This window comes from Papilio machaon, chromosome 10 (assembly GCF_912999745.1).
Source record: "Papilio machaon chromosome 10, ilPapMach1.1, whole genome shotgun sequence".
Lineage (NCBI taxonomy): Eukaryota > Metazoa > Arthropoda > Insecta > Lepidoptera > Papilionidae > Papilio > Papilio machaon.
In genome coordinates this window covers 2799300-2943478 of record NC_059995.1, presented here as the reverse complement: position 1 = coordinate 2943478, position 144179 = coordinate 2799300, and the positions used below count along the sequence as shown (strand labels likewise).

The 144179-nt window shown below is 32.9% G+C and overlaps 7 protein-coding genes across 19 annotated transcripts; 3 read left to right on the top strand and 4 right to left on the bottom strand.

Annotated features, from left to right (window-relative positions):
• Nucleotides 1–17996: 17996 nt before the first annotated feature.
• On the top strand, nucleotides 17997–32734 carry LOC106717541 (zinc finger protein 271). 10 transcript variants are annotated; one of them, XM_045679624.1, is made up of 23 exons: nucleotides 17997–18388; nucleotides 18461–18691; nucleotides 19015–19174; nucleotides 19805–19908; nucleotides 20494–20574; nucleotides 21226–21237; nucleotides 21634–21789; nucleotides 22223–22429; nucleotides 22642–22809; nucleotides 23130–23272; nucleotides 23515–23612; nucleotides 23815–23953; nucleotides 24446–24597; nucleotides 25712–25879; nucleotides 26369–26596; nucleotides 27047–27227; nucleotides 28588–28755; nucleotides 29422–29589; nucleotides 30150–30317; nucleotides 30411–30568; nucleotides 30969–31095; nucleotides 31268–31352; nucleotides 31481–32734. In XM_045679624.1, the coding sequence occupies exons 1-23, from the start codon at nucleotides 18329–18331 to the stop codon at nucleotides 31589–31591; spliced, it is 3273 nt and encodes a 1090-aa protein (XP_045535580.1). In that variant the 5' UTR covers nucleotides 17997–18328; the 3' UTR covers nucleotides 31592–32734. The 10 variants fall into 10 exon arrangements, with proteins under 10 accessions (XP_045535580.1, XP_045535578.1, XP_045535576.1 ...); XM_045679622.1 differs by having other exon boundaries at nucleotides 19805–19956; nucleotides 23145–23272; XM_045679620.1 differs by having other exon boundaries at nucleotides 19805–19956.
• Nucleotides 32735–35168: 2434 nt separating this feature from the next.
• LOC106717508 (charged multivesicular body protein 6-A) lies at nucleotides 35169–36230 on the bottom strand. The gene is made up of 2 exons (XM_014511379.2): nucleotides 35797–36230; nucleotides 35169–35571 (listed from the first exon to the last, which is right to left on the bottom strand). Exons 1-2 carry the CDS (start codon nucleotides 36097–36099, stop codon nucleotides 35254–35256), a joined length of 621 nt encoding a protein of 206 aa, XP_014366865.1. The 5' UTR covers nucleotides 36100–36230; the 3' UTR covers nucleotides 35169–35253.
• A 396-nt stretch (nucleotides 36231–36626) lies between these two features.
• LOC106717487 (luc7-like protein 3) lies at nucleotides 36627–41959 on the bottom strand. Of its 2 annotated transcripts, XM_014511356.2 has the most exons (9): nucleotides 41669–41959; nucleotides 41347–41542; nucleotides 40903–41000; nucleotides 40210–40361; nucleotides 39842–39979; nucleotides 39003–39272; nucleotides 38261–38409; nucleotides 38067–38152; nucleotides 36627–37031 (listed from the first exon to the last, which is right to left on the bottom strand). In XM_014511356.2, exons 1-8 carry the CDS (start codon nucleotides 41771–41773, stop codon nucleotides 38100–38102), a joined length of 1161 nt encoding a protein of 386 aa, XP_014366842.2. In that variant the 5' UTR covers nucleotides 41774–41959; the 3' UTR covers nucleotides 36627–37031; nucleotides 38067–38099. The 2 variants fall into 2 exon arrangements, with proteins under 2 accessions (XP_014366842.2, XP_014366841.2); XM_014511355.2 differs by having other exon boundaries at nucleotides 36627–38152.
• A 236-nt stretch (nucleotides 41960–42195) lies between these two features.
• LOC106717522 lies at nucleotides 42196–43135 on the top strand. Of its 2 annotated transcripts, XR_006756197.1 has the most exons (3): nucleotides 42196–42224; nucleotides 42342–42477; nucleotides 42801–43135. XR_006756197.1 is itself a non-coding variant. In XM_014511394.2 (2 exons), exons 1-2 carry the CDS (start codon nucleotides 42381–42383, stop codon nucleotides 42992–42994), a joined length of 291 nt encoding a protein of 96 aa, XP_014366880.2. In that variant the 5' UTR covers nucleotides 42318–42380; the 3' UTR covers nucleotides 42995–43135. The 2 variants fall into 2 exon arrangements, 1 of the variants encoding a protein (XP_014366880.2); XM_014511394.2 differs by lacking the exon at nucleotides 42196–42224 and having other exon boundaries at nucleotides 42318–42477.
• Nucleotides 43136–45933: 2798 nt separating this feature from the next.
• LOC106717513 (RNA exonuclease 4) lies at nucleotides 45934–46886 on the top strand. The gene is made up of 2 exons (XM_014511385.2): nucleotides 45934–46327; nucleotides 46679–46886. The coding sequence occupies exons 1-2, from the start codon at nucleotides 45989–45991 to the stop codon at nucleotides 46820–46822; spliced, it is 483 nt and encodes a 160-aa protein (XP_014366871.1). The 5' UTR covers nucleotides 45934–45988; the 3' UTR covers nucleotides 46823–46886.
• A 3627-nt stretch (nucleotides 46887–50513) lies between these two features.
• LOC123721302 lies at nucleotides 50514–54159 on the bottom strand. Its single transcript, XM_045679679.1, has 2 exons — nucleotides 53603–54159; nucleotides 50514–50739 (listed from the first exon to the last, which is right to left on the bottom strand). The coding sequence occupies exons 1-2, from the start codon at nucleotides 54060–54062 to the stop codon at nucleotides 50711–50713; spliced, it is 489 nt and encodes a 162-aa protein (XP_045535635.1). The 5' UTR covers nucleotides 54063–54159; the 3' UTR covers nucleotides 50514–50710.
• Nucleotides 54160–74246: 20087 nt separating this feature from the next.
• Nucleotides 74247–136110, bottom strand: LOC106717540 (voltage-dependent T-type calcium channel subunit alpha-1G). 2 transcript variants are annotated; one of them, XM_014511417.2, is made up of 35 exons: nucleotides 136051–136110; nucleotides 108409–108810; nucleotides 96644–96755; nucleotides 96323–96456; nucleotides 96119–96216; nucleotides 94363–94534; nucleotides 90803–91079; nucleotides 90586–90678; nucleotides 90276–90508; nucleotides 89972–90086; nucleotides 89219–89326; nucleotides 88805–88955; nucleotides 87908–88104; nucleotides 87646–87829; nucleotides 87361–87571; nucleotides 87069–87278; nucleotides 85978–86095; nucleotides 83501–83656; nucleotides 83058–83192; nucleotides 82761–82931; nucleotides 82455–82655; nucleotides 81894–82189; nucleotides 80761–80930; nucleotides 80159–80322; nucleotides 79786–79894; nucleotides 79111–79262; nucleotides 78651–78799; nucleotides 78101–78293; nucleotides 77576–77725; nucleotides 77340–77501; nucleotides 76901–77119; nucleotides 76605–76797; nucleotides 75957–76526; nucleotides 75662–75891; nucleotides 74247–75588 (listed from the first exon to the last, which is right to left on the bottom strand). In XM_014511417.2, exons 2-35 carry the CDS (start codon nucleotides 108648–108650, stop codon nucleotides 74809–74811), a joined length of 6855 nt encoding a protein of 2284 aa, XP_014366903.2. In that variant the 5' UTR covers nucleotides 108651–108810; nucleotides 136051–136110; the 3' UTR covers nucleotides 74247–74808. The 2 variants fall into 2 exon arrangements, with proteins under 2 accessions (XP_014366903.2, XP_014366902.2); XM_014511416.2 differs by lacking the exon at nucleotides 85978–86095 and adding an exon at nucleotides 84281–84446.
• Between the last annotated feature and the right edge of the window lie 8069 nt (nucleotides 136111–144179).

Sequence of the window (144179 nt, the reverse complement as noted above, 5' to 3'; positions counted from 1 at the left end):
CAATTTATACACAAAATATTTTTACGCTGATACACTTGTTGAAGGTTTACTCGCGATCTTAAGGTCAAAAGTGAAAGACTGGCTCAGAATAGATGGCTGGCACTGATTTGTTTTGGGGCAATGTTATCAAAGGCTCTAACTTTACGAATTGCAAATTATTACCGACATTACTTAGGTCATTTCATTAAAATTGTATTGCTTGAATTTGTTTTTTTTTTTCATATTCAACGACTGACGCGATGCAATATGACCATTACAAAACGCGTGACTATAAATTATGGCAGAAACAAGTCACTTTACATAATACAACTATTTGATAACGAGTTGCACACGCTTCAGTTCATGTTTATTTGTTTTGGACACATTTTATGACTACGCCAATATGTTTAAAACTATGATCGCCTATAACTCTTATGGCAAAAGGATGCAGGATCTAACCATGCTATTATAAGGTCGCTCAGCCAGACATAATGTAAACACATATGTATTTGATTACACATCGTGTATGTTAATTATACTTAAATCAATTAATCATCATAAGAAGTGTCAACAGCGGTGAGCTATTGATTGTAAACGCCCACACAATGCAGAACAGGGCTACTTATAGTCATCGATATAACGTACATAAACACCGAATCACATGGATGTTCTGTTTTATATTTACACAAAATAACATAGGTCTACATGAAGGTTACTATTTCAATATTATAAGCTTAATTCTGCATTCACGGAAGATCCGGCGCAGCGGTGGCGTACAATGAAGTTCACAAGTTGAAGAAGAAATGCAAGAGGGAGTTCATCGAAACTAGTGAAATTCTCACTGTAATATCATAGATTTATATTGTGGTTCTTCTTCGCACTTATTCTACAAAACGATATTAGTGTCACCGAGACTTACTTGACAACTTCACTTTCATAAAAAAATGTCAGTAGTGGCGAACGTGTTGAACTATTTGAATATTTTAACACTGAAATGCTACAATTTGCGCACTTGCAAATATAAGGAAATAATCTAAAATGCCAGTGTTATTAGAACAAAAAAAATGCATTAAAAATAATATATTTGAAAACATCGCAGTCAGATCCAATGTAATCGGTAAATTACTTTCATAAATCAATATTAAATTTACGTTTACCTTGACATTATGCGCCATAACGTGGAAATCTTTTACTGACTGCATTCCATTTAGACATATTTATTTCGAATAAAATTATATAAAATCAGCAAAAAATATAATTAACTAGCTTTTGACCGGGACTCCGTCCGTGCAGAATTAAATAAAAACGTATTAAATAGTCTATGTGTTCTTCCAAAAATCTGTGCTAAATTTCATCAAGATTCGTTGAGCCATTCCGGAGATGCCTTCAAACAAACATCCATCAACCCATCTAAACTTTCACATTTTTAAAGATATAGCAACAAGCAGAATCAAAGCTACAATGATAAAAAAAAATAGATTAAAAGGTATTCTCATTTCGAATAGTTTTAAACAGCACTTTCTTAACGGTCTATTAAACATTTATTAAAATAAAACTTAGGACTTAACCATAGAAAACTTAAAATTTTTGATTGAGCTTAATAACCGTTTTATTGATCGCTGTTGTTAGAGATTATAAGAAATCAAGATTATTGAAATATGTAAAAGCGTAGGTTTCTGAAATGCGATCTTGATAAATGAATAATGTATGATACATATTTAAGGGTAAATTAAAGGGTACTCTTTTCCAATCACCGATGAAAGGGTTAAAACAGTGTATATTTAGAGTAATACAGTAATTGTCTTAATGATGAACCTATGAAACCATGAATAATATAAAAAAAAAAAAATAACACCAGGAGTCCATAAATCATGGCATGTTATTATTGTAAACTTATGAACATTAACAGTTGTATTTCTATTTGTATTGTCAGATATCTTCTAGTGCGTTATCGATGTTGTAGCGAGATGCTCTGATGTAATAGTTCACCAACAATATTGGGACAAGACGCGAAAGTTGTTCAGCCAGTTGTATAGTTAGCGACGAACCGATTGATATGGTTGCCACTTTACAAACAACTGGTACTTTTTATAATACAAGGTGGAACACGAGTAAACGACCAGTTTTCGCTGAATTGATGAAGTGACCGATTACCATAAACATTTGCAAGAAGTTAAAGGTTACAGATGCATATTACTACGTACTATTTTCGACTCATCTTGTCCTTATGTATCTTTCCATTTATAAATATGATATTCTTTTTTATTTTGCACATATGTTTTGTAAGACAAGACTGTTTGTGCATCACATCGCCATATTAATAGACGATGACATATCTTTTATCTGGAACAATTTTAATATGATGATGCGATGCAAAACAAAGAGGTTATTCAACTTAGCGTTGTATAAAGTATAGAATATAAAGCCTTTGACGAATTATAATTTTGATGAGTTAATTAATGTAATTTCTTTATAATTATGAGTAAGTCTAATTTTCATAATATTTACCGCATATCAAAGAACCTGCTTATCTCAAGGTTTAGTACTAACACATCTGAACTCAATAAAGATCAAGGACATTTCAAACACGAAATCAGATAGTTTTATCTTCTAGCTGCCTGGAAGATTATGTTTTATGGTTAATAACAAGCTTCTATTTTTATTTTATAATTGTAAAGGTGTAAAAAAAAAAAGTTATTTCCACGGTTTAACGGTCAGTCATAAGATTAAAACGTGTTGTGACAGCCCTGGGCTTCAGTCTTCGAGTGGAATGGCCACTGTGTCATCGGATCAAGGCGAACCGAGCGTTTAATGACGCGACAAAGATACGCTCGCTAAGAAATTTCATTTTTTTTCATAGTTAAGTAACTATACCATTTATAAATTTCATATTTATGTAATTACATTCTAATTTACGTCAATAGTCAACCCTAGGTTAATCGATAAAGTAAACAATTGTTACGCACGTAAATTATCTGTGCAAAAAAAAACTTTTATTTGTGTTTTTTTTTTTTTAAAGAAAACGAGAGTATTTCCAATATTACTTTGTACATGATACGAAATTTTAACAAAAGCATTCATTGCAATTTATCCTTTGACATCATTATGTAGTTAGCCAAAAGGAATTTTTATTATAAACGTATCAAGTAAAAAAAACAATGGACAGAAACTGTTTGACATTCCTTTCCATCATAATGATTGTTTAAAAGGTTTCATGTCCTTATAATTTTTTAAGAAAGGTCAGAAGTTATTCGTTTATTTGGGTTATTTAAAATATTTTACCATGAGGGTCTTGTGAATCACAATCATCATATCCCATTATATTATAGAAAGAAGTAATCCATTTACATGAATCATTTAATAGAGTTTCTATTTAAAAAATCTAAATATTACTTAAGAATACATTAATTACCGTTACCGTCGCACGTTTATTTTCAATCGTGCTTTATGCGTACACACGGTATTCAGTTTTTATAATGATTGCAATGATTCATTATTGAAGCGTGGCGCGACGCAATAATGATTCACAGATAACACAATCCAATCACCGATCTACTTTAATGATTACGGAACAGTTAAACGTTTGTTTTTTTTGAACCTCTATTACGACTATTCCGTCATGCATTATAATCAGTTTAAATGGATTTATGATAAGTCGGCTGATTTATGTTAACAATTATTATAGTTTTATAAAAAAAATAGCTTTTAGTAAAAGTGAAACAGTTTTAAAGTATACGCACTTCATTATTATTTCTCGTAATAACATCCTCTATGAAACCTCCTTGAAACAAGATATTTTTAATTAAAGAATTTCGTATGTTTACAATATATGAAATTTTACGATCATAACAAATAAATAATATTGGCATTACTCCGCTCTCGCTGCACACTCTTTGATCACCTACTCTTTGTTGTTTTTTTGTAAAGTTCTTTTAATTATAACGTGACTTATTTTCGGGGTAACGAGTGCAGTATCTTTTTGAAAAAAAATAGAGATAACGATATGCGTTTAGAGTTTGGTTTTTCTTATATTTATATCGCAAATTTATAGCGGCGAGATTAATAATAGTCTACTAGTAAAATTTACATATTAGCATACGAAAATGCGTGAGTGATTTTTTTGTAATTTTAATTTGAACAGTCTTGTCTTATATAAGTACTTATTCCAACTATATATGTAAGAATGACATAATATTTTGATTAGTTACGGATCATCAAATACTTAAGAGATGAGATTCTTATCACGATTAGCCATTTTAAGCTATCTATATTTAAGCACACTATGATACGATAGGAATCCCGTTTCTTACGAACTAGATTTCATTAAAAGCTATGAATGTTAAAGTTATACATTTATAGTAACAGTTAACTCACTACGATAAGCAAACGTGTATATTTAATTTTAGTTGACTATACAAATCCTATTTACTATCGCGCTAATACAAGTTCCCGTAAACAGTAATAGTATGGTTTCTCTAGTCGTGTACAGAAAATTTCTGCTCCATTTAGTCATATTATTTTGTTCCTACTATAATGATAAAGAATTTCTGTCATAGTACGATAAAAAATATACATATGTGAGTGTATTTCTAGCATATATATTAACGATGTTATTATTTGTGTATAGTGCATTATATATGTATAGTACACGCAATATAACTTACTATTCAAATATGGAATTGTAACAAGATTACGCCACTTAAAATTCCCTAACACAAAGCTGCATAAATAAAAGGTATTACAGATTCGATTTGCTTCATTCTATCTCAATTCTCAGACTTCGCATGCATTAGATTGTTATTGGCTTTTTTTACTCGTTATCGCCCGCGACTCCGTCCGCGCGAAATAAAAAAAACTTAATTAGTAGCCCATGTGTTCTTTCAGACCGTTAATCCGTTTAAACAAACATCCATCCATCCATCCATCTAAACATTCGCATTTATAATGTTAGTAAAATTTGTCCACGAAGTAAATTAGAAAATGTCTTAACAAAATATACTCACAGGACAATTTTTTATAAATTATTAGAAATAATTTGATAGTTAATAACAAACTAAATTGATTTTACGAGTCGTATATTTATATAGAGTGATTAATGTGTAACAATACCTGACTAATAACTATGTTTTTATATGAACCATTTTTAATTTCTTTCCTGCAGTTGCCTAATCGCTACCAAAAACTTCCTACTTCTGTTTACTTTACAACACGTGTTTGGTAATGTATTACAAATGCAAGGAAAAATTGCGTATTTGAATTTCGAATACAAGCATGTTGTGTTTGGTTTTCTATGTGTTTATTATTATAATTTACATCGATAAAACAAACAGAAACTGTTATTTGATCAAATATTGTTCAAAGTAATTGATTATAATAAGCTGTTAAAGTTTTCTAAAGAAAAGGGGTTAAATTTTCGCACGTATAACTATTTGTTGATAATGACTCTTATATACATGCTAACTTGTACGTTTTGCCTTCGTTTCTATGTGGGTCCCAGGTGCAACATATGATATACTATCAGCTGTACTTCGTTACACGACGATAAACAATACACAGGGCGATGCGTCATTTCTCTATTAAACGAGTGCTGTTTGTGGTTATTTGCTACGAGATAAGAATATTTATAACACATTTACAATTCATTGAAACTCAAGAAAAATACTTAATGCTAGCTTACCGAGTGTTTCCGAGCCGTAACATAAAATAGAGAAAAGAGCAAGTTTTGTACATATCTAAAACAACCCGGATACTAATTACTAAATTGATGGAAGAATTTAGAAGAGCGAGAGAAGTGTGCTTTCAAATACTCATATTAGAACTAGCTTTTACCCGCGACTCCGTCCGCGCGGAATAAAAAATAGAAAACGGGGTAAAAATTATCCTATGTCCGTTGCCTGATTCTAAGCTACCTGCCCACCAATTTTCAGTCAAATCGATTCAGCCGTTCTTGAGTTATAAATAGTGTAACTAACGCGACTTTCTTTTATATTATATATATAGATAGATATCGTTAATAACTAATAATATTAAGGCACCATCGAGTGAGTTGCATACTTGTTTATTTTTAAGAAATTATTGTTTTTTTATATTAAATAAGATATCGCTTGACCACGATCCCACCTGATGTTAATTGTTAGTTAGTGTTGATCGTAGATACTAGTAAATTAAAAAATATATATATATTTATTTTACGTACATACATTGTACGATGTACTTTGTATTGTAGTGTGACAAATACGGGCCGCGGTTGATAACCGCAATTCCACACGTGTTTTAAGAGTAGCATAACAAACTTTATTGACATCGAACAAACGGAATTGTAAAATGCATATATGAAGACCGAGAAATTCAAGTTAGGAAATAAAAAGTTTTTAAGAATTCATCTTTCGATATCATTACTTAACATTAAGAGGGATCGGGGTCAAGAAATAGTTGAATCATTATAAAAAAAATATAGACGAAATACACCGGGTAATTACATACTTGAATATTGAAGAAGTAAGTGGACGATATGAATTGTTAATAAGGAATTTTCCCCAACTATCCTTGTTCAATTTCAAAAATATATAATTGACTAATACGGCCACGGCCATAATTATAAAATTAAAACAAATACATGCTTCTATATCCAATCTATATAGAAACGGTAAAATTAATAAGAAATCTGTTATTTGATGTTTCAACCGTAAGAATAATATCCAACTTAAAGGTTATCTTTTTGAATTATATGTAGTCGTATGTTTTACTAACATTTTAGATTTTGCTGTTTTGTTACGCAAAGTATATTGCATTATTCGAGTCCCCTTACAGACTTTTCAATGCGGCTTTGACTATTAACAATTTTGAAACTGAATGACCTTTCTGTCCACATTTTGTGTAATGCGTCTTGTTAAGTTCTTATACAATACAATAATGGCATTATCGCTGATGTATGATCTTTTTATTATGTATGTATCTTTAATATTTGCCAAATAACATTTGTAATAATGTTTTTAAAGTATTTTTAATGCTTTTTAGAACTAAACTGATAGCCCAACATTTAAAGTCATATAATAATTTACAGATCTTGAAATATTTTTTGAATTGAATTTAAAATTTAGAAAGGTATTCTACTTACATTTTTTACACACTGATAAAGTAAACGTTGAAATTTATGTAAATTACGTAGGACCTAACTTGATAATTAAACTTTAACAAAAAATTGACTACAATTCTTCAAACACATATGCACCGCAAAACAAACATGATTTCAACATACTAAAATAAGATTTAAAATTCTAATTATAATAGAAATACAAAACAGAATTGAGCAACGTAATTCTTTATTCGAATTATTTAAATCCATCGTTTCCGTTCCGCATTGGACACCGTTGGCGGGACATTCGGCGCGTCTCGATGAATCAATTGTCTCGATATGACCCCGCTCCCGTGTCCCCACTGCCATACACAGTTGCCTGAATGCGTCTTGTATTCTACAATACATATCAATGTATAAAGATTAGAGTGTTTTAATATTTTTTAAGTAGAACCAACTATATAAATATCACTTTTACCTACGACTCCATGATGTACTCCGACTGAACCTAATATCATTCAGGTATAATTTTTCACATACTTAAAAGTTTGTTTATTGTTAACTTAAGGTTAATGTAACAATATCACCATTTAAAGGCGTGTCTCTACTATCGTAACACCAATACTACAACAATATAACATCCCTCTCATTGTCGTTGAAAAAAAAAAAGAAATAACAACTATGTTCTTAATCAGGCGTCATGATATTCAAAATCTTACTAATATTATAAATGCGAATGCTTTTATAGATCGAGGGATGGATGAATGAATGTTTGTTTGAAGGTATCTCAAAAACGGCTCAACGGATTTCGATGAAATTTGGCATACATGTAGATATAGTCTGGAAGAACACATAGGCTACTTATTATGTTTTTTTTAATTGCGCGCAGACGGAGCAGCAACAGCTAGTTAAAGATAAATAGGCTTTTGTCTACCACATCGTATTGCGACTGAAAGCTTAAAAACCGCAAGCAGATGCACTTCAATCAATGAGGAGACGAGGGCAACTAAGCTCAATGAAGCAATGTGACATTGTTAGCGGGACATGGAAATAAAACAAGTGAAAGCCGGACATACAGACATAATAAAGCATCAGCGTTACCACCACCATCCTATCCGTTATTTTTTATAAGGTACTATCTAGCCTACTAGATATGTTGTTCAGTTCTATTCTTTTCTTTAGTATCTACATTGGTAGCAATATTCCTGTTCTCACTTTTATCCCCTAGAAAGCTCTTTATGTGTATACTTATACAAGTATGTTTCCGCTTTGTGGTTATCCTTTTCGGACGAATTACAAAACTAATTTGGTACACCTTGGCTATATTAGCAAAGTAAAATAATTATGTATCGATTTACTAAACATAAAAGGGTAAAGGACTCATAAGGAAACATAGAGACGTAGGACTAAATCTCCTCAATCTCCACTAAAAAATCACATTTAAATTCGGGGAGATTTAACAGCTTCTTTACCTTCCGTCACAAGAATCATTATATTAATTTCATCGAACGAACCGCAAATATTTTAGTTCGAGTAGATACATTTAACAAATTGTCATTATCCCACGAAAATATAGCAGCTTCCTCTATTAGTTCCATTACAATTTAGACAGGACACAATAATACCGTGGGGAGTCAGAACGCAATTGAATTCATGCCTGTCACAATGCTATAGTTAACATTTATGTGTTACTAGCTGTCGCCCGCAAATCCGTCCGCGCGGAATTATAAAAAAAACTTAATGAGTAGCCTATGTGTTCTTCCTAGAACTTCCTTTTGGGAGTTTTGGGTCTACCGCTGTAGGGTTCAAAGAGGTTTTTTTTTTCTTTCTAAATCATCAATAAAAGTGGATCTTAAATTGTCTACTCAATACAGGGCATTTCTGATAACATTGTCTAATAGCTCGAACAAACTCGTACAAGACAAAAACGTGCTAGATAAAAAGTTTCGCATCCTATTTCACGATGGTTATCATGTTTCGACATGGTCGTGGGAATCTTAGTTAGTTATTAGTATTGTACATTTAAAACTATTGTCCATTGCTTTAACAAATTACTCGAAAACTTTGATATTTACGATTCAAGGAAAATAGTATAGAGGTAGTAAACCTTCATTCTATATAATATTAATAAGATGACTTTTGTTTTGAATCAAGAAGTTCAAAATGAAAGAATTTGATGAAGAATTCTTTACAAAAATAAACATAACACTTAAGTTGAAATACTCTAGGCTATAAAACTGCACAAAGTCTCGCTTAGCATACCTACCACTAATTACATACTAAGGTACAACGAAGTTAATTATTTCATACATAAAAACTCATTATGTCGCACGTGTCGATGTGTTAGGTATTAAAGGATCCATTCGCAACGCAGCTGTGCTTTGCACGATGCTAAAATGCATGAAGAATCAGAACAAAAAAAATCATCTGTTTTTTAATGAACTGACCATTGATTGACTAATTAGTGACGGTAACTATTTACATACGTTTAGAATTACTTTCGAGAACTTATCGTATATGTACTAAAAATTAGATGAAGAGAGATTTATTAAATGAATACGTAATAATACTGACAGTATAAATAACTCGCCTACGCGAGAGCACAGCAGCGCCCCCAGTTATGATCCTGTAATGATTCTTTGATATCATCATCACCATCAGCTCACTATACGTGCCCACTGAAGGGCTCGGAGCCTACCGTAAGTTAGGGGTGACTAAAAATCTTCTTTGTATGTTCTTTGATATAAAAATGTAATTTTCTTAAAAACCTTTTCTTGCTTTGTAATTGACTTTATAAAGCTTGTGAATTTCATTCTGAAGCCTTTTATGCCAAACATTAGATACAATAAAATTCTTCCTGTTGCCTGTGAAAGTAATTTTTAATGAACTGGCCATAAATATGATAAATGATATTAGATAACCATAGACGCATGCTTCACGATTAAGGAAACACAAGGGAGCGTAGAGCGTAACTTAATGCTACATTCTCTCAACACGCAAATATTACAATGCGCAAAATGCATTTTTAAATACTACTGATATGTTAGTTATGTTCTTACTCACTATCCAACACTGAATTACTGTAAATGTAAGTAATGCCCAGTAAGGCGACATTTAACGCAGTTTTTACTCAAACATTATGCTTGGTTATACTTTATTCTCTATGGCAGTGACGTCACGGTTATAGTAACATAATAGACTAGCCGTCTGCTGTGACTCCGTCCGCGCGGAATTAAAAAAATACTTACGCTACTACGTGTTCTTCTAGTCTGTGTGTGTTCTACATCTATACCAAATTTCGTCGAGATCCATTCAGTCGTTCTGTAGATACCTTCAACAAACATCCATCTAAACATTCGCATTTCGTAAGATTATAATTGCATCTGCCTATTGTTTGTTCAAATTACATTAAAGTATTATGTATTATGACGACATTATAGTCCAAATCACTTCTGAAATGACAAAATTGATTTAAAAAATTAAATGCTAACAACAAACACAATAGGAAATTGCGCTGTTGACCGTGACCACAAAATTTATACTCAAAGCCAGCGGTAATCGTTGCACTCGTTTTATTTTTCATTGTCATAATACCGCTACAATGTAGAGAACAGATGCTATTGACGTCCCAGAACTCTTTTTAATTTATATATTTGATGTTTTGTTCTCCCTTTCTTACAAATACTACGTTATGTCGAAGCTGAAAGCTTAGGGTTAAAAGAAATACGCAAAAAAATGCTATAAATCTATCAGTCGAACAAACTGTATCAAAAATATATTTCGAGTAAGCGTTTGTTTCTACTTCAATTGTTATTAATTTTAATAACGTTCAGAGTAAGAGCAATTATATTGTCGAAAAAATAACGTGTGTAACTTTTTCTCCGTACTATCTATATAATATGTAAAGAGGAAACAAAAGCGCCGTGCAAATATGTAGGAAGTACACATGAACAAACGTTCAAGTATCTTGATATACAAAGACGGAAGATTCATAAACTATAACTATTTAATACTTTTTTTATAAGAGAAGGGGGCAAACGAGCAGCGGGAACACCAAGGTGTTAAACGACGCCCATGGACATCTGCAATACCAGAGAAATCGCAGATGCGTTGCCGGCCTTTGAGATGGTGATACGTTCGATTCTTGAAGGACCCTAAGTCGTAAAATAACACATCTTAATTACATAAGTCTCACATTTAACCTTATAAGCATTTAGAATTTTAATTACATTGCATAATGTAAATATTCTGAGCGTACTTACAAAATTCTGTCAGATAATGTGAAGAAACATAGAGCATTGTATTTGAAATCCTTGTGCTAAGTTCATGACCACTCAACCTTCAAACACAAAAACAATAGTACGAATGAGGTTTAATTAAAAAAAGCATTTATATTATCATTTTATAAATATCAATAATTAAAAAAATCTGTAAAAGATTAAAAATTGGCCAACACTTACACAATTATTTACGCTACGCCGCGTTAAGTACTTTGCTTAAAACAAATTTTACTTCAGAACTTTCCAATAATTTAAAATTATTATAGTGGGTTACTGAGAACAAAATCCCCGTTTAAAATATATTGTTAACTATTTTGTCAAACTATTTGTTATGTTTTATACGGAGATTTTGGTCTCAGAAACCAAATGGTTAGTCGTTAGTTTCAAAACTTCATCTTTTCATTATGTCTTCAAAATTATTTAACATAGTTTTGAAGTTTCGCTTCTTAACCTTCATCTTATACTCCTCTCTACTTTACATAAGTTGAAAAGACATACTCAACCTTTATAATTGTTAATAGATAGTTGTGGGTAATTTCAATAGAAAACCTTTGTTATAGAATACTAGCTGTCGCCCGCGACTCTGTCCGCGCGCAGTTAAAAAAAAACTAAATGGGGGGGGGGGGGGGGGGGGTTATGAAAAATAGATGTTGGCCGATTCTCGGACCTACTGAATATGTTCACAAAATTTCATGAGAATCGGTCAAGCCGTTTCGGAGGAGTACGGGAACGAAAACTGTGACACGAGAATTTTATATATTAGATATTTAATTTAAATAGGATATAGGCTCTTAACTTAGTCTTATGTTGACTAAAGATAATGTTGAGTCTGATGTTAAACCTCTTTCCCTTCCCATCTTATTCTTAAAAGGTAAAATAGAGATGAGGAAGTGGATTTTTTCGGAGGAGGGACGTATTAAAAACAGGAAATCTATCTGTGCGTCTCATCCTCCGTCGATTAAAGGTAGGCAATGCATCGCTATTTTAATAAATTCAGATGGCCATTTGCTCGTTTGCCAACCGATAAAAAAGTGGAGTATTTTAATTTTATCTATGTCAAAGGTCGAAAGTATGGTTGGTTATTAAGTTTCAACTGACAAACTCATTACCGCGTGAACTGATACTTAGTCAACACTCGCCCGGGGCCTAAATTCGTCGGAAATGGAACATGAAAAAAATACCGACACGGTCGCCGGGCTGTGCTTTGTCATTAGAAATGAATATGGTTAATGTACCGATGCACGAATTATTTTTTATATAATTTTTAATTATTAATTTTAAACGTTTCCGAAAATCAGGCACGCAAAACGAAATGTTGCGTAAATAAGCCGACTCAACTGTAGAATGCCTCTAACGAAATTCCAAAAATATCTGAAGTTAACGCAAAATTACGCTTAATAATAATTACATTACTTGATGATTACTCCATACTCCTCGATTCAAAAGGAAACTTACGAGATAAAAGGACATCTTCGTTTAAAGGTGATAATTGGCGACCACCTACTCTCGATAAAGAATCTAGACGGTTACGAAAATTATACAGAGTGCACATTTTCATTGTTCGCAATCATCCGTTGACGTCACTCGACAATATTTTATCCTTGTTTATCGTTTCCGCGTTTAAATTTTTAAGCCGGCTAGAGACATTCAATGTTAAATGCAGTCTTAACTGGACAGTCGGACTGTTAATTAAAATTGTATGTGTGTATGCTGCCTACAGTAAACAAAATTGTAATTCTCTTTTAAAAACAGTATTCAACTGTTAACTTTCTCAATAAAGTTTAGACTGTGCAGTTTATAAATATTATATTTAAAAATAATTCGAATGCAAATCATCGTAAACTGAGAAAATCAGGAATTATTAGGTAATATTCGAGTCTAAAACAATTAGTGTGATGGACACACACACAATACTACGTTAGTTTGAGCTAGCATTTTGATAAACTTTCGTTTATATAACGTGTGATAAGTAAATAGCAATAATATATTCAAATGCCTAAGGAAGTACTTCTGCGGTGTATATTATGTACCCAACATTGCATTTTTTAGAAAACACACTTTTGGTTTTTAATTTATTAAAGATAACACACAATATTTATCCTTAAAGAGAGTAGTTAACAATTCATATCCATGGACTACAATTCGTCAACGTATTGAATTTATGTAATAGAATATCGGTTCAATAATATTCCTCAAAGTGAATTAATTTAATTATGTTTTTAAGAAACCGCAAGAGATGCGATAACAGTTAAACGTAACAAAGAAAAATTCTGAATAATTAGTAACAATCAGTTCGTACCGAACAATCGTGAAATTGCCAGTAATGCTACAATTTGTAAACAGTAGGCCGGTATGTTTATGACCGCTCTTCGGGCCTATTGTAGCGAGTTTCATGACTTCGATTATATAATTGCATGTTCTATGAAACCGACCAAACAAACCGCTAATGTAACTTAATTGTTTTCCGAACACTTTTTACCTTCAATTGCGTATTAGGATTTTTTCGTTAAGTTGCTTACTTACTTATTTTATGATTGTTAATGGTTAAAAGCTAAACACTCCGGCTATTAAAATTAATTTAGCGACTATATTTAATTTTTTCTATGCATTCGATGCTCTGCAACCTAAACTACATAGATCATCGGTCAGTCTTTCAGAAAGCCTGCCTTTGCAGGTTGTAGTGTCGTATGATGTCTACGAAGCAGTTAACCTTGGTCAAATAGCTAAAACTCTTTTATAAATATAATACTTTTGACTCCTATTTTATTAATAGACAATGCCTAAGTGATCCTATTTATAATATAAAGTGCGTAGTTTAAATCTAATGTAAACATTTCACAAAAATGCCTTCAAAGGTATTTAATTTCTATTTTCTAACATTTAATTAATTATCATTAAACCAATTCTGAATATTCCTACTCATCACAAGAAAAATATTGTCTCTGAAAATGACAGATAAATTCCTAAGCTCGTCGGAGCAATTAACTTTTGTAACGAATAAAAGAAAAGTTTCTGTCGGATTTTCCGGATTCGTCTACGGTGACAGCACGAACAAAAATTTTCTCTACAATGATATAATTTGTCAGCGACACGAATGGCTATTTACAAATATACAAATTATTGAAAATAGGAATTGCGTAAAAATTAAATATGATTTTTTTGAACGTCTTTCATGTTACGTTAATTAATATCTATATATATAAAAGAAAGTCGTGTTAGTTACACCATTTATAACTCAAGAACGGCTGTATCGATTTGACTGAAAATTGGTGGGCAAGTAGCTTAGAACCAGGAAACGGACATAGGATATTTTTTACCCCGTTTTCTATTTTTTTTTCCGCGCGGACAGAGTCGCGGGTAAAAGCTAGTTAAATGATAAAAAACACTATATAGGATTTGGTATAAAACTGCCGCGCATAGTAGCTGAGTCATATTTCTTCTAAGCTCCTTTTTCTTTACCTGAATAACAAGACCCTTCTCAACAGTTTGTTTTTCTTATAAATAGAATATATTTTTCATCAATGTTTAACATTATTTTTTCGCGAAAATTAAAAAGTGAAAATTTACACCACAATAGGTTTTAGAAAAACTACAAATAAAACCATTTTTGTTGATATTACATAATATTCACACCTATACCGCTAAGGGGACAGCAGAGATTATGAAACATGTTTAAAATGTCTATCAGTTAAAAAGCAGTAACCTAAATTAATAAGGTTTACCACAGTTGAAATTAGCTCCATAGCCCTGTATCCACATGACAAGGTGACAGAAACATATTGAAAAAGCAAAATTTTCTTACACAAGGCTTAATAAGTATTGGCTTAAATTTTAATGTAAATCGGGCGGGCATGCAACAAGTGAGATTCAACCGCAATCGAGATATCAAAATCGATTTAAAACAGATCTCAAAACTGCAAATAAAATAATGGTGACAGGTACCAATTTAAAGTGTCGATCGTGATTTTAAAATTCTGGTGTAAATGGGGATGAATAGTTTTCTGAATGAATTCCGAAACCATCATAATAAGACAATAAAAATTAATTTGGTTCTTCAAACAACTATCATCAGCACTTACAAAACTATCGTTCTCAAAACTCAAGTAACAAGAAATAAAATTTACAGATTAGAAATTATACACTGATACTTACAATAGTTCGCGCTAAAATCAAAATATTGATAGAAATTCACACGAAAATGGGAAGATTAAACAGCCACTGCACTAATCTTAAAAAAATAATAAACAATCAACGTCCACTAAGTAAGTAAACATACTAACCTGCGAATAGATGAACACCGGTAAAACGATCTTTCGTAATGTTCAAAAACAAAATGTCAACGTGAAATTACAATAATCGAAATAAAAAAACAGCATAGACAATAACTGGTAGGTAATAACTTTTCGATTTCTTTTTCACTTTCACTATCTTTTTAATTTTGATTGTTACAGTTTCAGAAAAAGTTTTTACGCGCTATCGTGAATAAGTACGCGATTAAAGTAACGAAACACGCGCGGTCCGTGCAACCTCGCATTCATTACTGAGGCCGCGAAAGCAACAAACTGCTAGAAGCGAAGTCCGTTCTAAGTTAAACTACAATATTATTCAGCGAACGTAGTCCGCATGGCATGGACGACGCGTATTATCCTACTACTACAGGATGCCAATACTTCCAAAAGCCTCAATACTATATGACCCAGATATAAATAATCATAAAACAAGACCTCTACAAGATATTCCTAAGGGTGACTTTAGTTAAAAAAATTTAACTGTTTATAGTAACTCGTAAACATTTATTTATATATTACTTGCGAGCGCCGGTAGCGCAGTGATTAATTAGGGCCGGACTTGTAATCTACGCATCCGTGTTCATTCCCCAATATGTACTATTTGTTTTAGATAGCTACATATATTAGACCCCTAATTTAGGGTAGGCTTAAGTCCCTAGTAGGTGTGACAACGAATATATTTTGCTATTACATAAATTAAGAACATTTTCTTCCAAATGGATAACTTAAATAGTGATACACATAGAACCTGCGTTATACGCGTGAAAGCTATGTAACAACACGTCGAATAGACCATGAGTAATTTTCCATGAAATTTAACCAAGACAAGACAACAATCCTTGTCACCAACTAATTTTGTAAATGGTATCGTTGCATATTTACAGTTCGTAGGTTGTCTTCGACTAGTGCTACGATAAGTTTTCCTTTGACCAACCATAATATAGGTGGACATCACAGTCACGTCTTATGAGAGTCATAAAGAATTTTCCAGTTCTTTACCAACCCCACGATTCAAGTTATGTTGTTTCACTTGACCGAAAGGGGTAGTAAACTGGTTCACGTTGAATTCTGAAGTATAATATAATAACTTTATACCTACTTACTAGACGAATTGACAGTTTATATTCTTAACCGCTGACAGAATTTTATGAAACTTTAACGGGAAGGTCTGAGGACTACGTAACTTACAACAGTGATTGTCAAACTTATTTCTTTCACCGCCCCCTTTGAAAATCAATTATATTTCAGAGCCCCTTAATTTTTATTCAGTTCTTAAAATCACAATTTTATTACTTTAATTAATTTCAATGCCCCCCATTTTTTGGGTCCCTTATCGCCCCCTCCTAGGTTTCAAACGCCCCCAAGGGGGCGTTATCGCCCACTTTGGGAAACACTGACTTACAACATAATAATCTTATACATGTCATAGGAATTATTAAATTTTTGTCATTCAAATCTAATGAAATTAATATTGCATCTTCACAACATAACATCATTAGTAAATTCTTTTGTGATGCACACAATGACATCTTTCACTAAATGCGTAACAATTAAAGTTTTCGTTGACTATGTCAGCATTAATTACAGCTTTCAAAATATGTTTTTTTTTAATTATTTTGAAAGCTGTAAATTTAACACTGCTTCTCACCATAGTTATTAGCAGTTATAACCAATAGAGTTAACTTTCTGACGATTCAGGCTCATATTAAAAGATACAGAAGAAGAATCTATACTCTATAGGAAAAGAAATATAAGGGCGGCAATGTTTGACTAAACTAGAAAAATAAAGTAGACCAAAGGTAAAATGAGTAGCAACTTATAGAAAGCATTGTTAGAAATATATAAACTTAACGTCGGTCTATCATTGCACTCATTAATATATGCAAGAAAATTTTTCATTTAAACAACAAAGTTGCTACGGTTTAAAGAGTTGTTTTATTTTCCAATTGAAATTATTGTGTTATACCAGTTTGTAAAATTAGCTAAAAGAATAAATATTTTTATGTGTATATTTCATGACTTCGATTATTCCTAAATTACTAAAATTGAGTAAAAATTGTTTTATATTTGATCTATGATTCAATTCTATTGCAAGCAAGAAGCAGGATCATAACGCAATTTAGTTTTATTAAGTTGTTGCCACTGAAATACCTTGAACATTTTCGTCCAATTAATAAAATTAAACTTTTATCAATTATAAATACAAAGTTTTTCAAATTCAACAAACATAATTTCAAAAAATAATAAGGAGGTAACGATTTAATTTAATTTTTTTGTAAAACTCTTGTAAATAATTATTGAAAGTTGTTTCATTGATTCCGAAACCCTTATGTTGGTATCACTGTAATCGTGACAAAACTTTCGTTCGCTTCGTCCATGGTGAATAAGTGTTTATGATATTGTACAAAACTTGGAAATTATTATGTATAAATTGTTAAATTGTGAATTTTAGTGTTTTTCCTTAGATTACTTTAAGAATTGCGTACTTTTTGCATTCTTATTTTAAGAAATAAAGTGCTAAATGATTAGATGAAAAAATGTTATTGTGTGCTAAGTTTTATAATGGCGGCCCGTCGCGTCCCCCGCGCCTCCATTTCGTTGACAGTCAGATATGACAATGCCGAGACGTAGAAATGTTAAAGTTGTTATGTTTTTGTAAATAACCTAAAGTTGGCCAGATATATTAAAACAGTATAGCCCTAAATATGAATACAGAACATCACAGTATCAATACGGGTGGTGGCCAACCTCCTGGTAACTCGGAGGTACATAGAATTTTTTAGTTATTTTTTTATTATTCCTTGCGCAAAAAGTATTAAAACGTTAAATATTTGCAGTCTCAAAATCAAAGAGTATCATCTTCCCAGCAACAACAACAATCAAGTAATAATCTGCCTCCCACTACTTCTGCTACCGACCTACGAGTTAATTCGGCAGCTGTTAACGTTGCTTTGTCCAGTGTCGCTAAGTATTGGGTGTTTACAAATCTTTTTCCCGGGCCAATACCTCAGGTTTCCGTGTATGGCCTGCCACCTAATGCTAGGCTTGAAAATGGAAAACCTGTGCAGGTAATTATAGATATTATTCATTATCCATGTAAATAAGTTACAAAAGGTCAAAATTTGAATAAGCATTTTTTAATGTGTTTTGTTATGAGATATTTATGGGAATATAAAAACAGTGGATTTTACCTCATAGTACTTGATGTGTTTCCTCAATTGTTCAAACTAGCCAAACATTTTCAATGAAATTCATTATATTGTAATACTGTATAAATTGTAAAAATGAACTAATATTTTAGTTGCAATAATTCTATTTTATTTGTTTTGTTGTTATTTGCATGAGTTGTTCTTTGACATTAACCCTAGTATTTTTATGTTCACTGTTATAGGAACTAAGCCAAGCTCACGCAGGACTGCTGAATGGTGACCCTAACCTTATTCTCGGTCAGCACAGTGGGCAACCGCAGCTATCCGTATCAGGACCAAGTGGCCAACAAATACCTGTCACTCAAATCATTGCAACACAATTGCAATCTGGACAGCCACATGGTAATTTTATGAAATATTTTAATTTTGCTGAGCATATTTCTGTGATAAACCATTCAGTCAGACTATCAGACAATGGTCAAACACATAAATCTACTTATTCAAAAAATTATTATTGCATCTTGGTGCACTAATCTTTTAGTGTTAAATTACTAAATTCACTTTTTAATATCATGATTTTCAATTAATTGTTTACACTTTAACATTCATTTTATTATTACAACATTACAAGCAGCATAAATCTGTTTTTTATTATAAGATGATAATTGAACAAGTTACAAATAGCAAAGCAACCTGCCCATAGACATCTTTTGGAGATGCATTTCCTACTTCAAATCAATGGATGCACAGAAAGTTAATATTTCCCATTATGCATTCCCTCTTCTATCAAATCTACTTCCCCTTCCTAAGAGAGACTAAAATGAAACAGCTGGCATGCAAACTTATTGGACAAAATGTGGTAATACTTTCGTTATATGCCTGTCTTCCGTATGGTTCTGATATTCCAACGGTAAAGCAGGTCCATTCATGCTTCAGTTGTTGCTGTCATCTACCACTATTAAACTTGTATTTTAACTTGGATTTTATAATGACAAAAAAAAACAGTGCATGAAATGTGATTTCTATTTCTAGAATCATTGGGGGCGCACAGTCAACAGCAAGATCACAATACTCAGCAGAACGCTGGAAATACAAGCCAAGGCTCGGTTAGCACGAGCCAGCCCTCTCACCAGCAGGTACCCAATAATCGGGTCGACTTTATACAACACCATAACACTGATATGGTAAATCATGTGGTAACCCATACACTTTACTACAGAAATGTTAATATGTCGCTGTGTAGACAATAGTAATAAAAATTAATACAAGAAGTGCATGTTTATGAATGTAAGAGTAAAAATGTTATAAATAAAAAATAAAGTAATTCTATGCATGAAACTCTAAACATTCTCTCCATAATCAGTATCTTAATAAAATTATGTTCAAATTTTTTTTATATTGATTTTTTTTTTCATTTCCATTGTTAAAGTTGTGGAAATTATCTTTATATCTAGAAGACTTGAATTAACATGTAGTTTAATTAGACAGAGTTCATAAAACTATGAATTATAACTTTTATGTGTTAATTTTTTTTTTATTTTAAATATTTATTTTCTTTTGTTTAAAAAAATAAATTAAGCTTTGCATGTTACAATAAAATTACTTTTACTTCTTTGTAAATGTACTTATTTAATTAATATGCTTATAAATAAATATGTATTCTTAGGAACAGTATAACAAACTTTTATAGGTTATTTTTCAATAAGTACTTTATTGTTCAGGGTCATCATTCCCAACAACAACATACAATGCAACAACAACAACAGCTCATGGCAACCAATCGTGACCATGCAAATCAACAGGTAAGATACATTTTTATATACTAGCTTTTACCCGCGACTCCGTCCGCGCGGAATAAAAAAAAATAGAAAACGGGGTAAAAATTATCCTATGTCCATTTCATGGTTCTAAGCTACCTGCCCACCAATTTTCAGCTAAATCAGTTCGACCGATCTTGAGTTATAAATAGTGTAACTAACACAACTTTCTTTTATATATATAGATTACATGTGGGAGATTTAAAAATAATTATTATATACTGCAGATGCAAATATAGTTTCAATACAATCTTGTACATTTATGTCAATCATTATAAAGGTTTATTCCCCATCTTTATTTATATTATGCATTAAATCCATATGCATCTCAAAAATATTAACACAGTTCCGATATTATATTTATCTTGCCTATTTCTTTAAGTCTGGGTATCCACTGCTGAAGCGCCAGTACATAAAATATAGTTACATTGAATCATAAATTCGTGATATATAACTTTTCGGATTATTACTATATGTATACTATCTTCTTAATAATCTAGATAAGATCTATATACTAACTTCTTGAATTAAAGAAGCTAATCTTTATTCTTATAGATCATTATATGTAATAACAAATACTTGATGTTTGAAATAATACTTTTATTCATTTTATGCTGCTTGTATTATGATAATTAGCCAGTTAGTGAGGTGAGTTTGCTTAGGAATAATTATATAGATATACTTACTGTGCAGGGATTTTAACTTAAGGGATTAAAACTTGGGTTAACTATTTTCCTTTTGTCAAATTCTTGGAAAAAAGAAATCTTCAATACAGTACAAAAACAGTTGTTTTTTTTTTCTTTTTTTTTTAAAGATCAATGTTTTGTTATTGTATAACAAATAGTTGAAACAGTCATTTCTTGTAGAAATTAATTTCGTCAATGAATTACTCCTTTTATGATCTACTTAGGTGAATAAATAGCATTTAAAGATGTTGTTTTTTTGTATTTTTCACAATCTCTTTAGCTTATACACATCCTCATAAAGAGGCTACAAATTAAGGTAGGTATTACACAAAATGTAAATTTATGACAATTTTAACAGATACAGCTAACAGTTAGCGAAGATGGCATTGTCACTGTGGTGGAGCCAGGCGGAGGAAAAGTTGTGGACAAAGAGGAGATGCATGACTCGATCAAAATGCCCACAGACCACACGCTGACCGTTCATCAGCTGCAGCAGATTGTCGGACATCATCAGGTATAGTTTATATTTTAATGTTAAATACATAAGTCTGCATTTAAGATGGAACTTAGCTACACCTGAATAGACAGACAATTAGCACATTAAGAAGCTTTCTCATATAAGAACTATCTATAAATCAAAGAGTTTATATTTGTGTGAGGCCTAAATCGGAATGGCAACAAACTTTTACTGACGGAGAAGAAAATTTATCTTATCTGTTTTAAAATAAATGTAGGTAAATAATCTGCAACTCATTTTAATTTGATAAAGATGCTCATTTGCCTCCTTCAAAAAAAAACTTCAAATATACTATAATTATTACATCTTTTGTTATATACTTTGATAGTTTACAAGGTCAGAGTATATTAATTAAGCAAATTTTATATATTCATGAATATTAAAGAGGTAACAAGAATATTCAATTAACTCCTGGCATATTTTATACCAGGTGATAGACAGCGTTGTTCGTATAGAACAAGCGACAGGTGAACCCGCTAATATACTTGTGACCCAAAACCCTGATGGGACCACATCTATAGAGACCAGCGCATCTGAACAGCTTATAGTGAAAGACGAGAAAAACGTTGCAAAAATTGAATCCACACAATTTGCAATACCCGCCGATATTAAGGACATCAAGGGACTTGACTTAAAGGTAAACATACATTCAATCTGATGATCAGGACCAGAACCATAGGACTAAAAATTATTTTCTTATTTTAGTACACCCATTAAAATTCCAAAATTATTTAGTAAATGTTGTACAAAGTTTGGTCTTCACTAATTTATAGTACAACTTATATGTTGTCTTCAAAAATCCAATCTCTTAAAATGATTAATTTTGATGAGAAAACAATCGTATTTCAGAGTGTGGGATCAATGGGTATGGAGGGAGCGGTTGTGAAAATATCAGCGGGCGCCTCAGAACACGACTTGCATGCAATGTATAAAGTTAATGTTGAGGACCTCTCACATCTGTTGGCTTACCATGAAGTTTTTGGTAAACTCAATCCCGAGGGCCAACCTCAACCTAAGGTAAAGATATATTTAGAAAAAAATCTTATTTAGGCAAGAAGGAGACAAATGAGCATACAGGGTAATGTTAAATGACCTCTAATCATAAATAACATGTATGAGAATTGTTAAAAATGTATTGATAGCCTTTATTTTAAGGTTATGCTTATGAAGATTCAAACTACTAAATTTGTCAATTTGGTAGTCTTAAATGGCGAACTGTTGCGTAAATTGGATATAATTTTGTACTCCAATTATTAAATTATATATCTTTATAGCTTACAACAGAATAATTGTAAATATACTACATCAAAAATAAGATGTATTGTTTGTAATTGTAGTCATCAACGTTACAGCCTATAAACGAAGTGGACGAAGCGGGAACTAGCGCTGCCATAGCTGAATCTGATACATCCCCTGGACACCATTCCTGTGACATTTGTGGCAAGATATTCCAGTTCCGATACCAACTTATTGTCCACAGGTATGCCAATATTAGTGAAGTAGCCTAAATACATATGTATTTCATATTTTTGTAAGCACTCAAGGTCAGTTCCAAATAAATACCTAAACCTTGTCAGCGAATAAAAGTTGTGTGGCGGAAGTTATTACACTGTATTACAATTTTATTAAAGATTAAATTTATTTAGAAGTGTAATATGTAGCTAATGTAAGAATGGAATTCATTCTTCAAACAGGTTTACTTAAAAATGTTTTGTTGTACAGACGTTATCACGGCGAGAGCAAACCTTATACATGTCAAGTTTGCGGCACCGCATTTGCTAATGCCATGGAACTTTCTAGACACGGAAAATGTCATCTTGGTAATTATTTTTGATTTTTCTTTATTTGTCTAATTATCAGCACACCAGGGCTTTCTGTGTTTATATGTCTTTATATCTATTCAGTCTCGTAATGCCCACTGCTGGGCATAGGCCTCTCCCAAAGATCGCCACGACGATCGGTCCTGTTCAACCCGCTAAAAAAAAGATTAAAAAATTACCGTGTACTTCTGTGATGTAACAGCTGGGGATCCCGCAGAGAGACAAACCAAACGGCTGACTCAAGACAAGCCATACGCCTGCACAACTTGCCACAAAGCGTTCTCACGTAAGGAGCACTTGGACAACCATGTACGAAGCCACACTGGAGAAACACCTTACAGGTACTAAATGATATTTCATTAGTTGGTTGGTTATAGTAAAATTCGAAACATCTTTTGAAAACCATAACTATTTTTTTTTTAATTTAACATTCGGACAACTTATAATAAAATTTTCATATTAATATAAATTTAAGGCTTATTAAAAGTTGTCACAGATATGAGTAAATGCAGGTAATTAAATTCACTTTTTTTAAGTGAATCCACAAAGTCCCTTGTACTCTCGGTCATGCACTGAAGAAACGGTCATTAAGAAATTGTTTGATTTTAAATGCTGACATGTTAAATATATGATATGATCAGAAATTGCAATATTACATCTATATATATATATATTCTTAACTTGCGGTGTATATAATATGTTGTGATCGCACGAACGAAGCCCACATTTTCCAACAAGTTATTCTATTTTAATTAGTCACAGGTCGTAAAGCTATATTAGTCAATTAGCAACAGAAAAAAATTGCAGCGGATTTGAATTATCTTTGTCATTAGATGTCAGTTTTGTGCGAAGACATTCACTCGCAAGGAACACATGGTGAATCACGTGCGCAAGCACACGGGAGAGACGCCGCACCGCTGTGACATCTGCAAGAAGAGCTTCACTCGCAAGGAACACTTCATGAACCACGTCATGTGGCACACAGGTGACCCACTGACATCTTATCTTGTCTTACTATATACAGAAAGGACACACATATATATACATACATAGAACAGGACCTAATAGTATACATGTCCCATTGGGCCAAATGATCGGTAGGCTGATGGACTCAATAGGAGACTACTCCATACATACACTAGAATAAATTTCAGCTACATTTTTGATAATATTAACATAAAACACATTTTAGTGAGCCCTGCACTACGTGTTTAAAGGGCGCTGTTTTCTGGGTCCCATAAATCTAGAGGGTATTTCCCTGTACGCCCATTTTCCAGCAAATATATTTCCCATTCATTTCTTATAAGAAAATTGTGGAAAGATAGGAGGACTAAAATTGTCCTGCGGCCATAAATGCTGGCCCCATGCGCCAGATTCTTAGAAACACCCAGGTTGGGTGTTCCTGCTGTCATAAGAAGAATGATGGCAGCTTTAAAAAAAATTTTTGTGTATTTGCTTAAATTAAAACTTAGTAGTATAATATAAAATTTCGAACTGAACTATAATGAAGAAAAAAAAAACCAGTTTACAGTGTAATATTTTGTAGCTGTCAGGGCTCATATAAAACATAGGATTAAGTAAATTTTGTATCAAACGTTTTTGGTCCTTTATTTTTAAATTAATTACTCGGTTTTTTAAATGCTTTCCTAAATTTAAATAATGCAGCACTACAGAAATGCCCAACAGATTTGATCACAAAAAGAGAAGACTTCATCTGAACTAACCTATCACTAGAATTAATTTGTTGAGTAAATATTTAAATAATCAATTTTACTTTTTATTTTCCATAATTTTTTTTGTTTCCATTTTTTTTATTTTAAGTTATCACTAATTACTGAAGTAATTATCCATTTAGTTAGCCTTTTACGGCTTCATGCATAAAATACGGTATATCCAAGCCTGCACCTTAGTTATGGTCAAAGTGGTGCAGAAAGTAGAATTGAATGATTCAACTATTTACCCAACAATTAAATATAGTAGATATATGCTAGTTATCGACTTATATTAACATAAAAAAATACTTAATTGTTATAAAGAGTCAAAGTAATATAGTTGCATCATTGAATTTTAACAATTTATTTTCTGCCCCACCCACATAGGTGAAACGCCGCATCATTGTCACATATGTTTGAAGAAGTATACTAGGAAGGAGCATTTAGTGAATCATATGCGATCTCACACGAATGATACACCGTTCCGATGTGAACTATGTGGCAAGTCCTTCACCAGAAAGGAACATTACACCAATCACATTCTGTGGCATACTGGTTAGTATCGCTTTATATTGTACACTCACTTGATTAAGTCTTACAATTGCCAGAAACAGACAGATAAATCGATTACATTTGGCTCGAAGACAAAACTAAACTTAAATGTTGCATGTTTTGAAATGTATTTTTTTAATGTGTTATTAATATTTTTAAATACATATTTTTCGCTGTATACAACTTTGGTGTCAAGCTTGGTTATCCGCATTAAGCTTATCTTAATTTATTTTATTTGAATTTAATTTCAACATAATGTTCACATAAGAATCTTTTATATGAGACTATTACTGAATGCATGTCGGTCATCTAAGTGTAAAAAAAAATCATGAATGAATTATTTAACAGTCAATTCAGACAACATGGAAAAATAATGAAAAAATAAACCAAAATAGCAAACAATTCAAGAGATTATGTGAACATATAAGGTGTCCAATATATATGGAAAAAAGCTTAGAAATTGTTTTTTTTAACATTGGTATCATATTACAGGCGAGACACCGCATCGTTGTGACTTCTGTTCAAAAACGTTCACCCGCAAGGAGCACTTATTGAACCACGTGCGGCAACACACGGGCGAGTCACCGCATCGCTGCAGCTTCTGCGCCAAGTCCTTCACGCGCCGCGAACACCTCGTCAACCATGTGCGCCAGCACACTGGAGAGACGCCTTTTCAGTGCGGCTACTGTCCCAAGGCATTCACCAGGAAAGATCACTTAGGTAAACATACATTGATATACAAGAAGATTCAAATATTGAACTTGAAACATTTTATATAAGACGTAGTTTTCATTTTGCGTAAACGACAGTAGCAAATACCATTTTACATGCAAATGTGTCAAACTAGAATTCTTATTGTAAATGTTTATAATTAAAGTCGTTAAAGTGGTTCGCGCATAACCTATTTGTACAATTTTGATGAATTTCAAGAAATTCAATCTCATTGATTTTTTTTATTTTTCATAGTTTATTTCTATGTTCATTTTGAATACTTAACTTATTGGAATGTGAAAAATGGGATATAAGGATGCGTCTCTATGGATTCGAATGGTTAAATTAGAAAAAAATCTCATTTGACCGATTGATTGGTAGACTGATCGATCCAACAGCAAACATAACAACACATATACACACCTAAGAAATAAATTCACAGTTTGGTATTATTTCCAGTGAACCACGTCCGTCAGCACACCGGAGAGTCTCCTCACAAATGTTCTTACTGCACGAAGACGTTCACCCGCAAGGAGCACCTCACGAACCACGTGCGACAGCACACGGGCGAGTCGCCTCACCGCTGTACTTACTGCGCCAAGTCCTTCACCAGGAAGGAGCACCTCGCCAACCACACCAGGTAACAACACGTCGCACGACTCCTGTATCCATGTCATAATTGACAGTCTTAAGTCAGCATAGTTTGTTTACTTTAATATTTGCCAACTTTTAGATTTTTTACTTTTATACTTTTTTTTAAACTTATTTTATTCATTTTTCTTACGGTTGTTTTTAATCCATTCATACAACATTGCATTAATGAGTGGGTTTGTAGTTAATATATATAGTTATAATTCACTTGGCTCTGTCATGTAATCCTGTTTGAATTTCCTGTCTTGTAAAATTTATGGCGATTATGACATTGATGCATCGAATGTGTGATATCCTCTATGTTTGTATTGTATAATATACAGTTTTGTAATTCAAAAGTTTAATACAACTTGTAAACTTTAGTTTAATTCTGTACATTTAATTCTAATTTTTCAAATAGATTGAATGAATGCTAACTTTTTTCTATAATAAAATATGTTATTAATTTTATGTTACAATTTTGTTGACACTAAAAAAACTTAACGGTTGAAATCAATCAGTTTTTTTATTTGTTGTTTACAAGTTGTATTAAAACTTATTAATATGTTTATTTAATATGTTTATTTGCTAGAATGTTCATGTTATTAATGTATATGCGTTATCATGTGTAGCCATCATATTATGTATTGCATTAAATCTTACAACTCAACAATGCTGTGCTACACGCTCATAGGTTAAATGGACATACTCTCCCTATTATCTCTACTTACTGGGCATGTTTCCATAGTAGTTTGCATGTATTTTGCATGACTTATGGTTAATACATAGAATATCCCCGTTCCTGTCGATGAAGGTCATATAATCAAAAAGTCGTGAGTCATTAACTTTATGTAAGTCTTGAACGGCATTGTGTGAAGTTTCCCCTGAATGCATCTGCGGTAGCACAGCATTGTGCATTCCGATTTGACCTCCAATGCGGAGTGACACCTTGCCGACCCATCCTGTCGCTTACAGCAGATTAATATGCTAATAGATGAGCTTGCCAAATAAATTATCATCGATAAGACATCGGAAAATCCGAAGATGGTGTTTGAATGATTAATAAGCGAGAGAAATGAGTAAGCGATGACGATGATTGACAAAAAATAATACAGTATGAAATAATAAATAAATAACAAAAAAAAAATTATAATTCTTCTTTTTCTGATGTATCTGATCTACACAATTCTACTTCAGTGACTTCAAATTGCTGCACTCCATTTTACTGATATAAATTTAAGATAACGTCATAGTAGTCACCATGAAACCCAGAACAACTTTTCGAAAGTAATTTATAGAGAAGTTAAAATTAAAATCATATAAAAATAGTAAGCAAATAAAATCAAATCGGAATGTACTCTGTTGCGCAGACAGCATACGGGCGAAACTCCTCACAAGTGCACGTACTGCACGCGGTCGTTCGCGCGCAAGGAGCACCTCACGAACCACGTGCGCCAGCACACGGGCGACATGCCGCATCCCTGCTCCTACTGCAACAAGCGGTTCACGCGCAAGGAGCACCTCGTCAACCACGTGCGGTGCGTATACACATTACCTCCCCCCAACACCCCCCCAACCCTACACACGGACACAGACACTGATTTACACAAGAAGCCCGCGGCAGTCCTCATTCTTACAGTACGTTACAAGTTCCTTCACACAGACACAGGGAGCACGTCCCGTGCTAAAGCACAACTTAGTCACATGCTGTGGGTTACTTAACCTTTCACACATACACATAAGCCCGCTCCGTCAACTTTATGCGATGCGTTACATATCGGTATATGTTATCCCTCCACACAAACATTCACATATAGGAGCAGGTGATCCAAGCCATTGCTTGGATCACTTGATGGACCATTGTCCATTCTAAAGGACAACCTTGTCTTCTACGTGTAGTGCGTTACAAATCCCTCCACACAAATACCTACAGAAACAAGAAGCATTTGCCGCACCAAGTCAACTAAATTCGGTGCGTATACATGTCCATACATACGAACATGTACACTCAATTTCCTATATTTTTATATGAGTCCGCATAGCATCAAGCATTTGGGGTTCAATCGGCAATAACTAAAGCAACTAGATCGAGGTAAATTTTCTTATTCCCCATCAAACATTACATTCCGATTGAGTCCCATTTGCTGAGACGTTATTTATTACTAAAGAACTAAAGGCACTTAATCGGAATGTATTGACCGCAGATTGCATACGGGCGAGACTCCGTTCAAGTGCACGTATTGTACGAAGGAGTTCTCCCGCAAGGAGCACCTGACCAACCACGTGCACCAGCACACCGGGGAGACGCCTCACAAGTGCCCTTTCTGCACCAAGACATACTCCCGCAAGGAGCATTTGACCAACCACGTCAGGTGACTTGCCTTACATACTATACTACTTTATATAATAGACATGTAAATCCGACCTATGCGGAGATACAAGTTCATTTCTTGAGATTTCATGTAACTCTTTTCATCGCATAAGTCTATATCTGTCGTAGTTATAGAAATACATTTTACAGTCTAGTTGGCTTTTTTCTTGTTCTCTTTCCTGGATATAAATTGTGCTATTTTTCATTCTGTGCATGCGAAATTTTATGATTTCAGTTTACTAGTAAAAGGCGTGAAACATTAAATAGTCATAGTTATGAAAGCATATGCAATGCCATACTATAATATCTAGTGCTCTCATAAAAATAAGTAAACTGTGACTGAACTGTTCAATAACTTGATGGATCAAACTTACATTAAATTTATATACTTCGTATATACTCCTGAATGTAAAATCCTCGTAACCATTTTTAAATTGTTTTAGATAACTATGTACATTATATAAACAAAACAACGCAAGATACGCTTCCGACAAAGCTATAAAAAAGAAAAAAAATTATTAGTATGTATCAGAAAACTAAAGTAACCCGTGTTTGTGTCAGAATCCACACCGGGGAGTCGCCGCACCGGTGCGAGTACTGCGACAAGACGTTCACGCGCAAGGAGCACCTCATCAACCATCTGAAGCAGCACACGGGCGACACGCCGCACGCCTGCAAGGTCTGCTCCAAGCCATTCACCAGGAAGGAGCATCTTATGACCCATATGAGGTATAAATTACACTGAACGTAGAAAATAACGCACTAATATGATAACCAAGAATCATAGTGAAATAATATACTGTTTTTTTTTTTTTGTCACAGAGCACACAACTGCGGCGAGAGACCGTACTCGTGTGGTGAGTGCGGCAAGTCCTTCCCCTTGAAAGGCAACCTGCTGTTCCACGAGCGGTCGCATCAAAAGGGCGGCGGTAACAGACCCTTCAGATGCGATGTTTGCTCCAAGGACTTTATTTGCAAAGGTAAACAAACAACTTAGTATCTATAACACACATAAAAAAAATTCAGTCGAATTGATAACCTTCTTCTTTTTGAAGTCGGCTAAAAATAATATCCTAAACCATTCACGTCGTCGTCTTAGGAAACAAAATATCGTCAAACACATGAAATAGTCCTACTAGACGTGCCCGTCTAAGTATTAAATACTAGCTGTCGCCCGCGACTTCGTCCCCGCGGAATTTTAAAACAAATAACCTATGTGTTTTACCAGACTATGTTCTACATCTATGCCAAATTTCATCAAGATCCGTAGAGCCGGTCCGGAGATATCTTCAAAAAAACATCCATCTATCCACCCACCATCCATCCATCTAAACATTCGCATTTATATTACAATATTAAGTAAGATATTGTGTGGCGCAGGTCACTTAGTGTCACACCAGCGCACGCACCAGGCTGCGGGCGAGGCGGCGGCCGGAGAGCAGCCCGCCGCGCCTGAACCCTGCGACAAGGACACGGCGGACCGCACGGAGCGCAAACACGACATCAGGTACATGCGCACACGCAACAAATAATGTCATTTCAAAACTAAAAGCACTCTTCAATTTAATTGTAAGAAAACCAACTCGTGGTTGCAATTTGCATTTTAATTAAGTTGTAAAGAAAAACATAATATTTTTTTTAAATATTTATTAATTAATATGTTTTATTACCATTTTTAGAGCAACAACTAACGAAAGCAGACCGACCGAAGAAGAGGTCGCCCAAAGTCAGCAAAATAATGCTGTTATGCAAATTACTAGCCAGGTTAGTATTGATATTTTACAGACTATAATAGTTAAAAAATATCATTTTTTCGGGCGATTATTTGAAAAAGAAGCAATTTTATTATGTTGATTGCAATTGTTTACATTGATAAGCTAAATAATTGTCAGGTTCGCGGCGGGACCAGTAGTGCGAGCGGTGTGTCGACGTTCCCGCACACCTCTAGCGCGCAGCACCACACCGGCGGCGTCGCGCACCATCCCGTTACTGTCAACTACTAGCGATTGGACACGTACTCGCACAGCTCATGTGCGCCTAGTACCTACCACATGCTGACGTAGCACACGTGTAACTGAGTTGTACTACGTACTAGTACTAAGCTCATGTGTGCCTGGTACTTGTACTTGTCAATGTGGGATAGAACAATATGTGAAAAAATAACTCGTTTGGATCTAGTTCACGCATATCTCGTGCTAAACGTCATCGTACGTAGTGATCTGTTGTGTTTGTTTATCTCTTGTAAACTTATGCACTTCTAGTACCTGCTGCCGTGCGACACAAATTTACAAATTCTGGATTAAGAAATCAATCAAAAAATATCAGATTATACCGAGCAAAACAAGTTTACTAGAGAACCTTAACGGAAACCCTGAAACAATAATCTTCTTCCTTGCAGAGTTTCACTGGTATGGATTATCTTAAGACTAAGATTTCATACAAACAACATTAACTTTCAAGTTTTTTTTTGTGGTAAATTTTGTAATATCTTGAAAGTTTGACCAAACTTTTCTTCTGCTTCGACTTAATAATATATTGAATTGAGGATATACAGCTAAGTTAAAAATGTCAGTTTTACTTTTAATAATGATTTTCTAAAATATGTAACAATGTAAAGTTCTCAATGAAATGTAAACAACATATGATTAGAAGAAGAATGAAGCAATTTTACAAATTGTTACAATGGTTAAGGTGATGAAAATGTACAAAAGTACTAATGTGGAAGTAGGATTTGTTGTATGAATAGTTGTGATTTTGTAGTCAGAGTTTCTTGACGCATACATCAATCGTGTAATATCTGTTTTGAATGTAAAACGAATGTAATTTATTGTAAAAAGTTCTATTAGTTTTGCTTTTTATTATGTAATTGTAGAAAGTGTAAAGAATGGAGTATTTTTGTGATTTTTTTTTATTATACTTGAGAAATCATGTAAAATTTAGATGTGTTTGAACAAATTGGGGGTAGATATATATAACAAATTCATTTTTTGGTACAAAAAGACTGTACAACTTGCGAACTTTGTATTTAGGTACTTGTCAGAACTGTCCATCCCCCTTTTGTATGGTTGAGATATTAAATCTACGTCATCTTTCACAAAGAAAATTACATTCCTGCTGGCAAATATTTTTTCGTATTTTTAATATGGATTTCAATTCGACATTGTTGATAGTAATTTGACAAATCGTTTAAATAAAGTATTTTTATTATTTTATAACTAATTAAAAAAAATATTTTAATTTATTTTAGCAAATGCATTTGAAATAAACCTAGTAACTAACAAGTCTTAAACTAGGCTTACTAATAATGTTTGTTAGTAGAATTGTTAATATAACAACTGTGATGAAGTTAAATAAAAAACCAATAAATTTGGTTTTTACGAAAGATTTAATTAAAACATTAAGCCGACTTCACTACTGGTTAAGGAATCCTTTGTTAATAATAATATTTTTTTATATAAATCATATCAAAATTTAATTTTTTTTTTAAGCATTCAATCACAATCGTAACATTTCTTAATGCAGGCAATCACAGAGCCTTTGTTTACTTTTGTATGTCTCATTAATATTGGGGACCATCACAAAATAAAATGAAGTTGTTTATCAAATTGTTATTTTTAAGTGTATTTAATTTTGTCATGTATCTTTTGTTAGTGATTTTTGCCATTATTGCCCAGTTCAAGATGTTGAAGATTTCTGTAATTTTTTTTATGGCCAATAACTATTTTAAACTAGCTTTTATTACCTTGTCTTAAGGATAGGCTTAGGCAATAAATGAATCGGACCTTTCTTACTAATCATATGTACCGTTGCTCTGATGACATCCGAAAAGGAAACAATGTGTTGGTTATGACCAAAGAGATTCAAATATAATACTAGTTATAGAGCGGACATTATGAGCACTTTTCTTTATTTTATGCAATGAAACTAGCAGTAGTAATTTTTTCATCATACCCTATGGTTTGTAATGTCCCGTCTATGATAAATACACACATCAACAAAAATTTGCGATCACTAGCAAACGCTGGAATATATTTAAAACTAGCTTTTACCCGCGACTCTGTCCGCGCGGAATAAAAAAATAGAAAACGGGGTAAAAATTATCCTATGTCCGTTTCCTGGTTCTAAGCTACCTGCCCACCAATTTTCAGTCAAATCGATTCAGCCGTTCTTTAGTTATAAATAGTGTAACTAACACGTCTTTCTTTTATATATATAGATGTATCCCTTTAGAAAGATACATTTTAAATATATATCAACTTTTAATAGTGATCACAATTTTTTATTTATTTGTGTTTGTGGATATTAAATTTCTTTGGTTATGAACAAAAATATAAGTTATATAGATGTCGGAATGCGTATTTGCTTAAGTTGGGCGACCCGGTTAGCGGAGTGGTGTTGTAATCACTTCATGTAATTGTTACACGGCTTGTAAACATTATCATAGTATGTACCTAATCTGTATATAAATAGTTATAACTTAGTTAAGTAAGGTAGGGAATTTAAGACTAATAGGCATATTATATCAATTATGTAAAACTTAAAATTTAATTATATGTTATTACTAAAAGAGAGGTATTAAACGATTTTGAATCGTCTGATATTTTTAACTTTTTTTTTTTTGAGTTTTGGTGGGAGTATTTTGTATCACAAGGCATATTTGGTAATGTCAACCTTAATGGTGCCACGCTAATTTATATTTTATAGAGAAATCTTAAAGCATAGATACAATAATGTAAAATAAAAACTTAACTTATGTTCAGTACTTTGATATGAATGAGATTAAAATGTGAAAATAAAATTGTTTTTTTTTTTTTTTTGTTAATCCCCCATTATCAAACTAAGCTATCAAAGCATTTAGCTTTGAAAACTGTAATAGCAACTAAAACATCAGCATAAGTATTTGCAATCAAGGAAGTATATATAGTATATAGTGATATTAAAGCCTTAGCATTTGTTTGTGAGACCTAAATCCTTATATAAAACATTGTCATGTCTCTAATTTTTTTGACAATATTTTGGTCTCTGAAATGTTAGTCAACCACATTTTGTAAGGGCGAACTGGTCACACATCTTTAAATTTCTTTAACAGCAGTAGACGTCAGAAATGGCTAACAAATGAGCCGGCAAGTTGCACACTACTTCTGCGTTTTGTCTTTATATATCAAGGGGGCAAAGGATCACCTAAATTCGCATAAACGACTCCTGCTATACATACGCAATTGTAGAAACTTACCTACCTTTAATTGACGTCGGGCGGGACGCATAGGTAAGGAAAATATATATTTCTATGCGTCCTATCCTCCATTGAATAAAAGAAGGCAACGCATCTACCACTGTGGATAGTGATCGCTTTGCTATTTCAGCGAATTTAGACATGCTTGTTTGCCACCTGATTATATAAAAAATAAAATCTTTTCAGATATGTCCAGGTTGCGTCACAATGTTTCCTTACACTGTAAGATCATCAGAAAATTTACATATGAAATTTGAAAAACACATCGGGACAAACAAGGAACTGCAGATAAAATAACAATAAATAACCAGTGCACAACCAACATCCAATGAAAATAAAGTTCTGCAAAATATAATTTGTTTATTGATGCTTTTGTACAACATTTTATATACATTTATGTTTCATATATATCTTAATCTATAAGTTTAACATTCAAGCTTCAACAGCCACCTTGTTTGTCTTATTCTTTACTCTTTGTGGCCTTGCCGGAATATCCTCAGCCTTGGCCTCTGGAAGTATATCTTCAGGTACATCTGGCAACTGATCAGCAACATCGAGAATAGACTCAAGCTCAGCCTCAATGGCCTCATCGTCCTCTGAAGTCAGTTGGCCAGAAATCATTTCATCAATTTCTCTCTGTTTCTCAATACCTTCCCGAGTTTCATCCATAATTTTCTCTATCTCATCTATGTTTAGAATATCATGAACCTTCTTTAATGCATCATTTCCAGTCTTTAGACCCTCTAGTACCTGCAATGATAAATAAGATTGTGAGAATCTAAACAATTGCTATAACAGTGGGATTTCTAATGATAAAACTAAGGTATTTATATATTTTATTACAATAATTACAACTGTATAACAAACGAAATGCTAACGAGTCAATTTTAAAACTATTGAAATGGCAACTTTGAAAATAAACTTCCACAATATATTGCAAATAACAGCAATGTCGAAATCCAAAAATTTACATACCTGTACTTCAATTTGTGTGAATTCGAGATCGTGGGTTAATTGCTCCAACTTTTCTAGCTGAGTATCGGTGTTCTGCAACAACTGTTCTTGATACCTCTTCTTCTTCAATAGAAGTTTTGCTCTATCTCGTTTGTCTTCTGAAAGCAGTTTCTTAGCTAATTGCCGATCTCTTTCTAGGTTAAGTTCTATTTTCTTTTGGTATTGTTTTAATTTATCTCTTTGTTGCTTCAACTGCAGTACTGCCTTATCTTGCTCTGTTACTCTGCTAACAGGCTTTTTACTTTTACCAAATAGGGCACCCATTTTATCATGGAATATGCATTAAAAAGCGCACTATGGGTTCTGTGTAGTTGCTAAATACCTATTCTCATTACATTACATTTATTTATGATTAGTATAAAATAATAAAGATATTAAACTTTTGACATATTTAAAATGTCAGATCGGGTCAAAGAGCAATCAAACAGAAGAAAGAATCAAGGAAAACATAGAGCACATATACTGCGGTAGAATTGGTAGGAATCGCTTTTTCATTTATTACCAGTGTAAATAACTTGTCAAAATTTAAAGGTTATTGTGTTGCTTATGTTATCCTCTAACCTTTTTTTTTAATAAAAGCTATCATTAAAGTCGTTTACTAAGGTAGCTCACGATATATCAAAGTTTAATTTTATAGCAAACATTTACTGCTGCTTGCCTGCCATTTCTTTGAGCAACAATGTCACTACAGGGTAACATAATAAAACATTTTTATGTAACACATTTATAAAAAGAAAGGGAGGTAAATAAAACAAAGTAGTATATTTTAAATTTTAATAAAATAATCCTTAATGGATGGCTCACACATTCTATTCATAGTCAAAATTTATTATAACATTTCATAAGTGTAAGAAAAAAGATAAATACCTGAATCACTCCTCATTGGACTCTGGTATACAGAATTTAACCTCCCTAGGGATAAGTTGGTAGAGGTAGCTACAACTTACAAACATTTTTAGGCGATAAAATAACAAGTTCGTATCTAGCTTATAAAATACATGCATTGACCAATTATTTTTTTCTAGTTTAACCTTCTTAATACCGCGACTATGTTATGTCACCTCGAAACCGTCGCTGGAGATTTTCTGGAAATTTCTACCGTCGCCATCTTCAGCTTCACATGTGATTTAATTTCAAAAGTACCTCATTGGTGACGGCCATCCAAGTTTCTTCCTAGTTCTTCTGCGGTTTTCCAACTGAAAAGTCCATCGAAAAGCTAGAAACTAGCGTGGGTAAATGTTAATTTTGAATTCACATGCGACAATAATTCTATTAGTCATAATTAACTTTTAAATTGAAAATATCACAATCATTGTCAGACATGTGTTCCAAAAATATTTGGGGTATTTATTTCACAACATAGCACCAAGTTATTGTAAATATAAAAAAAAACAAATATACAAAACTGCACAAAACTTGTTGCTATATATATTATGTGGGTACCTGCAAATATACAGATGATAGGAAAACAGCATCCGATATTTAGACGAGGAGCGTATGAGACGCGTCACGTCACACGTCCCGTGACATGACAACTATGGCAATGTACAGACAAAGCGGCTGACCAAATAACTTTGTACTTGATCACAGTTCAACTATCATGTTTGTACTAAGTGCAGAACTTGTTCAATTCTCCCTAACACCGTGGAGCGAAACAAATCCTAACAAATACCTGACATCGCATTATCCGGGCGGTCGCTGGACAACTCGTTATTTGAAGACGCAAGAGATTTATAATAAGAATACCTCTAATTGACGCGGAGACGCGGGAACACATCCGAGTTGTGTCGGGAGCCCGAGCGCGCTCGCATTTCAACGCAAAATGCGAACGCGCGCGAGATTTACCAACAAAATTTTCCAACGCTCAGCCCAAAGCAGCTGTTCAAAATACCAATTAAAATACCTGCCAAGTCCGTCGGCGTGACGACAACTACAGAATACAGTAACGGGTTCAACATAACCCCTCATATCATTGCCATATGTACCGATGTTTTATTTTGATATCATACTATCAGCTGTAAAATAACAGTGTTCACTTTATTACTTATTTATTCATATTGTTTTTGGTAGAAAAGGGTAATGTTCGTCGTTGTATGATTAGTTGTTAGGAAAAATGGTATAGGTACCTCTGATTGAGCTGTAATTGTGGAGTATGAGCGTCGCGCTTACGGATGATGAGGTCATATTTACGGTGTTTATAGAAGCGGGTGCGCAGGATAACATATACTTACCGGTTTCAGGCGCTTTTGTGATACCTCAGTCCATTAATGACGTTCGCGTTCGCGGGAGCGGCGACGCGACCGCTCGTGCGGCGATCCTTTGGGACATATAAACAAAAATTGTTATTGTCAACAAAGTTTAAATCTAATTGATCATTGTAAAATGAACTTTATATCAAGTATGAATAGAGGTGGGTATAACTTACGCCTGTCCTTGCGATGTTTCCGCTCGCGGTCGCGTTCTCGCTCCCGCTCGCGGTCCTTGTCCCTGTCGCGTTCGCGTTCTCGCTCGCGATGTCTCTCGGCATCCCGTTCTCGCTCCTCGTGTCTGCCGCCCTTCTCCTCACGGACGGGTCTGTGTGAGAGATAGCAGAAATCAAATAATACCATACATAGATTGAATTGAATTAATATTACTAGTAGAACTAAACACTACAACAGCAAAAACAAACTTAAAGATTGGCCTTAAATAATCTAACCAAGCTTTTTACATCTTAAAATTTTTACTTTTTATAACAATTCTTTTTTCGAATAAAAAATAGAATAAATAAGAAGTTTATGTACTTTTTCGAATAAAAAGTTATATGTAAAAATATATACGGTCTGAATTGAATCGTAAGGACGAAAAAAGTTTTTTGATTTTAGTTATTACAACATTAACAATTATAGTGACTTATAAATATTTATATCCGTATTTAAGTAAAATTAACTATGTTCAGCATATAACTGACATTCATAAAAGTTTAATCAATAATTTAGACTAAAATAATGTTTTAATAGAAACAGATATATCTATGGGTATCAATTATCAAAGCAACTTTTATTAAATCATAATATTTTTTGAAAAAAAAAAAAACCAGAGATAACAAAATATGTTACGGCAGTGGAATTTCACAGTTATATTAATTTTTTAATTAAACCCTGTCAGATTATTCAAAGTGAACTTACCGGTGTCGTTCCTTTTCCCTCTCCTTGTCCCGGTCACCGCGGTCTCGTTCCCTGTCCTTGTCGGAGCGGTCTCGCTGTTCTCTGTCGCGCTCCATACGCTCCCGGTCTCGACGGTCGGAGCCGAGTCCACCACCACCGCCACCACCACCACCGCCGCTGCGCGCATGGCGGTCCCGCTCCCTGTCCTCGCGCCGCTTCTTCTCTTTCTCCTGCTGCTCCTTCTCCCGAGCCTCACTCATCTCTTCATACGCTTGACGAAGCTTGAAATACCTTTGAATACATTTTTGTTTTATTTATATTGAATTTTTATTATTATTAAACAATACACAAAAAGATCCTTTTTCTTTATATTACAAGGTGGCAAACGAGCAAGCGACCATATGAAAAATGGCGAAGAAACCGCTGCCCATAGCCATTCGCAATTGCAGATACCCTCAATCGACGAAGGAGGAGACGCACAAAATAAGAATATTTAACCTTCCTATGCATCTCCTCCAAGAAATCCACCTCACCTTCTCATCCTTTCCTTATAAAAAAAGTGTGGGAAGGGAAAGAGGAATTAAATTAGGTCTCTGGCACCACACTCATCAGACTGTACTTGGAATTACTTCCACTTGACGCTGTCAACTGTCTTCTGTGTTGTTGTGGTATTTCACCGAGCAAGCGAGCCATTCGTACAACAGATGTTGTTGCTGGCGTCTACCACTGTTAAAACTACCCTCTTACTAAGAGGGATTATAAAACATGTTTAAAAAAAGAAGGCTGTTTGATCCAAGCATTTGGAATACCACAACGGTCACTTTTCTTTATTTATTTGAATTTATACCATAGTATCATACCCAACATGCTGCTTCCCGGAGAGATGGTCATCGATGCGTTGCTGAGCATCACCAACAATTAAGAAAGCACCACACACGGGGCACACCTCCATCTGCTTCTCTTGAGCTGCCGCTAGCTCCGCAGTCATTGACCAATGACTAAAATATAATAAAAAAAGGTCAAAATTAGTATTTGTAATAAGAAAAGACAAGGGACAAGACATGGGAATGTTTAAGATAATTTGAATTCCTTTATAAAGGGGAAAGATTTGAGAAAATGGTTAACAATAAATTTCCATTGGGTTACTAGTTTTTATATATTGTATTTAAAAGCTGTGCTCTTGTTAATGCAATACATGTAGGAAAAGGATTGTAGTTTTTATGTTCACCTGTTTTCTTGTTGTTTGAGAAGTTGGTCTTTTTCCTCTTTCAATCGGTCACACAACTTCATGAGGCCTTGCGCCTGCTCCACATCGCCCCGTGTTCCCGCCTCCTCCGCTTCCTCCACCAAAGATGTTATTTTCTCAGATAGGAGTTTCACCTAAAATATTAATAAAGTAAATTATTTTAAGAACATTTTTTTAATAATTTTATTTTTTAAAACAAATATGTAAAATTTACTTAGTATTCGACTAGTCGAAGATCCCATTTATGCAGCAGCAATATACTGCTGCATCTAAATGTACTCTTCATATATACTATTAGTTTCAGACAGATGTTTTGGGCAGTGGAAACAAACACTTATGTTTTCATTTTTATGGCTTTCATAATATGAAGCCATAAAAATTAAGTCAAGATACAATAAAATATAGTAAACGTGAGTTATGTAAAATAATCATATAGTTTTATAAGAATCTTGCAAATAAAATATAAAAATAGAGCAAAGAAAATAAATGAACTTTAAATATTATATTTATACAATTTTCCATTACTGGGTTTCGACCAAAGTGAATTTTATTGGAACAAATTGTCATCCCCCACATTGTCTTTGAAAAAAACAGTGACACAAATGACTTAATACAAAAATGTCAATGCAGTCTAAATCCAAAGTTATATTGTAACTTTAATGAAGTAGTAAGTACCTGCTCTTGATTTTTTTCAGTTTGAGCCTGTGTCATTGGGGGACCTTCAGGTTTTGAATTCATAAGCTCTAGTCTCTGCTTTCCTTTCTGAATTTTTCCTACAAACACATAAAATTTTATTTTAATAATCATCATCATCAGCTCACTATATGTCCCCTATGAGGGGCTCGGAGCCTACCCTAAATTAGGGGTGACTATGCCCCAGTCAACCATGCCAGCCCAGTGTGGGTTGGTTGATTCACACATACTTTGAATTTCTTCACAGATATGTTGACTTCGCAGATTGCATCAAAATGATTTCCTTCAACATAAGAATGTTGGATAATGTACATATGTAAATTGAAAATCTCATTGGTAGATAGTGGGATTCCTAAGCCAACAACAACATGGACATGTTTTGTTGTAGCAACATGTAACTGAGCATTACATTAAGATTCTACTTACTTTCTACCTCACTTATCATGTGCCTGCAAAAGCGTAAAAATTCTTCAACATATTGAGACTTTTTGTATGAAGTTTCTGCTCTCTGGAATAGTTCTTTGACCTCATCATCATGAACTTTTGGACAAGCGCCCAGGTCCGCTCGAGTATTCACAAACAAATCATGTGGGCAAAATTTCACCATGAAATATTTGCAATACTGAAAAATAACAAAACACACTAATATGAAGAAATGTCTGTAAAGTAAGGTTAATTTTCTTGTCATACTGTGAATACAAAATATTCCCATGAAAATGTATGATAGAAATAGTAAAAGAGGTCTTACTTCAGGATCCTCCCAATTTGGTTTCTTTATTTTCTCATTTGGGTTTGTATTGCGGTGTCGTCCCATCAATTCATCCAATAACTGTGCAGCCGCTAACACCGCCATTGTTGATTACTTACACTTTGCTTTGATAAATAGTCAACACATGAGAAATAAAAGATTTAATAACTGTTTTACATTACCAAATAATTAAGCTTAAGAAGTTAATGAATATGAACGTATTTTATAATAAAATCATCACCATTTTAAAATTATTAATAGGGTAGTGTTGTACCAACGATGTATGTCGTGTCGTGCATATGCACAGCAGTGTCTCCTTGCTCATTTTCATTTTATCGATTTTCGATTCGTTTAAAAAAGTCTTAGGATTTTGAATTCACAAGAACCACATATATGGTTTAGTTTTATAAGTAATTTTTTTTTAAAAGGTCCAATAATATTTTCGTAGTTATTTTTTTGAAAAGAAGATTTTTAAATCCACTACATATTCTTTGCATTTTGTAATAGGGTAATATGGTAAAGACAAGGTTATAGCTGTCATCTGTCAGTCAAAGAAGTAAACAATTTTTTAACTACAACTGTGTTAAATTAGTAGTTTTTTTATTTACACTTTCTAACGATAATATGTAATTTGTTACTTTTTTATGTTAGACAATTTTATTATATATTTCAGTTATCTAAAATCTTATAAGATCAAGTCACATTGAAAAAAATGAAAAGTGAAACTACCAAAGATCAGTTATCTTCAAAACAAGAAGCTAGAGCTAAACTTCGTGAATCATTTTTGAAGGCGGTTAACAGTTTACATGGTAAAAACCTCTTAATTTTCTAAAAACCGGTCCTCAAATTTCTTAGCTAGGTGACAAGCAGATGGTTGAAAACTTACTTCATAATGTAATAATAAAAGTATAAGTTTGAATTATTCTGTGAATCTTAGTCTTTCAACCAACTACTACAATTTGGATGAATTAAAAACCCGAATCACAGGTCCTGTCCTAGTACTGAGAGCTAATCAAAACTTATATAATAGTAAAGAGTAAATACTCTTTAGGGTACTATAAGGGCACCTGACACATCCACAGATAACTGCATAGTTGTGTAATATTCATTGTTTATATTATCTTTTTTGTAGGTGAATGCTGTTCAATCTTGACATATGAACAATCTAAGTTAACAGGGACCTTCTCAAGTTGGAAACCCGATGGCTCTGAAGTTTTAATTCATGATTTGAAAACACCAGCAAATATTGTAATGACATCAGCATTGTTAAGAATTCCTGACATTTTAGCAATACAATTTGATAAACCTGTAAAATTACAATTATGATTATTATTGATATTTGTATGAATGCCGAAACATATTGGCTCTGTCAAAGAGAATGAGAAATGAGAATATGTGGGTGTTTACCTTACTAATATTATTAATGCAAAAGTTTAGATAGATAGATGGATGGATGATTGTTTGAAGGTATCTTCCTATCGCCTCAACGGATCTTGATGAAATATGGCACAGTTGTAGACCATAGTCTGAAAGAGCACATAAGCTACTTGTTAAGTTTTTTCTTAATTCTGCGCAGATGGAGTGGCAGGCAAAAGCTAGTATTATATAAAGTGTAAGCAGAGTGGGTTTATCAAGTTAATTACCACTAATTTACCTACCTAATTTTCCATAATTTGATTCCACTACCAGTATATTTCCTATTGGTTTATGGGAAAATAGTGAATTTGTGGTACATAAGAAGACATCAAAATCATAATTACACAGTACATGTTGATTTATAAAAGAATTTATATTAAGTCAATAAATAAACAGCGATTTGGAAATGCTGATGTGATTACTATTATTAAAAAATACATCAAATTTTTAAATTAAATAATATAATTTATTGTCATAGTTTGATTTATTAAATCCTAATAAGCAATTTTTTTCATCTCATCTTGTAAATCTCCACTATTAGGGGTCCCACACATTAACAGGCTGGTTGGTATAAGTCGTCAGTTTAAAACCTGTGAGTGATCTATTGCGATTAACTGACAGATCAATTTCGGCCGGCGGACTGTTACTGTGTGGGACCCTTTAGAGGTTGGGTGTCAGCTTAATGAATCTCGCCATATCTTGAACCAAGCCAAACAGTTTTCTGACACTGACAATGATGGTCTCTCCCGAATGTTTCTTATCCAAGAGTTCTTGCATAAGAACTTGTAATAAAAAAAAATGATGAATGTAACATTTTTTTATTACGACATTTCGAATTCTATTTCAATTACTATATTCGTATTTTATCAATGTCGACGTCCGTATTTTCAATGAAAACGACAAACAAATAAAAAAAATACAACCAAATTTTATTTTGCATGTTAGGTTAGAATACATTCATTCAAGATGGATGCGGAGGGTGGAGAGATGACAACATTCAGATGAATTGCAGAAGTACAAAAAGTATTAAATAAAATAACTTTCTGTGGAGCTATTTGTTTGTTTTTCTAATAATACTGTTTTTATTTTACATCTATATTCGTTTATCACTGTAGTAGAAGTTTCTTTTATTCCATATAGCCTAAAAATTTAGAGTAACGAGTAAATGAATAGCAGATGGATTGGCTCTCTAAAAGGCAGAAAAGAACAATAAATGCAGGAATAAAAGTATCCTGCGTTTCTTTCAGATCACTGTCTTCTGGAAGTTCACGGCTGAACGGAAGCTGAAGGCGATATAAGCTATAAGATAAAATATAAGATAATAATATATAAGATAAAATTTCAAGTTATACGCTGGGTTAAATAGGCTGGAAATTCCTATAAAAATGTTGAAAGCAGGCCACCTACTTATAGACAAAAGCTCATCGAACAACGAATTTAAGAAAACAACAAGTTCATATTTCGGTACGATGTCTTGATCCTTACATATGAATTGATATACTCAACGTTTATTGCATCAGAAACAAAATATTTGTATACGTATAAGATACAGATATTTTATCTTTAATAACGAGATAACGACACTTCACTTCACAAAATATATGTTTGGGGGATCCCTCGCGAAAAGTAAAACAAAATAAACTTAGCTAAAGCATCTATGGTAAATAGTTATGGTATCGAATCAAATTTGACTTGCATGTTTTTACTTTAGTAGAAAAAATAAAATTATTTTTATTAATTATTATAACATTGGATATGTACATAAATCATTCAAATGATCTCGGCAGATTTTTAAATGTTTGTATATGTCTATCAGAATCTGATGGCAAAAAGGGAAAAAAGAAATTGACGCTAGCAATACTGGGGAAATTGGAGTAAAACGTTTTGATACTTTGACTGATTATATGTGTGAAACATGCAAGTATAAAAATTATCCAGTGATCAAGGATATTCTTCGAAAATCTTACTGTGGCGAATGTGGGTTTGTAAATTTAGATGAAAACTCCAAGTACTCTATCATGAGTTTTTTAATTAATTATAGAGTATCAGAATTTGAAAATGGTTCCGAACACTGCAAATCCATTAAAAAGTTTTCATCAGAAGAGGAAGATGAAGAGAAGACGTCTTCCTCACGCAATATTTATGATAAACCTTTCCTCCTGCATCTCAATTAATCGATATTGTTCTATGAATTGATTTTCAATTTTTATTACCTGTTCACAAGATTTTCGCCATTCATCGATCCCTATTTGAGAAAAAGTTTCTTCTATTACAGATTTTATATCACTTGCAGGTCTATTGAAACGCACATTCATACACACGAAAAATGCAATAAACCAAAGTATCAAGACGTTTCATTCCTACTAACCAGTCAACGCTTGCACATGACTTAATATCGATTATTATGTTTGTTCTGCACCTTGTTCATCAAGAATTCTTTGATAAACATTGAAAACAATATTTCTTGCTTGCGATTCTTCGAAGTTTCTTTGACATTTTCGCCACTTTTTAAAGGAAATTTGATGCCAAACCAATAAGAATTCCTCGAAATTTCAATTGACTGATTACATTTTTCCTTTGTTGCCATATGAAAATCGCTATTTTTTAAACTTTATTTGTCATCAGATCCTGATAGACTTATAATTATTATTATTTATACAATCGAATATAATTTTCCAGCATAAATTTTATCTAGAAAAATAATTAAGTAATAAATACAAAACTGGTATAATAAATCGATTTTGCTTTAAAAATATTCACAAGCGTCAAATAGTGTTTGGCGGGGATACCCCTTAAAACATAGCCGATGCTATATAAGCATTGTGAACGAATCGAAACGTATCATTTCTAGGCGTCGTCTCGAAGTATAAAGTCGTTTTAAAAGTTACTTTTGAAGCCGTTATTATGAGTAATTATATTGCATTGGATTGTGAGATGGTTGGAAGTGGCAACCGAAGTTTACTAGCAAGGGTATCATTGGTTAACAACTACGGTTCCCTCGTATACGATAAATACGTAAAACCGACTCAACAAGTAACGGATTACCGTACTTTTGTAAGCGGTATAAAACAACATCATTTGTCGTCAGGAGAAAATTTTAATACTGTTCAAAGGGAAGTGCAGAATATGATACGTGGCAAAATTTTAGTTGGCCATTCATTACATTTCGACCTTGCAGCATTAGGTCTGACGCACCCGGAGAGAGATATAAGAGATATCGCTAAATATGAGCCATTTAAGAAGGTGAGTTTTAACATATTTTACCCATTTTAATGGTATTTTTGAAACCATCGAAATCCAAAAGCTATAACACTCTCTTTTTTGGGTAATTGTACTTTGACGAAGTGAGGCTTGTTTTGTCAGAATTTAATAATTTTTGTGGTGACATTAGTTCTTTATATTAGTTTACCTGGAAATTACGGGCAACGAATTTATTCTCAAAAAATTGCATTATACAAGCAATTTTTATCAACAGTAATATGGCGACTTTGAAATTCAGCATTTAAAGTAGAAAAAGCATTAAAAATAGACTTTGTAGGAATTATTACATGTTCTATTATTAAGGAGGTAAAAGTTAATGATATTTTTTTTCAGCTTAACAATGGGAACACTCCATCGCTACAGTTGTTGGCTCAACATTATCTCGGTCAGAACATTCAGTCCGGGGAACATGACTCTGCTGAAGATGCCAAGGTCGCTATGAGAGTGTACCAAAAAGTGGCTAATAACTGGCCGTAATAATTAAAAAAATAATTTACATCAACGACTTGATTCTTTGTAATAATCTTTTTTAATAAATGACTGAATGATGATATTTTTTTTAATTGGTAGTTTTATAGTTTTTCAAGCTTCTAACTATAAAAAAGAAGATACATCCATACAAATTTCAACCCTTTACAACTCTTATTTCGCATTAAAAAGTAGTTTTTCTCATGCTCTGGTCTATCTCTGTCCAAATCTCATTTAAATCTGTTCAGTGTTCAGTAGTTTTGGCGTGAATGCGTGACTGACAGACTTATTCATTTATAATATTAAAATAATAGTAAGGATCAACATAAACAGCAATATTTAATCCTTGATGCTATCACTGCTGTTATGATCCTGAGAAAAATATAATTGAAGCAAATTGTTGGAAAAAAAATGCCTTACTAGTATTATTGGTCCGAGAGCCAGCGACAGATTTTCATGACCAAGTCACTCCCAATCGAAACTTCGTAAAATGCATAAGGGACTTATACTATGACTACTGGCGACCGTCAGCTGCGACTCCGTGGGTGGGGTGGGCAGTGGCAGCGTTCCACACATGTAGAATTTTTTTTTTCCAGTCATTTCCTCTCATTTGAAAATTTATGTAAAGTAGGTCATAGATGCGTTACACTTTTCAAGGTACCAGCTGACAAACTTTTCACTGAGATACAGCAAGCTGACATTAATTTTCATTCATAGTATACATATATGTAGTATGCATATAAATGATCACCATTCAATTCATTCATTCGATGATCAATTCATAGTAGAAAAAAAAAATTTTTTTTCATCTTCAAGGAGCCAGCTGACGTATAATCCACCATGTTATGGTCAGCTGACTATGTTTTTCTTTCAAAATACTACATAAACTATACTCTGATAAATTTTCAAATGAGAGGAAATGACAGAAAAAAATTTTTTTTCTCCATGCGTGGGAGGCTGCCACTGCCCACTCCACCCACGGAGCCGCAGCTGATGGTCGCGAGTATTCATAGTATAAGTCCCTTATGCATTTTACGAAGTTTTGCTCGAGAGGAAATAATTGACCGAAAATGTACCTGGCATACAGGTTGTTACAAAAGTTGTAGTCTGGATTATTGATCATAAAATAAGTTCTGAAAGTTTTTAACGCATAATTTAAAAATAAAAATTCTTATCTCGAATTTTGACGTTAATGTAAGTGAAACGTTTTATTTTAAATAGGTAGCTTATATCTTCCGTTGTTAAAATTAATGATGAGGTAACTTTATCCCTTTGTTATTTTAAGGGGAGTGAGAGAAATAGCGATTGTTTAATGTTTCGGCCCTCTGTTTAGTCTGGATATTTTTGGTGTGCTTACAAAAAATACTTATAGCTTATACTTTGGCGTGTGTTTCCACTGACGAAACTGTCACTCATTCATTTGCAAAAAATTAACAATATTTTTTTGTTCCAAGTGATACGGCAGTTACAATTTCTTGGTACGTGGTTCATTGTTCATTGTTTTTTTATCTGTGCCACTCCAACAGTTCTTATAATTACTAGTAGGCATTTCAAGTCCCCTTCCGTTGATAAGGGCGCCCCTACACATGTTACATTGTTGCAACAGTTGCTTTGCTGAGTCGATGTTTCGTCTCTTTGTTTTAATATTTACAATATGTAATAGGTATGTTTGAATGATGCAACGACAGTATAATTAAGGCCGTAACCTGGAGGGATAAGTAGATATTACAGACTTTCATTTCGCAAAACTTTCGCTTTCATTCATACATAACATGTATGCTCTTGCCGTGATTAAATAAATAAATAAATAAACATGTTCATTTATATTCATACATTCGTCGCCTTGTAATTATTTTTAAAGTTGCCCCTTTTTGAGTTTTTATTCATCAGGACGGCATAAGTCCGTCTAGTCTAGGACGACCCTTGTAAGGACTACCACTGGCTTATATATTTTTTATTCATACAAAGTAATGATTGGACATTGGTCGAAATACGTCTTTTTAAATTCATTTCTATTCATAATTATTTAAGAAATCAATACAGAATACTTAATGCTATTATTTCTGACATGCAAATTAGATTAAATATATTTATGTTTAAAAATAGATAAATATTTCAGGGTTAAAAACCCCATAAATATTTATACAGGAATATTTTCGAGGATTTACATCACGATGGAGCAAAACATATCGGGAATCGTGCCTTAATTTCCTGTTAGAAACGATGCAGACTCCGGCGATAGGAAAACAGAATTTCTGATATTACAGCCACGTACTATCTCATCTACAGCGCACGCTAATTGACTTTTCTAATGAACAAGTATAAAATTACTTAACATGATATTATAAAAATTAAGAAATTAACTGAAATCTTTATAAAACATGACAGAAAAAGAAAACAAAGGATGAGATTGTATCGTTCAAGTGAGTGGCAGCGGTGTTTGTACGGAAATAAGACATAAAGTCCCAGTTTGATGAATAATGTATGTATGTAACCAAAAAATATTAAGAAAAATGTATCGGTCAATGTTAGAGGAAATGTTTTCCAAATTAAAAAAAGTGCCGGCGTCGCGTCGTCAACTCGGAATACAAATAGAATGTTTCCCTTTTCACCGAGAAGTTTAGTTTTGAAAACAAAAAACTGTCTTCTTATAATCCTTAATTATGCACTTTAGGAAAGATGTTTAGGATACAGGAGATAATAATTAACATTCGAACAGTCAAAGAATTAAATTTAATTTTAATTAAGGATCGAATAACGACAGCAAACTGTCACCCTAATTTATAATTTAGCACCTATGTATTTTCGAACAAGTATCTCTGAGCCAATGAGAGAGGCGCTACTGTCGCGGTTAGTTTTGTCGGAAAAACATGTAAAACCTTTATAAATATAGGTAAAAAAGAAATAATATGACATCTACAGTTCGAAAACGAAAAAGATCTCACAAGATTTCACTTTTTTGATATCCGTTATGGGGTAGGAAATAAATGTCCTCGACTATATACATAGGATAGTAAATAAAAAAATACTTTAGTTTTAAAAACATGCATAATGTTTAGCGAGCAAGTTTAATCACGAAATCTATTACCATGTGACAGAGTCTAGCGGTTTGCGGTTTGTCCCGGGGACCTCGGCTACGCAAAATAGGCGGATTTCTAGTTAATCTTAGTTCGATAGGTAATTTTTAGGGCTAACATCGTTTGAAAATTACTATAGGTTTCCATTGCGGTGACGACGGTAAAAAAAAGTCTTTATTCCCGTTCTATTTGCATTGTGAAATATTAAAAAGGGTTTTTATTTTCGGGTTTTATCAGTGGAAATTCACAGTAAGATAAGGTTAGTAGGGTAATGAAATAAGATATAATTTAGTACTAAAATTCATAATAATGATAGACATTCTATTCGATATCATGTTCCAGAAAAAAAACACAAAGTAGCTTTTAATTTTAGCAATATTATTTTCAAATTATAAATAATTTATAATGAAACAGATATGTAAAATGTACAATAAAGATTTATTATTATAAATTATCTTATTCATTTATTCTCTTATTATTTATATAATACATTTTATAAAAAAAAAATTAACAAAATATATTATATAAAAAATAGTATACCACCGGCTGCGGAATCCCATTACTCAAACAACCAGTGGTGAGGGCTACAGAGACAGGAACCTCCTAACTATGCGTGCGGTTTCTAAAATAACTGCCTTTTGTATCAGGCCCTTAATCCAACTGTTTAGCGAGAGCTTCTTAAGATGTTGGTCGAAGCTCTTCGCTATCAGTCCATTCACCGATACGACTATCGGAATAATGGTAGTCGATTTCATACGCCACATGGCGGTAATCTCGTGAGCCAAGTCTAAGTATTTTAGTAATTTTTCTTTTTCAGCTTTCACGAGATTCTCGTCATGTGGAATAGTGACATCGACTAACATTACACAACCCTCAGACCGGTCTATTATTACTATATCGGGTCTATTGGCAGTAATAGTCCTATCTGTAATAATAGATCGATCCCAGTAGAGCGTGATATAGCTATTTTCCAGAACAGGTGAAGGTTGGTATTGGTAATAAGGTACCTCAGTATCCACAAGAGCATATTTAAGGGCAAGTTGCTGATGGATAATCTTGGCCACTTGGTTGTGTCTATGCAAGTATGCACCGTCCGCAAGTCGAGAACAACCGGAAACGATATGTCTAATAGACTCACCGGGACGACGACATGCCCGACAAATGTCAATCGTACCATCCTTTAGAATATGTTTTCGGTAGTTGTTCGTTACGATGACTTCGTCCATGATTGCAAAGACAAAACCTTCAGTTTCCCCAAAGAGGTTGCTGAAGCGCAGCCAAGCCACGGAGGATAATTGGTCCACATCAGGCCCTGTTAAGGCGCGATGGAACCTACCGTGTAACTCCTTGCTCTTCCATACACTAATGCGGTCCGAGACACTTATTACCGGTAACCTTCGCCAATTCGTGGTAGCCAAGGAAAGCGGCGTGACTCCTTTGTCCATTGCTACAACATCTTGATACATTCCCACGTTCACCTTAAGGAAATATTCCCTAAGATTGTGCACCTCGCGGTTATGCAGGGTCTTGGCATTTAAATAGCCACGACCCCCATGTTTCCGCGGGATGTATAACCTCATTACAGACGAACGTGGATGATGCATCCGGTATGCTGTAAGCAATCGACGAACTTTTCTATCCAAGGCATCCAGTTCTGTCTGCGACCATCTCAGTATGCCAAAAGAGTAGGCTAAGACTGGCATGACCCAGCTGTTAAAAGCACGGCACTTGTTCCCACCCGATAAAAGACTTTTTAGAACTTTTTTCAGGCGGCAAAAGAACCGTTCTTTCACCAGTTGTTTCATACCTTTGTCATTAATACCTAATGCTTCCGACATACCGAGATATTTGTAGCTTTCATTCTCCGAGAGGGAAACGAGGGACACATCCTGAGTAAGCTGTAGATTCTCAGAAGCTACAACATTCCCCTTTTGTACATTTATGACCGCACATTTGTCCACTCCAAACGTCATACCAATGGCTCTGCTAAAATCGTCGGTAATTTTAAGCAAAGTCATTAAGTCAGACTTCTTCGATGCGTACAACTTGAGGTCATCCATGTACAAAAGGTGTGATATGATCTCGCCCCCTCTACGTAGACGGTAACCTAGCTCTGAACTCTTTAGCAGTGTGCTTAAAGGGTTCAGAGCCAAGCAAAACCACAATGGACTCAGACTATCACCTTGAAAGATGCCACGCCGGATTCCAATCCGGCTAGAGGAAGTAGAAAGGTTTCCCTGCCCTGGATTGGAAAAGCTTGTGGTCCACTGTCCCATGCATGAGTTAAGGAAAGTGCGAAGTGTAGGATGTATTTTATATACTTCCAGCACTTTACTTAACCATCCATGGGGCACCGAATCATAAGCCTTCTTGTAGTCAATCCAGGCCATAGAAATGTTCTTTTTACTTCGTCTAACCTGTTGGCAAATAGCCATATCAATGAGGAGGCAATCTTTGGTACCACGGGACCCAACCTTACATCCATTCTGAGTTGCTGACAAAACGTTATTTGTACAAATATGTGCTTCAATTTTGATTCTCAGAATGGATGTAAGGAGCTTGTAGATGGTAGGCAAGCATGTTATTGGTCTGTAATTCTTAGGGTCCGTAGAACATCCAGATTTATAGATCAGATGTGTTATACCTGATGTCATGAAATCTGGGAGCGTGCCTAATTCTATTGCCAATTGAAATTGAGCTGCCAGGCGCTCATGCGAACTTCGGAACCATTTTAGCCAAAAGTTCTGCAGTCCGTCCGGGCCCGGACTTTTCCAATTAGGAACTGAACGAACTGCAGCACTTATGTCAGAACCTGTAATAACTACAGGTTCCATTTCGGTAACCGCTTCACACGAGCGTCTGACACCATTCAACCACTCGCCTTCAGTGTGCTCGATTGGCACCGACCAGATACCGCTCCAAAACGCAGTAGTCACAGTAGCATCTGGTCGCTGTAAATCAAGTCCCTGGCTTTGTGGTTGCTCCCAGATACGGTAAATACACCTCTGATCTCTCTGGAATATGCGATTTTGAATAAATCTCTCAGATCTTTCTTTATACCTTCTTAGGCGATTAGCCCATGCGAACACTTTTTGTTTCCAGAAGTCTATGCGTTCCATGACTCTTAGCATATATTCATTGGACGTGATACCAGTCCCAGCAAATGCCTGAGTCACGAAACGCATAACCTTTGGGCGGTTATTACCCGCCCGAAAACAAAGAAGCTTCGCTATGAGCCTTCTAGCTACATTTATGCGCCGTTCAATTCTGCACTGCCATACGGGGCGAGCTTCTCCACGACGGGAACCTGAATTGAGATTTATAATCCCCACTCCAGCCACCCGACATGCAGTCAGTGCCCCACAATAGAGAATTGAATGGGTATCGCATAAATCTAGACTAGAATCCACATACGGAGATAACAAGCGGTCTACAGCATTTACAATACATATATTCCGCTTGTTAATGGGCAATCGCGGTAAGCGAGGACGGTCACTGATTGATAAGGATCTATAATTCAAAATCACATCTTCCAAAGTTCTCCTCAAACGCTCAATATCCTGATCACTAACACAAACCTCTTCACTTGGTGGTTCCGTTAGCACATCAGCAGCCACGGGGGCCACAGGTGCAACATTACGTACTTCAGCTGCATTGTGAAGGGGTCGCGCTTCGTGACGGAGTCGCTCAAGTACAGAGTCATCTAACAGGTGACGCCGTTGTATGACCCGCACTTGATCCGATAGACGTTGGGCAGTCACAGACACACTTGGGTGAAGGGTCTGAAACAAAGACAGCATCTTAGGCCGATACGCCGTTAGGTTGGTTCCACCCTCTGTCGCCCCGAAGTAGGCCCGCATGACACTTTCATTTAATAAATGCCATCTCATGCGGCGCACTACACCACCGGTTGCGGGAGCCGTAGGCGGGGGATTAACCCCCGAGGATTCCAAGCGAGCCGGTGGTGGGCGGCCACTCCTCATCGGTGTTGTAGACGAAGTGGCCGGCAAAGGCGGCCCGACGATGGCTGCGCCACTGGATGTCATCAGGGCTGGGGGAGCAACAGGTATACAGTCCCCCGTCGTGGCGCAGACCAGAGCAGGCCGCGAAGGTGTTGGGCGTGCGAGGTCACATTCGGCAACGCGACACTGTCTTCTGGGATTTCTCCTCATTGTATCTATGATTTTTGTGATCTGGCTTCTTTTGTGTTTGTTTCTTTTCCATTTCTATTGTTAGTTTTGATTGTTTAAATATTTAAATTGTATTTTAATTTACTGGGAGAAATTTTTTAAATTTTTTTTTTTTATTAAATATTTGAGTTTGAATCAATGGGATTTTTTCCCATTGATTGAAGCAATGACCCAGTGGGAAAAATCCTATTTCGCCGGCAACCCAATATTTCTTTTTACAATGTTTTTATTGCGTACTAATTATTTTAACATCAATATGATTCTTACTTGAATTTACATTTCCAACAGGCGTAGTTACAAGAACTTTGAATGTAAAGACCTTATTCAAGAGCATCTTGACCTCAACCCTTGATTAGATTAAAACTCTTTAGTGAATTTTCATCTTTATGTGATCTACACAAAGTTCAATTTTCAACGTTCTTAGCGTTTTTTCACATCAGTTTTATGCGGTCAGTCGGTTGGCTCAAATGTACCCACTATCGTTAATGTAACATTACGATTACTTAATTCCCTTACCTCGGCATTGCTGCTCCTAATGTCCAGGGACTTATTCTCTACACATTATGTTACCATTTATCACTCTAGTAATAGTAACCTTTATTTAAAAAGTTTGTTAGTTAATTATTTAAACATTTTTTAAATAATTAGAACAAATAACATCAACAGACTCTTGATCCGTAATCTTTTTTGCTCATATTCCTTATGCTAAATGACAATAGTAATTTTTATAATTTAATATTCCTTATTTCTAATTTTTTAAAGTCACAAACACCTGTTGTTTTGGAGGTAAGATTATTTTAACAGTATAACACATCTATCTATCTATCTACGAGTATCTATACAATTTATAAAATAGAAGTGTCTTCATATGATCTCGAAAAAAAATCATGATTCGCGAACGCGATGTATTTGTTTTGCTTACATTGGAATCCAATATTTAATTTTTTCCGTCTGTCTATCTGCAAATCTGTGTTTGTTCTGAGTAATTTCAGAAACGGCTGGATCGATTTTAACGAATTTAGATTGGAAGGTAGCTAATGAATTCGGCAGTATCTTAGGCTATTTTTTTTAACGCTGACGAAGTCGCAGGCAACTGCTAGTATTAGATAAAAATATGTACATATACTATAACTGAACCCACCATTCATCGCAATTTGACAGTAAAAATGCACAAAGTGAATTTCAAAAGTTTTTTTAACACATGCCTTAGCATCCTGAGAACACCCTACAAAAGTTTTTGTTTAAGATATTAGAGGCGATAAAGTATCTAAATAGAACAGAAATCCGTAAACATCAGAAAGATAGAGCTATCAAGGTATTGTTCAATTCTGTTCTTATGTTTGTAATGTTATAATTTTCAAAGAAATTGTTTCCGAAACGTATGTCTGGGCGTACTTTGTACGAGGCAGTTAGGACCAGCGGTGACAAATGATTTATAGTCAACCAACTGTGGATACAGTCGAGTGTAATGGCTTTTACTTTTCCCTATAATGCGTTGTGGCAAAGACTTTATTTTATCTAATGTATATAATTCTCGTCTCACAGTTTTCGTTCCCGTACTCCTCCGAAACGGCTTGACCGATTCTCATGAAATTTTGTGAGCATATTGAGTAGGTCTGAGAATCGGCCAACATCTATTTTTCATACCCCCCCCCATTTTTTAAATGCGCGCGGACGGAGTCGCGGGCGACAGCTAGTATGTCATATAAATGTGTTTTAACCTAAGTAAACTATGAGAATATACACGAAAATTGTTAGGGTAATCGCTTTTCAAGGTCCACGACAAGTTACAATCCAAAGACTCCGCCTACACGATTGGGTCGTGAGTTTTGTTGTTTTATGTTTCAGTATCGCTATAACATATTTCTGAAATGCCTTACTTAAAAAAAAAATAGTCAAATTTTAAATGTTATGTTCTTCGGTTACCCTTCGAGTACATACTCTGAAAATGTAGAAGAAATCGGACAAATTATATTAAAAGATCTAATTCCGAATATGTTGGGCAAGCCTAATGTAATTTAATATTTACCTTCATTTCAATGCCGACCCGACCGTAACATGTTATCCATCTATGTAAAATCCATTAACTATATCGATAGGGTTGGGATAATAATTTTGTTACAATTTGCGTTCATCCTTATATATGAAAATAAAATATTGTCCTATAATGATCAAAAACATGTATAAAATTAATTAATACTAAGAAAAAAATAGATTAACACAATAAAAGTTAATTTTAATTATTATTCAAAACAATATTTTATTTAATATTTGCTATATAAATTTTTGTAGTCACCAATATTAATTATTTAATTAAAGTATTTCATAAATAAAGCTGTCCGGGCAATCGTTGTGGTTATCGTTTTTGACAGTTAACTGGTAAAGCTTAATGTCATTTAGTTTTATATCAGAGTTATATTCCGAAATAAAGCTTTTAAAAACGAGGTTAATTCACATTTAAATTGCATTTCATTGATTCGTAATCTCTATATATATAAAAGGAAGTCGTGTTAGTTACACTAGTTTAGGGCAGGTAGCTTATAACCAGGAAACGGACATAGGATAATTTTTACTCCGTTTTCTATTTTTTTTTTATTCCGCGAGGACGGAGTCGCGGGTAAAAGCTAGTACGTAATAAAAATACCTTATCTTCCCCGTTTAAAACATATTGTTATCTATGACGATATGTTTTGAATAGGGATTTTGTAATGTCTCAGAAACCAACGATAAATCTATCACAAGAATTCAACAGAGCTTCGAGTTATAATTTCCGGAGCATAATGACGTCACCGGAGCAAGATACGGGTAATGAAATCCGGAAGAGCAACCGACAGTATGATCCTCTCAGACAGCGATAGTTGCAATTGTATAGTTAATGTCGTAGAAAGATTAAAAATCTTAACTAAAGAAGTAAAAAAGATTTATGCATATGCTTAAAAATCTCACAGAAATAAGGATCGCAATCACGATCGAAAAAAAAATTAAATTGGTATTTATTGTAATAATTAAGGAAAGACTGATTTAATATCTATCTGATTTGATGTCTGTCTTGTCCAATTGGAATACCATTCAATTTAGACGAACCAAATCTAATCTATTCTCTATAATGTATTTTTTTGATAAAACTCACTATTTTATTTTTGTTCATAGATTTTAATGGACGCGGCCGCCTTACCATAATTTGTAGGTTATGAGACAAATTTTTGGATATCAAAGTACAAATACGAGTTTACAGCCGTGTATCTCAAATTTTGAGTCGAGATTCTTACCTAATTTTGCCTAATACGAATGGAACATTCGGTCAATAAGCTTGTCGTTTTCATTCACGAGTTATAAAGATCCAATAGTACAGTTTAAAAAAATCGAATGTATTAAAATAGTTATAAGTATGCAGACCCGTGATATCTGAGGACGTGACATCCCGTTAATACTTGTTTCACACGAAGGCAAAATAGTGGGGCAGTGTAGTAGACAGTGTAGTACTTCTACTTGAACACACATCTACTGTCAGTACTGTCTTGATGAATATGTTCAAACAATAGACAACCTAACTTTCTGCCCACGTATAAATATAACTATTAGCACCCTTGAAGTTCGAAATCCGAGTATTAATGTGCCATTAGTAACGCTTCTAAAGAAAAAGAAATTCGCAGAAGCACTCTATGTTACCATATTTACATAACTACGTCCGGACGCTTTGAGCATAATAATTTTAAAAATATAAACAACATTTGGTACTCGTAAGTTCTTTTAGGGACATAAAGACGTGTAATTTATTCTTGTTTCATTATTCTATTTCTTGATGTCCTTTTAAGATATTATACGAAGTATTTATTAATTATAATTTAATAGAAAAAATCCTATAAGTACTCACAAAGATCAATTAAGCTTTCAATAATGAAGTTTGAGGATTTTTTAATTTTCGTATGCTAATGCGTTTTACCATATTAATAGAAATTTTGCATATTTTCTAAATGAAATCTCTTTTTCAATATACGAGTAGTATTTAAGAAAATTGAAAAAGATGTATAAAGTATAAAGCCACGGGAGTTCAATTTTTTGTTCAAATTTGAAACATAACAGTGGGTTTATACTACTGAAACTTACTAGAAATCTTTGGAAAGTTAAGTAACAACATTTTTGAACAGCTGTTTCGGCAATGGAAAACCACGGCAATAATTAAACACAGAGTAGATTAAACTAGAGAGTATAATTACTATGAGTTGTATTTTAATTTTTTTTTGTTTTTTTCCAAGTCGATTTTTTACATTATCTAGTTTTATTTTTAGTTAGATATTAGTATATAACTAGTCTGGCCATAAATACTGTTACATAAAAACATTTCTTGTTTTCAACTTTTTAATTAATTTTAAATTTGAACACGTATATTGTTTTAAAAACTTAATTAGTTTTTGCGCCATTTCACATATTTTTTTGTGTTCATTATCAAATTACAATATGGAATGGGGTATTAAAGAAAATAGGTTTGCAGTGATCGCCTTGCACAAAGTGGGTATGGAGCCGTCGATCATATTCCAGACACTTCAAAAGCTTGGTATCAGCCGTATGTTCGTATATCGTACTATCAACAGATACAGCAACACTTCGTCTGTCGAAGACCAGAAAAGATCGGGGAACGCGTGTTGTTACAACCACAAAGGCTGTTAATGCTCTTAAAGCCAGAATTCGTCGAAACTCCATTGGGAAGCAAAAAATCTTATCGCGAGAAATGAAGATTCCCGCTAGGACTCTGTCGCGTATTGTAAAACAAGAGCCGAAGCTCGGTGCTTATCGCCGATATACAGGACATGCCCTAAATCAATATTTACAAGTAAAGAGAGTGAATCGATCAAAACGCCTTCTGCCGCGATACGCAGGTGAAAGGCACAGAAATATCCTCTTTACCGATGAAAAAAATTTCACGATTGAAGAACACTACAATAAGCAAAATGATAATGTGTACGCTCACACTTCTTAAGAAGCTGCTCAAGTTGTCGGAAAGGTACAACGTGGTCATCATCCTACGTCAGTGATGGTTTGGTGGGGCGTGTCTTATCAAGGAGCCACAAAACTAAATTTTTGTGAAAAAGGAGTGAAAACCTCAGCCAAAGTATATCAAGATACAGTCTTGGATCATGTAGTGAAACCTCTCAGCAATACACTTTTTAAAAATATACCGTGGACTTTCCAGCAGGACTCTGCACCTGGTCACAAGGCACGAACTACCCAAGCCTGATTTGAAACCAACGTTCCGGACTTTATAAGAGTTAAAGACTGGCCCTCATCTAGCCCAGACCTCAACCCTTCAGACTTCAAATTATGGTCAGTTTTAGAGGACATGGCCTGCTCTAAACGACACGGCGACATTGAGTCTCTTAAAAAGTCTTTGGAGCAAGCAGTGGTGAAATTTCCCTTGGAAACAGTGCGTAAATTCATAGATTCGTGGCCAAACAGATTATAGGCCTGTATAAATGCTAAAGGTGGCCATTTCGAATAGAATATTTTTTTAATTTTTGCTGAGACGTTAATAAATATGTAGATATAAATTTTAATAATATTACATTACTTCATTTAAAAAAAAATGCATTTTCATTTGTAACAGAACTTATGGCTGGACTAGGTAGTTTATTTAGTAGTTTTAAGATATTATTCATAGTTTTTAAATACTAAATAAATACCTATTTTTATCTCATCAGTAATTAATTTACCACAATTCACACTGCTGCCTTTGTAAAGTGTAGCAGTGCTATAACATTAATTACAGTATTCATTTATCACGCAGTTGGGTTCTTTTCAATATAACCCGACTGACACAAGAGGGTTATTTTTTTGCGTATGTAATTTTTTTTTTTCAAGTATTGAACCGATTTTGATGAGTGAGTTGTCATTGTACATGGTACTTGTTGTTCTTTAACCAATAAATCGTGTTATTTATTCATCCTTGCAATTATGGCGGGAAACTAACGTATTAATGAATATGTAATGTAATATGTATAACAGATTATATGAAATAAAGTGATCATTACTATCCATAATCAACAATATTATAAAAGTTATTCTTATTACATTAAAAATGTTGAACCAGTAACCAAAGTAACTGTCAAAAAAGATTAAATGTTGCGAAAGTTGAAACTTTTTGCAGTGGAATTTTTTTTCGAGAAGTTTCCATAAAATCTTGAAAGTTTGCCATCATAAACCAAACTCCTATAAAGTTTATCGAATAAATCGTAACTAATCTCTGTAATTGATCATATTTCAAACGTTTTACGTAAGAATATCGAAGGGAAAAAGTATGGATTTTTAAATAAAATATATCACATTCAAGGGAAGTTCTACAATTATCATTAGGTTTTAGTACATAGTATTGTATTTCGAAATTGTGACTTTCGCCTTTCTTCTCTTTTATATAACCCTTTATTTTAGACCAAAAATATATAATATATAAAATCATCTGTTCTTTTCTATTGAAAATATTCAAATGTTTTTTTAAAAGCCTCGAGCTTTATCATTGGGTAAGCTAAGCTCATATGTAACCGAATATACCTTTCTTAGCTTTAAAAGGCTTTTGAAATGATAAAGTACGATTGAATACTTGTTGGTCCCTCTTCGCATATTACTAATCCGACCCTTTGTCGGATTACGGCTCGCTTTTGTATAATTACCATTTTGTATCTAATCATGCTTAACTGTAATCATTATGTCTAATTAATATTTTACAGTGAATATTATATTTTGTTTTTCTCCCCACCTGAGGTATAAATAAGTAAAAGACGACCAAACACTTTTTCTCACATACCAAAGATAAAAAAAGGCAAACTTGTTGAGATTAGTAAAGATAATAAAGTGCTACGAATTCTAATATCTTTTATCTCACTAATATTATAAATGCGAATGTTTAGATGGATGGATGATTCTTTGAAAATTTCTTCAAAACGGCTTAGCAGATCGCGATGATAATGATGATCGATCATCGATTTGGCATAGATGTAGATCATAGCCAGGAAGAACACATGGGCTACTTATTACGACCCTTTTTTTTAATTTTGCGCGGACAGCTATTTTTTTTTATAAAGACAGAAAACGGACCAAAATTTTCTGTCTGAAACAATATAAAACAGTGTCGTGATAATTCCACATTACAACATCACATTTTATAACTTTAAAAAAAAAAGAAATTAGTTTCTCCGGGACCTACATTATACACGACTGGCTTAGAAATTTTTTATTGACAAAAAAGAGCAGCGAAATAAGGAGGTACTAGTTTTAATTAAAACCATTCTTTTTACGTTTTCATTTACTTGTTTTGTATTTATTTTTCGTAAAAATAGCAGCCAGCAACATCTTTGAAATATAAAAACTCAGTGTTTTTAAATAAAGAGTCTTATTACGATATCGACACTTACGTTGTTAATATTTTCTGATGCATTTATAAGCTTATTTCTACCGAACTAATTTGTACCTAAGGTTAAATGTATTTGTATAAATGAAATGACATCTTGAAGTGAAACATTTTTAAATAGACACTACTAAATAAACAAGATTAATTTGCTTTTTGGATAGATGTGCTACTATTTTTTACACTTCAACATGCTTTAACGTTTAATAATACTACATGTCAGTAATTGGCATGCGGTGGGAAAGCTTGCAGTCAAACGGTTGTGCATGACTGTACATGCATCTCAAATGGAATATTATTTGGAAAATGTTTCTGCTTCAAACTTACGAATTAACGTTAAATTTTTTGGAACGATTAAACAAAAATGTATTTGGTATCTAATTCTATTATTAAATTAAGAACGTTTAAAACGGTTTTTATCCTGTACAGTCCAGCTGTTTTTAAAAATATCAATTTGTATAAAATTTGGTTGACATTTAAATATTAAAATTTGTTCTTAGCTTCTGATTTCCTATATGACAAATCAGTCATGACCTAAAAGCTTTAGCTGAAAATATACAAGACTATTAGACATGCATACTCTGTTCATACCTTTGTATAAAAATCAACATGTTTTTATACTTCCACGTTTTTAACGAGTGTACGAATATATGAAAAATCATGTACATAATTTAATGATCTGTTTTATATGTACGTTATACAAATTGTGATTCGTGTCGTATGAACGCATTGAGTGATTAAATTGGAAAAAAAATCCTCTCTCGTTGACCCACTTTTTTAACGAACTACTTATCTTTACATATTGGAGTTTCTTTGATTTTTATTTCTATGTCTGCAAGGGCCTGTTAATTAGCAAATAAGCAGTTTTATTAAGGAAAATTAATTACAGCCGGTTCACGGTTTGTTTAGGGATTTAAAATTTATACTATGACTAGCTTTTACCCGCGACTCGGTCCGCGCGGAATAAAAAATAGAAAACGGGATAAAAAGTATCCTATGTCCGTTTCCTGGTTCTAAGCTACCTGCCCACCAATTTTCAGTAAAATCGCTTCAGCCGTTCTTGAGTTATAAATAGTGTAACTAACACGACTTTCTTTTATACATATAAGATGTTCTAAAAAATATAGTTATTCGAAGGATGGATTCAAATGGAATTACATGCATAGGTTATTGTGTGGAAATTACAGCTTCTGCTTCGTTTCGACTAAAATGCGCCTGTTAATTATAGGTATCTCTATTATTAATCTGTATTCTCACCACCGCTACGTCGTTATCGTCTGCGCCAAAACGGCAGAAATCAAATAGGCACAAAGAACAACGGTTTATAGCCTATCCATGTATAGAGTCTTACGTGTCTTAAGAAGTGTTGTAATTGCTTTTTTTTTTATTTTTATTAATCATAGCAACAAAAAATAGTATTTTGACCCTGTCAAAAAAATTTCAGACTGTCATTACATGTTTTAAGGAAGGAAATTTTTTGCAATATGGAAATAATCCATTCCTCCAAGCACACTAAAAGAATTATGAACTATTTATATTACAATTTAATATTTATAATTTGAATTGCAAGATGCTTGTAAATATCACATCATGAGATAATCAAAATGGACATGAGATAAATGTGAATGGTAAATGTGATTTCAAAGTGAAAAATTTGATGTGTTATAAAATTTGCTTGTTCCTTTTTCAATTGCTTTTTGTATAATTTATAAAAGTTATATTAAACTAAAATCTTTCAATCTCTCTTTCAAATTCGGTTAAAAATACTTCGTTATTAATTTTGCGAACTACGCACGTTGTTGAATATGTCATAAAAGTGGCTTCGGAGAACACATCATAATCATCATCTGAGGCGCTACAACCACTAGCTTCAAATAACGCAGCTTAAATAGAAATATATTTTAAAATATATGTATAGATAGATAATCATCATCTCTCTGGCCTTATCCGAACTCACGTAGGGTCGGCACACAAGTTTGAATAAAGCTTAAAGTTTTGGCTTAACTTTTTACGGCTGGCTGCCTACCTATAGCCCGCCCTACTTGAGAGGAGTATTATATAAATATAGATAGATAACAGTTGTAATTGTCCTGACTAGTCCCTTAAAATAAGAACCTTTAATAAAGTTATGTTTTCTCTTTAGTTTAAATATGAATTTTCCTATAATCTAACGAAACTAAGACGTTTCATAACAGAATATTGCAGTATGCAAGGTTCAAGAGATATTTAATAAATTATAACTGCAGCCGGCCAAGTTGCTGTCGTGTGGTCTCCTGTGATATAATAGGAACTTGTAATTTATTGTACAACAAATATTTGGTAAGTGTAAAGCTATGTAGAGAGTTTAGCTTTCTTATTATATTCGGTATTTTATGTATAATTAACTAGCTTTTACCCGCGACTCCGTCCGCGCGGAATAAAAAATAGAAAACGGGGTAAAAATTATCCTATGTCCGTTTCCTGGTTCTAAGCTACCTGCCCACCAATTTTCAGTCAAATCGATTCAGCCGTTCTTGAGTTATAAATAGTGTAACTAACACGACTTTCTTTTATATATATGGATTTTAAGTAAACTAAATACATAAACTAAATACATGTATATTTACTTGAAATTGCTGTCGAGAAGCTAAGATGTGGCCGACATGATTTATATTTGTGTACAGATTTTGAATTTAAGCAACTGAGCTCACCGTAAATAGAACCTTGCTGTGATGACAGAAACGAATGACAAACATATTTCACTATCTCGTATGTTACACAATGTGGAGAAACTTAGTGACAATTAGTTAAACTACAAGTAATTATATACTATATAAATAGATATATTAGTAAGATAAAAAGAAGTAATGATCTTTAATTCATATTTAAATTTAATAAAAATTTAAAGTACTTAAAATGAAACAAATATGTTATTATGTTAATAATGTTAGCCGATTCTTCAAAATGTTACCAATGATATAAATCTTTTGTTTCATTAATTTGGTCACCTCTCACCTTGTCGCTCTGTTTCCAGCAGTTCCGGCGACCTTTCGCCCACAAATTACTGACCTCATTAATCACCAAGTACCTATCCTGATTATTTTTTTATACTATTCCAGTATTTTTTGGGTGATAAATTATGCCTTTGGGAAGCTAATTGAACTTATTTTCACGGTTGAGTAATACAGACGTATATATTTATATACCTGATAATGATATGTAGAGTCTAATCCTGGAATGACTGACCTGAATGATTAAATCTTTGTTAATTTTGCAGATGATTATTTAGTTATTGTTTTTATTTATTTATGCATTAATAAGATTGATTGTGGATGGCTATAAAGGTAGAGGAAGACCAAAGAAAGTATGGATGGATTGTGTGAAAGAGGATATGCTTAAGAAGGGGGTAAATTCAGATATGACGGCTGATTGAGATGTATGGAGGAGTAGTACATACTGTGCCAACCCTCAATAGGGATAAGGGCAGGTTGATGATGATTTATTTATGCAATAGACTCTATTATAATAACTTTTTTTTGTTAGTCATGAAACGTGTTTTATTTTTGTAATAATTTTCAGGTTTCATTTAATCTTACCTTCGTCTACTTTGAGCTTAGTCTGTCTTTTATCACATTTACCCCACTTAGTGTGTCTGCGACTAATTTATAAAGTTGTTTAATATTTGCTTGCCTTTCACTTGTCTTGTTAATCCAACCCTTTTACAAACATCAGCCATTATTAACATTATGAAAAGCTCGTAATCTTCTTGTATGCCACCTGTTGTAATTGACAAATTATATAATTTATTAAGTCTTTACATGTACAATTTAATCTTTATAACAACGATATAATGCTAGTATATTAAGATATCAAATGTTCATTTAATTGTTGCTATAAAAGGCGATTAGTAAAGAAACGAATAAGGCGTACCACCAACATTAGAAAAGCATTCCGGGCAACCCTTTTATGTAAACAACAATTGAGACTTTTTGAAAAGTTTTTTTGCAAGATAAATAGTTAGTTAGTTGATTATAATATGTTTATGATTATATTATGGTCTTGGCACTTTTAAATAATTACCATTCCATTGTTGAAGATGTAACCAAAACATTGTTTATCTGTCGTTTGCCACGAGACTTGGAAGCCATTTTGACAAAATAGAATACCATTTCTTTCTGTTTCGATATACATAGCAACGATAAGGATTTAAAATATAATCGTTAGTATAGTGAACAGTGAATAAGCCGCCCAAATTTGATATTTAGTAATCTTAGCTAAATGTTTAAATTACGATGTATTACTTTACATAGATAGTGAGCTTTTCTAATATTTTATTACACGCTTTAATGATATTCATTAAATAATGAATTTTAAAATATAAAACATAAATTATGTGATTTAATATAATTTTCAAGTTGCGTAAAAAGATTTAATCTTTGAAACGTCTTGATGTTTCGTCTTGTAACAATCCGCACTTCGCTTCTGTTTATTGCAATCTCTGAGACTCCGAGGGCGCTCTCTCGCAAATTACCTTTGTAATTAATCACGATGAGGTCCAGGCGCTTTTCTTGTTACGGAAAGTTTTCCAAACATCTTCAAAGGACGCTTAAGGACTCGAGATTGTTGGCTAATAAAACCTCCCCTAAAGGAATAAGTCGTATTACATAAATCTCTTTGATAATAAAATAAGCTAATAAAATACTAAGACCCAATATTTTTTATACAACTGTTTTGGAATACTTCGTTACATTTAATAGACAAGTCCTAATGACGAATAATAACATATTTAATAATTAATCAGAGGCAAATTATTTGTGACTTCCTTTTAATACACTTAACACTATTACCCCCCCAAACAGACATTTGCTGGATATAGTAATATCTTAGTGATATCTAAGTAAAAAACGACATAAGGTAGTCTCTACGACCTACAAAAGAGTAAATTAGTGTTAAATCATTCGCTACTGGAATTTTTGGTCAGTTGAATAACATAGATAGTAACCACTAGTGCAACGAACAGAATATCAGATTTCGAGCTCGGCTCGCTGCCTGCAATTGGCAGACACAATATGCTCGCTCGGAAACGTTACAAGCACGTATTTGCGCTGACACTCAATTTGCGAACATTCCACTGCCCTTTTGTTGATATTCTAATCTGAACTATTCGCTATGGTCCATTCAAGAAATTTATATTGTTATTCTTTTTATTTAATACTAGCTGTCGCCGACCGTCCGACTCCGTCCACGTGGAATCAACTACTTGGACTATGTTTTACGTCTATGCCAAATTTCATTAGGATGTGTTGAGCCGTTACGGAGATACCTTCAAACATCCATCCATCCATCCATCCATCCATCCATTCAGCCATCCATCCATCCATCCATCCATCCATGCATTCATCCATCTAAACATTTCCATTTGTAATATTAGTAAGATTATTTGGGTTAAGATATGTTTTTAATGAGAAATGCATGAAAATCAGTTTGATTACTGGTGGATTAAATCAATAGGTAAAAAATAATAAACACATACCACAGATAATGTAATATGACCTACGTTTAATATAAGTAGATTTCGTCTAAGTAAATAAAATACCACTGCCATTTCCAAGTCAAATATAAACTCATTAAACAGTATTCACTTTGGGACACTAACGTAATCAGGACGATACAGTTGAGTGGAATTTGAAAGTTCTCTGTAAAAGGTTTGAAAAGGGTAATGTAAATATTGACACATACGCTCTACTCGTATTTTACCGGCCTCGCAATCAGTAGGGACAGATAATTATTTTATAAGAATCAAGTATGAAATGACATTACTTTGAAATCCCATAACGATGTTGTTTGTGATAAAGACACTTAAAAGAGTTATTATTAACGATGTTATTATAATATTAATTTAATTTATCAAGACAGAGAAATAAAAAAAGAGAGAATAACTGAAAACCGTAAAACAATTTTAATCATGCGTTGTTTTTAAGCTATTTTCTATTAATTAAGCTTTCAAATACTTCCGATTTCATGCTGGAGTTATATGAATATGAGAGTAGGTTATAAATTCATACATAACAAAATTTACGAAGATTTTCAAAGCTTACTACCTACACCGAGATGAGATAAGGTACTCAGAAACTGTTTGACATGCTCGTAATATCGGATGTTCCGCCGGAAGACATTATACATATCTCGCTCAATGACGTCGCCCCTGACCCGGAAAATATAAAGCGTCCTGTACACGATTAAACATTTTATCAAGCTTTACGCGACTGTCAAATTTATATACATATATTTTATAGTATGCTGATTTGTTTGGCACTTTTGTACATAAGAGGTTCTTCAATATTAGTTTAAAGGCGCTTTATTTAAAGCCTCGTCAAAATAAACCAGCACAAAAGGATTTGTTTGAAATCAATCTCAAATTGCAATTTAAATTCTAAATCAAATTAAAATTAAATTCTACAATGTAGGTCAAATGAGGAAGGAAATGTTTTTCTATTGAGTCCGCAAACGTCCTCGCGCCTTGAAGGAAACGGCCGATAAACAATGTCGTTAAATCACGGTTTTCATTTAAGTTCTGTCTTTTACAACTTCTTGAAAACAACTGTGTTTTAAATTTTATTTTCAAAAGAAAATGTGTAAGTAATCAAATCAAAAGCAAATATCTTCTATTATCTTATTATTATAAGTAATTATCTATTATTTACCTATGCAACAAAAAAACTTTGAAAATTACGTCTTAAATCTAAACTAAGTAAATAAATTCTTTTAAATCCAATTGATTCCAATTAAAAGATGTAATTTTTCCTGCAACCTGATAATTTTTTTTCGTTTCATACACATTATAATTTTAAGATAGATCACAAGGATATTAATTACGGTTACTGATTCCAATAACAGATTTTCTAATACATAATACTATGTACGTAAAATCACTTTATATCAAAATTTATATTCCGCGTATATATTTTAAAAAAGATATAACATCAAAGCGGTGTCAGCAATATTGAGTCGGGTAAAATGCTAGCAATTTCAGCAGAACGGTGTAACTCGTGTGACAGTAACGAACGCAGGGGCGTTTGATATCGGCTGCCAGATTTTGTTGCACATTTCCTTTATCAAGCCTGTCAATATCGGATTTTAAAGCGACTCTCACTCGATTACCCAGTTTCTAAGGGAAAATAATATTTTAAAAGCTTGCACGGTTAACTATTTTGCTTTTATTTTTTATTATTTTATGGTAGCGACAAAGGAAGTAGTAAAATGTTACTGTGTTTTGTCAGTGTCTACAACACTGTGCATCAGCTACCTTCACGTCAAAGTCCCTTCAAAATCGGTCCACTCATTCCGGAGATAACTCGGAACAAACGCAGCTGTGCGGACAAACAGACGGAAGGACAGAAAATAAAAAAAATTTTTTTTCATTATCAGTAACTCAAAGGCATCACGATGATATAAACATATGTACATTCTAATTTTATTAATGTATACGTATAGAAACTAATTCCTAGTAAAAGAAAATGTTTTAATACAAGTGTTTCGCTAGTGGAAACCTACGGTAAAACATCAACATATGCAACAAACCGTAGTGTTGTATATATATTAATGGTACTTATTTTCATAGCACTCCATGTTACATTAAAAAAAAAACAAAAAAAAACATCGAGAATAGATATTTACTTAAGTCGACCTAAAATTACGTATTCTTAGGAATGTTTGGCACTTCTCAATAGTATCAAAGTCTATAGGCTCGATTGTAACGATGCTTAACAAGCAAAACACTTTTCATGTGACTTGAACTAAGAAGTTAACGGTACATTAGAATAATTTATTCAGCTACGCTTCTCACTACAAACTAATAAGATATTCAGCATCTCTCAAGAGTTCAGAGGCTTCATCTGTAATGTTACTCTTATAAAAAAATCGTTAAAAATTCATGTTTTTATAGTACTGTCAATCTTAGTATTCAAGCTATAAAATAACGAGAGAATTTAAGAGTTTTTTTTATAAACTTTTTTACTAAAGCGTTACTCAAGCCATAGTTGAAACATTCGAGACATTTTCTGGCTGATATATTAGTTTATGAATTTCAACGTCTTTAAGCCAATCATTTTACTGTACACAATTATTTTTAAGTGAATTTATAAAAAAATTTATATTTGTTTTTTAAAGAGATACACAAAGACAAAGGTTTATGCTTAAAAATATATTCTGTATTGCGGTTATTACTTTAAACGAGGTACTTGAGAACAGCAGCGGTCAGTCATTTATAACTGTAACGACGGCTTTGGGCTGAATGAACGATGATACCTTCTCTTTGAATTTATACAGTTGAATTCTTTTGTAATACGTGTATGTAAGAGTACATGCACTTTACCCAGAAACGTAAAGTTGCTTGTGAAGATTGTGGCTTTTATGATTAGCGATATAGTTGTTAGAAAATTCAAAATGTGTATACTAAACATGTGACAGTTAGAAATGTAAGTATATACTTTTTTATATGGCACATCTCCGCATATAATAAAACTCGGGTCACTTTCCCATGTTACACATGAAAATTAATCTATTTTACTTGCTTTGAGCTGGTGATGCGTTGATGATACTAAAAATAATTAATAATTTTAACCGAAGAAAGAACCACTACATGTTTTAAGCACTAATATTTGTAAATCTTAATTTCGAGTCCCAACATAATTTAACAATTAACGTCACCCAACAAAGATGGCCGGAGCCAACGTCTTAATATATTTTGTGAAGCACGAAAGCGCTTGAGATTAAATGTGATTATATTTTCATAGTAACTTCACAAAGATAGGCCAGGCACTAAAATTACTATTGTTTACTTTGAACAAACCTTTTAAAGCAAACTTAAATTTTCAATTCCAAAATTATTAAGAATCAATAAATACATTAATTCTGTTGATGTTAATTTTCTTATCTATAATATTAATGCGTGAAGCGAAACTTTGGTACGTCTCTTTTGATCAATGGTACGTTTTGTAGAATTTTTTAATGGTTACAGGTAAAACCTAAATCTCTTAGGTACTTAAAATGTTCCTCGGTTATTATAAATTGTTTGGTTAGTTAGAAAAAATTTAAGTCCAGAATCTATAATTGATATTGCTATTGATGAAATAAGATTGTTACAATGTAGGTCGTGGTAGACAGGGAAAGTCTTCAATTGCCCCTGTAAAGGCGCCCCTGTGTCTCGTGGCAAATGGCCGATAAAAGATGTCGTAAAATCACAGTAATGTGAGAAATTATATTGAAAATGCTTTTTGTATTTGGAAATTTAGATCTTACTTTTTACTAATATTATAGATGCGAATGTTTGGATGGATGGATGGATGTTTGATTGAAGGTGTCTCCAGAATGGCTCAACGGATCTCGATGAAATTTGGCATAGATGTAGATCACATAGGCTATTTTTGTAATTCCGCGCCGACGGAGTTGCGGGCGACGGCTAGTTTTATATAAAGTTCTAAAAGCTTTAATAACGCCAACATAAATCGTGACCACAAATAAATGATGTCCTAAAATATTAACAAGCTTTTTTAATTAATCATTTGACTACATGCTTAGTTTAGTTTACAAAAATGAACTTCTAAGTTTTACAAGGTTTCAAAATAATTATTAATATTCATAACGATAGAAATATACCAAAATGAAATAACTCTACGTAACATATCCGAGATTAATAAAAAACCTTTTGAGCGGTGTAATTATGGATGGCAAAGCCTATGCCTAATAGCCTATGACATTCCACACTGTGTTCTATAAGAAATCTGTACTTAATTTTACTGAAGTTGATTCAGATGTTCTTGCTTTTTAATATAGGATTACTATTAACTTTAAATTATTAAAATGTTTAATTTAATGTTAACTCATTATTAAAAATAGTTTTTAAATTATTTGAACAACGCATTTACGTTCTGTGGGTCTAGCACGAATATTTATGGAAATCGCCATCGTATCGTCATCGACAGAAATTGTGCAACGCACCAAACTATATTACAAACCTATCGGGCGTAAAGTACACCAAAAATCTCATATTAATTAAGACATAATTGACGAGGACGATACGAATGCGATTGTCACAAACATTCGTGCTAGGCCCGCTGAAGTAAGTTTGAACTTTGAATGTAAATAACGTCATGAATATTTGATTAAGTTCTCTGCAAGGTGCCAAGACGACAATTTTCACGTATAAATATTTATACGTAAACATTTTTATGTTTATAAAATTATTGTTGAATAAATTAAGAGAAATAGGGTTTTGTTTATTTCTATTTATTTCGTCTATTTCTAACTTATTTCGTGTACATAATTTATTTGAGAAACGACACAATATTTCATAAGTAGGCCAGGCGACCGATCGACGCCAAACGCAGACGACTTTGTAGATCGAAGAAAAGCAAATCTTGCATTCGTAAGAATATTATTATGTTACATTTTGTGTTATGGCACTTTAATACAATGGCTTTTTGAGTGTGATAATATAAAAATATTAAATAGAAAATTATAAAAAAAAAAGGTTAGTAAAATTGCCATTAAAGTTTACCAATTCAAATACCAGTTCAAATAATTTGAATTTGTGTAATGTATAACAAGATGGACGTACAAACTACGGCATATCTTTTTTATACCCAAAAACGACTCTAATGAAGTCGTGGTACATAGGTTAAAAAGGCCCAACTTTATGACAGTACCGATATTGTCCAATATATGAAAGGTTTACAAAAGGTAAGCAAATAAAACAATAGTTTATTTTTTAATTTAATTTTTCAACCTAACAGCTTTGTAACTTTCATAACTTAACGTTTACCAGCTAAGTATAACAGACACATTCGACTAATGAACATTGTTCATACATTATGCTATTTTATCACGAAAGCAGTACATTGAGGCAGAGCAGTAGATATTGCAGTACTGCTATTGTTTTGTTGTACACTTTTATAGCATAAAGGAGCAAACAAGCATTGGGATTAACAAGGTGATCATCGATGCCCATAGACACTTATAGACTAATATTACTTGAAAACAGTTCTCTTTTGTTATGTCGTTGTATTTCCAACAATAGCAGTATTGCAGCGTCTACTGCTCTGCTTGATTGTTCTACCCTCGCGTAAACCAGCATTACACATTCTTACAGTCAGTACCGAAAAACAATTATTTATTTTATCACGAAGTTTGCCTTTATCACGAAAATACTATACTTATATAACTAAATTTATATTAATAACTAAATTCCCATTACTCAATTCATTTATACATTTTCTATGAGGTTAAGGAAAGTTACTCTATGGGCTTCTACTATCATTTTCACTGGGTTTTTAAGAACAACAGATTACAATATTATTTTTCTATTTGTTTGTATCTGTAGGGATACTCACGTTTATGCAAATACAAGTAATTGTTCTACTGTTTGTTTGCTTATCTTACAGAGTAAAAAAGTGGATGTGACTATTTAAATACATTAAAATAGTTTAGTTTTTTTTGTTGATATTTATGTAATGGAATTTGTATGAAAAATAAATACCACAGTCGTTTAAATTTCAGAAAACAATAAGTAATATTCAATATTTAAAATTTTTGTATGATTTATGTTCTGTTTCTGTATCATTTAAATATTTTGTTAAGTAAATTATTTAAAAATAAAATTATAATTAACAATTTAAGTATGTAACATTTACTTTAAGGAAAAAAAATCATTTAAGTTTTTGGCCATACGCAGCCTTGAAACGTGGAATAAATGCTATAATAAACAAACTTTTTGTGTCTTTGCATCTTAGAAAAAAAAAACAATTAGAAGTTAATTCAGGGTTCATATTTTTTTAAAGATTAAAGATAAGCTTATGGTAATGTAGGATCGTAACAATTACATATCTAATATTTCATCACCTAAATATACATTAAGTTCGAAGTCCATTGACAATTACTCACAAGCTAATACATTAGAAATAGGAAAAGGCACAGTCGAAGTATATTTATTGCTGACATCCTTAACTAATTACGTCTGATTTCCATATTAAGAACTGTGGGGGGGTAAATTTTATAAATTCTATACAGATAATAGATTTCATAGATTGTAGAGTATAAATTATGTTTTCCAAATCTATCTTTTTAATACTATAATAGACAAGAGAAATAAAGAAAAAATTGTACGAAAAATGGTTTAAATTCAATTCCAATATTTTACAAACGTTCTGAATAGTTTTAGAAAATATAATTACTACATTTAATTTTGGCACATCTAAATATATCAAAATATAACAGAAATTAAATTTCGTAAATATTCAGTGCTGTTAAAGAAAATAATTACAAATCCAACATACTTTTTTTTAGGTTACATATTTATGTAACCTATAGTTTAAACTTCTGTGCGTTTTGACAGTTAGGACTACTAGTAATTAAAGTACATGGTAGTTCAGAAAATAGTTTTTTTTTTTGTAATCAGAAAATAGTTATTAATTATTTTTAAAAGAGAAACATATGTAAACTATTTTCTTTCTTCTGCATTATACTCTACCAAGTCAATGTTTAAGCACTTTTTTTGGTGCACGATAAACTAAATAATACTACTATTTCCTAATGTAATCGTTGTCTTACAAAATATTTAACTTCAATGATTTGAAACCTCAATTTGATTACAATTGACAGATTAAATAAGACTACACATTTACACTTAATTTAACCCTAAATCCATTATTTATTAACAATTTTGAAGGTTTTGAAACTTTTTTAAATTATAGGATAAGTTGACAAAATAATTAACCTTTTGACAGCTCACAATACAATATATTGTATGACCATCAATTCTTTACTTTTTTATTAAGTCTTTCTTAGTTATCAACATGGAATATGATAACAGGTGTAACGAGTTTTACCATAAGCACCGTACTAGTTATAACAAAGGTAATGAAGTGAAGGGATTATTCGTTCACGTAGAAAACATCTCACCACAACAAATTGACTAGTCCTAACGCTACACTCAATAACGTTTTACTTAACATTAAATTCATTAGAGTCTATGAAGTATCAAAACCGGCCGCATTATTTGATGAAGTGAAGAGGATAGCGAAGATGATGGGGTAAACACAAGTGTTGACTACGATTTTTCAAGCACAGGTGATTTCCAACCCTACAACCCACCGGTTGTAGCAAGCGAAGACTGTCGAAAATTACTTGTCTCTCGTATCTTCGTCTTCACATTTAGACAACCAGATTATTTCGTCTCATACCAGTCCAGTTGGAATATAAAGTCTAATATAATAGAAGCAAGGAAGGAATTGATGGAAATTCGTTCATATCTTAGATGTAAACTTCATGATGTTGTTGCGGCCGGCCCTGCCTGGACTAGGACCCACATTCCGTCAGTTCTACAGTATCATCTACTTCTGGTCTTATATTTTCTATTTTTCTTCGTTCTGCGATAACGATTCTAATACTTTCTTCTTCGCTTATAGGTATGTCGATAGAATCTGGTGTTACATGGGATCTTATAGAACTCTGACTTACATCACTATTCGTAGCAGACTCTATTGAAGACCGCTTCTTTGACCCGGTAAGTCTTAGACTTTGCCTAGTTGATGGAACGGTTAGGAGAACTGGGGTCGGCCTTAGTAGTCGCGCTTCTTCGCCTCTTAACGAATTTCTTTTATCTACTCGTTGTCTTCTATTGTTTGCAAATGAATCCCTTCTAGGTGGACTACCGGGCTCTAATTCTTCAATATCATCAGCGTCAATGAAGCGGGCATCTTCCTCGTATAAAGCAGCTCGGGTGCTTACAAAAGATTCTAGATTACGTCGTCCAAATGCATGAGGCGATAATGAAGCTCTTCTTTGTGGTACTGACATTGGCGATGGCAAAAGTGCGTGATGTGAATGTAGCGTGCGACGTCGACGTATGGGTGAGGGTATCGGTTGCTGTTTAGGTTCACTGTAGGTGAAATTTGCTGGGAGAGATGGCACTTTGTTCAAAGATCTAGGTGGTGAGGTACATTGCTCTAATGCACGACATAAAGCTCGATCTTCCTCGTCGTCAGCTTCTCGTTCTAATTCTCGTTCGAGCTCAACGTCCATGTCGATTTCATCTTCCATTTGTTTATGAGATTCTTCTAGGTGTTTCATCAGTACCTAGGGAGATATGATAAGTATAAATATAACTTTGCGGACAGAAAAATAAAATTATTAATATATAAAAGCTTACAGCCACAACAACGTTGACGAGAACGAATTGCGCCATCAGAACGAATACTACGAAGAAGATTGGTGCAATAATGGTTGATACACAACAATTTCGTACACAATCCACGGAACTGTCGCAATCCTCTCTCAGTGTGTCTTTCATTATACCATTCCAGTTATCTCCAGTTGCCACACGAAATAGAGTTAAAAATGCCATCCCAAAATTTGCAAAATGTGCATGTTCTCCGAGACCTAAAAATTAAGCTTATTAGAATTGTACTTCTTGCTATAAATTATTTAGAAGATTATATTTTTACCTTGACATGGAATATCATCAGAACATTCTAGTCGTCCAAATAATTCCACTCCCAATGCGGCAAATATGAAAAATAATAGGAAAAAGAGAAGACCTAGATTGCCGACCTGAGGTAGAGCTTGCATTACAGTGTCCAATAAAGCTCTTATACCTTTGGCCATTTTAAGTAATTTAAGTACCCTCGCTATTCGTAACACTCTCATTACTCTCATTATTGTAGGATTTATCGGTATTATATTGGTTTCTAGTTCTTCTAATACTATTCCAACTATGGATAGGATAACTATAATTACATCGAGCTGATTCCATTTGTCTTTTAGATAAATTTTTATGCCCAATGCTACTAGTTTCATTGCTGCTTCAAGTATGAAAACAGCGGTAAAGAAATAATTGAAAATTTTTAACGCATATTCTAAAGCTGGGGGCATTCTGTAGTATTCTATAGCCATGGTGACTACGTTTAGACCGATAACGCCTGCTATGGCTAAATCAAAATACTTTGATGTTACGACGTTATGCACAAATAGTCTATTCTGACCATAATCCGCGTAGTAAGGTCTCTGGTGCATTTCTGTAAGAAATAAATGCGATAAAATTGTTGATAGATTACAAATAATTATTTACTACAATTTAATGTAAGAATTCTTACTTCGTCTTTTCTTTTCCATTTGTAGAGCCCTCTTAGCAGCTCGTCTAACTCTTTCTTCTTTCTCTTGCTCTTCGCGACATCGGTGAAAGTTTTCAACAACCACTCCCACAAACATGTTTAACACAAAGAATCCAACTAGTAATATAAATGCAATGAAATATAATAAACGCCACTCTGAGTAATTGACAATCGGCTGTAAAAATAAAAAAAAGTTGTTGTTCAATGCCAAATTATTAAAAATCTAATTGATGACATTAAATTTTGCACAGTTGCAAATAAATTTTGCTAAGGTCTACCTGTTGATCGACTCCTACTGCATCTAATCCAGTATACATTATGTTAACCCAGCCATCTCTCGAGCTCAGCACGAATAAAGACATGAGAGCTTTGCCTAAATCGTCGAAGTTGTACTTTCGATTCACCCACACGTTTCCTTCAATAGCTAGACAATCTGATTTGTTTTTAACATTTTTAATATTAGCACCTTCGCAGTAGAAGAACGCACCTTTAAATAACTGAAAAAGAAAACAATCTTATTTTTAAAAGACAAGAGAATTCGCAAAGAGCTATATAAGGTGGATAAACATCTACATAAAGTATATATGCAATAGTTACAAAGTTTAAATAGATACAGAAAGCTTATGAATTAAGTGATTAATGTATTTGCGACTGCATCTTATTTTTAATTAATAAACAAATGACAGAGCTGTTTTATGTACATAAAATTTTTCTCACCTGTACTCCCAAAATGCCAAATATGATGAAAAATGTGCAACATATGAGAACGATATTGCCAATAGGTCTCAGTGAAGACAATAATGTTTGAACGACTAATTTCAGACCTGGTGCCCTGTTAATTACTCTTAATGGCCTCAATGATCTCAACAATCGAAACACCTACAAATAATTTAAAATTTATGAATATGAGAGTAACAAATATTTGTAATAAAACTGTTGGTACCAAAACTTACTCTGAGAATTCCGAAAATTCGAGGACTCGATTCCGATACTAGAGACATCAATAAATCAATTATTGAAATTATGACAAGGGAACCGTCCATGATATTCCAACCGGAAGTGAAATATGCTTCGGGTCCGTAGAACATTCCAGACGCCACGACCTACAAATTGAACAATTGTCTACGAATTTAGAATATTTTATGCTATATTCCGTCCACTTCGTTGGATATGAAATAGCTGTCTATTGGATAGAAAATAGCAACCCTAAAACTTATTCATGTCATTCATAATTATTACGTCTTTAAATGGTCCAATAAACGCGTCTAATATATACCGCACACTATAAAAAGTAAAAAACGCGTGACTAACAATCATTTGATAAACGCGTTTGACAAAAAAAATTACAGTTTATGGGAAGCTCTGACAATCAATATTGATATGTGCAAACTTTAATTTTTTATCGTCAATCCAATGCAGACTTGTGGTTGCTATATAGTCACGGTTTATTAAATTCAAAAAGATCGTGGTTTGTTTACCTTTATGAGCATTTCAACAGCGAAGACGCCAGTAAAGACGTAGTTAGCACTTGAGAGAAATGCCCTCTCTTTAGAATCCGGAGGGATGTTTGGTCGTTCCATTGCCAGTGTGATACAATTGAGCGCAATAAACAGCAAGACGATGTTATCGAACCAACTCCTTGTTACCATCCATGTGCAAAATCTCCTAATACTACGTACAATAAAAGTTTTATTTATATTATTTTATGTTATATTTAACTTAACTCCCTCACTCAGAGTTGTTTCATAGTTACTTAAACATGCATGACTTTTAATAAATACACCCTAAGGGTCACCCTTAGTAACTACTTAACTGCTCCGTGTGCGACATTAAATAGTTAAGTCGTCTTACAATATAAATATTTAGGTTTAAAATTGACACAAAGATTTTTTCTAAACTTAGCAATTTATAAATCTAGTAACTTGATTATGATAAATGGAAAATATTATTAGCAATTTTCCACCACTGGTAGGTAATAATTTGACAGATTATTTTGGTTAAGTTGGAAAATAAGCCGGAAATTCTTACTTATTATCGGGTGGAAATATATAGAGTGAATAATCCTCTTTTTCCTTTAAACATCCTGTTGGTTCCATAAATCGAAATAGATCCTTAAATCTGTATTGATGTCTATTAAATCGTGACGAAAATAAACACATATTGTTAGATATGGTAACCTAAAAATAAAAAAAAAACATATTATTGTACCAAAATTATTTAAAAAAAATGGTAATAATATTAAATTGTCGAATAAAATGTAACATTAAAATTAGAACACTAGATCCACTAGTGTAACATTTGCTAAAAACATTTGTTTACTTTTTAATACAACATACAAAGAAGAAATGAAGATTTTATTTTTCTAAACTGATATATGACGTAAATTTAAATTGATACAATCTAATTTATACAGACATTCAATTGACTCACAATTAATCAAGTATTGATTAATTTTGTCTTCAATTATTTAATTTAAATTAAGGCTTACCTCTTCATTTATTTGTTTAATTAATGGCAGTGGTTGATTGTTGGGTCGTGTCGGTAAAACAGCACTTTCATTTCGAGCTGGCTTTGTCGGTATAGGTAGTTGTGGAGGCGGTGGCGTCAAATTACTTGATTTGACTTCAGATACGGTTGTTACTAAAATTTAAAATAAAAACCATAAATTAAATTAACTTTGGATACTACGACAAGAACATGATTGTGAAAAGTAGTTTTTTTGTTTGTTATTGAAATTTTTGTTTTCCCTATGTGTTTATCGTGGTCTTTATAAAAGTGAATTGACTCATTAAATACGATTTGTGTGAATGCGTAATTCATAAATATTTCGTAATCCTATTGGAATTTTACAAGGATGATGGGTGGACCCGAGGCAAAAAGCCTTTGAATAAATTACGCTGTGCGATAATATAAGTAGTAGGATTAGACATTTATTTATATGGATTGGTTATTATGTTATTATTTAGTTGTAATTATTCGGTAGCGTGTCTCTATGTATTTTGATATAGTTATATATGTATTTTGATATAGTTTATTTATGAAATACTTAGTCTCTTTCCGGTAATTTTGGTGCTACGCTGTGCGCTACGAACTTTTCGCTTTTGGCTACGGTGCCGTATATTCAGTAGATATGTTGCAACACTAATATTGTACGGTTGTTTACCTGTCAAATAGTCGTTAGTGAGGGAAAGTCTGTGGGGCGTTGGTTTAACCGCTTCCATTCTTACAGTGGAGTCTGAAGAAAATCCTGCTTCTGGCGCTTTCCATGAAACCTATTAAAATTATAATTTGAGTATAACTTTCATAAATCCTAGGTATAGTTTGATTAGTTATCAATTTGCATTATTAATTTGTTGCTGTTGAAACTACATTTAAGAATCTATTAATATTTCATCGTACTCGGCGATGCCAAATAAATAGCTTGTTTATTGAGGTATTTTATTCCTCTTACTATCGCATTCATAGTTATTTAATCGTCAAACTGTCTGTTAGGTTTATCAAACATAATGTGCAATATGGGACACTGCGACCCTTACATCAGGTAGCAATGGTGTTGTATGGGCTGAGACTCTCCTCGTGGGCTGGACTCTTGAAGCGGGCAGTTGTGATTTGTTGCGATTGTTCGGCAGTTCCGATTGCGTGTCGTTCTTGATAACCATCGATGATGATAGTAGAATCTCATTCTTGCGTAAACTTGAACCTAAGGAAATAAGAAATTATGTGTATGAAAATAAAGTTGATCGTAGATACTTATGTAAATGTAATTTTTTCCTGTAACTAATTTGAACCATTAATATCAAATAAAATACATCGTATAATACGTCAAACTTTTCATGGATTTCCTTCATTATTTAATCCCAACAGTTTCGATGATACCCTTTGATTTAAGGTTTGTAATTTACAATTCAATGAAGCGGTTAACGGTAAATGCCAAACTCAACATTTGCATTACAGAATATTATCGAACACGAAACTTACTAAAGTGTCATACTGCTGCGCCGAAGTTTTTATACGTATCCACCATTTAAAAAACAAGAGTTTGAGATATAATTTATAATTGATATCAAAACATCCATCACATTATTTTTTGTCTTTTAATTTTTTATTAGAAACACTTGTTTTTTTTCTTTTATCTTACCATTACAAGTTGTGTGATCTCGACCATTATTAAGTATAACAGCATCAGAATCTGAACCAGTTCTTTGCTTCTTGCGCCGCAAACTGGGTCTAGATATGCGCCAGCTGTAACCTCTCTGTACACGACATTTATCATCACCATTAGCTGTTGGTGTAGTTATAGCGAGGCTTCTGTAAGATATTTAATCATGTTAATTTAAATTTTAATAATTATAATTATCAATACCTTTACTGAAACGACGGGAGATATAACGATCTGAAGGACGAAAACATGATGTGCAGACTCTACGTGAGATAAGAATAGAAAGATGATGATGCTGAACATAATCATTTTAAATATTATAATGATAGTCAGACTAGACCAGGGATGGCGAACTTGTGTATCAGCGTGCTCATTTTTCTAAAGAAACATGTAATCAGGTCACAGAAGCGCTAATAAATAAATTTGATTTTATGATTAATGGGAGCATACCACAAATTAATTTTGTGATCTGTTATTTGCCTGTGATTTTGTGTCGCATGGTATGGGTTAGCTATCTCCTGGACTAGACTGCTACCAGAGAGAACAATCTAGACATGACAATTGTTTGCTACTGAAGTTTAAACAGCGGATGATAATTATTGTAGGGAACATCTTACAATTTTCCGTTCTATATGTCAAGTGACACGGCTATTTTAATCGATTCAGTTATTCAGAGAATATTTTACATATTATAGGTAATATTCATCAATGAAGAGATTATCCTCAAGAAAACAAATACATTAATATTAATAGCCGCTCGTGTTCAGCGTTCGCTCGAATGAATCTCAATATTGCTTAATGAAAAAATATAGCCAAGGTACAACTGGAGAATGTAGATATCTAATATAGATATTATCAAAAATCTTAAAGTAATAATTACAAACATGTGCTATAAAAATATACAATAGAGATCTATCATCAGTTAAGTACAAAGTTAGGGAAGGCCTTTTTGTATGAAGTATCCGTTGATGAAAGGTAGGCAATGCATCTGTATTTGTGGATGTCTATGGGCAATGGTCGCCTCGTATTTCGGAGAATTGAGGTGGCCGTTTGCTCGTTGGCCACCTTTTGATATAAAAAGAAGAAGTAAAGTAATATGAATTTTAACTTACTTTTGTGAGCTGAGTAGACTAGATTTATCGCTAACATTTAGACAATTGTCTTCTTTAGCTATAGTTACTTGTAGATTCTTTTCCGGTAGCATTGGTGATGGCATCGACCTAGGCGTAGTTGGGGTCGTTGCTCCCGGGGTCGTCGACCTCGTTGGTGGAGGACCTAATGTTAAAGGCGGTGGTGCTAGGGACATTGGCGGTAGACGAGCTTTCTCAGCGCCTAGTTGAGCTGCCGCTGAATGTAATGTTAGCGTATAACTATTTGGAGGTTTGAGTAACCCTGGTATACTTGTGCACTGCAACAAACATGAATTTGAACAAGATTTTATGAATATTGATCTTTCACTATTATTATTTATTTTATCTATAGTACATTTCTGTTGCAAGGATTGGAAGCAAAATCGCATCAATGAATTAACTCTTATTCATTGTAGTCATAACTCTATAGTTGCATGACTATTCACATACCGGCTTAAATTCCTTCCCTTTGACGCTTCATAGTAAAAAATCAATTTGCATGTAAGATCTAAGATATCTAAGATTATGGGATCTTGTACTTACTGATGTTCGGTCAATAGAATCAAGACTCGATACCATTGATGATCTCTCCAGACTCAAAACCATGTTGAAGTCCCGAAACGATGCTCCAGGCTCCAATGTTGTTGATGGCGAGTCTTGTGGTGTAGCCGCCGTGTGCGTTATCATTGGCACTACTGTAGTATTCTCTGTTGTAGCTGTGTTGTTCGCTAGCATTTTTGATTCCTAAAAGTTCAACTATATTAAGTACAGTGATTCACATTGCTTAAAGAATACGGAACCAACGACTTCAAGCATATTGAAGTCATATTTTTAACAACAGCGATTTACCTTCTGCAAATTGCATTTATTGGACTGTGCGCAATCTTTGCATAATGTGGGATGATGTGTTGAGGATCTGGTTTTACGTTTCGACTTCATTGCCTTCTCTTTGTGACCATTAACATCATCTTTTGCTTTTCTGACGTCATCAGCGGAGCGCCAAAAGTTTTTTATTTCGTTCTTAAAAATAAATATATGAAATTAACATTGAAAGGTAAGATGAATATAAAAATCACACCTTAATAATTAAAAAAAGATCATATGGAAAATAAGCGAAAAAAACTAATTTTGGCACTACTTTTTCACCTGGGAAAAACTGTCGCTAGAATGGGAGCCTGAATTAGAATCGTCATATTGTATTTCGTTGTGGTCTGAGAAACATTCGCTAGACAATTTTGACTTCGCTAATTCTCGTTGCTCACGCTCCCTTCTTTCGTTGCGCTAAAAGTTGTACAATTGTTATTGTTAAAAATGCTTTTAATAGTTGAATTTAAATATTATTTATTTAAATGATGAATAACTGTGTTTTTAATTCATATTTTAATCGTCTTTGTTAAATTTGTTCTAAAGTTTTTCTTTTTCGAATATGAGCAATTCTTTACAAGTAAATATGTTTTTTACTTTATTCTTTTAAGAATTTACTTTATGTTGAAAGACATTTAAATGTATTATTGCATTTTCATAAGGTATTTTTTTAATTGAATAATTTTTGATACAATAATTCTTATGTTTTGCTTCGTTTTACTTACTTCGGAACTAAAACCTTCGACTAAAATGGCTACAAGCAAGTTAAATAGGACATAATTCCCAAATGTCATTAAAGCTACGAAGTATAACGCCGCCCAATGACTTGTCTTTTCCATGCCGTTGAATAACACAACATTCCAATCTTCTTGCGTCAGGACCTGAGAAACCATTTTATATGTAAGCATTTCATCTCTCACTTACACTATACTACAACAACATTTACTTTAAATAATTTATCTCTTTCTTAATTTATCAAAATAAGCAGGGTGTGCTATCAAATATCTTCGTGTTTATAATCTGTGCTGTGTTGTTCGTTGAAATGCTAGTGTTAAGTTTTTATTGTCGTAAAGAAAGAAAAAAAAAATTAATTTCGTGATTATAATTATGTTAGTGTTAGTAAGTGTTGTGTAAATATGGTATAGTGTAAGAAAAACATACACTGTAATGAAAAAGAACACAGACGGCGACTTGGAGTACACAAGCTGAAAGGGTCCAGCACTTTTCTACAACTACTCGCTAAACAGGCAAGATGCGCAAACTACAGGACGCTCGATTCAATCAAAATACAAAATAAATACATTTCGGCCGATGCTTCTCGACAGTTAACTAGTATTTACAAACGTTATCATTACTTCAAACTTTACAAAATATACAATTAAAGTACTTAAATTTATTAATACTTAACTAACACGAGAAACACGCAGTCATCTAGAAGCACAATCGAAGGGATTGCAAATTAACCGACTCTTGGTACCTCGTCTAACATTTATGTTGTAACTCACCTGGAACACGGTGACGGTCGCCCACAGGATGTTATTAAAGTGTTTTCTGTCGCATTCACACTTGGGATGATGCGAAATAATCTCGGGGCAAGTGCAATCGCGCTCGGTGCCATTGTCTTCGATGTACTTGCAAAACTTACCACCGAATAGATACATGCCGAGTATACTGCACGGCGCGGGTCCGATGAAATAATGAAAACAAAACAAACTGCTATGCGCATACGTCGCGACCGAAACGACCACACCATGTTTTTCACGCAGTCGACGTTAACACTGCGGTAGGGAGTCCATCCCATGTATCACTACACTAAATATGACTTATGTTACGCAGTCAATAATGAACAGTTTAGTGAAATAAAATGTGATTTCAAACAATTAGTCATTCAAAATATAAAACTTGAAGTATATGATATGAGTGCTTCAAACTGTGAAGCATTCGCAGACCAAAAGTGCGTGAGTTCTCAAACCGTAAAACTAGACGTCTTTTAAATTATTGAATTGTTCTTTTGTTCGTGAAATATAACATTTAAAAGCTAAATTAGTTAAGCAGTGTTATCGCCGCCGGTACGCTACCACCAACGGATTTGTTAATGATGTATATTATTTAATTATTTTATAGTTTTATATAATTATTCTGTTATTTAATGCATTTTTCCAATATAATTAAAACACAATCATAGTTTATCATTTTATTAATTCATAACAGTGAAATGCAAATAATGATTTTAGAAGAGAATAAAGTAGGCAAAAGAAAAGTGCAAAAAAATAATTGAAAACTTCCATTCAGTTCGTACCAGAAATTTTATTGAAATCAATGTCATTTCCAAAAAATATATACAAGTACCTTGTTGATTGTGCCACATTAGTAATAAGTTATTACACAGATATAGATAAATGAAAGGAAGAAATAGACCGGTAAACAACTGACAAAATTTTGAAGATAGAGAAAAGATAAAAAATATTAAGATGTGTTAAAAAGAAAAAGTAATGCAGGACTTTAAAAATGAAGTGAACTTTAGCTGAGAAGTAAAGCTACATATATCATGTCACTTAAATTCAAAAGAACACTTCACTTTTTTGTTATAAATAAATAAAATAGATTCTATATATTAGAAGCAGCATGCAAAGAGTGAAAATTGTTTGACCGAGTACAGCTGTAGTGGGATTAAAAGGATCGACGACAAGGAATTAACTCCGCGAATCAGCTCTTATCGACCTCAAGCTAACCTACAATTCAACCAAGCTCACTTACTTAACAATGTGCTTTTGTCAACTTCTGATGGAAGTATCTTACGGCACAACATACAGTGATTGTTACACTAGATGATTCTGGAGCAATTTGTTACAGATGGATCTAGATTTATTTACTACACGGGTTCTAGGGTAGCTGTTATGCGACTGAACGCCTGTTTGACAAAGCACAATGCTGCAAGATGTTTCCTTCAAGTTACAAAAGTTGTACAAGTGACAATTTATTCAAAGTATCTCTTGCAGCAAAGTGAAACGTCGTTTGTGTACTCGCGTGGTTAGTCAATTAGCCGCCGTACAGACAATCTTCTTTTACAAGGATTGTCGTTTCGTGCTTAAGTGTTGACTGCGGACGGACGCAAAGGTAAAAGCGTTAAGTAATATGTAGCAAGTTCAGTCTGTTTTTTGGGTTGTCTGTTAGGTTTTTTTATATTTAAAATATTGAATACCTGAAACACCGTGACAAAGGCCCACAAGAGCGTATCAAAGTTTTTTCTGTCGCACTCTTGTTCACCCTCTTCGTCTTTCTCGCAGAATTTGCACCCGAAGAGGTTCATACCGAGGATGCTGAACGTTATCACGCAATATACGATTAGATAATAGTACGTTTTTAACAGTCCTCTCCAAATGTATTATAAGGGACGAAATAATAAATTGTACAAAAATTCTAAATGTGTAAGGTCTAAAATGGAACGTGAAAATGTGCAGGTATAAATAAATAGAGGTGAAGAAAAAGCACAAAGCGTGATAGGTACTAGATAACAAAAAGTAGATAAGAGAAGAAAAGAGAAAAAATTGTAAATAGTGTGGATAGTGGTAGTGTGTAGTAGGTAAAATGTCACAGACAGAAATGATAGATACATTAGGAAAGATAGAAATGAAAACAGGGTAAATCACTCACAGTTATACAGTGCACGGATCAGGGGTACAAGAGTGATAGTTAATAAGAAACTATTAGAGTTAACAAATTCGAAGAGTTGAATCTAATCTTCTTTTCTAAAGGAAAGTAAAAGTTCAATTGAACAATTCTAAAATATTTGCTTAAAAAATAAGTACTACGCGACAGCTAAAGTTGAAGATTGAATTAAGACTTCACTGCAATAGAGCAAGAAAGTGAAAGCAATGACTTGAGTTAAAAATATATCTATAAGTTGACTTGCACATTACGGTAAATGTCCTGCAGAAATTATTAATCCTCTCAAATTTCTGTACGAAAACCCTTTATATTGTTTTCACGATTTTAAAACTGTGAACTCAATAAATACAATAGTTGTAAGAAAAAACAAAAAAAGAAGAATAGTAGGAAAGTTCTTAGAAAACTCTTCAGGAAATTAAAATAAACTCAGAATTTGTTAAATGAACCCTGTTATTTTTTTTTATTATCATGCATTTTAGAGATAGCTTTAAGTAAAATTTATATTCCTTAAATGACTCATTTAAATAATTGTAATTTTAATATAGTATATGTCGATCTTATTTCAGTAAAAATACACATTTCAAAATATTCCTATGAAATTTAAAAAATAAATCAAACAATTACCTGAATATAAATATGAAAAGAACGAGTAAGGAGAAAAAGACCGCAACGTTGTCCATTGTCCTTAACATAACAAAGAGTTGACGTCGAAGGTTCGGCATGAATCTTACAAGTTTAAGAATACGTAAAAGTCTAAATGTACGCAGTACCGATAGACCAGAACTACCCGCCATGTCTTTGTCATTTCCGAAACTATGTGCTAGTTCAAATGCACTGTCAAGGAAAAATAATTAAGATTAATTACATTAATTTTCGATGTAAATTTGCTCAAAATTTTACAACGTCAAAAGCTTACCTCAGTATTACAATAATACCATCAAACACATTAAATCCATTAGAAATATATTTGAATGGTCCTTCGGCAATAATTTTAAGTACCATCTCAATAGCAAATATAGCAGAAAATACAACATTGCTAATTTCTACAATCACTGTCAGCTCTTCTGGTTGATTATGATACTCAATGCCCATCGACAGTGTGTTAATGAGAATCGCCAAAAGAATCCCTAAAATTATATGTACGATATTATTTTTAAGCTTAACATTTTAAAAATAAATAACTTAATCTCAAAGAAGAAACCTTGTTGAAAGTATTTATGGTTGACGACAGTTTTAATATGTTTCCTCAATAACGATAGAAATTTTGATATTCTTTTCCAGAATGTTGAACACAGATTGCAGACGCGACTTTTTCTCGTTTCCTTTGCCGCTGCTTCCGCCGCTATTAAATCAGCACAACACGAAAAATCTTCTATTTCGACAACCTGGAAATAAAGTTTAATCATTTTGTTCACTGGCTTATAATACAATTAGCAGAATGGCGTATTTTTTGGCGTACTTACCTTGGTGTCAGATTTATCATCACCAGCTCTTTTGCTTATACCCTTAGTTAGTTCTTCAAAGAATGAATCTAATGCGACTTGGCCAGTAGGAAGTGCTGCTGAGAGTGCTCCAGATAGTGCGAGCAGTTCTTGGCATGACATAGTCCCACCTGCAGCTGCACGATCGTCCGCTGTGTCACTTGCGGGCATGTCGAACTCTACGTTGTCAAATTAAATTTCACTACAATGCGTGCTGCTAATGGGATTTGCGTTAAAAATTCAACCCAGAAAGTATTCCATTAACCTAGATCGTGTCAATCAACCAACATGAACAATTGTACTAACACTTTCCAGGTTTTTCGAACAAAAAATGTTTAAATGTTATTTCGAAAAGTAATTTATCAAGCATAGGATTTATTCACTAGAATTCTGAAAAAAAAAATCCAGTCAAAAATTAAGTGCTAGAGTTAATTTTTGATCTGGGTTTATATTTTAAATATAGGAGGGATAAGAGACACATGCCCGGCTAATAGTTCGTCTAGATCTAACACATCTCTAGACTCACCGCTTTGACTCTTAAGCCAGTCACGTTGGCACAATGAATCTATAAATATTTTGTTATTAATTATATGTTTTTATAATTACAGTCTAATTAGTGTTGTACTTTATTCCTACTTATTTTTTGAGATTATTTTAATACCTTGAAATTAAAATATTCCATGTTTAAAGAGCTAAATAGGATATGATGTTCTTTTGTAGAATACTAACGGTGAAAATTAAAACGTCGGAGATAAAACATTAATATCTGAAAATTTTATAGTAACATGATAGACTCAAATCTCTTTTACTTTATTAGTACTCATACATATAATCCATAGACCTTTACTATCATGGAACAAATCTATAATCTAGTAATACCTGTTTGCGTCATTTTCTCGGAAGAGCACACATTGTGTGGATGCGCCGTCGGTGTGGTGGGCGTATGTAACAACACTGTATCGCTGAACATAACCGATGAACGTCGTCTCGCCAGCGACGGCGGCGAGAGTAGCGATAAGTTTGAAGCATTCTAAAAAATAGAATTCATTATTTAAAAGTAAAAGGATATAATACAGAGGGCGGTTACAATGAAAAATATATTTTTAAAGTGATGAGTTATAGCAATTTACATAATTAATTAACTTACAGAAATTGTCAAATCTTCTAAGCTAAGGCTTAGACTGAATTTGAAGAAATTAAGTATATTCAAAATTCAAAATTGACCTTTCTTTGTAAGCGAGATTTTCAAAGAAAGACATGAAAGTAAGAATATGTTTGAGCAAATGAAATTACCTCGAGATCTGCGGCGGAGAGCGAGGGCGCACGCAACAGGCTGGGTCGGCTCAGCGGCTCTTCCCCCTCCTCCGGTCCTATCCCCGTCCCTGCCTTGCCCCCGTTCCCCTACGACACCAATAATAACCTGCCTTATTATTACTCTCTTGTACACAGTTGAGGAAACGCATTTCATTATAATTACCCCTTTGTTCACAGTTGAGCAAACGCATTTCATTAAAATTACCCTCTTATACACAGTTGAAAATGTGTAACGTAAATCCAAGAAGTCAAAATAATTGTTATTATTCTAATTTAATACATTGTTGTTTGTTTAAACAAAGCAAGACTTCACAATGCCAATATCATGACTGTGGTGGTCTATCAAGAAACTACATAGCTTTTGTTATAAGGTGACAAGTGAGCAAGCGGCCACCTTAATTTGCAGAATAGCGAAGCGACCGCTGCCGATGGACATCCATAATTGCGGATGCGTTGCCTACCTTTATTTGACGGAGGAGGGGATGCACAAAAAGAGAACATTTTCCCTTATTATGCGTCCTCGCCTCCGATAAATAGACTTCCACTTCCCATGTTTTCCTTAGAAGAAAAGGTCTCCTGAACGAACACTCATCAGACAAAAAAAAGGAATTACTTCCACATCACGTCTGTGTAATCATAGCAATACCATGACTCTTCGAGTCGACTCATTCGTGCAACAGATAGCGATGTTACTGACCTCCACCACTATTTTACTATGTAAATTATAAATACCTGTGGATGTGCTCGAGGACAGCAAGGATGATGTTGTTTAGGCTTGTTAGCTGGAAGTTGAAGAGTTTCCCGACTTTGTCGCCAACGTATCTGAGCTTTTTGGTATCGGTAGACCCTAAAAAGTTGTAAAAATGGTTCAATGTCTTGATTTATATGTGTGAAAAGAAAGGATACAAATAACGGTGTCGATTAAGAGTCACTTCGACTTGTATCTGGTATTTAAATTTGATTATCGATCAGTTCGGATAAAATATCTTCATAATCATATGGGGAAACAATTTAATTTATTTTAATGTCATTTTACCTGATTTTCTTCGCCATTCTTCTTTTAAATCTTCTCCATAAATGGGCAACATATTTAACGATTTCTGCATAACATGTAGCAGGTTCACTATTATTTGTTGACGATGCCAATGTAGATGATGACGTAAAACGAGCTCTTTCAGCTCGCATTCTTTCCATTTCACGTTTCTTTGTTTCACTAAATTGTGTTGCTATGACGACAAGGCATAGGTTGATCATGAAGAATGATCCGATCTGTAACAAGAAATCTTAACTGCAGTCAAAAATACTCATCGTCCTAAATTTAAGTATTGTTGGTAAATTAACATTACCACAATTAATAGCACAAAATAAATCCAATCCCAGAAGCTGTGAGCATCTTGTACATAGTACATAATGTCTGTCCATCCTTCTAAAGATATTACCTGTAAATATAATAAAGTTAAATCCAAATTAAAGTAAGAAAAAAACGCAATTTATTTATAATATTGACAGATTGAAATTCTAAGAAAATTAAAAGTGTGTTAAAGGAAAATTGAAGAAGATTACCAAGAAAATGGCGACCCAAGCTAAGCCAATGTTGTCGAAGGAAATCGTGCCTTGAAATGGATTAGATCCTCTTTCTGTACAATTCGTGTAATATTGATTCCAGTCAACGCAAGACGTATTCGTAGGTCTATTATAAGAGAAGGGTTTTGCAGTCTCGTTGCAGACGAGAGGCCCGTATCGATACGGTGGGAAGTTGCCGCATTGATGCATACCGCTGTCCTCCGGAGTCGTGCAAATATAATCCAATTCTTTGGAGAACTCGTAGTGAAACGATATGCTGTGTACAATAATGTTTGTATTAGAAATTTTATACACATTGTCTTTTAAATTTAAAGGCAGCCTGATTTATTTTGTATTGATTTAAATTAAATTGTAGACTAGAAATGAACATTAATACCCTTACGTGTTGTAGAGCCAATCATTTGTATTTATGTTATTGAAGATTATTATTTAGTAGATTAGTAAAATTGTTTCAGATTATTCATATGGAAATCGTTATGATATGAATTATGTATCGAAACTGGTCAGGCCACAATTAAATTTCTTGTATTCTACAAAGCCGGACGTTAAGCTTTAATGGACATAATTATTTGAGGTAAAACATGCAACCACTGTAGTACATGCAATGGTAAATCATGCAAATAATAAAAGTTAATAAAGTACATTTTGGTGGGATAATTAACTATGGAACTAATAAGTCTGATTTAGTGAGCACAGAAGATATACAGATTGTCAAAATATTAGACATGGAAGATGAAATGAAAACAATAGACTAACTGAAAGTATCGGGCATTTTGCCCGTATTAGCTTTTTTTGACCACAATTCTTAAATCTAAAGTTATAAAATGTGTTAATTGTTAAAATTAGGTATTAGTATTGAAACTGTTGGGTTGCGATATTTATTAGAAATAGGTGATATTGACTAAATAATATCGAAAATGTGTAATGTGAAAGATATGCTAGATATTACCATTTTAAATCACATTGTAAATTCAGGGAGTGTTTACTTAACTTTGTGTTGATTTTAAGGTAAAAGTACTTTCTATGAAATTTAAAGTGGAGTAAACTATGGAGTAAAATATTCACAGATATTGTTATATACGAGGGGAGGTCCAAAAGTTCGCGGAATGGAGGGGATGGAGTGGGGATAGGGTAGCTCGCTTAGTGTCATACTAATTGGGCACTCATAATTAGTATATATATAACATTTCAACCCTATAGTGCCATTCGTTTACGAGTACTCGCCTGCTGAACAAGTCAATCCGGAAGCAAACTGCAACTATGGAGAAAATTGAACATCGCGCTGTGATAAAATTCCTTACCAAGCAAGGAAAAAACGTTCAAACCATTTTAAATGAAATGGAAGCCGTTTATGGAGATCAGTGCCCTGGTAAAACAATGGTTTATAAGTGGCATGGTCTTTTTAAACATGGTCGAGATTCAATTGAAGACGACTCTCGCTCTGGGCGGCCAGCTGACGCCACCACATCAGACATCGTCGAAAAAGTCGAAAAACTTGTACTCGAAGACACACGTTTGAAGAAGAAACAATTATCTGCATTTGTTGGAGTATCAGATACAACTATTTTGCGTATCCTGCACGACCACCTGGGCATGACAAAAGTCAGTGCAAGATGGGTGCCGAGAATGCTCACGCCGCTTCAAAAACAGCAGCGCGTCGACGCGTCTAAGCACTTTTTGGAGTTGTGTGGAGACGAGCCCGTGCAGATTTTGGAGCGGATTGTTACTGGAGATGAAACATGGGTTCATCACTTTGAACCTGAGTCCAAACAGGAGTCCATGCAATGGCACAAAAAGGGTACACCACCTCCCAAAAAATTCAAGGTGTCAGAATCGGCGGGAAAGTTGATGGCCACTGTTTTTTGGGATTGTAAGGGAATATTACTCATTGATTATAAAGAAAAAGGTACCACTATAACCGGAGAATACTACGCACTCATATTAGAAAAGTTAAAGGAGTCAATTAAAGAAAAACGTCGAGGAAAATTGGCCAAGGGTGTGTTGCTTTTGCAAGACAACGCGCCGGTTCACAAGAGCCGAGTTGCCATGGCTGCTCTGCACACACATGGGTTCGAACCACTTGTTCACCCACCCTACAGTCCAGACCTGGCTCCTAGCGATTTTTATTTATTTCCAAATTTAAAAAAAGAGCTAAGGGGAAGGAAATTTTCCGACGATAATGAAGTGAAGGAGGCAATTTCGGCCCATTTTGAGGCCAAAGACAAAAAATATTTTTTCGATGGTTTAGAAAAATTAATTCATAGATCGAATAAATGTATTAGACTTAAGGGTGATTATATTGAAAAGGAAAAATAAATTTATTGTTGTATTTCATTGACAACCCTTTCATTCCGCGAACTTTTGGACCTCCCCTCGTACATAAATCCATGTGGTAACATTTATATTTATAATATGTGTGTTTAGAAAAAACAATATAGACAAAATGTAGGTACGTGTTTTAAAGGTCGATAGAGCTAACCAAATGCTTTGAGTAATTTTGTACAAACTGGCAGTTCTAAAACCACGAGGTTGTGGTTTATAAAATAAAAATTTCGCGTTAAACCTACGTAACCGTAGAATTCCACTACCGTGACACTTAGTTAGGTAGATATTATCATCCCTTTCCTTCTCATCGACAAAGCAGGGACTACAATATGTTTCAATGCGAGTAACACGACAGTAGAATTGTTCAGTAAAACTGCCAATTCGTGTAAGATAAGCAGATATAGCACATCTGGACGGCAGATGTGTGAAGGTACACGTGACAACAAATCTTATATCAATATCTTAACAGAAACACTTAGATTCCCAATTCCTTACGAGTTCACTCTGACGCGCACCCTGTACCATTCTGACAGGTCTCTGCAACATAAATTGACGATGTGGTGATGGATGTCATGATCCTAAATCTCTACTAAAACAATGGAATGTCTATCATTAACAATCAAAATGTGACGGTGGCCATGGTGGCCAGTTACTTTTGATATTAATATTTTTTTTTGTTGCGATTTGGACATGATTTCTATTTTATCTATTCTACAAAAAGTTTAATTTTTTACTACTTTGCACTACTTTATGTTTTAAAAGTATTTCAGAAACAGTAAATAGCCATATTTATTAAGGGGGTTTTCTAAATTAAAAATGTTTTCCTTGTTTTTCTTTGTGTGTGTTTGTTTGCTCATATGTAATTGACAGTATGCAATATTTAAGTGTGTTTGTTAATAAAGTATGTGAACAGTTAAAATTCCAACATGCGCATATGTTAGTAACAATAAATAAATAATGTATAGCGATAAATGATGCGGAGCAGCCGTGGACGTGCTCTTTCGAAGTATATAAGCGTTAAATATTGCATGCAGTCAACTTCAGCAATGGGACGTGCTACTAAGACGAGCTCTCGAATTAATGATACAATATGGAATGATAGTAATCATTACAATTCTCAATGTATCGTTGAACTCACACAGTAATCATCAAAACTATCATTAAGGTACTCATATATCTTTAGAGCGTAATGATTAATGTAAATAAATACTTACTTTGGTCGTAGTACATTTGGTGGTAATACCAATTCGCAGCGTTGTCTCAGTATTCCCGCCCAAAGTTGGACGCCGACTATTCCGAATATGAAGAAGACGAAGAAACATAGAAGTAAGACATTACCGAGCATGGGTAATGTGTCCAACAGCAGCATTACCAGTATTCTCATACCTGTCAACATGAAAATTGAAATTATTTTTTTATTTCCCATTGCTTCCACACACCTGTGTAATATAATTTCTTCTATTTTGATAAATTGTTGTTGTTATATATTCCACTTATTTTCTTAAAACTGGTTTTAAAGTTTTGTAATATGTTTCGATTCTTACTATGTTGTTAATTATTTTGGTAAAACATTTAAAAATCAAATAGAATTTTGCAGTTCGTAAAAAATGGTATTCTTACCACGATTATGCTGTTTGACCTCCCGATATTTCTACCGCACAGTACCAGTCAACCCGTGATCATGGCGCATGCAACTGTGCGGAAATATCGGGAGCTCAAACAGCCTAATCGTGGTAAGAATCCCGTTTCTTACGAACAGTATATTAGTAAAAACCACGAAACTTTGAAGTTACATAAAAATTTTGCAGTTTGTATTAAAATAAATATTACCTAAAAATAGCACAAAAATGTATCTTTTTATATACAACTGCAGGTCGTAAAAATACACAGAAAAAGGTAATGAATTGCGTGAGGTCAAATTACAACAGCTGCATGCTCAACCACACAACGTGGCGCAATTTAATTTGTGGAGCTTGCATTTTCAGTGTTATTTACATGTCCCTGTCGAGATTTTCACGAATTTTCAGCGCGGCTGTCTTTTGTTCGAATGCTCGAATCAATATCCGACTGGTCGGAACGCGTGATTTGGTAACGATTGACGATTTTTTGTGGTTTAGATTGTGTCGAAATAATTTTTGTATTTAAATTAAAAAAGTTTAAAAATCCTAACTGCTTCGTATATAGATGAGCTACATTTTACGACATAATATTGACTAGTTACTCAAAGTTGCTTTGCAAGATTTAGATTGCTCAGTAAAAAAGTTTTTTTTTTTTGTAATTACTATTTTAATTAAAAATATCGATCTATGTACTGTAATCCTTATTATCTACTTCTAAAGACTTTCAATTAATTCGAAGACAGATAGAAACCAAAACTACGTACGTTTATTTTAAATGTATACACAAAACCATAGGATAGAGCGTATACAAGCACAACTCGTACGATCTGTCGCTACGATTTCGTATTTCAATTTGGTTGGGATTTCAAGCTCGGTTTAGTTAAAATTCAAACTCTCAAATCAATTTTGTCGTAATACTGTCTGAGGGTCGGAGTGTTTGTCAGAGGCCGCGGCGTACTTGTTGCGCCGATCGATCTCGCCCCCGCCCGCTTTCAATCCACGCTCCGGGTTCATTTCTAAAAGTGCCCCGGCTATATGAGCTATTTCAACGGAAAATTTTCTTTATAATATTTTCATTGGACAAACGAAACGGCTTACGTAATAATGTAGGAAAATTGCTGTATTCAGATTTTTAGATTGCACTAAGATTTTTGTAGCGTTTATGATGTTTTAAAGATTTGTATAACTCGATTGGAATAGTCAGAGATTTATATAGTATTTAGTTGGCTTTTAATCCGTCATTACTGTATAATAATTCAACAAGCATGTTGTAAAGGTACCATATAATATATTACTATAAAATTTGTCATTTAATTTTAATTTGTTTACTTTTCTTTTGGTCAATACTTACTCGGTATCCGATTGATAGCTCTCAGTGGTCGTAGTACTCGTATTGTTCTAATGGCAGAAAAATTTATATTTTCCACATTCAATGTGTATTCCACAGCCCTGGATAAAACATATAAAATTCCATTGCAATCGGAAACCAAAATTGTTATACGAAAACTGGAATTTGAAGTTAAAATTATATCTTATTTGGACGTCAAAAACTTACCCCGCCATCACTATAAAGAAATCGAGACGGTTCCAGGAATCGGCCAAGTATGTGCCATGACCGTATACTCCCATCGCAACCATTTTAATTGTCATTTCCAATGTGAAGAAAGCAAATATAATATCGTCGAAGACCTGGAAATAATAGGAAAAAAAAAATCTTTAAGAAAAAAGGCTGTTTAAAAATCTGGTCTTCTGATTTTCAAGAAATGGATTGAAACTGGCGACAAAGAAATTACAAAGCAGAAATTATGGAATGTAACGAGAAAAATAGCGCCCTAGTAACAACTATATTAGGTAACGTTTTATAAGACATTGTTACCTGTAATATTTTGCATCTGTTTGTAACGCACTGGTCGTCGACGCATGGCTGGTACATACCCAGCGTGACGCAGTTCAGAAGGATCACCAGCATTGATATTCGTTCGAACCATGTGTTACGAGAGTTAAGGAAAAATACAATTAAGAGTATGTATCATCATCATCTCCCTGTCCTTGTCCCACTTACGTAGTGTGCCAACCCTAGTGTACGAGGTTTCCGTTCTATAGATATTTACATGACTGCAATTAAAGCTAGTACTTCCTTGCTCAATCCATTCTATTATAATTACTCTGGCTTCAATTTTAGGAACACCAGGGTCTATTGAAGTAGAGCTCCTGATGATTGATTGCAAAAAGATGAAACAGACGCCATGAATGCTAAAACAACCGTAATTCTAGATTTCATTTCATATACAGTAATTGAAACACGTGTAGTAAAATTAGCTATGAATTTTAGTGAACAGTAAAATAGTACTTGAAACATGGCCAGCGTAGTTATAATGAATTAGCCAATTGTATTTGCAAAATTCAATGACCGTGCAGAATGTTGTTTTGATGTAGTTTTCTAAATTATTCAGAGTTATTAATAACCAGCTGTTGTATTAATGAGCAAACTTTTTGGTGACCCTAATCAGGAACTATATTGTACACTTAAGGCAGTAGGAGTTTGGCCTTTTTCCGATACTTGCAATGTATTATTACTAATTGATACGTGAGCTTTCAAATAATTAAGAATTTATAAAATATTGTTTTTAAATTTATATCAATTCCCAAACAAATAACGAAATTTTATATGACGTCCATATTCAAAATATTCTTACACGTTGAGATATACTATGAAGGATAGAACATTTGTTGTAAATAAAATACCAGAGGCATAGAAATTGGGGGCAATTAAATAAAATATTAGCTGTAAGCTTTAGTCAGCGTTGCCCGCCGCACCATAAAATGATCGTAAAAGTTCTGGAATAACAAAAAGCAATACTAAACCATTGATTTGATAAAAGTTAATAAATAAAAGTTTTATTAATATATTTAAATGAAAATAGTAAAGCAATAAAATACATAAAATTAAATTACCTAAATTACAAGAAGAAAACAACAGAAAGCTTAAATGTCGGCACTGCCAGTTAGATCTTTTTAACGACAGCAATTAGTTTCACATATAAGATTGAACCTTCAGTTTTTTTTTTTGTAGCCGCCTTTCCATTTAGTTAATGATCTGTAAAAACTATTCCAACGCCCACCTACGACCCTTGTAACACCCCGTACTTTGAAGCAAGAAAATAAATCCGAGTACGTATTTTAAGGACGAACTTTTCTTTTACCAGACGGTACAAGATTAAATAAAATCTTAAGAAAATGCTGTCGTCGTAAACCTAATAATATCTAATACTAGCTTTTACCCGCGACTCCGTCCGCGCGGAATAAAAAAAAAAAATAGAAAACGGGGTAAAACTTATCCTATGTCCTTTTCCTGGTTCTAAGCTACCTGCCCACCAATTTTCAGTCAAATCGATTCAGCCGTTCTTGAGTTATAAATGGTGTAACTAACACAACTTTCTTTTATATATCTTAATATATATAAATCTCGTGTCACAATGTTTGTCCTCAATGGACTCCTAAACCACTTAACCGATTATAATAAAATTCGCACACCATGTGCAGTTCGATCCAACTTGAGAGATAGGATAGTTTAAATCTCAAATTATAGTCGCAATTTTAATTTATTGCTATTTTTTTTTAACTGCGCGCGGACGGAGTCGCGGGCGTCAGCTAGTATAGATATATAATTCTCGTGTCACAGTTTTCGTCACCGTACTCCTCCGAAACGGCTTGACCGATTCTCATGAAATTTTGTGAGTATATTCAGTAGGTCTGAGAATCGGCCAACATCTATTTTTCATTTTTTTGTAACTGCGCGCGGACGGAGTCGCGGGCGACAGCTAGTAACATATAAAATTCTCGTGTCGCGGTGTTTGTTGTTAAAGTCCTCCGAAACGGCTTGACCGATTCTCATGAAATTTTGTGGGCATATTGAGTAGGTCTGAGAATCGGCCAACATCTATTTTTCATACCCCTATTAAGTTTTTTTTTAAATGCGCGCGGACGGAGTCGCGGGCGACAGTTAGTATGATATAGATATACTCGTATGTTATGTCTTCATTTACCAAAAGACTTCATTCACCAAACAAATATTAAATTGCACGTTTACCGTTCTCGTAGTTCGCTTTGTAATCCATTTAGCAGATACTTTGTATTATTATTATGAACGAGCTAATTCCAAAGTATTTTTCTGCCTGGAAATAAAAAATTAGTTGTGCATTATTTCATATTTTACTCTATATCTATTCCAAACTTCATCCATATCCCTTCAGGCGTTATGGATTTACGTTACAAACTTCCATCGATCAAAACTTATGACAATGTAAGTATGGTATACCGCTAAAGTCGACGATGTTGATCATAATCATAATTGGCAGATATTAGTAAAATCTTGTTTTATTTTCCTTTCTCGAAAATCTTATATCGACTTGTGAGTGTGTGAATTGTAATGTGTTTTGTCGTCTAATCGAAACATATGACAGATAGCAACGGTTTAGCTTTTGTTCGTCGAAGAGACTGCAAAGGCTTGTTTGAATTATTAAAGTGGAGAGAGGTATGCTAGCAACAGATCTGTATTAGAATATTTTCCGTTCCGTTCTTTTGGATCAAAATTTAAATGGAAAACGACTTCCTAAAATAATTGCAATCGTTGCAAAAACAAAGACATGAATGAATATGTTTTTTTCTTTATCTTTGTATGTTTTCATGTACGATTCGTATAATTTTTAAGGTTTTCTTTTAATTGTTTGAAAAATTACTTTATTTCAATTTATTGGTTAACTTAGACATTCGAAAAATGTACAGATTATAAGAATTCTTACATTGTTTACCGATTGTTTTAATATTTATTAATTGTACAATATCTGTGAAATATTTTCCGCCAAATAGAAATTCTCCTTTGAGAAGACGAGCTCGCGATAACGGTGATTTCAAATCATCGAATCGCTTTCTCCCTTTAATATTTCTCTCCTCACAAAAGACTGGCGTTTTTAAATGAATTTTGTTCTGATGAAAATGAAACTGAACACCGTAATGCTTTTTACAGTTCCATTATATTCGATGATACTACACGACATTTCATAAATATAATAAATTCTTTGGTTAAGATTCAACATAAAAATATTAAAATTGAACAGGATATATAGGATTAAACCTATATAGGATAGGATTTTACAGGATAATTTTTTTTCTATGTATTCCTAAAGGAAAAATTTGATCGAAATTGTACATGGAATACAATAGTTACGTTTAAAAATAAAGTTTATTTCTATCTGCCCGGATTCCTAAATAAAATGTATTGTGAACTCTTGATATTTATAACTGTTTCTATTTCTGGTAAAATTTAACAGAAGTGTTCTATAGAATTTCGTTGATTGTATACTGTGATGACTTGATACATAGCTACAATTAAATGTTAGCTCAAATTTGCTTTGAACTCGAATTCGGTCAAGCATAAATTTCTCTTTGATCACTAAAAATTCTTCGACACGTATACTCTTAAATTTCTTTGTTCCGTTTATTGTTTATTTTACTACACTGTGACCAATAGCGTCATTTCCAGTTACGAATAGGATTTTGCTGAAAATGAAGCAGTAAAAGTAAAGTCCTTTTCGTTGAAACTCAAAAAACTTTAAGCTTGTACCGGAATAAAATGAATATGAGAAGATTTCTATATCTTGCATAACATCGACCACATTTGCATTATTCAGTTCCACTTTTCGATAAACCAAACGCAGTAAATTATGCAGATGGCTTATTTTAAACTACTTTGAACTGGAATCGCGGTGTTGATTAAAAAATATAGTGTTCGATCATCAAAATCGAAACAAAGGTAAAACAAGTTTCTTTGTACGTATAATGTTCACTTATAAAACCTACAGTAAAAAAATATTTCCAAAGCGTTTTTGTTATAGTTTAATATGTAAATCTACAGCTTGTATGTGTGAAAGTTGAAAAGAATTACCAAGTTATGAAAATTAAGCAAGTTCTATAATATTTTATTTTTAATAAATTACGTTCTCATTTCATTTTTACTTAACTACTTGTAGGCATTTTTAATTTTGAAATATTTTCGATTTAACACTATGTACACTAAAAAAATATGGATGCTGAAAAGTCCGTAAATCATACTATGTCTACACATAATCATAACTGTTCTAAAATAATAACGTTAATTTTTATTTTACCGGTAATTAAAATATCTCGTCATTAAAGATTACATAATTTTAAAAGAAATGTCTTTGTGATAATATTTTTGTTATTTATAAAATCAGTAAGTAAGCTAGAGAGTCTCTCGACATTTCATTTCTCAATGTTTTCGAGCATCTTTTGAGGTAAAATTTAAAGAAAAAATGTTTATTAATACTGGGAATACTGCGCAATGATGGGCGATACCTATTTCTTATTTTAAATAAAAAAACTTATTAAATGGGTTTGGTCGTAAAAATTCTGGAATGTGTATTTAAAAAAAATACCTTACTTTTAAATAGAGCTTCAAGTAAAAATTTACGTGTCGTGTTTTAGAATTAATTAGTTTAAGAATGTAATTTTAGCAATAAACGCATTTACTATAAACAAAGTTCAAACGCTCAGGTTTAAATTATACGTAAAAAACTCTTGTAGTTTTTACGACAATGTTTATTTATTATCGTAATTATTGAGTAGCTCAGGTAATAAGGTCTAGGCTGTATTTGAGATAAAGAATAGAAAAAAAAAATATGTTGTAAAAGTTTTATGGTCCCTTTTGAATATTTTCTATAAGCATAAATATAAAAACGATAGTAAAATCTCGTACCATCAACTGGTGTTATGGATGAATGGAAATTATACGAACTCACCAAATTTTGGAGTATTTTTATTAAATATACATGTTTTACTGGACTGACAAAAGAGTAATGTTTTACGCGGGTATTTTTTATGTATGTAGGTTTGCATGTATCTTAATATTTTAAAAGGTTGAACTGATTGACAACTGAGTTGTTATTCAATTCGTATAGAATCCAGTATTTCAAGTCAGTTTTATAAAATAATCCTCTAAGCGAATGTGAGAGTAAATTAATTTGTTAATGAACCCGATTCCGAGATGCGTCGCATGCGTGACGTAACGACTCCCCCGAGACATACTAGAACCTTCCAAGTTTCTTTATTGAACCAAAGTTTTGTAATTTAGCAAATTAATTTGACGTGCTACTTACGTATTAAATGTTGAGATTGATAAATTACCAATTTAAGAGCTGAAAAAGTAAGAATTAAAGAATGAACTAGAATTTTCTGCAAATGACCTAACTTTTTACAATTAATTTGTTTTTTTAGATCCAATTTGAATCTCTAATTTCTTCATAAATGAGTTTCTACAATACTATACATTAAAAAAAACATATTGATATCAGGAATGATATCGGACCACAAGTGTTTGTTGATCAAATCCATTTGGATATGTTCCAATTGCAGCAGACCGGCGGCGCTCCCTTATCAAAATAAGTAAATTGTTTTCGATCTCTGTTGTAGTGGTTTACATTACTAACTAGTGACATATAATATAGAAACGGTCATTGTTAGATGGCATACTATTTTATCTAACGTATATACAGAGCTGGGCATTAACTCGTTAATCCGTTAATCGTTAATTAACGAAGTTAACATTTTGCTTAACGGATTAACTTTTAAGTTAACTTAAAAAATTGTTAACGCTTTTGTTAACTTGCGTTAAACTCAACTTCCGTTAATAAAAGTCCGTTAATCGTTAAATTAGAAACTTGGAGACGTGCCGTCATTTTCTTTAAGTTACGTGCCACGCCACGCTCGTAAGTTCAACTATGTCGGGCGACTGTCGGCGACTCGAATGGTGAACGAACGAGTTGATAATTGATATATGTGAAGTTCGCGTGCAAGTGTGATGCATCAGAGCGTCCGGGAAAGACGTGACCAACAGGAAAAAATCAAAAGAAGGTTCGAAATAGTATATTTCATAACGAGTCTATAAAAGCAAGAGTATGTAATAGCCCACATTCCGAACGCTCTTCGTCTCTGCAATACGCCACTTTTTGAGCAACTGTATTAAAACACTATTTTACTCGTGCTTTTTCTTAAGCTTTTCCAAACTCGTGCGTTCTCTTTCCCAACTGTCAAAATAATGTCTATTAAAAAGAAAAAAACAACCACGAAGATTTTACAAAAAAAATATAATTGAAGTTTTTATGATTCATGCAAATATTTCTAAAAAGAAGCTCCTAATTTGTTACAATATCAGATTTAATGATTTGATTCACTGAATTAGGTAAGGTTTCATTTTGTTTCATCTAATTAAATTTCATTTTCATTTCATATCAATAAAAATAATCTACTGAAGACCTGGCCGTTTGGGCATAGTTCCCTTTTCCCCAGAATGGGTGAAGAAAACAAAAAAAATATATCTGTTTGTATTCTTTTACGGTTGGCGTCATGTATCCAAAAATTTATTGAGTTGAGTTTATTGTGTTTTTATTAGTCTTTTAAATTGCTTAATTTTTTCGCAACTATATTAAAAGTTGTAAGTATTAGTTGTTTAGTACACGTGCGGAACTGTCATTACAACTTGTTCCAACTGTCAAGCCTCACCTTCGGCTACGCCTCGGCTCGGGTAGACATTTGTCGGAACTCTTTGCAATGACAGGCTTTCCGCACTCGTAAGGGAACGTACCCATACTACGTGACCCGTTTAGGGGGGGGGGGGAGTCTTTAAAATACTACGGTCAGTCACGGGAGGGGGGGGGGGTGGTTCGGCTTTTTCGCACGTAGTCGATTTTAATGACAGAAATCTCGTATTTTTTCGACCTATATTCGAATATAGCGCGGTGTTTAGCGCTTTGTAAACTCACAGTTGGTGCATGGTGGACCACCTGTCTCGCGTGCGACCTCTGCGGATTCTATCCAGGAGGCTACAAGAGGTTTTATGTGTTTTGGAAGAAAGCGTGGAGTGGTTAGACGTCGAGACCATCGACGAACAAGAAATAGCCAAGACTGAAGAAACTTTTGATATGACTGCCCCCTTAATCAACGATGTATCCAAGTGGATTGATGCTGGCAATGTATTTGTTGAAGACGTATGATATGAATATTAATGTGATTAAACAGAAAATAATTGTTGTGTTCGTAAATTAAGTTACTGTAAGTTACATACTGTATAGCAATATGTTTTCACAAATTTTGTTCTTTTTCATAATACATAATTCACTAGTAATTTAAGTATGCAGGCAGTCTTATGCAATAAAGACAAGTATGAGTCAAATTTTTTTTTTTTTCTATTTTTGGCGGTGAAATTATTAAAAATCATAATTATGAATTACTACGTGAAAACTAAAGGGGGAGGGGGGGATCTTGGCATATACTACGAATGGTCACCGAGGGGAGGAAGGGGTCGAAAAATCTTAAAAAATAGGTCACGTAGTATGGGTATGTTCCCTAATGAAATATACTATAATACATTCATACTTATCTCTAATACTAATGTGTTATAGAATTTTAAGTCAAATTAATGTTTTAAACAAGTGTCACCACAATAAGTGTGAAATTAGTGTGAATAACTTTGGTATGGTTAACTGTTAACGATTAACTTTAACTTGCGTTAAGTTTTCGAGAATTTAACGCTTTAACGATTAACGAAGTTAATTTTTTAATTAACGAATTAACGATTAACGAAGTTAACATTTCGATTAACTGTGCCCACCTGTGCGTATATAGTTATGGTTACTTTCTATCCATTACCATTTCCTTTGTCTATTTGCGAATTGCCAGATTGCGTAATATTTGATATAATAGAAATATTAAGAACTTGAATAAATTTTTTAAACTAATTTTAATCTATTCCTGAAAATATTTCACTTTTTCATATTGGCACGTTCAATTATGTAATATAAAATAAAAAAATCAAGCCGTAAGTTCATTAAATAGCCAAACTCAGATTGGTTATTTTTTTATATTTTTTATATTACAAGGTGGCAAACGAGCAAGCGGCCACATGAATTCGCCGAAATGGCGAAGCGACCGCTGCCCATAGACATTCGCAATTGCAGTTGCCTACCCTCAATCGACAAAGGAGGAGACGCACGAAAAGAGAATATGTAACAAGAAGGTTACCTAAAGAGGTCCCTTAATTCTCTTACTAAATTAACATTAAGGAACGACGGCTATTAGAGGAAATAGTAAGACTGTTAAATATCACAAAGAATTGTCAGAAGATCAATTCGTTTTAGAAAATTACGAAGAGATGATTCCAGAAACGCTGGACGTTAGCAAATTACCGATAGTCCCCGAAGCTTGGCTAACTCGTTAGTAGTTGATATAGTTTTCAACGAGAAATTGCAAACGACTTAGATTCCAAGGTATCATTTAAGTGTTAATGTTCCACTACCATAGTTTGCACTATTTTATTTCTTTACTGAAAATTTAACTTCGTTCAATAATTTGTAGGCATCCTGTTATAAATTACTGAATTTTGTGGTTTATCGATAAAAAATTCCTCCAATAATTTTTATAACAACCTAGTCGATCGTTCGATTAAGTTAAAATTGTTATAATATAATCATTATTAAGAAGCCACAATAACCAGACCAGAATAGCCACATAGATAGTGGTCACAAAGGTATGGCAGATTTTATTAATAGATGTAGATAATTAAGATAAGTTAGTGTAGAATTTACAATAAAAGTTTCGCACCTCGAATGGAAAGTTTCAAAAGTATTGTTTGTTACGTCATCGAAGCGGTGTATCAGTGAGTTCAACATTGTTGAGAATTTTACTTTGGAAATGAGCCAATGGAATCTTTGTTTATTTATTATGGACAATTTTATAGACCAAAAACAGACGTGTAAAAATAAAAAAGAATGTAAATCAGTTCTTCAAATTATACTATAATAACTACGTTGACTACGGAACTGAAAATATAAATGTTAGCTTCATTGTCAGCATCATGAATAGCATGAATATTTAAACGCTTTCAAAGTAATCGCTTTGTAGTGAAATAGTGTAGTAAAAGAATGTTCTTTGATATGCAAAATATCAGTACATTAATAATAATATAACATATCTTTACAAAAGGAATACCTAAATACTTTTACATCGTTGGAAACTTTATAAAATTTTGGATCGATTACATAATTTATTTTACTTTCGTTAGCTTTATGTGTACAAAGAATCGTCTGAAGGTATAAAAATTATAATTAGAGGGCAAAACAAAGCTCATGTGAATGCTGTATATTCCTTACCAAAGAAAGGACATTTTATTTTTCTGTAAATTACCGTAAAGTTATTGAAAAATCATAAGAAATGTTAATTAACTCGTTCACTTTTTACTATGCAACAACTACACAATACTCTGCCTGGTAACATATTAACACAAATTTTCTAAACATAGAAATTACTACCAGGAGTCTACCTTTGTGTTTGCGAATCGATAATCGCTTACAAGTAAAAAACTAAAAATATATTTCTAAGAAGCAAGCTATATTAAAAGGGTGTGTTCTACAAAACAATTAATAAATAAAATACGAAAGTTAAAAAAATGTGACTTTTACCGTAGGTTTCTGACAAAATCTCTCTATAAAACATAACGTCATCATTGTCATTATCTTTGAAAAAACAGTGATAACAATATGTTTTGAACGGAGATTTAGGTCTCAGAAACCTATGGTTAGAGAGTTATACTGTAGTACATAATTTTTGCTTTGGAATCTGTTGCTTTTCATAGTACACCAGACACTCTGTATACCAATAAATATAACAAATAATGTAACGTATATGTTAAAAATATATAGAGAAGGTTATACTACGACCTATACAAGACCATCTCCATAAATAGAAGCTCTCAAACTGTGGAATAGCTCTTTTTACGCTATATCGCTGGAAAATTGCCTGAAGGGATGGTTACACGCTCGATCAAGTAAACGCGTTGCGCTCTAGAAATGGACCGCTAGTAACCTTTATTTAAACTACAGATAACCCTACGATAACGCTCCACATTTATATATATTAATAAAATTGAGAGTGTTTGTATGTAATATAGAGAAAAAATCATACTTCGTACACGTGATGTTGCTGATAATAAGAAAACAATTTTTTAAAATTTTTGTCCATCTATATGTTTGTCCGCAAAGCCGAGTTTTTTTTGTGTAATCTCCGGAACGGCTGGACCGATTTTGACGAGATTTTGAAGAGAAAGTAGCTGCTGCACGCGGGCATATTATAGGCTACTTTTTAAAAATTCTGAAGAAATCGCGGGTGAACCCTAGTTTACTATAAAAAGGACCTTGACCGTGATGTTTTTCTAAATTTAATTTTGTTTTTAATTTTTTCAACTAGTCCGTAAATAAATAATTCATAAGAAATACTAGCTGTCACTCGTGACAACGTCGGCGCGGAATTAAAAAAAACTTAATAATTAGCCTATGTGTTCTTCCAGACTATGTTTTTCATCTGTGCCAATTTCATCAAGATCCGTTAAGCCGTTTCCGAGAAACATTATACAAAAATCTATCCATCCATCCATCCAAACATTCGCATTTATAATATAAGTAAGATTACGTCTTTACTTGCCAGAATTGAATGAAGTATAATTTTTATACGTTTATAAATAGATTAATTGCAATACTAATAAAACCGCATGCGGTACCGAGAACTGCGGAAGTCAGATAATTTTACGATGTACGCGTAATGTTCGGTTTTGGGGGTCGACTATAATTAGATTTAATCCTATTGGTTGTTTAAACAATCGTTTTCAATATACTACCAAGACTTTAAGAAAAATTTTCTTTCTTGGAATCAACTTTACTGTAAAACATTTAAATTAAACTCTTCACCTAGTTAATGGGTCCTATTTACATTTCACTATTAATTTTTAATAATTTTTCAAAGAATTTTTATATACGTAGAAAAGGTTTGATGCGTAGATCATAAGATCTTGGTTTTATAATTGTTTCGGACCTCTTTGCTATTTTGATAGTTGATGTAGTTTTTTATTATTGACTTATGACGTTTTTTGTTCTATTACTTATTTCTTTCTGTTTGCTTGATTTTCTGTTTTTTTTTATTAAAATGTAATAATTCTTCAACTTGTATCATCGTTTTATCATTTGCACAGATTAATTTGGTTTGTTCATTTCAATAATATCTTAATACTCACACGAATCAATTTAATATTTAAAGGTTTGTTTTTTAACACTCTGTATATCTTGTTCAATATTGAAGAACGTTTTCGAAAGATATATGTAAATATATATATATAGAAGTCGTAATAAAAACCTATAAGTACCTATTGAATTATTGATAAGTACTAAAAAAAATGAACTAAGATACTTTTGACATTTACTTAAAACATGGCTTATTATAGAATATTCAAAAAGGTCGTGTAATTAAAGCCATTGTTAACTCTGAATGCAGATACTAGAGTACTCGTATAAAAAAAGATTTTATAATGTATTTGAACATGTCAACGGAGGTCTCTTGACATATATAAACAATTACTCGCTCCCTGCCAAAGGTCAAGGTCAATAATTCATATTTTAACAACTCTCATATTTACGTAAGCGTGTGGAGAATCTGAAAATGGTTAATTATACAATATGAAGTACCAATCGTTTAAATAGCTCACTCAACTACGGCATTCAGACCAACTATTAAAAAGGATATGGATTGGTGATCAGCTTCAGGCACCAACTTCTCGGCCTCGTCTCCTGCGTCAGATACCGCAGAGCGACAGGTGTGAATCCGGGGAACGGTAACCCTTGGCCCGACGAGCTCTCCGTACTTAATCCACCCTCTGAGTCAGAATTCCCCCCCTCCGAATCAGAACAACCCCCACTTGATTCCGAACCTGGCCCTTCTTCCCTATACCCGTAGTAAGGCATCTCCCTTTCTCTCTCACTTAACATATAAGCTCATAATATCACTTTGAAATGTAACGTCTATTCTACGATGAATCATTTCCAATTTTCAACTGTACACGTAAGAATCGGATTGGAGTAGAAGTGGATGTTTGGAGCGCTTCTTCAAGAGGTCGAATGACTGCTCCATGTTGGAATGTCGGTGAATCTGAAACAAAACCAAAATCTATGTAGTTTAGAATATTATTATTCGATTGCAAATTAGTAAGAGATGAATTGACGTATACATGTGTCATGATATGATGATTACGTACGTGTTACTTGAAGAAAACAGACAATTTTATCTCGGCCTAAATACCAAAGTGGCAGATGTTAGCCCTGAGACAAATTCTTAAAAGAAAATAAAACTTAAAGCACTTTTGGCGAGATGAAAAGAAAGCTTTGTAGATGAGCCTGCAACGAAGAATGCGGCGCTCATTTACTTGAAGGAAGCCGGGCGATTTAGTGCTTCAAATACAGTTTTTACAACCAGTAATTAAAACAACTGACGCCCGGACGACGTCTCAATCGTCCATCGCTGGAAAAATTGATAAACAGAACAAAATTTCCATTCAGTATTCGTAAATATCTTCTTTAATTTTAGTGATTTACGTTCAACTCGGTGTCGCGTTATTTGTAATAATGAACATGTAATCGAAGCGCAGCAAAATTTACAGATATTAAGAATTTTAATCTATGGAAAAGCAAATCAGTTTATGGTTTTGAAAGGAAATGGTTTATTTGTTGTAGGTAAATACTTTATTGAAATATCGGAGAGAACTGAAAGATGCTTAACCTCTTTCCTAAATTACAAATTCAGAACAGTTTCAGTTTTAACAGAACAGTTAAAAATCTGGGTTTACCTAAACAGTTATGATGTGTGAAAGAAGTTTATTTTTTCTATAACAGCAAACACTAATAAGTTTTCATTTTTTATCATTTACTTTGTTCGTTCGGAACGAGCGTTCAATGTTATGCTACATCTCAAATCTGATACAATAATTTGAACTCGCACTTAATCTATTTTGTATCTCCATTTTTAAGTGTACACACAATAGTAAAAATCAGGCATCAAACAGTTAGTTTTACTTTAAAAATTATGTAAGTAAAGTAGAAGTTTGCAATTGAATTATAAAATATTGAATAAAAATACGATAGCAAAATATCAGTCATATTTTTCCGCATTTATGTACACGGGAACGTAAAACAAATATACGAGGATTTGCAATCTCTCGCCAAATAAATTTGGTAATAACACGACACGCCGCCTTGGTGTTTATATCTGCGTGTTTTATGAACTATATCGTCTTTACTGAGGTTCAAATTCTTATTTATACAGTTATAGATATTTCTAGAGTATAAAAGATGACTCATCTTTTAGTCTAATTAAGGTAGATAGAGACAGGTTTGGGATGTTCATTATACCTATCTATAATTTATCAACACAACCTATTCTAATTTTCATGTTCAATTCGTTTTATAATAAATATGAATAGTAAATTTAAAATGTCGAAAATTGTAAAATTAAGTACGGATTTCGCGAAACTTTCTGCCTCGCACAACCGCGTTGTGGAATGGTCGTCCTCGGCAGTACTTCTAAACCGGTACGATTTAGGGTTCTTCAAAAAGCGAGCGTTCCACATCGGTAGATGTGCGTGGGCGTCGTTGAACAAGTTTTTCCCGCTGCTCCTTTTATATTTAATAAAAAATCATGACAAATTCAAGAATTAAAGTAATATAGTGGAACATGATACTTATGCTTATGCCTATTTGAAAAAAAGTAAATACATCGGTGCGGCAACAGAAATCAAAGTTCAGAGGTCAACATTTTGCTGTTCAGCAGTCGTTTATCAATTAGTAATTTATCAGCGCTTCAGTTTAATTAACGAGACAAATCGTGCCTACAAAATGTTATGGATTAGAGAGAATTGAGAGCTTATTTGCTTTAGTTTACAATTGTGAACTGTTCCACATTTATCTCTTAGTCGCGGTTAACTCCAACTATCAGCAAGATACTCACATTGTTACGCATTTTAGACATAATTTCTTATCAGTTTGTGGACTATCCTAATGTTTCAGTATGATTTATTATTGCCTGTATATGAAAGATGCATTCTATTTAGTAAAAGTTTTAATACATGTTTATTAGTCATGTGTATTGCAATGATTAAATTTCAAAATTTATACAAATCATTTTCTTTCACCCTTACACGTTACCATGGTTACGTAATCTTAAAAAAAGCCATATAATCTCTTCGCAAAGAGCTCGCATAAATAAGCAATAACTTCTTAAGCACCCAGTAAAGATATGATTCAACATTTTCTCGTAAGCAAATGATAAAACATCTGTGTTGACTTTAGTTTTTTAATCAAGATTATGAGACCATGTTGAGTTAAAAATAAGTGCCGCCGTAGGACAAATTATATCGTAATACATTGTATGTGTAAAACCTACTATTATCGATCGAAGGTTGATATAATTGGACTAGCCACTACGCACTTTCAAAAGCAACAAAGCATTTATGGTCCGGAATCCAGATTGCGATAGTTTGGAGCTATTATTTGCCAATACAGTAGGAAATTTTATTGGAAAATAATTAGGTATTAAATGGAACAATGCTTTAAAGTCAAGTCACGATTTAAAATCAAGCTTAACAAAAGCTTTTTACTAAGCTGACGTAATAATACCCTCGACGCTTTCACTGTAATAGTGTTTTGTTCAAGAAATAGTAGAAGAAGACGTAAACGCCTGGAGGCAATAGCACCGCCGTTTGTCCCCACAAATCGATTGTCGTAAGTACCCCATTATCTTTTCCTTCCGTACGGTGTGAGCACATTTATGTCGATTATTTAGTTCGAAAATACCGTGTTTTTACCGTCAAACTCTAATACATCCTTATTACAGGAAAAAAGGGTAGACTAAGTATTATTCGAATGTTATGTACATTTATGTACCTGCGATACAGTATTAATAAGTTCGCTAGCTACATAGAACATTTGGTTAAATCGGCCAAAAAGCCGACATATATATATTATGACAAAATATATTCTGGAATTTTCGTAATATACCTCAATAAGTATTTAAGTTTCGTACTGAATTATTAATCTTACGTGGGATATGATGTGACACAACTGAAGTATCGTATGATATTAATCATACGAGTGACGAACTAACAACTCCATTCGGCCCCAGTCGAGTCGCGAGCACGCAGAGCCAATAAATCAAACTAAACATGCTTTGCACAAACTTTAGTTCCTAACGTCTGTGGCACACAGCCACAAAAGTCAACCGATACCAAAACGAAGCGTAACATCTGTAGTGTCAAAGATACGAAAAAAAAAAGCGAAAAAGAAATGTACAGTTTACTCGATATTAGAATCAACAACTAAATCTATCGTTATCAGGTCATAAATACTATCACCAAGGGGCCGGGCCCCTTATTCCAAGTAAGAAATGACTAGGCCTTAGTCAACTATGCTGGCCTAGTGTGGAATTGTTGCATTCACATTCATCTGCTTCTTCGATCTTTTCTTTCACCGTAAGAACATCCTCCAAAACCATGTCAATTTCAAGTCATATTTTGCATCGCTTTTTATTCAATTCGCTTTCGCGGCTATTGTACGAGGCCACTTATATTTTATTCAGCGCGGTCTCGTTCTGTTTTCCCAATACCAGTATTGTGCCAGTCGCAGAATGCCGACACTTATAAATCGATTTTATTGGCAACAATATTTTCTTCGAGATACAAAGAAAAACGAATTTCTTCTTTACTTTCATAGACAGGTGAAATTACTCCTAAGTTGGCGTTGCTTGATTTACAAAGGAATGTTATCGGGATTTTATTTGGCTTTGTAGATACATTTTATTGGATTTATGTCTTTCCAAATAGTCGCTACATTTTTGTCCGATATGAGAGTCTGTTCTTTTGTGACCGCCTGTAGACTTAATATCTTAGATTTGAAGAGTAGGGTAATATTAAATTCGTATTCATTGACACAGGGAATCATCAAGTACTTGTACATTTGATTTGAGAAATTAACTAAATCACTTGTATTTCGGCGTTAGATGGACTTCCATTTTCAAACCGTTATAACAAGTTCTAATTCATACTAAGTATATCTGAACTATAAAGTTCATCGTTTATTTTATATGTTCATACATCTGGTCGGCTAGACACCGAGACGGGGCGTCTGTCACCGGGAGCATTCCATCTTAAAGGTCGGCTGTCTTAAATTGGTTAACGGCATGTCTTATGGAACTCATGGATGATCTATGAGTAATAGCTATTATAGCTTCTCAATATTCCGAGAAAAGGTTAGGGAATACATTCATCTGTACTAATTTTAGAAAAAAATATTTGGTTAAATTTACTAGAAAAGTGATACGCTTATTCGAGATTACACAAAAGTATTGGTAATCAAATAATTCGTCTTAATCCGTAATGTTTACACATGCGTGTACCTTATTCAGATTTATTTTCTGTTTCTCGATCGAATTTGTTTTTTTTTTTTTGGTTGTTGTGTATTTAAGATTTACATTGTTTATGGCTAGGTAGTTTGGGCGTGATGCCTTTATTCGTTTTTGTAACCGTTTCTGAAAAAAAACATTGCTCCTGAGATGTCGTTTAGGAAGACTGATGGGTAACTCTCCGGAATGTTAACCAACTACATAAGAACAATGGCCCCTTTATTTTAAGTTTTGTAATAAATTGCTAATAGTTGGTAGATGAATAAATATACTTGGTACTTTTGATCAAATAAAGAACAAACGTTTTTAGTCTATGCGTTTCTAGAATTTACATTCGATTTTTATTGATTAAGTAAGTGAACTCAGTACGCATGGGAAGATTTTTGGCACAAACAAGAAAAGATTTTCCTCTTGTTTTGTAAACAAGCAGAAAAATCAGGGTAAGTAGCAATCGTAATAATTTAAGGCTCTTTAATATGACATGGTAACTATATATCTATCTGAAAACAAAGAAATGTTTGTTTTTTAAATGAAACATAAAACAGATCTTGAATGACTGGCCAGTGTAGGATAATCTACGTCCAAACAGATCAAAGCGGGCGCATACCGATGTTTAGTATTGAACGGTTACAATAGGTTAGTGTTATTTCGGTTCGATCTCCGATGGTTCCAGGCATACGACTAACATCTTTATCTCGAACAAGTGTTTTATTTGTTTGTGTTATCGATCAGCTCTTGTGCAAAATAAAGACGACACTATATTACTTAATTCAAATCCCAAGTTTTTATTTTTTAATCGCGGCTACAAAATTTTTATACAAAATTTTTACATTTAAAATATTCATTTTCTTCTTCCTATTTTCTTTATGTCTGAACTAAGAGATATCTACGTCTTGTCTGTTATATTTTAATTTATTTTCTCAACAACTTTTTACTCGATATGTGTTGATTCGCACGTAAAACATATCGGAATTTAAATTGTGAAAATGTGAAACCATTGGATATATTTAGCCAACAGAATATATGCTGCGTTGCTAATTCTAGCAAAATAGCTGAGCGGTCTGCGAACGAAGCATTTTCATTAAGCTACATAGTGACGTTAGAATTCATGTTCACTTCGCCAGTATTAGTTATTGCGTAATCCATTATTTGTTGGCTTTGAAACAGCCGTTGTTCAATTGCAAAGTAATATGTTCGTGTAATGTTTGTTTTAATTAAAATTTCACAAAGTATTTGTTTGAGATTATTAAATCAGATATAGTTATATTTTATGGATGTTTTTGAACTTTGAGAATTGCAGATATATAAGATATAAGGATATTCTTGGACGCACTCCGCTTGTACATATTTGTTTTGTTCTTGATCTCGAGCATTCTGTTTTAAAGAAGCCAATCGTAAGAAATGAGACAGCTATTTCTTCAACAACCGACTTTTCTTTTTTTATTTTGGATACAATAAGACAAAAAATACACAGTATATCTATAGAAAATCTAAAAATGTAACATGAAGTAAGCCTTCAATCTAAACCGTAAAACACAAGGTAGTCGTGAAGTATCATGAGATCGTGTAAATTTGTTTTGAAATGGGAACCTATTTGTTTGCACCACAATACCGCGTACTAAATACTTAATATTAACTTAGTTAAATCAATCACTGTCACAGTTTAGCTGATTGGCGACGTAATCACTAATCAGCCATTCCAGTCGCGTTCAGTACTAATCAGTAGCACGTCAATAGCTTTGGTATTCCAATAATCAGAGAACGGAAACGATCGATAAATTGACTATAAAGTGCCCCTACAATGGATTTGATTGAAGATAAACATGCTTTACGAACAATTTTACAAGCGGTCGATTTTGGTCTGTCGAGAATTGATTGGGGTTTTTTGACGAATATCAGTATGAAATTGAGCTTTTGCGTGACAATAAAGAATTCATTAAGACTTAGTGATAGTTATTGTTCTGAATGTACAGACATGACATGCACAGATATGTCATCATCATCATCATCATCAGCTCACTATACGTCCCCATTGAGGGGCTCGGAAGTTACCCTATGTAAGGGGTGGCTATGCCATATTCAACCATGCTGAACAAGTGCGGGATGGTACACTTTACACATATCTTTGAATTTCTTCGCAGTTATGTGCCGGTAACATTATTGTTTTCATTCACCGTAAAAACGTCGGATAAAGAACGTATGTAAATCGAAAATTAAAAACAAATTGGTACATGGCGAGATTCGACTCTAAGACCTGCAAATTTATAGTTCACTTGAACTGTAAATTAGCTTAACCCCTGAGCCACCGACGCTCACTCACAGTGGTATATAACATATGAATACAATGGAACAATGGCGAAAATCCCTAAAACACAAACATTTTCCGTAAGGATATTTACTATACCTCTTTCTATATAGATGTACTTTATGTTAAATGATTGATTTTGTTTTATTCATGTTATAAAAACTTTTAAAAGAACTTTTCCATTAGACAATTATGTCAATAACAACAAGACAACGTATTTTACTTCGTTTCAAGATGTTATTAAACTTTACACTTGGCTTAATGTAAATTGATTTCACTTTGGACATAAATAATTACACATCTATCTTTGGAAAAATTAATTAAAAGCTCTATACAATGTATTCGTTTCCATATATTATAATACCAGTTCTTTCTTTAAAAAATTTTGACTATCGCAGATTTTAATGGGTAGTACTGGTCACATAAAATCTGGTATGCCATTCGTTACTTTCTTATTCTATAATGAAAAAAATAATAATTGTGTACTTGAAAACGAGGTGAATACAAAGCTGCAATTCCTTAATCTAAAAGATTTAATCAAGCGATGATACGACTTGATTAAATCTTCTTGACTTGATCATGAAGCCAATAAAATTATATCAATCGTGTAAAACATGTCTTATAGTGATGTATGGAGAGTACATACTATGACAACCCTCCATAGGCAAAAAGGCAGGCAGATGATGAAGCCAAAGTAATCAAACACTTTACCAGTTCAAACCAATATCTCCCTAGCATCTAATCGGGCAGCGATTCCGCGCGTGACGGAACTCGTCTCGGCCGGCGTTGGTTAATCTCAACCGATCCGCTTTGTCCGCAACTGTTTACGTTACGTTCTATTTTCGCTGTCCATCATCTGGCCATTGTTAAAGCGTGTTTACGTGCGGTCGTGGTCGCGGACCAGCCACGCTCTGTTTGCGGTCTCGGTCGGTCTTTCGTGGTCTTTAGGGTATTTCAATAACTACGCTTCTTTTTATTCGACCGCTGTTATGTTTCACGAAATTGGAATTATATTCTTTAGGGATGAGGTTTTGAAATCTATAGGAGAATATTCCTTGGCAAATCGAAATAAATTTTTAATGTTCACGTCAAACAGTTAGTCAAATTTATCCATTAATTATCTGTTTTTTGATTTCAAATTTAAGCTTGAAACTATCAAGCTTTTCATAGAGGCAAGAAATTAAGATATCTGTATTAAATGACAACGTATCAGTTACGAATACTTGCAATGCCAATATGTTTCGCTTTATATAATTTTATTTTATCCACGTAAAAGTCAATGTACTTTAATTATTGATGATCATTGAGACTGGGAGTCCGATTACACAGCATAAAATAAGCCACTTACCGTGGGTTTTTGAGACCAAAATTGACGTTTACAATATATTGTTAACCCTGTTTAGTAACGTAAAAGTTGTAAGTACAAGTGCAAAATACAATTAGTTGTAAAGGCCTTGCTATTAACATATTCACATACAGGATGTTAATTCTATAAACATACCATTGCATTCCCGAGCCACAAATACAAACGTGGAAACGAACGTTCGTATCAATGGAGTGGCTCAAACTTGTTACAGACATGTTTACACAATATGTAGAGAATTTCGTATCAGACTCGTTTGAAAGTTTTGAAACAAAACTCATTTCAATATTGAGATAACTTTATTTTCCATTATAATAATGCGTAGTACTTGTAATATGAATTTGTTGTAAAAGAACAAATCTTTCAATTGTGTTTCAGTAAGTTTTACACAGTCTTTCTTGCTACTATAATCTCATAACATTAAAATATATATTAAAAATGTGATATTACAAGAATGGAACAGGATACTTAACGAATGTTATATTACGTGACCACATGTGAAAGAGGTTTTCTTTAAGTGCGAAGGTATTGAGTGGGCGAATAAGGCTAACAAAAAAATGTGACGTGGGGAAATAACATAATAATTTTCTACTCCGTAGAATCTACGAACAATACTTGATATATCATTTCATACAGTAAATTGGTAATAAAATGTCCTGATTAAAAATAAGTAAATCTATTTAGTCAGTAATGCCTTTCTTACACACGTACGCTACGCGGTTACGTAGATCTTCGAAACCCGACGTTTTTTGACTTGTGCACTAATGTCATAAAGGTTCCTACACGTGTTAGTCGCTGACATTTATTTGCCAAAGCCAGTCGCTGGCAACCTGTTTTTCAAGATCATGTTAAGAAAAGCTGTTGTGATTTTCAAGATGGCGGATCAAATCTATATAGTTGAAATGTAGTCCCTATGCTTGTACTGACCGAATAGACGACTCGTGTCGAAGATTTAACGTTATGTATACGGAGCGAACGCAACTCGATCCTTGCGACACAAGGATGCTATATTGATTTAAAAGATGTACGTTGCTTTGTTCAGGAAGTGGTAAATAATGATATTATAATCGCCAATTCTGTCAGTGAGTTATTTATTCCTCAATACGCAATAATTTGAAAAACGGAAGTTCGTTGGATTGCAAGTGTAAATCTTAATATATATATTTCTTGTGTGCGTGTGTATGTGACTGAACTCCTCCTAAACGACTGGACCAATTTTGATGAAATTTTTTGTGTGTGTTCGTGGAGATTCGAGAATGGTTTAGATTTACAGTTTTTTTTTTTTTTTTTTTTTTAATTCCGCGCGGACGGAGTCGCGACCGACAGCTAGTAATTTATAATAACAACGTGTTTAGTACAACAATCTCGCTACAATGTTTGTACCGTGTAACCATGTACTATTAATATTCCATAATACAATAAAGATACTAAAAACAAAATTAACTTGATGAAGACTAAGGCTGGATTTTAACTAGAGTGTAATAATTAATAATTGAAACAAGTTCACAAAATTGATTTCCTTTTGTTACTTGCAAAATTACTTATACTGGCTTTTAATTAAAACCAATTATATACATCTGCTAAATATTATAAAAGGCAACACTTTACATAAAAATAATTAGTATAAAAGCTTTACTTTATATCTTAATGTTCTATTTCACAGTGTTTTTTACTCCTCGACGTATAAAGAGAAATGAAGACTTCATTTTCATCACTTTACAAAGGTTAAACATTTCTATTGTAAATTCGAGAATCTGTTACAAAAGTCAATATGAAATCGTTATTTATTATTGTAACTGGGATTTGATTGTTATGCGAAACTCTTTGATACGAGTCGGCGCGAATCTTTGTTTGAACGATAGGAACACAATCTGCGTTGTTGTTTCACTCTTGTTTACCTTGGTGTAAGTCTTATTGCGGGAATTCGTTACATCAAAGATGATTTAGGTGGTTTTATTAACACGAACATATCAACTGATATGTTGTCAAATAAACGTCATTTGTATGTGATTGATATCTAAAATACGTAATATTTTTGAACGTGTTGTGTTTAAGAAAAGATACTAACGTTTAATGTTCAGCGGTTTAATAGTTTTGTTCAGATTTTGGATAAAGCATAAGTTTATTATTGGTTACAAAAATAATAATTATTTTCATAACATTTGCTTCATGTGGATTTGAATTAATTCCCTAAGAATATTGCTAACACAACTAATTACTCTTTAGCACATTTTGACTGAAAATAAAAAGATATTTGGTACAAATTTGATGCATAAAACAACAGTTAAATTTTGAATGTCTCGAATATGTTTTTGCAAACTAGCCGTGCTCTCTTAACTTGTGTATTGGTCAGATTCAATCAGAGTTAAAAGTAGACGAGAAAGATCTGAGGATATGAATAAAGTTACACAAAAGTTCTAATTGACCTCTAATTTATTCAAATAATATTTTGATGTAGATTTCAACAATTTTTGAAATGTAAGTTTTGCGTAATATTAATTACATCAAGAATGATAAAGGATACCCACAAGTATGACATTTAAGTAATATGAACTGGAATGAATGTATAACTTTGGATTCGATGCAATTGGCAGCTTGCCGAAGTGCGAACATTTGAATAAACATGAAGAAAGAGAATGCTTTTGTATTGTCTAGCAAAGTAAAACTCAACGAAATTTACATACGATGGTAACAAACTATGACATAATCTTATAAAACATTTCATTAGACACAAGGAGATTTCATAACTACATTTCAATTTGATAAAATAATTGACCATAGCCCTGTATTTATAAACCTTAAAAATACTGTCTTATTTTTTTATCATTCGTGAAAAAAGTAAAAACGTTTGTTTTGTAGTAAAATTTGATACATACGTAGAGACCAAGACCTTGACATGGTCGTCCACTGGAGAGCCACCTCTTAACAATTGTGTACATTTTTAAAAAACAGAGGCTCGACGATAACGAGTTTTTTATTGTTTCGACAACGTTTCTGATGACTATTCTGTATACAAATATTCTTATAAATAAATTGTAAATATATTTTTGATGTTGTGCTGATGAATAAAAACATGAGTATGCATTGTATTGTTTCAATGTGTAATTATACGGTATATTGGTAAATTGATTTTGCTTCGTAAGCCCTGTTAATCTTCAAACAATATTGAATATTAATGCTTTAGGATTTTAAAAAGTTCTAAGCGAAAAAGCAAAGTTCTTAAAAGCAAACTCTCCAAACATTGAAGAATCCTTTTGAGAAGTTCTCTCTATGTTGCATATCGAAGCTTAAAGCTTCGAGTCGTAAGAAAGTGGGGAAAATGGAACAGAAAGATATTTCAATATCTTTCCTTAGGTTCCGTGAAGTATGAAATATTTTTCCTATAAAATATGATAAATATATTTTGTGAATTATGTTGTAGAGTAGTAACTTTCCAGTGATTCGTACGAGTATTAATGTTAATGAAAAAAAAGAAAAAATTCCCTTCCAATCTTTTTGAGAAAAATAGAGCAAATTAAAAAAAATTAAAACAATAAAACATTTATATAATATATTCCAAGTGTAGACGTTATAGAAATAGGGATATGAGCTCCGGAATACATTGTTGTGAATTTGACGTAGTCAAGGTCTACGAAGTTTTTCGTTCACAATTTTCCGACGGGAGAATTGTTATGATGCTTGATTTATTGAGTGCACATTTTGTTCGACGAAAGCTTCAACGTAAGCTGAATATACCATGAATCATGGTAACGGCCCCTCGAGATAAACATTCTAAAGGTCGAGTCTAGTAATAATACTTCGGTTTTTTCGTACGTTTCGTACGCGAATATTCTGTGCTCTGAAGCACGTTTTTATAAATCAGTTGCTACCGTCAGTGTTTCTCTTAACATGGGATTTTGTGGAGAAGAGTGAATAAACCTATCATAATACAGCGCGTTCTCACGTTATCGATAATTGTATTCAGTTATATCAGAAAAATAGATCTGTGGGCCTAGCACGAAATGTTGTGACAATCGTCATCGTATCGACATCGATAAAATTTGATTTAAAAGTGGTGTAGCGTATCCAGCGTAAAGTACACTAAAACTCTAATACTAATTTTGACTTACGAAGGCGATTGTCACAAATATTCGTGGTAGGTCCACTGTTAATCTTTTGTTTTTTCTATAAAAAATTACTTAACCCAAAAGCAGTTTTCACATGTTTTTTTCTATTTCTATTCAAGTGATCGTTATTAATCGGAATTCGAAGTATTGATATGATAATAATAATTTAAAAAAACGGGTGCAAGCGGAACAACGATAAACGATGTATAACAATAAAAAAATCAATAACCCAAAAATGAAATCGTCTTTGACGTCATAAAGTAATTTATTTTCGAGTAAGTGGCATACCGAAATCGGTAATAATAAATTACATATCGAAAGCTTTTGCGTTCAAAATTTTTTTGAGGTTACTTTTCTGTGTTAACTTTAAAAACAAATAAATTAACAAGTCAAAGTAAAGCAAACTTTAGTTAATCAAACTCGGCAAAGTAAGAAGATAATTTTAATGTATTATCTAAGATTAATTGAATAGTTCAACTTAATAAAAACATCCTAAATAGTCCTGAGGCGAACACTGACATTAAGATAACAAACCTAAGTAAACATTCTGAATAAACATGTTAAAAGGTGCTTATAGTTTGAATGTTTTTCTTTTTTAGTCAAATTTTCTTTTACTAAAAGGACATTTTCTTTGTTATTCTAAATAGGTAACAATCTTAAGCATCCTTTAATTGACTTATTTAAGAAGTTAAATTACGAATTTTCATTTCAATAGATGTGATTGTAATACATACTCCTAATAAACAAGCGATATTATCTTTTCTTTAAAACAAAGAAAGTCTTAAATTCTCTCTGACTAACAACATTCAAAAGTTTACATCGTGTCTGGATGAAAACGTATACAGTATAGAACCAATATTGAACAAGGTATCTTTTCACGGTATTTTCTTCTAAAAACTATTAAAATAACCGGTATATGGTAACTCTGAGTCTGGTTCCGCAATTTCACACGTGGCTGAGTTTCAAGGCAAACGTTGTACATATTTAAATTATCGCCCGATATAGATTAAACGTCTGTTTTAAACTTTATAATATGTATAATTTGGCGAGCAAACCAAATAAATAATTTATCAAAGGTTCCGAAACACTTGAGACTATTTTGAAATTATATTATTTGTATTTCATATCTTATGCCATTGAAATAGAGCTGAAAATCGACTATGATACAATTGAATGGTAAATACGGAAATAAGCTTAATGTTTTCTATGGAGATTAACAGAACTCATAGTGCGTACGTACTTTTAGAGTATGTTTGAACAAATTTGTTTGTCAAGAATTTTCCTTAATTTTAAAAGATAAATTCCGTGAAACACGTGTAAATTCTTATCTTCTGAAATAAACGAGTCTGTGGTAGTGTAAAAAGAGAATAAGATTAATGAAGCCATTAGAAAAACTGCTATTTAAAGTCCAACTAATTGAGGTAGAGGTTTAACGATATCGTACCTGTCAGTAAAAACTATTTTACGGCAATCAGACGAAGCTGGAATTTCTTTATATTTTTTCTTCATTTGTAGATATTGTTTGCTTGAATTGTTTTAGTATGAAATCTAAATAATAATTTTAGAAATTAAATATTTATTTCAGTTGAACCTTGTAAAGCGAGAGTCCAAGGAACCGCGATAATTTTCTCACATATACAGGATTCTCGTTTATTCAAGTTCGACTGTATATAGTAGTAGCATACTTAGTTTTATAAATTTAAAGTACAGATAAACAAACAGAACATTTTAATTATATGTTAGAAATTATATATAGAACGATATATACAACTTTTACAGAATTTGAAACAGATTTCAAATGGTTAGTACTCTAAAACTAAGCTATGTCTGTGTCGACTTACGTAAAAAATAATTTTGGGTTTCAACAGTCGGCCAAAAATTGTCAATTGTTCAAGCAATGTAAGTTACATGAACTGTCGTTAGTAACCTACTTTAGAGCTTGAATACGTAGTAACGAGAGGTTTTAAAATAAATGTAGAGCATTTGCCAGCCGTTCCAGTTTAGAGCAGGCCGCAGCCCTTGTCGGCATCTTTTATGAGGACGCGCCTTCCACGCAGTTACCTTTGTTCTCTATGACAACTGTGACATCATACATAAATTAAAACTACGTATAGAGCTCGTAGTGTACATTTGTTGTAGGCGACGTGAAATCACGTGAAAATTATTTTCTTTTTTGTTTGTTTTAAAATGCGTTGTTTTAAAATACTACATTAAACGTAGAGTATGTACCCATGTTTAAAATTATTTATAACTTTTAGTGTATTAATTCGAAGCTGAATATGAATGTGATGAAAAAATGTTTTTCATTGTTGACAAGATACAGGGTTTTTGAATTTACTAGGATAAAAATATGGTATATGATACTGGAGTTGGAATTTGATTTAATTCCATTGGAATGCGATTTAAAAAAGTAGCCTACAATATGACCGCGTGCATCGGCTACCGTCCAGTCAAAGTCCTGTCAAAATCAGCCCAACCGTTCCTAAGATTACACGAAACGAAAGCGGCCTTACGGGGACAGGCGAACATAGATTAAAAAAAAATATTTACGAAATATTAAATTTGTTTTGTCTACATAATACAGACACTCCAATTTTATTAATATGCATAGATGTAGAAGAGAAATGATAAGAATATTTATTTCACCGTGACAACAAATATTTGTCTCAGCGATATAAGACTCCCGTAATATCATTTTATGTTAATATTAAGTGTGTGAGTACACTTTGGAACATGTTTAGGGATTACGGAACATTGTTCAGGTTTTATAGCCCTCTAAAGACTGACAAATACAGAATAAAAACGTTCCAACGTGTTTTAACATTATAACGTTTTTCTACGTTCTCGCGTTGTTTTTTATGTAAAAAGGTCGTTCCACACAAACTCTTTTAAATGAGACAAACACTCCCGGGTCGCATTGAAATAACTTGTGGTAAACAGTCGAACTGTTACATTAACATTTTTGCTCTGAACTTTAATATTTGATGAAACACATAAATATTTATTTCATTTTTATGTAGAGCTTATACTTAAATAAATTAAAATTTTTGTAAGTTCAAATTGGTTCTGAATCTTTTACTAAAACTAAAAGCATTTAAAAATACTAGTTAGTGTTCATTTGCAAGTGTTAATATTTTCAATAGCCCAAACAATACATTACGTATACACAGGATCAATAAAAAATATATAGATAAAAATTTAATTGCGTAAAATATTGTGCTCTGGCTGCATATATAAAAAACTGTACCTTTTTTGTCTCCAGTGACGTCATAACTCGGACAACAGATAGTGCCATTCCACTGGTTCATTTTAAAAAAAAGATAACCATATGTTTTTTCGCAGGTATCTCGAGAGTTGAAAATAATTTATCTTATAAAAGTTTCAATTAAGCTTTAAAGAATTGAAGAGTAAGAAAGCGATGCGAATAGCTACGCACTGAGTTGAGTATGAAAGGTGCAGATAAAATCGTGCGCAGCGTAATGCCCGCTCTGTGAGATCATATGTTTGGAATGCCGGATACAGTCTCATACGTAATATTTTAAAATTATAAAGAAATGTATCATAACATTCTCTCAAGTAATACTGTAACTCACATACAGTAATACAAGTCTTGGTTACTAAGTACGAGCATTTATATTTTTTCAATCAATAAGGTGGTAAAAGATTTGACCTTAAAAGTCACCTGAAGTGTAGTTTTTCTATCAAGTGTAGTATGTGCATGACTTTCTAATTATTCAATATTTTTTTTAAATAAATACATAGTTTACTCTTGTAAAATGGCTACCCAAAGGTTCAAGAATTCTTTGTTCAGTAGTTTTGTAATTTATTTTTTTAATCAAATGTACTAAAGACTTAGGAGATTGATTGTACTAACGCAAGTATATCGGTTATTACTTACATATACTCTACATCTCAATCAGCTATACCGACGTACCAACGTTTTAAAAATATATTTCTTACGGTACTTGTTTGCAAAATGTTTTTAAGAATTTATCCTGAAAGTCGAATGTTCTTTTTTTTAGATATATACATATTATGATTTCAAAATTGTTATTTGATCACGAATCGAAATATATCTTATGATTTCCAATAGCAATTAAAGATTATTTTTTACTTTTACTATCAGGTTTATTTTTTTTATTTTTTTTACAAACATCACTTTAAATAGATACGAATTATTAGAAATCAAACCCAGGACAGCTAGTATGTTATATTTCTCAATATAGTTAGAACATTTAAGGATATATATATTTGTAGCGCGCGTCGTAAAGTTGGCAATATGTGGGTACACACATGTGTTATTTCAAAGCTCGTTTTAGCGAATTTCCTTGACCTTGCGACCGTAACAACGTGAACAAATGTTACCACCAGGTCGGAATGTAAAGTAATATTCGTGAACTTCAATATTTAAAAAAAAAAATGTGTACGTTGAGTTAGATGCATTATGGTATACTTATTTTTCTATATCAGGTATGTAATCTGTTTGTTTCGGATAAATTTAAAGAATATAGAAGTCACTTTACTATGTTAGCGGAATCGGATTGGCCGCTTGTACATTTGTAACCTTATGGAATAAAAAACTGAAGATATCATATGTAAAAACAAAATAGGATAAAAAAACCTTATACATTTCTATAATCTAAGGTGTACATTTATTTTATCGTTACTCTAAGAATTCAAGGATTATTGAAATAAAGTTGTTATTATAAAACTAAAATGTAAACAATTTTTGTATGTTTAACTATTCCGTGCATTAGTCTATTTCCATCATATTTGCCCGGAATGTATTGATTTTTATCCGAGTCAATAAATATTAAAGGCGACTTTTATTTTTTCACTACTTGTGATTTATGTTCAAACGTAAAGTTTTGAACGTTAACTCAAAAACCGTACACGATTTTCCCAATACGTATGTCTTTGTGTCTGCCATGACACACGTTTTTGTTTGTTCTCTATTCATACCCAAACTACATATTAAATTGTGATGAATCTTTTTTAAGTATATTCCGAGTATATAAAAATTGATTTGTGGGCTCTTAAATAGAAAGGTACTTACTAAAATCTTTTAAACGTAATTATTATAATTTGAAGTCTATGTCCTCACAAAACATTTTTAAGTATAATATACTTTATTACGCGTAAGAAAAAGATAATACGATTTATGTTTCAACGCCTAGTGGCATTTTTTATCTATTTAGAAATAAAACATCCTTTCACCTCTAATAAAAACCACCGGAGGGTTTGATAAATTGCTCTTTTTGAAACAGCTTGCCTTTATAATCAAAATGGCTGGCTTTATGATGTAGAAGATTAACTTGATGTTTATATTTTAATTGTATATTTGTTCCAAGATTTTGTTACTTTAATCTTTGATAAGCTATTTATTGCTGTTGTTGTATTAAATTTATTATATTAAAGAAGAAATTGTTTATGAAGCTTGAACACGTGTTTTCAGAAATTTAGACAAAGTATAATTAGAATGTAATTTGTAATAACATCTCACAAAAAATTACATAACAAAGTCTCTTAAATATTCACAAACACTAATTAATTGGCTAATTAAAAAATTATTTGCACGAATGAAAACATTAAAACGTGACTTTTGACGGTAGAGTTGTTTAGAAAAAAACAACGTTATGCATTTCTTTGCTTTCAACTTCAGAAACGTTTGTATTAAAAAAGCTTAGGAGAGCTTTGGAAGCTTAGAACACAAAGCGGAAGCTTGGAAAGCTTAGACGTTGTAGTCGTTTTGTTTCACCTTTAAACATTCTCATGCGCTTTTCTCGAACATTAGAAGGATGCAACTGTTGCTCTTTTTAAACCTTTAAAAACTTATTTAGGTTTATTCAATTTTACACTCGACCCGTTGTTAACTTCTCTTTGGTTTAATTTTGATTACATTGAATTCAAGCAAAGTACTAGTCAGTAGCTAGAGTCGGTTATATCTTCGGTTAAAACCTCTATGTATATAACAAATATTGGTTTATTACTTTTCACCGACGTACTGTCTTAGTAAATACAGTGCTCATTATAAATTTCTCGTACTTGAGAATGTCTTATATCCTACGGTTACATCTGAAGCCTTTATGGATAAAACGTTATAGCGGAGGGTTATTAAAATAACGTCGTAACGTTTTAATGCGGTACTAAGAGTAGAGCACTCATGTTCAGTACTCGAATCTTTTGTGACTAAGCATTCATAAAATGTAAGAATAAAGAGTCTATGTATGTCTGCTTTTCATATAGGTGTCTGTAGGTATTATGCATATGAAGATGTAGATTGTTTTTTTGATATAAAATACACTACTCTCTAAACAACTACCGCCAATATGGTTACTCGAAGTAACTCGCTACCCTCGATAACTTTGTCAGTGTCAACAAAAACACAACACAAATGTTCGAGTGATAATACCATCACTAATTAATAAATATTCTCTTACAATATTTATAATCTAAATTAATATTGTACTCGTATTACTAAGAATAACTGATACTTTGTTACACAAGGATCCATTTATTTAAAGCCTAATATAATTTAGTAAGCTATCAAAACAAACTTGTTGTCTAAGGTTAAACATAATCCAGATGTAAACAAAACAATCTTATAGTTGTTATCTAAGCTTCCGTTATTTCCGCAGTTGTGCAGTTTATATCATTACCTTTCCGCTTTTCTACGAGTTTACCTTCGTAAAATGAACATTTTATATCTAAAACAGTTTTTCTTTTAGAAAATTTGATAACAAACTCTTGAATTTCAACCACTTTAGCTACACACATATTAATTAATATAGACATAAAAATGGACCGAGAAAATGTACTTTCATCTTTTTCGGTTTCTTAGGAAATGAACAGAGTAATATATTTTATACAGGTGTTTTGGTAGTGAAAATCCACAAAAACACAAAGCTTGCAATTTTGTAGAAATCTGTGTGTGTTTTTTTTTAATTACAAGGTTTAGTCGAGAGAGTTTATAGATGAGTAAATGAAGCAAAACAAAACATTTTACTCATAAACCACATCCTGCATTTCATTACGTAAGGAAGTGATGGTTAAAGTTTTCCGTTATTCGAAATTATTTTAACATCGTCTTTACCACAAACATCTGTTCCACTGGGCAAATGTGAAGATCGCTGAATCGTTAGCTAATTGGCTTATCAATCAATTGGCCCAAAGGGATTCCTTCTTCCCATTAGACCAATTGAATCGAACCAATGAGAAAAAAATGCTATCAACAGTACGATCGGCCCAACGGTAAAAACCCGAAAAGTTGAGACAAATTACACTAACATAACTGTGATTTTTGACTGAAGCGGCACTTGTATTCACACATATTTTATTATTTATTTTTCACGGATAATTTTAATCGTGTGAACTTGTGAATGATTGCATAGCTAACACTATTTCGTGTTATTCAAACAACGCTACGTTTAAATTAGAATTAACGATTGTAATGTCGTATTTTATCTGGACGCAGGTGCAGGCATAAATCCTTACGTCATGTGTGTTAACATTCACCTTTGGAACGATTTATATCCGAAGGCTAATTGTCTTCAGATCATTTAAAAATAATTTAAATACAATAAACAATGGTCTTAGGTTAGCGACATATCAAAAGAAAAATAAATGGGGCTCTACTTTGGACATACTTTTTTCTTCTACAATTAAAACGTGAAATTTTGTAGACAAAAAATGCTGGGTAATAATAAGGACTATGTAAATACGACCATATAGAAAATGCACTGGCGAGTTTCCCACTTGACATTCTGTTTATAGAAAGGTTATGGAAAAACGCCTTAGGCTTATAGATGGCTTCTTTTAAATCACTTTCTTTTAGTACGTTCTAAAGAGCAGGTTATGAATGAAATAATGTAAAATTATTCAAAAAATATCGCCATATAAAACGTATAATAAATCAATACTCCTTTTTAGAAATTTTACTTTAACACGTATATTACTAAAACAAACCTTAAACAAATGTCATACGCTTAACTTACATTTTTATTTCAAGAGATAAATTAAATAAATATCCTTTCTATTTGCAAACGAAGTTGAGTACATCATTAATCATTGCGTCAACTACAGAAAGAAACTATGCTGATAAATCTCGTAATAAAACGTCGACGATTACATTACTCTTGAAGAAGGGAACTGCTGTCATTCGAATACATTTTTTAGTAGCTGTTATATTTTTTATTACAAATGAACATCAAAATACAATCTGCCATTTTATGGAGGAAAAGAAACGCTTACAATTTTAATTTTCGTATATTATTTTAGACAGAAACCACAAAAACCGCTCATTGGTGTTACAAATGCAAAATAATGTCATGCGTCTGAGGGTCACATATTATATAGAAATGTAAATATTATAAATCTGTGGTCTGTAACTATTCTTGTAGGTCAGAGGCGTGAGTTCTAACATCTATTTAATTCAACAAGGAATTCTACAAATTTCAGGTTTCCTTGTATTAAAACATATTATCTCTTTTTTTAAACCATATGAAAGAGATAACGACATGTTTTTGTTCATGTTTCGGTAGTGGTTTAAACTTAATTAAATAATGTTGTGTTTCAATTTACTAAAGTCTGTTATTATACATGATACGAGTACTAACTACGTTAGTATACGGCTTACTGAGTATTAATGTGTGCAGATTTGATTGCCAATACCTATATTCCATTACGCAAATTATTGATACACATAACTTTATACACATGATACTGCTTTTAATAATGCGTTCAAATCTATGCGCATATACAGGATGTAAATTCTTTTACATAATTTTTTTCTGCATTTTTATGTGTTTTAAAATAGAATTCAAATTGCAAAATATAACACATCTTATATACACTAAACTGAGATATGCAAAACAAGAAATGATCAAAGAATAGTAATTATTTAAAATTTGATTTTATTGAATTCAATGCGAGTCTAACATTTATATTGAATCAATTAGCACTAATTAATATGAGAAAATAATGTCAACAGTACTGTTGACAGTGTATTGTTTCCTTGTTGCAGCTACTCTCAAGTGTTTGTTGTCGAGATCGTCAAGGGTGCTCGTGTTTGATCCGTTACGTAACATTTCTCATTTCCGTAGAGACGTCGAAAAAAAAATATTATTTACGATATATCGGGGCTTGTTTCAAATTTTTCTTACATTTATGCCTGTTTATACAGTCGAACCAGGATCAGTGAGAGTCCAAGGGACCGCGAGATTTTTCTCGCGTTTTTTTCTCTCGAATTTCCTCGTTTGTCTAGGTTCGGTTGTACATATTAAAACTACATAAAATACATATTGTTATTGGTGTCGAAATAAGTCATTATTATATTATGTGTATGTATATAAATAATAACCAATATTTTAGTTTGTAATATTTGGGACAACATTCTTATTTTAATTTTACGTAAATAATTTTGTAGTCATTTTTATGGATCCTTTTACATTTCATAGAATTTATATCACGTACATATATAGGAATACACATAAGAATATAGCATTTCGTTCAATTATATATTCTCAGTGCATATTGTCAAAGATTTGAGAATCTTTTTGTATCAGTAACATATTTTATTATCAAACATGAAACTGACATTTGCTGTGTGGTATTGACTGGCTTCAAGAAGATTGAAGCTTAATAGACAACATATGACGGGAGTGCTATTTGAGAAAAAATAAAAAAGGAGGCAGTAGAATCAAAGTACGATAAGGTAAAGAATACATACTAAAGTAATAAAACGTAATATAACGTAAATAAAGTGGTTTAATAACTATAAAAAGTTTTAATTAAAAACTTTAACTTGCATTATGTAATGATGCTTACTTTTTAATTTGATTACTTTAGCTTTACATAGAACATTTTCCGACTTACAAGCTTAGCTCACCGGTAAGATATTACGAAGTCTATTTTATGACGAAGTGCTCCGTTTACACGTGCATGTCATGAACAACCAATGAAGCCATTTGTTTGACATAAAACACAAGCAAATGATTTAGCACTTAACGCAAATCACCGCGTTTGCTCAACAAACGCAAACGTAAACTGTTAACGTTACCCGTCATATAAGTTCCGCCTGATGCGGGGACTCGGTTTGTTATCGAGCTTTTGAAGCGTGAACTGTCTGTTGTTTATGTACGTTTCACATGGCTTGATATTTCTCAGAGAAGATCCGTTGGGGTGAGAGATGAGACTACATGTGATTTCAATTTTCTTTATTGTGATACAGTGGTATAAATAGGTTTTATGTGTTGACTTTCATAAATCAATTTAGGTTAAGGCTATTCGAATAAAATACGGACGTCTATCATACGTAAAAAGACAGATTATCTGTAAAATAAAATAAAAATGTGAAGCATTTGATTGCAAGCTGAGGGTCGAAGCTTTTTAGAGTTTGGAATTATTTTACAACTTTTTGTGGTACTTAGCCCCGCGCCCGCTGTGCCCCCTCGCCCTCCGCACTCTTCGCGCCGGCTGGCATTATCCAATTTTCCAACTCCGCTGATTCATCTAGAAATTACAGCTTCGCTATGATTTTTGCATGAACCAGTTTCAGTTGGTACATATTTTTCCAATTTTAAACGTGTTTAAAGTTTTCGATTGCATTCTTGATACAAATAAAATAATCATTCATGTTATCTATTTCTTTCTTTCCTTTTTATTTTATTTTTTATAGCTATGAAATTGAAGACTGTAATAAGTTTGAAAAAGAAAAACATCTGTATTTGAAAAACAAATATTTATTGGCCAGTTTCAGCAAGAATCTATTGAATAATCATGTCTACTTATCTTTATATATTTACTGTATTGTTGAAACACAATTAAATCTAATACGAACTACAGTCTTATAACAATTCTCATACAGTTTATATTACTGCAGTGATACGAATATAAAAAGGATACTAAATGAAATAACGTATAATGTATATCATACTAAGTGCAAATATTATGTACAAGAATGTTGTAAATACAAGTTCTCTGATGAGATTGTCAAAGGATGGCAATAATCCAAATAATCCATTTCTTTACTGAAATGAAATACTAAGGACAGAGCGCCCAGCACGAAACTTTGCGAGAAAGTGTTCATGAGGTCATCGAAAAACTTTGTATAAGATCTGTACAGCGCTATTTGTATTAGGATCGAGCGTAAAATACAACTAAGAATCTCATATACATTTTTGACATATTCTGCCGATGATTTTATGAAAATATTTACGGCAACAATTCTAGATAGACCCTCAGATGATAACGGAGACAAGTGAGAGATGTTACGAATGTTTAGCTTCGGTCAAATGTACAAATATAGAATATGAGGCAAATGGTCTGTTATATTTTTGATTATATTTTTGTTTTTAAGAATTCTATTGGTTCATAATATCAAATTCAAATATATTCTTATAAAGGATTGTTAAAAATATAGTTATAAAAATTCACTGTAAGGTCAAAAGGAATAAGCCTATGTGAAATAAATAATATAAAAGCAAATATTTTCACACGTAATAATGTAAGGAATGGAACTAGAGAAAAGTGCTTTCTATTGTATATTCTATTCACTCAAATGTGAAGAAACCTTTTGAATATGCGTCGTAAAATCATATTATATATACCTGTGTATATATTCTACTACAACAGTAAATACATGGTTCATAATCAAAACGATAAGCAAATGAGGTATCACAATATTGTTTATTGACTTCTGTTAGTTGAGTTGTAAGCCGTAGTAAAAAAAATTAAATACTTTTACGAAAATCTGTATAAATTTACAGTAATATTTTGCATTAATTACAATATTCACGGATAACATATTCATAATTCTGAGTAACTATCATAAATTTTACAAATGTAATAAATTAGTTAACAAGGGTTTTCCGCGAAGTATTTAACAAACCAATTTAAAATAAATTTTCCTTCTTCCCTCTCACTACGTTTACACCTGTTCAATAACTTACGTTCGGGTAAGTAAAACATAAATTTCATTAAACGAAACAAAACATTTCGCGATGTCATAACAAATACTGTACCATTCGGTAGCAATTTTGTTCATTGTTATTTTGCAAAATATACCCGCGGCAAAGGAAATAAAATTGATGATCATTCCGTGAAGTAAAGCTTTTTCACTTCTTCGATTTCATTTTTTAATCTTTTCTTTGTACTTTGTACCGTACCTTGGAGCTGTATAACAAATGTTATAGGTGTCAGCATTTAATATAAATATATAGTCGAAAAAATGTTTAGCGAAGAAATATTGTAGGATTTTTTTAATTATCGGAACTATAAGTCTTTTAAAGAAAATTATATTGTTTACAAATAAATTTATGACTTGTTGTTATTGTATGTTTTATTCTATTTTCGATAAGACTTGTTTGATCTAGTAAATATATCTGCAACAGACTTGAGGATTGTCAATTTGTTTTGTTCTGATCGTACTAGCGCACTGTTTGACTCATACGAAAATAAACTTGTATCGGAGCGAGAGTCGAGGAACGGAATCTGTCTTCTCATACATAATGTCAGTCAATCACGAACTCGGTCCAGGCATCTGTGATCTAGTGATGGGTCGTTGACGGGTTCTTTCAAAAAACGAAACGTAACGTTATATGAAACGTAACGTTATTTTGTTTTCCTCAACTCGTTGATCATCTAGTTAATTTTGCAAACAATTTGAAGAATAGCTATCATGTTTAATAAAGGAAGACCCGAAGACTGATGGCAAAAAAATTGACAGGAATCTCTCGTAAACTGTATGTTGAATTCAGCTAGATGAATGAAAAACGGTTAACGGTTGATACGTTTAAGGGGAGCGTTATTTCAACGAAGTAGTTGAATCAACGCCCATTCCCAGTATGATCGTCTCTCGGTCATTGTTCGTATTTTATTCGCACTATTACAATACAGTTCTAAGGAATTCGGTATTCCCGATTGTTTGTTGATATTTCTCTCATAGCGAATTTTAAATAATAACAATAGACAAGAAATTTTCAGCTCGATGACGTGTATTCTTTGAAGATGCGAAGTAAAAGTAAAACATTTTATAATGTACAGACCTAGTTTTTTTTGTAGGTGACCATCAAAAAATTTAGTTGATGTACTTACGACTTTATTTTGTCGAGTACTGAGTCCGATTTTAACAAAAGCAAAAAGGTGAAACTAGCATCAAACTATTTATATGTCCGTCTTCTAGTGGCTTCCTCACTCTACCACTCTGAACCGGGTTTGGATACTAATTCAGCCGTGGTAATGACACTGTAACAATATCCAGAAATTGTTACAGTCTCTGCCTACCCTAACGGTTAGGAGGCGATTTAACGACGAATCAGTTTTTTCACCCTTTTATTACTGTTATATTGCGACTGGGTTTTCATAAATTTTCCTGAAAAGTTGAAATTTTTCCGACACAAAATTTTTTACAGGCAATATCAACAGATGTCACGTCCTATTTGGTGTGGCTGTGATTTGTTTTCACAACTTTATTATATATATTTTATACTTCAAACCTTTCAGGACGTAAATTCATCCCAGCGGGCAATATCGAAAACTTTAGACACGAATAACTAGTTACTAAATGTAAGTGCAAATGCAATAGTTTACTTGAAGCACAAATTTTTATTAAATTTTACGTGTTCCATTCCAAAGCGTATGGACAAAAAAACTAACTTTAATTTTAAATCACGTTTATGTTTCATCAATTTTAATATAACTGTGATTTTGTTTTTTTTTATAAATGAAAAAGGTATAAATAGAATTATGACGGTGTATTTTGGTCATAGAATTTTATTGTCCTTCGTTAATCCGATATTCATGTTTTCTTGTCGTGTTGGCAATTGGAGAGGGCAACGCGTAATACATTAGAAATGAGGATCTCTGAGTACAAATACTAATTTGACTCACATTTAACCATATTTATGAAATACTAAATCTGTTACATTAATATGTTTATCTTTTTATAATCGAAAATATTTTTTATGTGAAAAAAACTTCAATCCTATAAATGCCTGTGATACAAGTTAAAAAAGCATTTCTATTTGAGAAGTCTTTTATTTTATTAACTTTTTCACATCTATATAGAAAAAAAACATCAAGATCGATTATCAAACGAAATAAAAAAGAAATTAATTCAAGGAAAATTCTAAAAAAAAGATTACACAATCCGTAGCTTTTTCGGTTTTATTCTGTAGGTTACGGGGCCATCATGTCCCTATTATGTTGAATGATTTATTCCGTCGTAATTGCCCATTAGTATCACACTTATGCTGTACAAATAATTCACTAACGAAACGCACAGGCGTCTTCTGCGAACTAAAACACATTTATTTAAGTAAGAAAGCGGCATAATTCAACGCGCGACGTTTCAGGAACCGCAACGGTGTAAACTAGGCCACCCTTTCTATACATTTATCGCACTCTATCTCTTAGCGCTGTGCGATTATAGTGTTAACAATACACTTTTGTTTGCTGCATTCTATGGACGCCCATCTGCTCATTTAAATGCTTCAAGTTTGTTGTGACTGTTGGAGATAATATCGGGGATAAAGTTTGAAACTATGTCAAAGTTAATTATAATACAATATTATGAATGATTTTAAATGTGTTGATTTAGTTTAAAGTAGTTAGTAGACTGTTGCCTTGCCATGAATAACTTTTATACATAGGAAAAGGGAGGCAATCGAGTAATGGGACGCCTAACGTTTTTAATATTTGTTTTTAATATTTGTTGGGTGCACGAATGGGCCGGATGGACCGTTAAAGTACCACGACCACGCAGAAGACAAGCGTGAAGTGGAAGCAATTCCGCGTTTCGTCTGATGAATATGGTGACGAAGGCCTAATTGGAGTCCTCTTTCCCTTCCCACCATTTACTTATTAGAATAGGATGAGGAGGGGAAATGGATTTGGCGGAAAAGGGGACGCGTAGGAAGAGGATATATCCTCTTTGTGTGCGTCCTCTTCTCCGTTCATTGAAGGTAGGCAACGCGTCTGCATTTGCGGATGTCTATGGGCAACGGTCGCCTCGCTATTTCGGCGAATTCAAGTAGCCGTTTGCTAGGTTGCCACCTTTTGATATAAAAAAATTTAAGCTTGATATCTTGAATTTTAAGATTTTCAATTATTCTTGTAGTTATTTAAGAACACTCAATGATTTAAAATATGATATTAAAATAGTTGCTTACCTCTACATTGGGACAGCTTTTCTTTAAGTTTACAGAAGAGTTGATGCAGAAATTTAATTCTTTTAGACACTTAACTTAAACTTTGACCAAAATATTAATTTAATACGTTTGATCTTAAATTTGAAGTCACCGGTGTGTTCTGTAACAAAAAAATAAAGATTATGAACATTTATAAAGATACTAATAATATGTACAATAATAATCTTAACATCATTTTCGGATAAAACGAGTACAGTTTTAAGATTTTCATGATGGTTTATATGAAATAACATTCATAACAAAAATTTTCATTCGTAAATAATTGAATCTATTACTTATAAAGCAGAACAACGAAGTAATAAGTTGAGAAAGAAAATCTGTCTTGTTTTGCGATTTGCTGACACCAAAAGTATAGCAAGTCTGAACAGAATCTTGGAGTCTTAAAACATGCCCGGATAATCCTACTCAAAATGAAATATTAAGAAACGGAATATTAAATGTAAAAGAGGAACTTTTCCGTCACGTACTTTTCTTTCTTTGTATTTTACTTTTAATACTTGTAAGCGCAACTTTAGCGTATTTTTCTTTGTATTTTACATTTAATATTTGCAAGTATAAGTTTTAATTATCTTTTATTCACTCCAAGATAGATTTAATAATTTTAAGTAGTCTAGAAGTAAGTAGTTGCAATTTTTTAATAAACAGACTACTGCAGTTGCCATTGCAATGGTTAATTATCTCACTTACGATTTTATTTTAAAGAAAAAGTAACAATCAATCATTTACTAATATTTTCACGCTTATTCCGACAATATTTTAGATTTCTTTATTAACCACATTATACTACGGTTAAGGGATTGTCTTTTGTTTTAGAATATTCCTTTTAATTTGTGATAGAAAATCGATGAGCCGTTAGAATTTAAGTAAGGTAAAAATTTATTTACATTTACATTTTATTATATTACAGTACATTTTATTTAATACTTTTTAATTATTACACTAAATTAAATTGCTTATTGTTATGTCAGTCTCAAGTTTAAATTGACCAAACATGAACCCTTTATTCAATAACGTTCTGTAGGTTCAAAATATAATTGAACATCTGTATGAATTGTCGTAAGGAGATAAGAAGGCTCTTCAAACAACGCAATACAACGTTAGAATAATTGGCAAACATATGCTGAAACGATAACGGCCTTGGGTAAGCTAAACCGTGAGCCCGTGACGCTCCAATGCTTTTAGTTATCAATTTTTGCATTAGCTAACCTGATTTTAGTTTATCTAATATGTTCAGTACTCAGTGATTTATCACTGCAATGTAAATATATCTTTGAGCTAGTTCCAATACTGCTGATTTCTGAATTATGAATTATTGTTTTAGTTCTGTTTGTGTGGCTGCAAACTTTTTTACAGCTATTGGTTGGTTAGAATTACTAAACAAAGAGACAATCTCATTTTTGAAAATAGTCAATAAATTTGATGACATATAATTTTATACGAATCTCTATCTATTTTTAAAAAACATTATAAAAAAGAGAAGAAATTACATTGTTAAAAATTTTCCTTATGCTTGTTCTACGTTAATTGAAAATATAGCTCCATATTTTAAGACGGATGTTGCCAAATTAACTTTCTTGCCCTTTTTAATATTGGAACGAAGCGAAATCAATTTATTAAATCTAGCTTATTTTTAGAAATTTATATTGTAAAGCATTTCCTTTTAATATGTGGTTTTCTAAAATCATTATATCCTGTTTGGTTTATCTTTCATGTACTAGTAAAGATTGAAATTTATGTACGATATTAATTACGTAATTAATTAGTATTTTACGAAAAAAAACTTTCTTCAACATAAATGAGTTGCTAAAAATACAATGTAAACTTTACGCTAATTCTTTATTATTCATGGTTATAAATTTCCAAAGAAAAAAAAAATAGTGAAGTCTCAAGGGTCGTTTAAAAGTCTATTGAGGTTAATAAGGGTATTTTAGTAACTCTTGAATTGATGGGATCCATTAATCTTATACAAACCATTGCTTTTATGTTTGAAAATATTATTCTGTCTATATGTTTTTAGAAAATGTCAACACAATACATGATTGTTATGTTGTGTTTTATATAATGTTGTATTAAGACTGCTCAGACAGACAAGTTTTTAAAAAATAAATATTTTTTACATATATTAAATAGCAGTTAATAAATAAATCTAATATATAAAATTCTCGTGTCACGGGGTTCGAACTTGAACTCCTCCGAAACGGCTTGACCGATTCTCATGAAATTTTGTGAGCATATTCAGTAGGTCTGAGAATCGGCCAACAACTATTTTTCATACCGCTATTAAGTTTTTTTTAACTGCGCGCGGACGGAGTCGCGGGTGACAGCTAGTTAAAGTATAAATTTTAATATCTGCATTTATCCGAGGTTCTTACGGTGAAGGAAAGGCGGCTATTCAACCTGTACAGATCTGCGAAGAAGTCAAAGATTTTTGTAAAGTCAAAAAAATCCGAATTGGGCCAGCATGGTTGATTAAGATCTGGTCGCCCCTAACTTGGGTAGGATTAAGCTCCTCAGTGGCGTCGTGTATAATCTGACAATGAAATGACAACCAAATACCAATAGACAATGTATGAAAATTCCGCGCAAATAATATTTAATATCGCTTATTTATTATTTTTTAGCTTGAATAAACACATCAACATATCCGGTGTTTAGTCGTTGGAAATGTTTCCGTGTCATTACACAGAGAGCGGTAACCGATCGCGTGCCGTCACTGCACAATGACGGATGTTATTCGTGACGTGACGTTGACGTGACGTTGACGCAATCAAGTGAAAATGAACACCAACAGGCGTTATTTTGTTTTATAATCGGCTTGTTGAATGAAAATCAGAATATTTCTCATTAATCATTCCCATGACGGTTTTGTTGTTTGACTTTCATTTCTGACTTTTAATAGATTTATTCAAAATGTTATATTTGCTTATACTTTTTATTTTGCATTGAGCTTTTCTTGATCACATGGTTACTATTTTTATTGCAATTTTATATTTAACTAGCTGTCGCCCGCGACTCCGTCTGCGCGCATTTAAAAAAACTTAATAGGGGTATGAAAAATAGATAGTAGCCGATTCTCAGACCTACTGAATACGCATATAAAATTTGGTAAAAATCGGTAAAGCCGTTTCGGAGGAGTACGGTAACTAACATTGTGACATTTTATATATTAGATTAAACAATTTTGAAATCGTTTGATTAAAAATACTATACTTAAGTAGATACTTATGCCATGGAGTTAACGTGGTAACGTTAATTGAAATCAAAATTATGCCATCCTGGGTAACTATAATAATACCTGATATTATAAATCATATTTTATGCATCCACATATGCATCTGTTCATACAATACCTAACAACATAATTTCGACGGTAAACTGTACATTTTCCTTGCAACTTTTATTAAAATGCTAACACAGTTTTCACTAGTTACGTTTACTGTGCGACTGACATATGTTTAATATTGTATATTCATATGCCTGTGACCTAATTCCTGATTTATGCCCGCTCTTGTTCTGGCAAACAATCATATTATTTGTACACGACCTGATATATTGTGTTATGGGATTATTGAGTAACATATCTGTTCAACCCTGTGCAATCTCTACTACAATATTGAATCAGCACAATGATAGGGTTGTCTACAAAGTGGTTTTTTGTTTATAATAATGTGAACTAAGTAGGGTTGGCAACAGGCAAACTTAGCTGTAAAAATTAAGTCGAAAACATAAAGGTTTCAAACTTTAATGTGGACCAATGACTCCAAAGTGAACTACGTTCACGGAAGGCCATGCGATGATGTACGATAGAGGGAAATTAAGGTTAATAAAACTCACAAATTGAAGAAGAAATGTGGCGATATGGGGTTTAATGAATCTAGTGAAGTTGTGAACACGGTCTAATGGAAAAAAGTTGGCAATATATGTTTTTGACCTAGTAGGGCTTTAAAGTAGACTGCGGTGACGGTAATCTCACAATATACTGAGAACTGCGCTCTTCAGTGAAAGAAAATAGCAGCAGGATAAACTTCATTTGTCTCCAAAGTTAGTTGCAAATAAATTTGCAAGTCAACTGATTGTTGATGTTGTCTAATTTTCTCAACCATATTAAAAGTAGCCAAGTATTTTTACAAGAGAATTCAGATAATCATAGAATTATAGGAGACTAGCTGTCGCCCGCGACTCCGTCCGCGCTGAATAAAAAAAAAATACAATACGTAGCCTATGCGTTCTTCCAGACTATGCTAAATTTCACCGAGATTGAGCCGTTGAGCCGCTCTGGAGATACCTTCAAACAAATATCCATCCATCCAAATATTCGCATTTATATTATTAGTGAGATTTCAAGGGGATTTTAAGGACCATCGTAATTAATCGATTAAATTAAACTAATAATAACATATGTTAAAAATTAGCTTTTTCATTTTGCAACTGTACTTCAATTAGCGTTTAAACAGCGTACCCAGATAAGACATTAGAAGTGCATTGTAAAACGCGTTACGGCACCATTTTAGATAAAAACATAAAATCGATTTTTAATCTATATAGCTACTTATAACACTCGATATTATATTATTTAACTTCGGCACATCTAACACACAATAATTAACTTGCAAAATATGCTTAATTCGGACAGGAGTCATATTGGAATACACAAACATACCAACATGACGTAAATATATCCTTTGTTACTTTAGAAATTTATCGCCCTCCTATCAGTCGGGTAAAATGTAAATAATATTATGTTACAACATTTTAAGTAAAAATTAGTTAAAACCTGAATCGCGTGTTAAGATAATCACCAGTTATCGCTCTTTCCGTTTTTCCATTACAACGGTTTTTCTTCTTTAAAAAGTAATGTATCAAGGACAATGAACACTGATAGGCAATATCTCACGCCCGGCCGCCGTGTAACAGTAAAATTGGAAAATATATTCACTTAGAATCCTTGCGTGAAGCTCCCTCAATAGATCAATGTGGAGGTTTACCGAACACCCTTATTTGTACGATAAATGGAGTAGAAATAGGTGGAAGGTATATTTAGACGTTTAGCTTTTATTGTACGACTTTTTTTGGTGTTCCGGTTCGAGGATTTAATGGTTATAGCGATCCCTTACGCTAGACAAAGGTTGGACTATCCAACTATAAGTAAAATCTTTTCTTTAAGATACATATCATGTAATAAATAATTTATTGTGAAATAATGCTTACAACAGAAACTATTATTATTATGCATAAGTTAACTAAAGTGTTTTATAACTTTATCATATTTTTAAAATTTCATCGTCTAATAGAGTTACTAATCTGGTTAAAAAAAAAGAAGTAAAACGTCGTAATTCTGTCCAAACAAGAACAAAATATATATTTACGATTTAATCTCGGCTCGTTTTGCATTGGCATGTCGTTATCCGGACCAAAAACCCGACGACCAAAAGACTTGGAAAACAATTTTCTTTTCAAAGTTATTTCCGACTTTATTGAGTTTAGTAAACAAGAGATTGTTATCAGATTTCATTTGGATTCCACGGGAGCCTCCTGGCCTTGGCTTACAAACTAATAACAAATATAAAGTAGGAAAGTTGTAGCTACAAAGCATGGAGATAAGCTTATTTTTCCCTTTGTATTAAAATGCATTTAATTAGATAGAGTTTGTCTAATGCATTCACAATAAAATTGTTATTATACACATTTTAAACCTACGACTGCATAGTTCATACATAGATGGATTTATTAAACAATTTTTCATTATACCAGTTTTGAGCTTGGAGACATCATAAATAATAATTTAACAGTTGTAGACGCCAGCAACATCATCTGTTGCTCCACCGGTAAAATACCACAATCACACTGAAGACAGGCGTGAATTGGAAGTAATTCAGTCTTTCATCTGATGAGTGCGTGTGTTGGCGGTCTAATTTTAGTCACCTTTTTCTTTTCACCCTTTTCTTATGAGGAAAAGACAGGAAGGGGAATTGGATTTGATTGAGGAAGGGACGACTAGGAAGGGGAAACGTCCTTTTTCTTTGCGTTCCTTTGTCGATTGAAGGTAGGCAACGCATCTGCAATTGCAAATGTCTATGAGCAGCGATCGCTTCGCCATTTCAGCAAATTTATGAGTCCTTCTGCTCGATGCCGCCTTATGACACAAGAAAAAAATACATATTTTTGTTTCAGATTAGGACCCAAGATTTTTTTAATAACTTCAAGACTGTTTCCAATGCGTGTGAGAACTTTTTCATTGGTTTCAATACACCTCTGAAAGATGAGTCTATCCATCTTTACATTTCATATCGAGTATTAACCATTGACCCAAAATACATGACAGACAATACAATAAATCTGTCTAGTGTTGTAACACCGTACGTTTTAGTAGAAGCACAATAACACTTTGCGAATTTAATAAACAAATTTAATATTGGCATTATTTTCCGGGTCATGAACATACGAACAAGGTTTCCAGGTCAAGAGTTGGATAAAATTTGAGAACGTTGGCTTTAAACGCCTCTGGTCAGGGACGAAAACCGGGTTTTATGTTGCGAGACATCAAAAGTGACATACATCATTCCTCACTAAGTCTCATGTTACTTTCTCATTAAAATAACTGTTCATTAAGAGATTTAAATAACTACATTACGCATTCATGTGTTTCATTCGTACACGTTTTTCCATTTGCTAGAGGCTATATATATGTTAAGTGCTGTAAGTAAATCATGAAATGTTTTAGACTTTGATCAAGATAATAAGTTTCAAATATTTTGACAAAGACGTAAAATATGAGAAAAAAATCCGTTAATAAGATGCTTAAAAAAATGAGTTAAAATAAAGAATAAATTTATATTAATTTCAAATAAAGAATAATTTTGCCTTATTTCTGTTTTATAGCTTTACTAAAATTGGTTCATTTAACAATGGTCGAGTTGTCGTTTGCCTTCAACGTAGAGTAGACACTCCAATTTGTTTTACGTTGAATTTCACCTTTGAGATATCCATCACAACACTTTGTGACACAATGTGCCTGTATCAAAGCAACTCAAAGATACGTATAGTTTCATACTCCAGAATTGATAGTCTTTTGTTGCCAAACATTCCAAAACTGAACCTCTCAAAAAGACAATATTCTAGTTCTAAATGTCGGTCGGACGTAAAGGTTAAGCCAAAACATTAAGATTTGTAAAATCTTTTGTACCGATCCCTACGTAAGTGGGATACGGCCAGGGAGATGATGATGAAAATATTATACTACTTTATTTACTTTAAAGATATATAGATAATTACTTAATGATTTATTGAACTGTACTTTTGGGTTTTCAGAATGCTACCTAAAATTTGTAAAGTCAAAGATTAAAAAAGCTCTGTGCGTTTTTTCTAAGATCTAATAATAAATGAATTTTGAAAATTATTATGTGTGATGATCATTTATTATTATAATGACGAAGAAATTAAAAATATTTAATATAAAAATATAAAGAAAATCCATATTACAATTGAATCTACGAAAAACCAAAATGGAACCCACTTTCCTAACTTTTACAACGTTGAAGTCATGCTAAGTGATTGAATTAAAATGAAATTAAGTGAATATTTAAATATTGTTCAATAAAAACATTTCTGTAAAAAGAAAATTTAGACGTCACGAAATTTTTCGAACAAGTATTTGTAAAGACATCCCGAGTATGCTTGAAAGATTTCAAACTTCCCTACTTGAGTCTCTCGGTATTTTTTTTACACTAGGGACAAATTTTTGTGACGTATGGAATTTTCTGAAGTCACTTTATTCACAAACAATGAAGGGCTTTTACTGAGGAAATGTGTTATAAAATTTGTAATAACAACAAACGCGTAGTCGGAACGAAAACATACACTTTTATGTTATGGATTGGGAACGTGTTCTACTTGCGCTTTTGTTCCTGCATAAAAAGTATATTTCTGTTTTTAATTATATCCGTTGTCTTTTGAATTGACCGTAATTTTTTCGTAATCACCTGGCTTACACATCTACAGCACATATACAAAGGTAAATTTTTACAGTAATACAAAACTTAAACAATACATAGATATTTCACAAAAACGCTATTTTGTTTACTGTGGGTTTT

Bases quoted from the DNA above. Each gene is read 5' to 3' on its own strand.
- LOC106717522 (XM_014511394.2), top strand. From the start codon at position 42,381: ATGAAAAGTGAAACTACCAAAGATCAGTTATCTTCAAAACAAGAAGCT. The intron at 42,478-42,800 runs GTAAAAACCTCT...TCTTTTTTGTAG, and splicing joins GGCGGTTAACAGTTTACATG to GTGAATGCTGTTCAATCTTG.
- LOC106717541 (XM_045679620.1), top strand. From the start codon at position 18,329: ATGAATACAGAACATCACAGTATCAATACGGGTGGTGGCCAACCTCCT. The intron at 19,175-19,804 runs GTAATTTTATGA...TTCTATTTCTAG, and splicing joins GCAATCTGGACAGCCACATG to AATCATTGGGGGCGCACAGT. The intron at 23,273-23,514 runs GTATGCCAATAT...TTTGTTGTACAG, and splicing joins TACCAACTTATTGTCCACAG to ACGTTATCACGGCGAGAGCA.
- LOC106717540 (XM_014511416.2), bottom strand. From the start codon at position 108,650: ATGTTAAGTGAGAGAGAAAGGGAGATGCCTTACTACGGGTATAGGGAA. The intron at 83,193-83,500 runs GTAAGTAAAACG...TACAACTTTTAG, and splicing joins TCGAAGGTTTTAGTTCCGAA to CGCAACGAAAGAAGGGAGCG. The intron at 77,726-78,100 runs GTAAACAAACCA...TTCAATTTGTAG, and splicing joins CTGTTGAAATGCTCATAAAG to GTCGTGGCGTCTGGAATGTT.
- LOC106717508 (XM_014511379.2), bottom strand. From the start codon at position 36,099: ATGGGTGCCCTATTTGGTAAAAGTAAAAAGCCTGTTAGCAGAGTAACA. The intron at 35,572-35,796 runs GTATGTAAATTT...TTATCATTGCAG, and splicing joins TCACACAAATTGAAGTACAG to GTACTAGAGGGTCTAAAGAC.
- LOC106717513 (XM_014511385.2), top strand. From the start codon at position 45,989: ATGAGTAATTATATTGCATTGGATTGTGAGATGGTTGGAAGTGGCAAC. The intron at 46,328-46,678 runs GTGAGTTTTAAC...ATTTTTTTTCAG, and splicing joins AATATGAGCCATTTAAGAAG to CTTAACAATGGGAACACTCC.
- LOC106717487 (XM_014511355.2), bottom strand. From the start codon at position 41,773: ATGGCGGTGTTAGCGGCTGCACAGTTATTGGATGAATTGATGGGACGA. The intron at 38,410-39,002 runs GTAAGTTCACTT...TCTCTCACACAG, and splicing joins AGGGAAAAGGAACGACACCG to ACCCGTCCGTGAGGAGAAGG. The intron at 38,153-38,260 runs GTAAGTTATACC...TATGTCCCAAAG, and splicing joins GAAACATCGCAAGGACAGGC to GATCGCCGCACGAGCGGTCG.
- LOC123721302 (XM_045679679.1), bottom strand. From the start codon at position 54,062: ATGAGGAGAAATCCCAGAAGACAGTGTCGCGTTGCCGAATGTGACCTC. The intron at 50,740-53,602 runs ACCTGTTAGATG...GTTAGTCGATGT, and splicing joins GCGGGTCATACAACGGCGTC to CACTATTCCACATGACGAGA.